This window comes from Rhinolophus sinicus, chromosome 12 (assembly GCF_057876585.1).
Source record: "Rhinolophus sinicus isolate RSI-liver-muscle chromosome 12, RSI-T2T, whole genome shotgun sequence".
In the NCBI taxonomy this organism is placed as follows: Eukaryota; Metazoa; Chordata; class Mammalia; order Chiroptera; family Rhinolophidae; genus Rhinolophus; species Rhinolophus sinicus.
In genome coordinates, this window is record NC_142512.1 from 13145467 (window position 1) to 13289645 (window position 144179).

Sequence of the window (144179 nt, forward strand, 5' to 3'; positions counted from 1 at the left end):
TACATCATCCATACATCGATACATCCATACATCCATACATCTATACATCATCTATACATCTATACATCTATACACCTATTCATCATCTATTCATCATCTATTCATCATCTATTCATCATCTATACATCATCTATACATCATCTATACATCATCTATACATCATCTATACATCATCTATACATCATCCATACGTCCATACATCATCCATACATCATCCCTACATCATCCCTACATCATCCATACATCATCTATACATCTATACATCATCTTTACATCATCTGTATGTCATCTATATATCATCTATACATCATCCATACATCTATACATCTATACATCATCTATATATCATGTATACGTCATCTATACGTCATCTATACGTCATCTATGCGTCGTCTATGCGTCGTCTATGCGTCATCTATACGTCATCTATACATCTGTACACATATCCATCATCTATCCATCATCTATCCATCATCTATCCATCATCTATCCGTCATCTATCCGTCATCTATCCATCATCTATCCATCATCTATCCATCATCTGTACACCTGTACCACTATACACCTATACATCTACACATCATCCACACATCATCCACACATCATCTACACATCATCTACACATTATCTACACATTATCTACACATCATCTACACATCGTCTACACATCTATGCATCTATGCATCATCTATGCATCTATACATCATCTATACATCTATACATCATCTGTACATCATCTATACATCTGTACACCTATGCATCATCTATGCATCATCTATGCATCATCTATACATGTGTACACCTATACATCTAGCCATCATCTAGCCATCATCTAGCCATCATCTAGCCATCATCTAGCCATCATCTAGCCATCATCTAGCCATCAATCCTTCTATCCTTCTATCCTTCTATCCTTCTATCCTTCTATCCTTCTATCCATATATCCATCTATCCATCTATCCATCCATCCATCATCCATCCTTCATCTATACATACATCAATCATCTATACATACATCAATCATCTATGCATACATCAATCATCTATACATACATCAATCATCTATACATCGTCTATACATCGTCTATACATCGTCTATACATCATCTATACATCATCTATACATCTATACACCTATACATCGTCTACACATCGTCTACACATCGTCTATACACCTATACACCTATACATCACCTATACATCACCTATACATCATCTATACATCATCTATACATCATCTATACATCATCTATACACCATCTATACACCATCTATACACCATCTATACGTCTATACATCGTCTATACATCGTCTATACATCGTCTATACATCGTCTATACATCGTCTATACATCGTCTATACATCGTCTATACATCGTCTATACATCTGTACATCATCTGTACATCATCTGTACATCATCTGTACATCATCTGTACATCATCTGTACATCATCTATACATCTATACATCATCTGTACACCGTCTATCCATCCGTCTGTCTATCCGTCTGTCTATCCGTCTATCCATCCGTCTATCCATCTGTCTACCCATCGTCTATCCATCGTCTATCCATCGTCTATCCATCGTCTATACATCATCTATACATCTATACATCATCAATATATCATCTCTACATCATCTGTACATCTGTGCATCTATACATCATCTGTACATCATCTGTACATCATCTATACACCATCTATACACCATCTATACACCATCTATACACCATCTATACATCATGTATACACCATGTATACACCATGTATACATCATGTATACATCATGTATACATCATGTATACATCATGTATACACCTATACACCTATACATCTACACATCGTCTACACATCGTCTACACATCGTCTACACATCGTCTATACACCTATACACCATCTATACACCATCTATACACCATCTATACACCATCTATACACCATCTGTACGTCTAGCCATCGTCTAGCCATCGTGTAGCCATCGTCTAGCCATCGTCTAGCCATTGTCTAGCCATCTATACATCTATATATCATCTATATATCATCTGTACATCTGTGCATCTATACATCATCTATACACCATCTATACGTCTATACATAGTCTATACATCGTCTATACATCATCTATACATCTGTACATTATCTGTACATCATCTGTACATCTATACATCTATACATCATCTATACACCATCTATACACCATCTATACACCGTCTATACACCATCTATACACCCGTCTATCCATCCTTCTATCCATCCTTCTATCCATCGTCTATCCATTGTCTATCCATCGTCTATCCATCATCTATCCATCGTCTATACATCATCTATACATCTATAAATCATCTATATATCATCTCTACATCATCTGTACATCTGTGAATCTGTACATCATCTGTACTCATCTGTACATCATCTGTACATCATCTGTACATCATCTATACATCATCTATACATCATCTATACACCTATACACCTATACACCTATACATCGTCTACACATCGTCTACACATCGTCTACACATCGTCTACACATCGTCTACACATCGTCTATACATCTGTACATCATCTGTACATCGTCTATACATCGTCTATACACCGTCTATACACTGTCTATACTCCGTCTATACTCCGTCTATCCATCGTCTATCCATCGTCTATCCATCGTCTATCCATCGTCTATCCATCGTCTATCCATCGTCTATCCATCGTCTATCCATCTATACATCATCTATATATCATCTCTACGTCATCTGTACATCTGTGCATCTATACATCATCTGTACATCATCTGTACATCATCTATACATCATCTGTACATCATCTGTACATCATCTGTACATCATCTGTACATCATCTATACATCATCTATATATCATCTATACATCTATATATCTACACATCATCTATCCATCATCTATCCATCTATCCATCATCTATCCATCTATCCATCTATCAATCATCTATCCATCTATCAATCATCTATCCATCTATCAATCATCTATCCATCTATCAATCATCTATCCATCTATCAATCATCTATCCATCTATCAATCATCTATCCATCTCTCAATCCATCTATCCATCGTCAGTCCATCTATCCATCGTCTGTCCATCTATCCATCGTCTGTCCATCTATCCATCGTCTGTCCATCTATCCATCGTCTGTCCATCATCCATCGTCTGTCCATCATCCATCGTCTGTCCATCGTCTGTCCATCGTCTGTCCATCGTCTATCCATCGTCTATCCATCGTCTATCCATCGTCTATCCATCATCTATATGTCTATACACCGTCTATACACCGTCTATACACCGTCTATACACCGTCTATACACCGTCTATACACCGTCTATACACCGTCTATACACCGTCTATTCGTCTATACATCGTCTGTACATCGTCTGTACATCGTCTGTACATCGTCTGTACATCGTCTGTACATCATTTATACATCCATACATCATCCATACATCATCCATACATCATCCATACATCATCCATACATCATCCATACATCATCCATACATCATCCATACATCAATCATCTATACATCATCTATACATCCATACAACATCCATACAACATCCATACAACATCCATACAACATCCATACAACATCCATACAACATCCATGCATCATCCATGCATCATCCATGCATCATCCATGCATCATCTGTGCATCATCTGTGCATCATCTGTGCATCATCCATATGTCTATACATCATCTATACATCATCCGTGCATCATCCGTGCATCATCCGTGCATCATCCGTGCATCATCCGTGCATCATCCGTGCATCATCCGTGCATCATCCATGCATCATCCATGCATCATCTATACATCTGTACACCTATCCATCATCTATCCATCATCTATCCATCATCTATCCATCATCTATCCATCATCTATCCATCATCTATCCATCATCTATCCATCATCTATCCATCATCTATCCATCATCTGTACACCTGTACACCTATACATCTATACATCTACACATCATCCACACATCATCCACACATCATCTACACATCATCTACACATCGTCTACACATCTATGCATCTATGCATCATCTATGCATCTATACATCATCTATACATCTATACATCATCTGTACATCATCTATACATCTGTACACCTATGCATCATCTATGCATCATCTATGCATCATCTATACATGTGTACACCTATACATCTAGCCATCATCTAGCCGCCATCTAGCCGCCATCTAGCCGCCATCTAGCCGCCATCTAGCCGCCATCTAGCCGCCATCTAGCCGCCATCTAGCCGCCATCTAGCCGCCATCTAGCCTTCTATCCATCCATCTATCCATCCATCTATCCATCCATCTATCCATCCATCTATCCATCCATCCATCCATCCATCCATCCATCCATCCATCCATCCATCCATCCATCCATCCATCATCCGTCCTTCATCTATACATACATCAATCATCTATACATACATCAATCATCTATGCATACATCAATCATCTATACATACATCAATCATCTATACATCATCTATACATCATCTATACATCGTCTATACATCATCTATACATCATCTATAAATCTATACATCTATACATATGTATATATGAACAGAGCCACTTTAAAATGGAGCTAGAGCTGCCATCCCAGAGGAACTGCCTTGCAGACGTATTCCTCAAATCTTTGGAATATTAAAACAGGGCAGAATAACTGTGGGACTGGGCCTAAAGCAACACTGTGTCCCAAACAAGTGTTTGCAAAGATAACAAGAAAACAGACATTATGACTACTAGAGTGACTGAAAATTAAAAACATTGTTTGGAATTAATGTCACTATGTTAGCTCATCTGCATCAATAGAATTGCCTTCCTTCTATTGATGTAATTGTTCCCTTTCCCTTTCTCAGACATACCCCTTGCCTTTATCTCCAGATTGGAACTCTATTTGGGCTTCTGCCTGAATCAGTGCTTCCAGAATAGCTGTTCTTTTTTATCTCAAATAAATGCTTGTTGAGTCTCATTTTGGTTTTATTTTCAGGTTAGCAATACAAATATTTAGTCTGTAACACCCCGCAATTCTGAGTGTGTAGTCCCTGGAAAGAGGTCTGTGGCCACATGCCCGTGTGTGTGTCATGCAGGGTGTCATGCCGGGTCTCTGGTCCCGCTCCCCACACAAGAACGCAGGATATGGTGAGGCCAAAAAGGAACATTCACAGAGCCATAGATAGGGGAGTCATACCACTATATTCTCACTGGTGGCTGGGTTGGAGACACAGGAAGCAGGAGCCACATGATCCGCAATCTGCCGTCCGCTTCTCTGCCAACCAACCTCACTTACTAACTGCAACCCACCATGCTACTGGAATCTGGGCTTGCTAGCTTAGCCAAGGTAGTTATATCAGTGACTAACAGCTAACCGGTAACAGCTGATGGCCAAGTAGTCACAGCTGACGGCCATCTGCTACCCAAATCAGCACTTTTCCACGTGAGGCCAAGAGTCTGGAAACTGCTCTCCTGGCTCTGTCCCCACAGTGTGTGTTGTGCGGGGTGGCCTGCGGGGTCTCTGCTCCCACTCCCCACATAAGAATGCAGGATGTGGCTAGGCCAAAAAGGAACACCCACAGAGCCAAAGGTAGGGGAGTCATACCACTGTAGTCTCACTGGAGGCTGGAGTCACACGACGTGCGAACTGCTGTCCGCTTTTCTGCCTGCCGCCCGACCAACTCCACTTGACTCACTCTCGACTCACCAACCAGCACAGCCGTGGCAGCTATATCAGGGACCAGTTGTCTAACTGGCTACAACTGATGGCCAACTAGCCACAACCAATGGCCATCTACTACCCGAGTCAGCACCCCCCCCCCCCCACGTGAGGCCAAGAGCCTGGAAACTGCTCTCTGGGTCTCTGTCCCCACACTGCACCCCTACAGGGTCTCGCCTCACAATCTACATGACAAGCGTCTTCCGCGAGGGTCCCTGTGCGAGGAGCCTGGAGGTGAATGCAATATCCTGGACACAGCCAGGGCTCTCAGGGCACCACCAGTCCTTCTGGGCACAGCCAAACTTCCTGGACTTCTTAAAGTACCACCAGTCTCCTCCTGCCCTCCTGGCAGGCAGTACTGTCACACTGTAACCACGTGCCAGGGCTGTGGCAACACTTGAGGAGGGTGGTGAGCATGCCCGCATGTCGCCGCTTTCACCACCCGGATCCGGAGATGGAACTCTCCTACCGACATCTATAAGCTGAGGCCATGTAGCACGTCCACCCCTAGAATATACTCCGGAATGGGGGAGACATAAACCTTGTAGGTACGAAGGGGAAGCCTTCCTATACTCAGTGGTAAGGAAATGGCTTTCACAGTCACAGTCTTTCACAGTAGCCATCAATGCAGATTGCTGGTCCGGGGAACAATTCTGGGTTCCCATAAACAAGACTGCAGTCTGCGCCAGTGTCAACTAGGGCCAAAACCCTCTGTACATTACAAGGGGACCAATGTATGGACAGGTCCATGTGGGGCCTCTGATCCCTGCTCATTCCCTCTGACTGGGTACCTTGGCCCCACCCCTAATCAAGCTGCAAGGGGTCAGCCTCAAGCGGCCGCATGAAGTCCTGGAGGGACACGGGTCGCGCTTTCCCAGACTTCTCCTTTAGGCTTCTCCAGAATTGCTGTTCCGGACGCAACTGTTTCCAAAGTTCCAGCACAAGTGATTGGGTTATTGGTCTATTTTCTCCCTATCGACCCCTGCTGCCACGAGATCACGCCACATCTGTGCGCGTGTTACTCTCTGAGGCCCGCGACCTCGCCCCTTTACTTTTGATTTGGGCTTCCAGGTCTCAACTGCGCGGACCTCCTGTCTTAACTTCCTTCACCTCTGGCTTTCAACATCCCCTAGGGTGGCCATGGCAGTTGTAACTTCATGGTTCCGTCGCCCCACATAGGGTGTAAGAATGGCAACCAAGGATCCAAAAGCACTCGCAGGTGTAGTATCCAAAACCAGATCTCTCATGCTGGCTGTAAAAAGCTCATCCTCTGGCCCCTGCATATTAAGGTTGAAAATAGCATGTCTCATACCCATTTCACGGATGATTTGAGTAAGTTCTGTATATGACTGCCATTGACTCACAGTGTCTGGCAGCTCGCCAGCCTGTCCCCATACTGTGCGTACTGCAGCAGTGAGCCACGCCATTAGAGAATGGTTGCCCTGGTTGTGGGCCAACCTATGGCAGTTCTGTAACCTTTGTTGCAGGGACGGATGCACTGTCACGAAGGCTAGCTTTTCCACCTCACCTGGGGAGCAGAGAATGTTGTCTGTTCCCTCATCCCATAAATGTAATAGCCAAGCCGAGACTGGCTCTCCAGGGCCTGTCTGTACCACCTCCCCAGCTCCTGCAACTCAGTGGGAGTATAAGGGTTGTAGATAGTGAACTCAGTCACAGCTGGGTTGCCGGCAGCAATGCCCCCGGGGCCCAAAGGTTGCTCACGGTTTACCCTTTGCTTCAAGATTGGCCGGGCTTGGGGGTTGGGATCTACATTGCCTCCACTTGCTTCCTCCGCCTCTGCCTCAGAGTCTCCACCTTGGGGCCCCTGTTCTAACAGGTGGACCCGAGCTTCCAGCGCTTCCAACCGGGACACCTGGTCCGGCACCTGGGCCATTTCATTGAGTGCATTTTCCGTGTTGAGACTCAAGGCCATGAGGAACATCCAGCCCACGCGGCCAGGTATAGCCTTCTCCTACTCCGGCAACTGCTCAGCCAGAGCCTGCAGGGCCCTCTCCACACTGGCCGGAGAGCCGTCCATGTCCTCCCACCCCTCCTTGGGGGTCCAACTCCTGAGAACAGTGGCCACTGCACACCAAACACTGTGTGGGGGCCACACGTCCTCCTGCCCAGAGTCAGACTCCATTCCTACCTGGTCGGAATCCTGCTCGCCGTGCCAGGTGTCTGAGTGGGTGGTAGCCTCAGTGTATAATGTCCACAATCCTCAGAGCCTACAGCAGAAGCAGATCAACAAAAGGAGGACAACGCCTTCCATGGCCAAGTGGGAGGTGTGCCATCTGGAGGCTCGAGTCTCCCAGACAGACCATGCCTCCCGCTCCCGGCATCGCTCCTTGTGGGCCTCCCGAAGCTGAACTTTTGTATGCATAAACTGCTCCACCGTCCTTCGGTGAGTTTCGGCCGGCACCATACCCTGCTCGCTGCGCCATTTGTCATGCAGGGCATCCGGCGGGGTCTCTGCTCCCACTCCCCACATAAGAACGCAGGACATGGTGAGGCCAACAAGGAACAGCCATGGAGCTGTAGGTAGGGGAGTCATACCACTGTAGTCTCACTGGAGGCTGGAGTCATATGACGTGCGACCTGCTGTCCGCTTTTCTGCCAACCGACCGACTCAACTCCCCTCAACTCCACTCCCCAACGCAGCCGCGGCAGTTATATTAGTGGCCAATGGCTCAACGGTTACAGCTGATGGCCAATTAGCCACAACTGATGGCCATCTACTACCCGAGTCAGCACCCCCCACCCCGCCTTGTGAGGCCGAGAGCCTGGAAACTGCTCTCTGGGGCTCTGTCCCCACAGTGTGCCTCTCTCTGCACAGGGTGAGTGGGAAGAGACAGTGCCCATTTGGGGAACCTCAGACATTTAGAGCTGGAAGGCTGAGCTTCATATGTCACTGCAGCATGACCAGGGAATCACCACTGAATGTCAAGCTATTTCAAACAGATATTAGCAAACATCATAGCACTTACTGCACACATGCTAAGTGCTGTCTCTGTGCTTGTGTGGACAGAGCCGGGAGTGCAGTTTCCAGGCTCTCAGCCTCACATGGAAAAGTGCTCACTCAGGTAGTAAATGGCCATCAACTGTGATTGGATGGCCATCAGCTGTGGCTAGTTAACCGTCAGCTGTAACCAGTGAGCCATTGGCCACTAATATAACTGCTGTGGTGGCTACACTAGCAGAAAATGGGGGCTAGCAAGAAGATGGTGGCTGAGCTAGCAAGTGGCAGAGTGAGGGTTGCGGATCGTGTGGCTCCTGTTTCCTGTGTCTCCAACCCAGCCGCCAGCAAGAATATAGTGGTGTGACTCCCCTATCTATGGCTCTGTGGGTGTTCCTTTTGGCCTCACCGTGTCCCGCGTTCTTATGTGGGGAGCGGGAGCAGAGACCCCGCAGGCCGCCCTGCATGACAAATGGCGCAGCGAGCAAGGTCTCCCACACAACAGTGCTTTACATGCTTCTGTCATATCACTTATGCCTCCCAACAGCCCCATGAGGCAGGTGCTATTATGCCCCCATTTTTACATAGGGAAATTGAGACAGAGAAGGTAAGGAGCTTGCCCAAGTTCACAGAGACAGCAAAAAGGGGAAGCCAGGATTCAAGCCCAGACAGCGGGGCCCCAGAGTCCTTAAGCTATGCTGCTCCCTCAACTCCCTCATGTGAGTGGTGGGGAAACTGAGGCCCAGAAAGGTAAAGTTCACACAGATATCAGAGAAGCATGGCTTCATTTTAATGGAATTCTGGAGGAGCTCTGACTAAGCTGGAAGTTACACTCTTCACCCCCCCCCTCAGGAATGGTGGGGGTGGTGGGATGGGGAGGTATTGAGAGGGGGAGGAGTTGGAGGAGGAGAGGGAAGCTGGGGCCAGCAATGGATTGGCAGTGTTCCAGGCAGGTCTGTGCTGTCCACTGCTGAGGGGGGCAGGCAGGAAGGAAGCCCCGGTGAATGTTGCTCCAGGCCCAAGAGCTGGCCCAAAGAGGTCTCCCAGGACCTCTGGAGATAAGGAAGTGGGAGGGGACCAGCCCTACCCCACCCCCAACCCCTACTCTGAATACCCAAGCAAAGAGGCCTTTTGTTACAAGTAGCAGAGACCTTCTCTGCGCAAACTGTACCTAATCCTGGTTCTGAGGTCAGACCGGGATTATCTGGGGATGGAGAAAGCTGGTGAGGGCTTTGCAGACACCCTCTCCAATCCCTCTGGTTACAGATGAGGAAACTGAGACCCAGAGAGGAGAAAGGAAGGGCCTGTGCAGCTAGAAGCTGCAAGGATGAGAACCCTGCCAGGTTACTTGTCCCCACTTTCGGAGTATGTTGTGTGTGTGTGTGTGTGTGTGTGTGCGCAAATGTGCACGGGGCAAGGGGTGCTAGGCAATTTACATAGATAATTAAGGGTTGGACGTCTTTGAATTTTTCACTAACCCCTAGCCTTCTTGACCTGCTGGCCAGTCCTTTTTCTTAGTGGGAATTCATTTACAAGAAGGAAGCAGTGACTGTGATGGATGTTTTATGCAGACAAGAGGCTCCAGCACCTGCTTCAAATTCTGGGAAGCTTGCAGACCTCCTCTCAAGCTCTCCTCCTCCAGCTCTGGGAGGAATCTAGGTTTTAGGGAAGTAAAGATGTGGGGCTGGGGCAAAGAAGGCGGGTCCACATGGCCTGCCTCATCAGGCTGACCTGAGAACAGGAGAAGTAAGCGACCAGACTCCGCCCTCCATGGCATCCCCAAGTTCTCTCTGCCAATCACCCTGTCCCAAAGTGGCCTGAGGGTATGAGGAGTTTGGGAGGGGTATAAGTGCACCTGCAGAGAGAAGCCTGGGTTGGGGGATGGATCACAAGGTTTTCTTCACCAACTTGAAGGGCGGCTTGAGGAAGAGGGAGTGGGCTGGTTTTCTCTGTATCTTTCCCATCTTGACCCATATAGATATAGTACTAGTCCAGAAAATACAGACACATACATTTAAAGAAAGAATGTGGTAGATTCTTACATACTGATACATAATGATGTCCAAAGAAACTGAGCCAGTTGAACAACAGTTTGTATAAATCACCCCCAGCTGTTGACTATGGTTACCACTGGGTGAGGAGGGAAAAGAAACTGTCAACCCCAAGAAAGAATATACCCTCAAGAAAGACTCCTTGTGGTTAACTGGGCTCAAATTCATAACCAGAGTCTAATAGCCATTATTTGCAGAGGTCCCTCATGTACACTGCATATCAGGGAGAAACTGCAGACTGAGCTGCCAGCCTCCTGCACTGTGTTCCTACCGGCTGAGTTGACCCTTATAAGAGAGCTCCTAGGATCGAAATTCAACCAATGGGCTGAAGACCGGCCCCATCCAATCAGAGCTGCATAACTATACCCTCATTTTTTTTATCCTTGCTGACCAATCAGAACATGTGGAGCTGACCAGTCAGGACAGTGCTATTTGGACCAATAGAACTGTGTGAATTTGGATTCTTCATCTGCATGAAAATGAACCAATGAGGGACAGGGACAAGGACTTTTATTAGCTAGCCTCCCCTTTTAGCACTTGGCTGCATTCTCCAGTTTGCAAACTGAGTTCTAACCCTGAGCCACCTCACCTGAACTGTTTCATGCCTGAGCTGTTTCACAATTGAGCTGTTCTCACTGAATTGTCTCCCTGTTCATCGCACCCTAAATTGGGGACTTCTGTTGGCTTAGAATTGGGGGTGACAGTCTTTGACAAAACGGGAAGATGAGACTCTTTTTTACTCTATATACTGCTATAATGTTTGAGTGTTTTTACGACGGAAGTGTACTTATGAATTACTTGCATAATTTGTTTAAACACTGAAGTTAAAAAGAACAATGTGGATGGTGTTTAAAATAAAAACTTCCTTTCCCCCCCAAAAGAGAAGAATGGCTAAAACGGTGAGTGGATAGATATAAATCAGAAATCTGCTTCCCATGACTGTCACCCCAGTTAGTCTTAATTCTGCTTGCTTGCACACCCCTCAGAACAACACTGCTGGAAGTACAGGATGGGAAATTCCCAGCATGTGCACGGTCCCTTCCTGTCCAAACCCACAGCAGATAATACTAGTTGCTAATGTTACCAAACTCAGATTCGGTACCACTTACTGCCCGAACGGTCCAAAAAACTAGAGTGACAAGGGTTGGTGAGGAGAAAATCGTCCTTTATTCTAGATGCCCGGCAGCTAGGGAAGATGGCAGACTCCTGTCTAAAAAAGCGTTTTCTCCAGGAGCCAAAAATGATTAAGAGGCTTTATAGGCAGTTAAGTGGGAAAGAACAAAGGAAAACAGGACTCAGGGCTAATAGTTAGAGAAGTCGTCTCTGGGGGGTCTTTTGAGGCCTCAAGTCTGCCTCAATGTTATCTTAAATCTCATTGTCCTGTAGCCGAAAAAGTGCAAGGGGGTTGTGAGTGATCTTGGGTCTCGTCCTTAAAGAAGCTGCTCTTTTCAGGTTAGGATGTTTGTTAATTAAAAGATATGGGTAGCCTTGAAAAAGGGAACAGAGTTCTTCTGCTCATCAGTGGGAGGAGAAGCAAAGAGGAAACAGCTGAATATCAGGATGGATCAAACTGCAAACTCGCTAAGTTTAATTACATTATTGATCTACCGAGTGAGGTTCACCCTTACACTAATAAGTTCCCCGGTATTGCTGATGCTGCTGGCCCAGGGAACCACACTTTATGAACCACTGGTTTAGAGCATGACATTGTCCTGCAGCCCCTTCTTCCCTGGGCCATGCATGTGAGAGCTGGAAGGAATTCACTGGAAGCAGAGGTGCCCATCAGGCAGCAATCATGTCACTGCCTGGGTCTTCCTGGAGTAGAGCTGAGAGCTGAGCAGTGTGGGCCATGCTTCAGGCTGGCTCAGCCTGTAGGTCCTCCCTGCGATGCTGTGGGAAGCCCCTGGACTGGGCGGTCCCTGGTTCAGGTTCTACCACCACTGGTTATGTGAGCCCAGGTTACCCATCTTCGTATTTGTCCTTAACTAATGAGGTGATGGCATAAATTAAGTAAAATGTGTTTTGATAACAGCCATTTTCTGGTTTATTACCTCACACAGTTTTCTAAGAATGGGTCCTCCAGCCAGAGAGCCATTTGTTTGGGGCTATTGCTAATGAGTTTGGGGTATTAAAACAGAGGTAAGGATTAGAATGGAGTTGAAGTGCTCTGCATGCACTTCAAAAGATGTTGATATGTCTGAAAAAATCTGGGCAAGAGGAGCCAGGAGTTGAGGTGGGGTCACTTGGGGAGAAAAGATAAAGAAAAAAACCCTTTACCCTATCCCAACCTACCAGTCCAATGGCATGGCGGGGGGCCGTCCGGACAATGAAAATAGCCACAAAGGATTTGTACACTCGTTTTCCATCCCCTTGATGGAATCTTCCATAAAATCGACATTGCTTATTATTATTTTCTGTGAGTGGGTTCCTTAGAAAACTCAGAGATGATGAATTCTGTATCTGTTGCTGAACGATCCCAGAGACAACTCCCTGAGAAGACGGGGCTGGAGCAAGGACACAGGTGACCCTGGGTTGCTTGTTTCCAAAGCAAATATTTCTTGCCCAACTCCAATAACTTGGTCCTTCAGATCCCAGCACTGGTCCCCCTGCTCTCATGGCGTTGTTCACAGTTGCAAGAGGATTTAGTTTTTGGTTAAAGGTCTCAGGTGCTTTGTAATAGATAAGAAAATAGATAAGAAGTATTTTTCTGAATAGAAGGGACTGGGGGCGGGAGGTTGTTCTCCTGAAAAGAGGGATGAGGATGGAACAGAACAGTCTATTGTCTTCAGAAAAGATCAGTAACTTCACAGCCCAAGGCAAGTTACTGAATAGACTTCCCAGGGCCCAGGCTGAGATAGAGGAACCTGAGAAGGAGCCTCAGCTCCTCTTTGCAGGGGGCAGCTCTAGAGCTGTCGTCAGGCACCGAGCTGTCCCCTTCGTGGTCACCACACCCAATGCCGTCTTGGACAGAGCAGCTGATGATAAGAGGAGCAGGGCAGCCACAAGAGGCAACATCAGCTTGTGATTTCCGATTCAGTTATGCCATAGTTGATAAGGAGAGGGGCTGCCCACGGTGGCCACACTGCCTGGCTGTTGCTGAATCTTGAACCTACGGAGGCTGAGTTCTTGGTCTTTGTTCATTTCCTTCCCTCCTCCATTCACCCATTCATCAATTTGCTTTATTTAATGAGCCATGCATCCTCTTAACATTCTCTTGTCTTAATGAAAAAACCCCACTCTCTGCTTTCCCAGAACTTATTGTGCAAGGGACAAGGCAGATATGTGACCTAAGAACTCTAATACAAAGATGCAAGATAGAACGTGATCCAGTCACATGAGGGGGACAGAAAAGTACACGTGGGAGGGAAGCAGAGTAAATGATTCAAATTTCTGGACCTTTTTTTTTTTTCCCCCAAATATCCTCTTCTGGGAAATGAGGGGATAGACCAGAATGTATTAAAGACCTTGCAGAAAAAGTGACTTATCCTTTGGTTGCAAATGACAGAAACCCAACTCAAAGCTTAATTTTTAAAAAGGGTAAATTTATTGGATCACATGGTTGAGCCATTTAAGGCATCTAGGCATCAGGGTTTCAGACATCGCTGAATCCAGATGTTCAAACAAAGCCGTCAGCCATCTGTCTCTCTCCATTTACCTATTAGGCCAAATCAATGACAGCATAGAGTCATGCGAGATTTACAAAGGTCTAGAAATGTGTTGGCGATTCCCCCAAACATTGCTTGGCTTTAAAACATGAGAAAAAGAAAGAATATGACAAACTAGCAAATATGTCACGTTGGAGTATCTCTCCTAATCGTCCAGGTCAGCCGATGCTTTCTCATCCTCCACCCCTTGTTCTCTTCGCAATCTTTGGCAGCCTTGACTGTCATCTCCTTGACACTCTCTCCTCCCCCAGCTGGTGCAGCATTTCACTTTTCCTCCTTCCTCTTTTTTCGCTCTTCTCTGCTGAATGAAGGATAAGTAGAGATGAGCCAGGAGAAGGGCTGGGAAGAGAATCCCACAGCAGAAGTGAAGGCCTGGATCTCTGGGAGCTGCAGTGGTTCGGGACTTCTGGGCGGGGTCAGAGTGAGGAGGGAAAGCCTGATGTTGGAGATTTAAGGAAGGACCAGATCATGAAGGTCCTTGCAAGTCATGCTAAGGACTTTGGCAGTTCTCTTAAAGGTAATAGGGAGCCATTGAAGGTCTAAAGTGATCAGATTGTGTTTCACTGTTAGAAAGAAAGAGACCTTTGGCTGCAAGGTGGAGGCAGCATTAGATGATGACATCAGGCTGTTGCTGTAACTTAGGAGAAGGACAATGGTGGCCTGATGAAGCAGTGATGAGTGAGAAAAAGGGGTCGATTTACAAGATAGTGACTGGACTTGGTGCTGTTTAGATGTAAGAGGTGAGGGAGACAGAGGTGTTAAGGATGATACTTCTGATTCTGAGAAGAGGAGCAGAAAAGTGGGTTTAGATGGGGAAATGATGAGGTTGGTTCATATACATTGAGTCGGAGGTGATTGAGGGCCATCTGGCAGACCATGTCCAGAAGTGGGGGTGGTTAGTGTGTCTGGAGCTCCGGAGAGAAGTCGGGGTTCCCCACATCACTGCCTATCAGCATCAGAGGGGAACACCATGGAAATGTTCCACTCCTGCCTGATAAGAATGGAGAACCTCCGGTGACCATGGGTGACCACAGATGCTTCTCTAAGAGCAACCTCACAGCAGGATGTGTTCAGGGAGGAGCTTTGAGGCCCTTGGGGAAGGGGAAGGAAGAGGAGGGGACAGAGCCAGGCCTGTGCGACACGGGACTTTTCTCTGCAGATCTGGTGTCTGTAGTTGAGACTGAAAACACTGGTGTGAGCTCCTCTAAGACAGCAGGTTCTCTGGGGCAGGCGGCCTCCCCGAGCAGGACTGTGGTGAGCTAATCGACTGATGGACTTGGGGAGCTGAGCTGCAGCAGCTGAACCGAGGTAGGTACTGGCTAGTGTGAGGTCTCCAGGGAGGGAGCCAGAAGAGGCAGATCTGAGCAGAACAGATGGGGGTGCCTGAAGAAGGGATGCTGGAAGGGGCTCCTGTGAAGGGTTGAGACACCCCCAGCTCTTATAAACACAGGACCCAGCCTTTCTGAGAAGGGTTACCCAGATCTGGTGGCTACAAGGACCACTGCCAAGTTAAAAGCGTTCAGCCCATTTTCACAAGAAGTAAGGACACAGGACGCTGTGAGAAGACCTTTCTTTTCTTCTCGGAATCCTGCAAATGCTAATAATAATAAGACTAATTATACATGCCTGGCGCTGTAGAGTGCACTCATTATCCCACTGGATTCTCACGAGCAATTGGACGTAGTCTGGATATGTATTTTAATGCCCATTTTATAGGTTGGGAAACTGAGGCTTAGAGAGATAAAGCAACTTGCAAAGATTGCAGAGTGGATATGCCGGGCACAGGACTCAGAATGAACCTTCTGGGTTCCCCTCTGAGTCCCTTCTGGGACATCATTTTTCTATTCCTCTCCTGAGGAATTTGGAGCCAGTCGTGCTGGATTGGCCTTTCTTTCCATATACATGGATCGAGCATTTTCTACATGAGCAGCCAGTGCCAGAGTCCAACCGAGGCTAGGTCTCCATCCTTGAGAAGCTGACCAGCTGGTGTGGGGGTTGAGACATGGCTACAAATGACTAACCCAGAAAGTAAAATGTACCAAGGCCCTGGGCCAGGCAGTGTGTGAAGGCTGAGAGAGACCTTTGGATGCAGGATCAGGGAGGGCTCTGCAACAGGTACACCTGAACCTTGAGGCAGGTGGATGGTTTGTGTGCCGACATGAGGCAACAGACCTCCAGGTGAGGGGAACACTGTGCAAACCCATGGAGTAGGAAAGAGGTTGTGAAAGTTGGGATTAAAGGAAAAACAGCTCTAGATTCAATTTGTCTGCCAAAGTGGAGAGTTTATGGAGGAGTTACAGGCATGGGACTGTTCCGTCTGTTTGGCTCTAAATGGTTTTCGAATATCGTTTCATCTAGTCTTCACAGTAATTCTATGAGGTAGGTGCTATTATTACGTCTCCTTCAAAGATATGGAAACTGAGGCATAAAGATTTTAAGCAACTAGCCCAATTGCCATAGCAACAGAGGGTTGAACCCAGGCAGTCCAGCACCAAATGCTACCTCCCAGGCCACTTTGCCACACAGCCTCTCTCCAGGGCCCGCTGCGCTCCTCTGTTCTCTGTGACAGTGCTCCTGGGCTGACATGGTACACATAAATGCCAGCCTTCGGTCATCACCATCTGGTCCCCCAGGCTTCCCGGTCTGCGTCCAGGCCCCATCAGATTCCTTCCAGGCTCCCTGCCCCCAGGAACAATGCTCTCCTTCCCACCCCACCCCAGTCTGGCTCTCCAACGTCCGAGTGTTTCCTTCCCAGCCAGTGGCAGACATAGAGGAGGAAACAGGCCTGCACCATCCACAGGGGAGCAGGGCCCTCACATCCCTGACCCCTCAGGATCTGGAAAGCCCAAGTGGGCCTCTTGGGATGAGGGTTAAGGGTTGAGGGAGCCTTCTCAGAACTCCGAGCTCTACGTTTCCACTCCCTTCCCCCCTCACTGGGAGACCACTAATCACATGCTCTAAACTGGAAAACCAGGTATGTTGTCGGGCAAGTGTGATTGTCTCAGTGGAGAGAAAAGATGAGAGCACTGGAAATAGCATCTGCTCCTGAAACACTGGGCAGCACACGTGGGAGGAGAGGAAAGCGGACTGACGTGGGGAGCAAGGAAGGGGCAGGCTCAGAAGTTTCCTTCTCTCTGTGCCAGAGTGGTGGGTAGAGGACAGGAGGGAATCAGAGGTGCCGTCCTCAGAAACTCTGTGTCTTTCTTCCCAGTTTTTAATCCGAGAGGGGTGGCCACAGGAAAGTCTGGGTGGTGGTTCTTCTGTTTGAACAGCCTGCCCTCGGAGCCAGCAATGGGCGATTGGGGTGCTGGGGTGGGTGGGGGATTGTCAGAACCTGAGATCTTCGTTGTGAAACATTGACTCTGAGCCAGGCCATTTCACATCCTCTAAATCCTGCTTTCCTCAGTTCTTCCTCTATCCGGAAGACTTCACCATGTTTTCTTGCACAAACTTATGGGCAGCAGCAGCTGTGAACGTACTCCCATCGGCTTCTTCCTGCTGCATCCCATAAAGCCACATCTATGGTTCTGTGGACAATCCTGAGACCTACTTTACCCCAAGGCAGTGACCAGCTGTGTATTTGCACCTTCCCTGAGAAATGTTTATTGTGAATGTTCTGTATTTTAGGAAGAATGCCCTCTGAATCCCAGTTCATCCATTCACTCATTATCTTTTTCTCCAGTCTTGTCCCTCTGTCAAGAACTGTAAAGGGCCCAAGATTTTACCCTACTTGTAACTAACAAGTTAGCCTGTCACAGTTTCAGAAATGCTGGCAGAAAACATGAGACTCTAAGATCAGAGACAAAGGACTTTATTACTCAAAGCACAACCAGCAACATGAGTGTTAGGCTTTTTGGTTCACTTTGACCCCAAGTCCCATGAAGACAGTGCAGAGGTGGAGCCAAGTGTATGCTATGTGTCGCAACCCAGGACCCCAGGACAATGGGCTGCCAGCAAACCAGCCCAACCTTTGCCCTGGAAGGAGACACTGTCTTTACAACATTGGGTGGCAAATAAATCTGCCCCCTGCCTTGAAGGGAGATACCCTCTCTCCTTTCTTTCTTGATGAATCTGGTTAAAGATTTATTGATTTTGTTTATCTTTCCAAAGAACCAGCTCTTGGTTTCGCTAATCTTTTGTATTGTTTTTTTAAGACTCTATTTTGTTTAGTTCCACTCTGATCTTTATTATTTCTTCCTTCTATTCACTTTGGGCTTTGTTTGCTGCTCTTTCACTAGTTCTTTTAAGTGTAAAGGTAGATTGTTCATTTGAACTTTTTCTTTTCTTGAGGTAGGTCTGTATTGCTATGAATTTCCCTCTTAGGACTGCTTTTGCTGTGTCTCATAGATTTGGGGTTGTTGTGTTTTCATTTTTGTTTGTCTCGACTTATCTTTGGTTTCTTCCTTGATCTTGTTGTTGACCCATTCATTATTTAGTAGCATGTTATTTAGCATCCATGTGCTTGTGTGTTTTCTTTTCTTCCCCCCCCCCCCTTCTTGTAATTGATTTCTCATTTCACACCATTGTGGTCAGGGAAGACGTTTGATATGATTTCAATCTTCTTAAATTTACTGAGACTTGTTTTCAGGCCTAACATATGGTCTATCTTGGAAAATGTTCCATGTGCACTTGAAAATAATGTATATTCTGCTGCTTTGAGGTAGAATGCTCTAAAAACATCAATTAAACCATCTGGTCTAGTGTGTCATTTAACGCCATTGTTTCCTTGTTGATTTTCTGTCTGGAAGATATGTTCAGTGGTGTCAATGTGGTGTTAAAGTCACCTACTATTGTTGTATTACTGTCAGTCTCTCCCTTTGTGACAGTCAGCATTTGCCTTATATGTTTAGGTGCTTCTATATTGGGTACATAGATGTTTACAAGGATTATACTCTCTTGTTGGATTGATCCCTTCATCACTATGTAATGTTCCTCTTTGTCTCTTATTATAGCCTTTGTTTTAAACTCTATTTTGTCTGGTATAAGTATTGCTACCCCAGCATTTTTCTTTTTTCCATTTGCATGAAACATCTTTTTCCATCCTTTTACTTTTAGTTTGTATGTGTCTTTCGATCTGAAGTGGGTCTCTTATAGACAGAATATGGATGGGTCTTGTTTTCTTATCCATTCAGCTACCCTATGTCTTTTGATTGGTGATTTTAATCAATTTACATTTAAAGTGATTATTGTTAGATGCATAGTTAATGCCATTTCGTTATCCATATTTATATTCTTCCCCACCCCACCCCCCTCTTCTTCTTAAAGAAGTTTCTTTAACGTTTCTTTTACTACTGGTTTGGTGATGATAAACTCCTTTAGATTTTTCTTGTCTGGGAAGCTCTTTATCTCTCCTTCAATTTTAAATGATAGACTTGCTGAGTAGAGTAGTCTTGGTTGTAGGTCCTTTGTTTCCACCACTTCGAATATTTTGTGCCAATCCCTTCTTGCTTGCAGTTTTTGTTGAGAAATCTGTTGACAATCTTATGGGAGCTTGCTTTTAAGTAGCTAGTTGCCTTTCTCTTGCTGCTTGTAAGATTCTTTCTTTGTCTTTAACCTTTGCCATTTTAATTATAATGTGTCTTGGTGTGGGCCTTTTTGGGTTCATCTTGTTTGAGACTCTCTGCACTTCCTGGGCTTGTATGTCTAGTTCCTTTACCAGATTAGGAAAGTTTTCAGTCATTATTTCTTCGAATAGGTTCTTGATATCTTGCTTTCTCTCTTCTCCTTCTGGTACTCTTATGATACGAATGTTGTCATGCTTGATGTGGACACTGAGGTCCTTTAAACTATTCTCATGTTTTTTATTCTTTTTTCCTTTGCTCTTCTGATTTGGTGTTTCCTGCTACCTTGTCTTCCAAATTGCTGATTCGATCCTCTAGTCTTCTGGTGATTCCTTCCAGTGCATTCTTCATTTCAATTATTGTATTCTTCACTTCTGACTTGTTCTTTTTTATGGTTTCTATGTCCTTTTTATGCTTCCTATCTCTTTGTTGAAGTTCTCACTGAGTTCATGTATTCTTCTAAATTAATTGAGCATCCTTATAAACTCTGTCTCTGACAGTTTGCTTGCCTCTATTTCATTTAGTTTTGTTTCTGGAGTTTTCTCCTGTTCCTTCATTTGGGACATATTTCTTTGTTTCCTCATTTTGGCTGCCTCTCTGTGTTTGTTTCTATGTATTAGGTAGGTCTGTCTTCCAGTCTGGGCTGGTGGCCTCATGTAGTAGATGCCTTGTGGGGCCCAGCGGTGCAGTCTCCATGGTCACCTGTACTGGGTGTTCCAGAAGTGTCCCTTGTGTGTGACCTTCTATTATAGTTGAGCTTTGATTGCTATTGGCATGTCAGTGGGTGAGATTGACCCTCAGGCTGACCAGCTGTTCTGTTTGGCCAAGTCCACAGCTTACAGACTGTTGTGCAGGGGGCTTACCCCAGGGAGCAGGATTTGTCCCAGTGGGTCTGCTGAGACCTCCTTTTAGGTGTGCTGCTTCTGGGGCTAATTGGGTGTTGATGTGCTGTTGTCTGAAGCCAAACTCTAGGTATGTTGGTTCTGGGGCTTCTTGGGAGGAGGTCCAGTGTAGGCCCAGGTCAGCCACTGCCTGTGACCAGCTGGGAGTGACTACCTGGTAGGAGCTACAAGGGATTCACAGTTTGTCACTCCCTCTGCGGGACCTGGAGGCACATGGAAGAGGCCACACTGTGAACCAGGGAAAACTGCCACCAGTACCGGGTCTGGTGTAGCTCTGCAAAAAGCCCAGGGCACCTCGAGGCTTGCTGCTGCCTGCCAGCTCCTGTAGGCTCAGCCGCTGATAGAGCCTTGTGTGGTATGTGAGTTGGGTGAGGTGGGATCTCAGGGAGTCACCAGGGTGGGGCGAGTGGTGCTCACCAAATTAATGTAGATTCTGGTTTGTTGCCAGTGCTGAGCCTGGAGCTGCTCAGCAAAAGTCTCAGAGCATACCGAAGCCAGCTGCCACCTGCCTGTGAAATCCCAAGAGTTGTCCAAGAAAGAGTACAACATGGGTGGGGCTGGCTGCTTGCCAAGAATGTGCCTCTGGCATTGCGTGAGTTGGGTGGTGGGGTCCCAAAGAGTCACCAGGGTGGAGTGAGCAGAGCTCATCAGGCCAATGCAGATTCAGATTTGGCCTTGTCAGGGAGGGCTCAACACAGCAAAGATGGCACCCACTTACCAGCTGCACAGGGGAAGAATTCTACACAGAGAGAATGGTGACTGTCCCTCCAGTCCTCACCCTGAGGCCACACGACTCAGTCTCTCCCCATATATCTCTGACTCCTCCCAAGTAACCATTCCTCCATGGGAGCCCAGGGTGAGTGCCTGTGAGCTAGTGACTTTGTGCATGGGCTCTTTAAGATGAGATCTGGGTTCCCTGCAGCCACCATCTCACCCAAATGGTTGGAATCCCCACTGTTTTTCACAGCCAGATGTTGTGGGGGCTCTGCTCCTCTTCTTGGCACCAGTAATCTGGGCTAGGGAACCCAGTGTGGGGTTGGGGTCCCTTACTTCTCTGGGGTGGGGGAACTCTGTGGCTGAGATATCCCTCCTGATTCTCAACTGCCACATGTAGGTGTGGGACCACTCTTTCTGTATCTCTGCCCTTTCTGCCACTCTTGACGTGGCTTCTTCTTGATATCACCAGCTATAGGACTTTTGTTCAGCTAGACTTAAGATGGTTCTCCAGGTCAATTGTTCTAAAATTTAGTTATAATTTTAATGTGGTCATGGGAGGCGGTAAACATAGCATTTATTTACTCCACCATTGGACCTGTCCCTCAGCTTTATTCTTATAGTACTGACCATCATCTAATATACAATTTAATTAGTGAGTTTGTGCCCTCCACCCTCACTACATGCCCACTAGAGTGCAACCTTTATGAGAGCAGGTGTCTTTGTCTACTTTAAGTTATTGCCATATCCCCAGGACCTAGAACAGTGTCTGACATATAGAAAGGGCTCAATAAATATTCATTGAAAGAATGAATAAACCCATCCATTCATTGATTTGGTCTTCAATTGCAGACCTAGTTTTCCTCCATTGTGTCTGTAGGACAGTGTCCAGCGTATAATAAGGCTCAATAACCATTGAACAAATGAAACAAATGAATGAATGCTGCTGGCGGTGTAGGGTAAGAGGCCACAGTGTGATGACCAGGAGTCTTCTCCCAGATTGATGCAATTTGCCCCTTGGCCACTTTCCCTGCTATCTAGGCCAGAATCGTCCTAACTGGTGGCAGAGGCTGGAATATTTCTTTCCTGTGATGTTATATTCTTGCTGTGATGTGACTGGAGGAACTGGGAGAGGGCAGGACATGTGAGCGGAGCTCTGATGTGCCATTTGCTTGGTCAATGGCACAAATGCAGCAGTCAGACATTGCAGCCAGGTTGTCCGAGATGGGGCATGAGAAAGACCCTGGTGCAGAGGTGGCAGAGGTGCCCGCCATGCGAGTGTGGAAGAGCACAATGTCCTTCTCACCACTGTGTCTGTGTCCCCCCTTCCCATGGGATGACTGTCTGCTTTGCCAATACTCTGAGCATCAACATAATCTATTTCCCGTGCCAGTTGTCCTACCAGCCATGTCCGACAGTCTTGTTTCTGCTCCCCAGCCTGAGTGTAGCTTGGGGACACTGATCCAATCTGGTCTTTATATGAGTGCCTGCCAGTCATGTAAATATTCAGTGATATTTATCAAGGGCCTTTGATATGGTAAAACTATGTTAGGTAATGGGGACACAGCAGTGAACATAACAGAATCCTGCCCTCCTGGAGTTTGCAGTCTAATGGAGTCAATAAGGCAATTAACAAACACAACACAGTATGTCAGGTGCTATGGAGAAGTAGCGAGGTGCCCTGTAAATGTTTGTCAAATGACTCACATTGGCACCGTGGGGCAACCCCAATGACCAACTCACATCAGGCATTCTGAAACTAACTCTTTGAGAACTAGGACTTGAGCCACAGTATAACTCATAGATTGCAGACTTGTCTGCATCCAAGAGCCCAGCAGGGAGCCTGAATGATGTACAGACAAGGTGATAGTAATGGGTGCAGTAGGGTGGGTGGGTACTGAGGCCTTGGGAGCATATAGCCCTTCCCCAGGGGAGCTGCATCTCAACGCCCATTGCTGTGTGAATTGGGGGCCCAGTGTCGCCAGGTCTTCCAGTTATTCCTTTAAATAAAAGCTGAGAATCTTGATTTTTATGTGAAATATGATTTGCAAATGTTGACTGCAGATTCAGATTTTCTAACTTTATGGCTTCTTTTGGGGAAGGGAACTGATGGGCCAGAGAATGGGTTTGCTTTTCACTGTGTAAGCCACTTGTATCTTTTAGATGTTTACCATAGGCATGGTTTTTATGTAAAAAGTGTATTTTAACAATATACTAGGCAGAGCGCGTCTCCAGTTCCTCTGTATGAATCTCTGTGTTGTGAGCATGTTTTGAACATCGAGTCTATAAGAGTGCCAATGTGGTCATGGGCTGGGAGCATGACAAGCAGGGCCACACTGCATTCATTAAGAAGTCACAGACTGGTAGAGCCCCTAGCTCCTAAGGGCAAGGACTATGTCTCATTCATTTATCTCTGAACTCTCGGGCCCCGCACACTTTCTGCCATGTGGACTGTGTTCCACAGATGCTCTTTGATTTACTCAGCAATCTCAGTCGATCAAAACACTGCCAGAAACTAGGAAAAGAGCCAGAGGGCTTCTGAACAGCCCAAATCGATGTTCCAGGTCCATGGATGGAAATTTCATGCTCTTTGCATAGATCGGTGTCTCAGGCTTTGTTTTATACGAGACAAGCCCATGTGCTCCTCTGGCTTCCCAGCCTTCCACAAATTGGCAGTTGGGTGGGAGAACAGAGACAGCTTGGACAGGGCTGCTGCCAGCACAGAGGGGCCTGTGTGCAAATTAGAAAGGAGCATCCCTCTGAGTGAATTACCACAAGCGTCTCTTTGGATGGATGAATTACAAAACCTTGTCCTCCCTGGCTGAGTAAATTACCAAAAGGCCAATGAAATGGTGGGCTGGATGGCAGCCCCCATTCACCCACTATGTGCAAAGTGCAGCCCCCATTGCTGAAACAGAAATCATACGTGAGAAGTCAGAAAGTAGGAGCCATGCAGTGTAGGATGGAGATTTCCTTTCCTGACCAACAGCTCCTGAGATTTTCACTGTGTTACGGCATGGTACCGGCAGTTAGCTCCCGTGAGATTAGTGAGAAAACCTTCAGAGGTGCGTATAGGTGCTCAACAGGCAACTTTTATTTCCTAAAAAACTTGTGTCATCATGAAGTGAAGACAAATGAGATGTTAATGCCTTTTGAGAATGACCTATGTTCTGTTTGTTTCCATTTCCTGTCTCGGTGCAAACTTGTCCCCTGACAACTCTCCCCCAACACTGGTGTGGTCAGCAGCCCCCAAAGACAGGAAATAGATTACAGAGGTCCCTGCGGGGGGGTTAGTGTTGACACAAAGCATCCCTAGCACCTGCACAACTGTATATGCGCACTGAATAAGTGTTTGATGAATGAATGAGCAGCTGAATAGACAAATGAATAAGGAGGCTTTCTAACAGTGACTGTTTATGCCTCTTAAAATTTTACTTTCAATGAAAAATCAGTCCGGAACATCCCAACTTTACACAGTAAAAGAGGACATACACTCCTCTTTCAATCTGTATTTTTGTTATTTCTTTTCCTTTGAGGCTGCTCGATGTTCATTATTAGCTGGTTCCACCTAGACAGAAGTTCACCTGTGTGTTCCTCTTATTTCACTAGGACAGAGTTTTGGAGGGGGGGAAGAGGGGTGCAGAGGGTAAGGGAGGTGGCCATGATTGTACACCTCATGTCGAAATCTAAGCTCTAGCTCTGGTTTTATCATTCATTGGCCATGTGACTTTTGGCAAGATACTTGACCTTCATTCATTCATCACATATTTCTCCAAAATACATATTTATTGTCTACTGGGTGCCAATACTGCAATAGGTGCAGGACACGCTGCAGTAAATAAGACACACCAGGACCCAGTGTTTGTGGAGATCACAGTCTAAGGAGTAGCCAAGAAAATTAATCATTACACACAAAATTTCCAATACTGATAAATGCTATGAATAAAATTAAAGCGTGTGCTAGAGCATGGTTGGGAGAGCTACTTTAGATAGATTAATCAGGAAAGTCCCCTCATAGGAGGTGACAACTTAAAATGAGTCCTGAACATTGAGAAGGAGCCAGCTGTGGGGAAGCTGGGAGAAAGGTGCTCCAGGCAGAGGCGTGCAAAGGCCCTGAGGTAGGATTGAGCTTGGCAAGTTGGAGCAGCACAAAGAGCCATGAGGTGAGAGCCTGATGAGCCAGAGGGAGAGGGGAGGCTGGAGAGGGACACTGGGGCCAGATCAGGCAAACTGAGAATTGTGGAGTTCACTGTAAGATCTAAGAGAAGCCATTGGTGGGCTTTAGTCTGGGACTGAATTGTGGGGGAACAGTGGAAGCTGGGAGACCCACTGGGGACACTGCCATAATCTGAGTAAGAGATGATGGTGGCTTGGACCCAGTGGGGGCAGTAGGGTTGGAGTAGAGGTCACTAAGATCATTCTTCACAACTACACAGCTACTATGGGGGACCTGGTAACCTGGCTTCCTGGGTCCCACTTGAAAAGATTCTCTTGGCCTCCCTCCACCACTGGATTTAGGGTCAGGACACAGATCTGCCCTCTCACCACTGCCTGTCCACCCTGTGTAGTGGCTCCTCTCCCTAGACTGGGGTTTTGATTTACAGTTGAATTTTATGTTTGAATTTTCATGGTTTATTCAGATATCAATGTCTACTCTTACCACAAAAACACGCCACAGAACATTTTTAGAGAGAACAAAGAGCATGAATGTTGATAGCCACATTCCTCTCTTTAACAGAGTGTTGGGTCCCTGAACTCCATACCCAGCCCTTGACCAAAACTATCCTGAAATCGTCTGACATTCTATCTGGCACTTCTGGGTGCCCACCTCAAAAAGAAATGTTTTCATTTCTCTGGAAGAAGTAGTTAAGAGTGGGATTGCAGGATCATATAGTAAGTGATGTTTGACTTTATGATAAATTGCCAGACTGTTTTCCAGAACGGCTGTGCCATTTTGCATTCCTACTAGTAATGGATAAGAGTTCCAGTTTCTCCACGTCCTCTCCAGTACTTGGTACTGTCCACTTTTCAATTTTAGTCACGCTAATTAGTATATAGTGGTATATCATGATTTTAATCTGCGTTTCCCTGACGGCTAATAACATACATTTTTTTCTCGGGCTTCTTTGCCGTCCACTTACATTATTCTTTTCCATCGATCTGTGTCTAGTTTTCACCGGTAACTTTATAGTAATTCTTAAAATAAGGAAATGAGCACTCAAATGTGTTTTGTTTTTTTCAAAATTGTTTGGCTGTTTCAGTTCCTTATAAATTTTAGAATTTGCTTATCTGTATCTACAAAAAAATACTGCTGGTATTTTTATTAGAATTGATTACATTAAATGTATAAATCAATTTGGGGAGAATTGACATCATCACTTTATTGGGTCTTCCAAATCATGAACACAGAGTGTGCCTCCCTTTATTTAGGTCTTTGATTTCTTTCACCAGCATTTTATAGTTTTTATGATAGAGATCCTACATGTTTTGTTAGATTTATACCTAAATATTTCTGTTTTTTTCTTTTGGAGCTATTTTCAATGGCACTGTGTTTTACATTTTGGTTTTCAATTGTTCATTTTTAACATATGTAAATACAACTGATGTATGTTGACATTATATTCTTTGACCCTGTCAAGGCTTCCAATATTATGTTGAATTGTTGAATAGGAATGGTGAGAGTGAGTGGTCTGGCCTTTTCCTAATCTCTGAGGGGAAACATTTAGTCTTTGACTATTATATATGTTAACTATGGTTTGTTGGTTTTCTGGTGTTTTTTTGGTAGATGCCCTTTATCAGATTAATGACATTCTCTTCTATTCCTAATTTGCTGTAAGTTTTTATCATGAATGATATTTTTGTCAAATGCTTTTACTGCATCAATTGATAGGATCACATGGTTTTTCTTTTCTTTTCTTTTAGATTGACTTTTTAAGATTGAACAAGTCTTGCATCCCTGGGATAAACCCCATCATGTTGTTATGCATTATACTTTTTCTATTTTGCTGGACTTGGTTTACTAATATTTTGGTGAACATTTTTTCATATATGTTCATAAGGGATATTGGCCTGTTTTCTTGTACTATCTTTGGTATAAGAATAATGCTGAACTCATAAAATGAGTTGGGAAGTGCTTTCTCCTCTTTTATTTTCTAGGTCCAGGGATTATTTAGAAATGTGCTGTTTAATATCCAAGTATTTGGATGTTGTCTAGTTTTCTTTATGTTATTGATTTCAAGTTTAATTTCATTATGATCAGCAAACTTACTTTGTATAACTTCAATTATTTTAAATTTGTTTAAGGTTTGTTTTATGACCCTATCTGGGTGAATGTTTCATGTGCACTTGAAAAGAATTTATATTCTGCTATTGTTGGGTGTAGTGTTTTATAAATGCTAGTAAAATTCAGTTGGTTCGAGGTATGATTCAGTTTTTCTCTAACCTTGCTGATTTTCCATGTGCTTGCTGTATCGATTACTGAGAGAGTACTGTTAAAATCTTCAACTATAAGTGAAGATTTGTCCACTTATCCTTTAGTTTTATTAGTTATTCCTTCATGTATTTTGAATCCCTGTTGTTAGGTGCATACCTGTTTAGGATTGTTATAGCCTCTTCATGAATTGGCCCTTTCATCATTATGTAATTTCTCCCTTTATTCCTGGTAATTTTCCTTCCTCTGAAATCTACTTTTCACATATTAACATAAGCACTCAGCTTTCTTTTGATTAGTGTTTGTATAGTATATTTTTTTCTGTTCTTTTACTTTTAACTTATCTATGGTATTTTAAAGTGAATTTATTGTAAATAGCTTTAAAAAGTTGGATAAGGTTTTGTTTTTTAATCTATGCTGACAATCTGTGTTTTAATGGGAGTTTAGACATTTAATGTAATTATTGATATTTAGATACATCATTTTATTATTCATTTTGTTTGTTATTTCTGGGTTTTGTTCCTCTGATAGAGGAAAAAAGCAATAAGGATTCTTCCCATGCCCTTGGGACCACAGTTGGCTCTAGTCAAAGGGAAGACTTCCCCTTCCTCATGTTGTAGGTACCTGCGTGGCCATCACAGCCATCACTGCTGCCTGGAAGCTAGAGCGGGAGAAAATGGAAAGGAAAAAGGGACTCCCCCCTTCTCTCCAATCCCGAGGGAACATGTTTCTGCTCCTCAGGCCAGAAAAAGAAGGCTTTTCTTCTAGCTCTTTCTGCCATCAGTGTGCATTTCTGAGTTTCAGGCTGCATTTGTGTCCAGGTCAGGGTACAATGGGAGAGGGGGCAAAACAATCATTGCCAGATTGTTCTTACCTCAGGTACTGGTTTCCTTTCCCATTCTGCCTGCTACCATTTCCTTTCCAGAATCCTTAGACAGCTGTTCACGCATGTTATCCGAAGAGCTTTGAGTTGCATTCAGTGGGAGAGTCACACAGTATAGTGTACTTACTCCATCTAAACCAGGTCGAGAACCTCCAATGCCACATTTTGATGTTTAGTTTTTCCTGACTTTTTAAATGTATATATGCAAATTTAGAAATCTACTTTTCAAAATTAATGTGTTAGAAATGAGTTCGCTGTTTTATTACTGTTTAAAATGAATACTTCTAAAAATCTTTTCAATTCAGTAACTATAGATATACATTATTTTTATGTATGTATAGTATTCCATTGCACAGATTACTCCAATTTGCTTAATTGATACTCTATAAGTTTCTTCTGGTTTTTCTTCATTATAAACAACATTTTAATAAACATTGTTATACACACTCCTTATTCACTAGTCCAATTATTTCCTTAGGATAAATTCTTAAAAGTGAGATTGTTTGGACAAAAAGTATGCACATTTTGAATTTTGATACTTATTGCTCAACCGCCCTCCATAAAAGCTATACCAATTTCCATTCTCACTAAGTATCCTCACCAACAGTTGATGTTATTATCTTTTCTAGTCTTTGCCAATGGTGTATCATATTTCAATATTCATTTCTATGATTAGCCATAAGCTAAAGTTCTTCAGAGTACATTATAATTTTAATACATTGAATTCAATTTGTTGATATTTAAAATTTTTACATCTATATTTATAGGTGAGCCTGATCTATTTATTTTATTGTAGCAAAATACCATAAAATTTACCATTTTAACCATTTTAAAATGTACAATTCAGTGGCATTAAGTATATTCACAGTGTTGTACAACCATCACCACTGTCCATTTCCAGAACGTCATCCTAAACCGAACTCCGTACTCATTCAACAATACCTCCCCATTCCTCCCTCCCCGTCACCCTTAGTAATCTGTTATACTTTCTGTCTCTGTGAATTTGCCTATTCTAGGTGTCTCATATAGAGGGGAATCATATATTTGTCCTTTTGTGTCTGACTTGTTTCACTTAGCGTGAAGTTTTCAAGGTTCATCTACATTATAGCATGTTATGAGAATTTCATTCTTTTTAAAGGCTGGATAATTTTCCTCTGTATGTATATACCACATTCTGTCTATTCATTCATCTGTTGGGTATTTGGAGTGTTTCCATCTTTTGGCTATTTTGAATAGTGCTGCTACGAACATTGGTGCGCAAGTATCTGTTGGAATCTCTGTTTTCAATTATTTTGGGGGTATTTATTCACCTAGGAGTGGAATTGCTGGGTCATACGGAAAATCTATGTTTAACTTTTTGAGGAATTACCATACTGTTTCCCACAGCAGCTGCTCCACTTTAAATAATAACCAACAACGCGCCAGTGCTCTAATGTCTCCACATCCTTGTCAACACTTGTTATTTTCTGTTGTTTTTCTTTTTAAAATAGATATTCTGATGGGTGTGAAATACTTCATCTATTATTTTTAACTATCTTTATTAGATTTTGGTATCAAGGATAAGCTGGCTTCTTCAGAGAATCTTTCCTTTTCTCCACGCTTTGGGACAGTTTAAATAACACAGAAAATTTCTTTACTTTGCAGGTTAGAGAAAACTTATGACAAGAGCCATCTGAGCCAGACACCACTTTTTAAGAGCTAGTTCTTTGACACCTTTCTCTATTTCCTCACAGGTTACTAATATATGCAGTTTTTCTAATTCTTCTGGAGCCTTTTGAGTCATTTTTATTTTCCTAGAAAACTATGTATGACATAGAAGGTTCAGATTATATATATATATATACACATATATATATGTGTGTGTATATACATATTTATATATTTATATATATGATACATATATCATATATATGATATTTTTCATTCCTAATATTGTCTCTTTGTTCTCATTCTCTCTTTTCTTTTGATTAGCTTTCGTGTGTGTGTGTGTGTTTATGTGATTTCTTTTTCTTTAGGGAACAAGGTCTTAGATTCATTTAGTCCTCTGCTTTTCAGTTGTGGAGCTTGTTGCTCTGGGAAGCAGACTTTGGGAGTCCCTCCCATTGGGGTCACAGTGGGGCAGCCTGGGTCATGATTGAGGTCATGGCCTCTAGAGCCAGGTGGTCTGAGTTCAAGTGCTCATTCCTTTCCTTGACCTTGAATCATCATTTAAGCTCTCTGTGCTTTCATTTCTCCATCTGTAGATGGGGAGGAAACAGTACCTACCTCACAAGGTTAATATTAATATTAAGGAGTTAACCATTTTTAAGTGCTTAGAAGAGAGCTTGGCATACAGCAAGCACCATAGAAACGTTTATTAAGTAAATCCAGACTCCCCTCCAGTGTGCTAAAAGCCTAGGTCCCCTGGGAGCCTCTCCATTCCCCAAATATATTTTCTGCGCCTTCCTATCTATCATTTACACTGACTGCCTCTTTTTTTTTTTTGCAGAACTACCTCTGTGCAGAAAAACAACCATTTTACTTTCCATTCTGCTGCCTGAGACAACCACATCCTCCTCACACGTACCCCAGGCTCCCATGGAGAGCTCAGGTCAGTCTGGTCAGGGGAGAGGAGTCCAATGCACCTGGCTGCATTGTGGGGAGGGCCCCTCTTGCAGGTGAGAATGACCCCAGGGCTGGCAGGACCACCGCCACCCAGCCAGGCTGTGAGATGCCAACTCAGCTGCCCAAATGTGAGAACATCTTGAGAGATAGACATCCACAAACTTGTATGCGCCTCAACTGTGCAGGTCACTGAGCTGGACATTGGGAGTAATGACAACAATGGCCAATGTGTTACTAAACACTTGCATTTGTTTAACAAAATATCTCTATAAAGTTCTATAGAGCTTAAAATATATCAAGTAGTAATAAAAGCACTTGACAAATATTAACTCAGTCTTTATAAAGACCCCACAAGATAAATATTATCATTACTCTCATTTTAGAGAAGGGGAAAGTGTAAGAAGACAGGCATTATTCCCAAGGTCACCTAGATACTGTGTGGTCAAATCAGGATTTGAACCCAACCATCTAGCTCCAGTATCCAAGCTCTTAGTGATTTCACTATGGATTGCCTCATGCAAACATCAGAAGGATTCTGTGGGGGAGGGATATCAGTATGATTAGCCTAATTTTACTGAAAGGGAAACGGAGACTCAGAGAGGTTAGGTAATGTACTCAAAGCTAGTAAGTGGCAGAATCAGATTTGGAACCCAGGTCTGGCTGATTCCAAAATCCAGACTCTTCTCCCTATATCAACCTGAGACAACAAGGGGAGATGACCCTTCCCCCAAGACGTGTATCAACTAATGGTCATCTAACAAGTCAGAGCCTACTCTCCTCAGGTAACAGGCATCAACGCTAGTGCCCTTGAAGGGTGCTGTCCTGGGGAAGGAGAGAAGACACCCCAAGGAGGCACAGCTCCCAGGATATCACTCCTAAGACACACACCCTTTCCACACCCCACTCACCATCAGAGAGCCTCGCCCAGTCCAAAGATCCAGCTGACACAGGCAAGCCAAGTGAATACTGGTGTTGCGATATCTCAGTTTGTCTCAAACCAGCAGGGGTTTGCACTGGGAGGATAGCAACGAGGCCAGAACTACAAAAATCTCCCAAGCATTTCAAAGCCAACTTACTTTGCACCACTTTAATTATAACAATAAACATACATCATGCCGTGTTTTAGGAAGAGAGGTGTACCCCTAAAGGTTGTTTAGATACAGGCAATAAAAACCCACATGGCTAATTTAATTTTTTAAAAAGTGGCCAAGCATTGAAGGAACAGCTGAAGCACTAGATAGCAGAAAGGGCAAGGAACAGGGCGGCTCTGCCAGCAGGACAGGAAGAGGGAGACAGCGACCTCAGAGAACTCTCTAGGTGTTCTTCCCTCTTGGCTGTTATCAGCATAGAGTTCGCCTAGAAGGAAAGAGAGTTGCTAGCTGGCCTGGTCCTGTGCCCACTCCAAGGTCAGTGCAAAGCAGGGCACCTGAGCCGCAGTCTCATCAGGACTATAGTGAGTAGGAAAGGCTGCTGGGCAGGTGATACCACTGACATCCACTCCCAAAGATGTAACAAATGACACCCCCTCCCCCAATTCCAATAGGTGAAAGAAATGTCCCCAAATTAGCATGTTTGCCTTGGGAGCTCTGAAGGGTAGTTTTCCTATTATGACCAGGCTGTCTTCCCAAATTGCCATTGTTTAAAACTTTTCCTACCTTCCTATAGCTTTTAGAGCCCCAGAGTTAAGAAGAGGGGCATCTGAAATGTAAGATATTTATTCTGAGGATGCAAAAGAGCAATGTCTCAAGTGCACCAAAGGTATTGTTATTTTGCCATACCTGCAAACATGGGCAAGATTGCAAACATTTTTACAATAATCTGAGCCTTTATTCCTCATTGAGGGTGAAGGGGCGGAGGGAGAATTAGGCATCGGATGAAGGAGGAGCATAAGCCATGTTGCTCTAGCCACTGGAGCACCTGGGTGCTGAGCTGGTGTCATTCAGGGTGGCATGCAGGGTCTCAGCTCCCGCTCCCCACACAAGAACACAGGATATAGTGAGGCCAAAAAGGAACACCAATGGAGCCATAGATAGGGGAGTCATACCACTATAGTCTCACTGGCGGCTGGGTTGGAGACACAGGAAGCAGGATTCACATGACCTGCAACCTGCCATCTGCTTCTCTGTCAACCAACCAACCCCACTTGCTAACTGCAATCCGCTCTTGCTAGCTCAGTCACCATCTTCTTGCTAGCCCCCATTTGCTGCTAGCGTAGCCGAGGCAGTTATATTAGTAGCCAATGGGTCACTGGTTACAGCTCATGGCCAACTAGCCACAGCTCATGGCCATCCAATCACAGTTGATGGCCATTTACTACCCAAGTGAGCACCTTTCCACGTGAGGGGAAGAGCCTGGAAACTGCTTTCTGGGGCTCTGTCCCCACACTGGGTTGCTGAGCTGGAGCTGTCTGCACACCAAGGGATTCTCAGACAAGCCCTTACTCCTGGTTGGAAAGGCAGTCAGTGAGGTCCAGGTGGTCAGCGGGTGGGGACCCATGGGCTCCAGGAGGATGGACCCCAGCTCCAGGGTCAAAGTCAGGAAGTCCCCTTTGAAATGAAAACTAATAAATATAACATGTACCAAATGACATTCACCTGTACAGAACTAACCTACCTTGGGAACTCCATTCTGAATTACATAAACAAACCATAATCTTCTCAATTGTATTAAGGCTCACCTGGCATGAGGTGATGGGACCCAGGGTTAGTGATTTTATAGTGATTTTTTTAAAGGAGTAGACCGGAAAGGGTTCATTGGGGCTTTTCCATTTCCACTTCAGGGAGGGGGTGTTAGTTCTGATGGTTGACATCCAGAGAGTGGAAAAGGACAATTCTCCTCAACACCCTAGTTTGAAGGAAATATTCCTTAAGAATTACAAATTCAATTCCTTCGGCAATCATTTTGGGTATACCAAATAACCTGAAGGTCCCTGGAATCCTTTCACCTGGATGTCCACCCTTCTCACTCTCTACTCCTCAGCTGGGGAAGGCTGAAGATAGATTAAGTTGATTGTTCCACCAGCTTTCCCCAGAGGACTGATGCCACAGTCCTCTATGGGTGTTTTAGTCAAGGTGTTTCCACAGAGAAAGAGAACCAGCAAGATGTATGTACAAATATAGAATGAAATTTATTATAAGGAACTAGCTCACATGATTATGGCAGCTGGCAAGTCCCAAGATCTGCAAGCTGGAGGCCAGCGAGGTAGCTCTACTTCAAAGGCCAGCGAGCTGAAGACTCAGGAAGAGCCAATGTTTCAGTTCAAGTCCAAAGGAAGGAAAAAAAAATAGGATGTCCCAGCTGGAAGGCAGTTAGGCAGAAGGAATTTCTTCTTATTTGGGGGAGGGTCAGCCTTTTGTTTGATTTAGGCCTTCAACTGATTGGCTGATGCCCACCAACTTTAGGGAGGGCAATCTGCTTTGCTCAGTCCATTGATTTAAACGCTAAACTCATCTAAAACACCCTCACAGACACACCCACAATGACGTCTGACCAAATTCATGGACACCCTGTGGCCCAATCAATCCGACACATAAAAATTAACCATCACAAGTGGGTATGAGATAACTTCAAAAAGACAAAAACTGGTCTGCTGGAAAAAAATAATAGATTTTATCAATGTCATGGCTGCACCCAAGGAGCATTAGAGCACTGGTATCTGCAAGGGTTACATTTCTGAACAAAGCTTTTACAAAGTAAGCTAATGAACAACAACATAAATAAATGAATAATAAATAAATAAACGAATAAATAAATAATAACTTTCCCCAATTCTATTTTTAAAAATCCCTCCCACAACCATGACAGCCAGGAGCATGGCCAGGAGGGGCTGTCCTGACACTGTGACCTTCATCCTTAATTCGGGGATGATTGTCTTCTGTGAACCCTGAGCATCTTGTCACTTGACTCCTTCCTTGACTAACCAGGTCAATATCCACAATTCCAAGCTTATCACCTAAGACAGTAATTCTCCTTCTGGCTGTACATTAGATTCTCCTGGGGAGTTCTTTTAAAAATTGATTATTAGGCCCCACCCTCAGAGATCTGATTTAATTGGTTTGGGGTGGGCTGTGCATTGGTATTTTTAAAGCTTTGCAGGTGATTCTAATGTGCAGCCAAGGTTGGAAACTAGGAGAAATGCAAACCATCCTAAGAGGGAGCCGGGGAGAGATCTGACTCTGTCTAGGATCACAAGGCAATGGACACCTTTGTCAAGTCCTAGGACAGCTCTCAGTGGCCTGAAACTGAGGAGTGGACAGTGAACTGTGGGGGAGCTCCCAGGTCTGCACCTTGTCAGCCTTTCTTCTCTTCCCTTCCCTGCTGTTTCTTTAGTTATAATGACCTCCACCTTGGTCTTAGAGCTGAGAACATTTTTTTTTCCAGGCAACTTAGAAGGGCATTTATTTCTGCATTCAAACCCCAAGCTCTGACAGTTAAGTTCGTGAACTTGTTGCAACGATGTTGCTCAACTTTTTTGATATCAGAGGGATTATTCATTATGAATTTGTACCAACCGGATAAACAGTTAACCAAGATTACTATTTGGAAGTGCTGAAAAGGCTGTATGAAAAAGTTAGAGGACCTGAACTTGTCACCAACAATTCATGGCTTTTGCATCACGACAAAGCACCAGCTCACATGGCACTGTCCGTGAGGAAGTTTTCAGCTAGTAAACAAATAACTGTATTGGAACACCCTCCCTACTCACCTGATCTGGCCCCCGATGACTTCTTCCTTTACCCGAAGATAAAGGAAATACTGAAAGGAAGACATTTTGATGACATTCAGTACATCAAGGGTAACACAACAACAGCTCTGATGGCCATTCCAGAAAAAGAGTTCCAAAATTGCTTTGAAGGATGGACTAGGTGTTGGCATGGGTGCATAGCTTCCCAAGGGGAGTACTTCGAAGGTGACTGTAGTGATATTCAGCAATGAGGTATGTAGCACTTTTTCTAGGATGAGTTCGCGAACCTAACTGTCAGATCTTGTAAGTTAAAAAACATTTTGCATAACCGTGAGTCAGTTAGAGAATGCTAGTTAGCTGCTATAACAAATGACCCCAACATCAGAGGATTAACACAACAAATGCTCATTTCTCATATCATCATCCAACCTCAGCTCCGAACAGCCTTTCAGTGACTATGGCTTCTTCCCTCTCACGGTGCCATCATCTTCAACATGTCTTCCAAAGTCACCACAGAATGGCTGGAGAGAATATGGAGGATAGTGCAGAGGATTTTATGACCAGGGCTGAAAGTGGCATATATCACTTCCACCACATTCCATAGGCCAGAATTCAATAATATGGCTCCTATCTGATTCCGGAGGAATCTGAGAAATGCAGTCTTCCCATCTACCTATGATAAAAATGAAATTGGTTTGATGAACACATAGTATCGTCTTGCCACACCTACAAGTATGTAAGACTCCCTGAGTGCATGCCTTTCAAGTGCTATTTAAATGTTAGGTATTAATGTTAGGCAATATGGATACCTGATAGTAGTATTTTATATGCCTGGATGGAGGAGAGGATAATAATAATTAATGCCATTTATTTATCGGCGGTTCTGAGTCAAGAATGTTGTTAGACATGCGTATCATATATGAGCAACCCGGAGACTCTTGAAGCACAAGACATATCCTGTTCATTTCTTTTACTTAAATCAAATCAAATCCAACTTCAAGCTCTCATTTTCCAAAATTAGTATGAATTCCAATGTCATTTATTTGAGGTGCCTCCCCCAACTTGGGAGCATGTGAAAAGCCCAGGGCTTGTAAGTTTGGATAGTGAGAAAAGTCTGTGGTCTTTAGTCACCTGTGGCTGCAGCCCCCAGAACAGCTTGGCCAGGCTTGCATGGTCCATAAGGAGAGAGGGGGCTCCTTTGAGGACATTCTTGTGCTCTGGCAAAGGTGGCCCTCGAGACCATAGCAGTGGCATTCAAGGGCACAGTTTGTTGCTTAGTTGCCCTCATGTGAGATCTTGCCACCACCAGTAAGCTATGTCCCAGCCAGGTCTTCTTCATTCCCAGGGTCCCCATAACTCTGTACCCCATAATCTTTGGGGAATCCAACCTTACACTCTTGGGTTGCCACTTTCCTCTTTAACAAAAGGCAGCAGTCTTCCTCTCCATCCCCTTAAGACAATCCGGTTTGATTATGTCAATCACATAGCTGGGAGTCTCAAACTCCTGGGCCTGGGGAGAGGATGCAGATGAGTGAAAGAAGGAGAATGGGAACTAAGAAGAACTAGAGAACCTGTGCCCCATCTCAAAGGGGCAGCTTCTCCCAGCCCCTGTCGATTGTCACATGGGAAAAGAATGCATGTCCTGTGTCAGCAGACTTTCAAGAGATGCCAAAACCCCAACTTTAATGCAAAGTCTCCTGATTTGTAAATGTTGGCAGCTAATTCAGTTTTTAAGACACTGTGCAAGCTCAAACGAAACATGTCTGCAAGCCAGATGTGGACGAAAGCCTGAGAGCTTGTTCCAGCTGCCCAGACTTTCGAAAACAAAGTTTATTTGGGACTGTCTCCCAGGGCTACTGGCAACTTCTCTATTTTTCTCTGAAACATAAAAACTCAACTCCCTTTGCAAAGCAGGGGTAACTAAAGCTCAGAGGACAAAACGTGTCTGCCCTTCTAGTGAGGGGGCAGGGAGGAGACCACGGTTATCAGAGTTGTAAATCTCTGTGTGCAGTCCACAGGAAAAGAAAGAAATAGAGATGGGGGAGAGAGAGAGAGAGAAGGAAGGGAGGGGTGAGGGAGGAGGAAAGATGGAAGGAAGGAAGGAAGGAAGGAAGGAAGGAAGGAAGGAAGGAAGGAAGGAAGGAAGGGAAGGAAGGAAAGGGAGGGAGGGAGGGAGGAAGGAAGGGAGGAAGGAAGGACGGAAGGAAGGGACACTTGACACCAATTAATAACTCACTCTGCATTATTAAAGTTTTGTGCAAGGTGGAGATGGGCAGATGGAAGGAGAGCTAGTGACCAGCCTCCATGCCAGGCTAAATGATTTCCTGTCCAGTTTTGGGAGATGCTGCACTGCCCAGCAGAGTTGCCAGGTGGGCAAACATGAGCTGTAACAGCCTGCCCACTCGCTGCCTGCTCTCAGTCTGGAGGGGACTTAGCATCAGGTCTTGACGTGATCCAGGGGGAGAAGTGAGAGGCAGGAGGAAAGTGTGGGTTTCAGAGATGCCAGGTGGCCCCAGCACACTTTGCACAAGCCCATGCCAGAGCCATGGAGGGGCCAGTCTGCTCCAGGGCACGGGGTGCCTTGGCCTAAACACATTTTGATTCCTGGACGGCAACCTGTTGATTTTTTCAATTGGTAATTTCTATCCTATCCACTTCAAAGGCACCCAAGGTATCTGAGGCAATTAAGACACATGTTAAGTTGAACATAAAGCAGGAACACCAAAGAGGAACAAAGAAGAAATGAGGTGATTTTTGAGGCTGGGCTGCAGTTTGGCTGTAAGTTTCGTGACAGCTAAGGCAAAAAGGGAACCCCTGAGGCATGTGGTTTGTATTGTCTGACAACCAGAGAATGCACACTTGTCTATAAAGTGAAACCCTTGGTTGGCTTTAATCGTAATGGGAAATTTATGGTACGAGTAGTGTCTACCGTTCTTCCTGTGCTAGTCGGATCCTCCAAGAGGCAGATACCAAGACAGGATTAGATATGCGAGGATTTACTGTGTTGCCCTGAAAAATAAGACCGGGTCTTATACCGTATTTCCCTGAAAATAAGACCTGGTCTTATATTAATTTTTGCTCCAAGAGACACATTAGGGTGTATTTTCAGGAGATGTCTTATTTTTTCATGTACAACAATTTACATTTATTCAAATACAGTCATGTCATCTTCTTCTGGAACATCATCATAACATACTAAATGTGTCTGTATGGCTGACGATCTTAACGGGCTTATTTTCGGGGTAGGTCTTATTTTCAGGGAAACATGGTATGTAGGGAAACATCTGTGGGAGAGAAAATGGAGAGGCTGGGAGAGCAAGCTGTCAAACTGTGATGCAAAACCGACTCTGAATGAAGGAGAAAGGGAGGAAAGGTTGGGTGGAAATGTCTTAGACTGACAGGTAATCGAGAAAGGCTCAGCAGGGCGGCTGGGGAATCCCTGAGCCAAAGTCAATTGTCAGAGAAGGCTTGCATCTCCCCCAGGATGAGCTTGCTTTAGAATCCCTGCTGCTCTCTGTGTTGGCTGGGAAGTGCGGCCGTGGCACAACACGTGGCACAACACGATGAGTTTCACAGCACAGCAACACAAAGCTCCCCCACCCTGGTCCATTAAACTTCTTGTAGTGGGAGATCAGGGGTGCATTCTCACAGCTACCACACTTTCCAAATGTGAGTTACTTAGTTTTGTACCACCTTCACAGTTTTGCCATGTCAACATCCCACTGTTAAAGAAAAAATTATTCTGACACTTGTTAAAGCCCTAAGGAAGACCTTATTCAAGACTATTTCAATAGAGGAGAGACATTGGCTCAACTCTGAATAAGGCGAACATCGCTGGGGATTTACAGCCAGCAAACAGAGTGCGGAGGCCAGTGGATGGACAATTGCTAAGAAGAGATGTCAACGGTGGGGGAATTCTTACTCAACTGACCTAACAGAATTCTTGCTAGAGGCATGTCAAGGACTTATACGTCAAAGGTGGGGGTGAAGAACTTGATCAATATCAAGTGGGGGATTCTCTATAAACTGACAGCGGGATTCTTGCTAAAACTGGGCTGGGCAAGCCAAAGACAGGACTGGGGCCAAGGTCAGGGCCCGATGGAGAAGAGGGCTCTAAAGAGCCTGAGTCAAGTTTGGTCAGGGAGAGTCCTTGTCACTTCCTGGTATTATCTGGTAAGTTTCTTTAAATTGACTTTAATTTTATCTTCATTCATAGGTTGAGGAACTCGTTATATATATTTTTTAATACAAATAAAATTGAGTGCATCATTAAACAAAATTTAAAAATGTTGCATCCAAATTTTAGGATCATTTGTGTACCATCTGAAATTCTCGTGTGCCACTGGTAGTATACATACTGCACTTTGGGACATGTTGATTTTACAAAGAACAGAGCGGCTGATTGCAAAGCTCTATTCCAGCCCTGGCCCGTATGCTGGCTGCCAGCTCTAAGGTGATTACTTCCGGGCACCTCTTGAGGCTCATAGAAGGAGCTAAAGACATTTTCCGGGAGAGTGGAGGCGGGGGTGAGGATAAGGCCAGGGCGGCCGAGTTCCAAAGCGCCTGGCCTAAAGCTCTCCCCACCCCTGCTGCCCAGATGTGGAGCTGGACCTCCAGCGGAGTGTGCATGCCGTTCTCCGGGAGCTCAGCGCCCAGGCCCCGGCCCTGCAGAAGAACCAAGGTAAGAGCCTGTAGGCATCACCTGTCTGCCCCCACTGCTCCCCCACCCTCACCAGCCAGCTCTTCCCACACATTCTTGGGAAAGGGCTGAGCTTGGAACTCACAGAGTGAGGAGCTTTCAGCCGAGCCCCCATCCTGCTGGAAAGCTTTGGAGCCCAAAGGACCCAGAAGACTTCTCTGCCCTTGGCTCACTCTGCCAGCAACTGTGACAGAGCACTTTGGGGATCTGCAGCCCTCTTTCCTAACCTCCTTCCCCATCTCCAAATAACACTCCCCTGGACACCCCAGGCCACATGACTTCCAGAACATAGCATGAGGCGCTGAACAGGAAGCATTGCTGATCCACAAACCACACGCACACACCCCTCCCCACGAAGGTCCCACCTCCCCTCCTTTCTCCCCTGGGAATCACAGTCCACCACGGGCAGCAGATGAGAGCTCCCCCACACATGAGAAGCCCACCCATGTGCACCTGGAGCCAAGCACCCAGCACACTCGTCAGCCCTGTGCCTGGTCAAAATCATGGTCTGGGGCTCCAGGACTGAGAGTCCCGCTCAGGGGCGTCTCCTCTGAGAGCTGCCAGCCCACTTGGTTGTGCGGGGCTCCCCTTTCTCCTGGCCCAGGTATGTGGAGATGGTCCCTGCACAAGAAGGTCGAGCGAGATCCTGGTAAGAGTCCGGCGCTGGTCCGAATTCTGCTCAGAGAACTGGAGAAGGTGGGTTCTCGGGCTTTGGGAGGCCATCAGGGATTAGAGAAGGAGAAGCCAATCCATTGGGGACAATGTCCCGTCAGCGCTGCATCCCTCAAACTGTGGTCTTTTGTGGACCATCTGCATGATTTTTACCACATGTGTCTCCCTCCTGTACTTTTCTACAAGCAATGTTTTCTTTACATAGACTTACACTGTTTAACCTAAGCTAACATATTTAAAAAAGAAACCATAATATGACCATCAATGGAAAACCCGTATCACTCGGTAGAAACAGAAAACACCTATAAACATAAATGCATAACTATTAAAAATGTTCAAAATGATCCTTGTACCCCCTAAGGTTATCCTCCATACTGCTCAATGCTCTGAATACAACTGTTGGGGAAACGCTGCACTGAAGGGAGCCTCCAAGCTGGGGCTTCCTTGTTGCTTTGCTTCCAGCTCCTGCCCTGGGTCAATGCTGCCCCTCCCCCACTGAGTTCCCTGCATCCTGCCCTTCCCCCCACACCCTCATACTCAGACTCCCACACCTGTGCACTCTCCACACCCCATTTCTCCTCTACCAGGGCAGACTGTAGGCGCTGGCATGGTGGGACACTGCCTTCCACCCTGTCTCTTGCTCACCCCTCTACCCCCCCAAACTACATCCTTCTAGGACGTGGTGAGTCTCCCTCAACCTCCAGCCCAATAAATGTCTGGTGATCCCTGTTTTCTAGGCAGAACGGGAGGACGTCCGGCATGTCATCATTCCCTTGCTGCACACGCTAATGTACGTGCTCACTAAGGTGAGCAGGGGTGAGGGTCCGGGTGGTCGTGCTGATCCACGACAAGTGGCTGGGCCGGATGCTGTCCTCTCCCCTCAGTGGACACCCACTCTTGGCCAGACAGGAGCCTAGAAAAACTCTGGGATTGCCTGCTCCAAATTGGCTTCTCTGCACTAGCTGTGCCCTCTCTCTTTTAGATGAAGATAAAACTGTGGAGGCAGTAGAGTCATGTGTGGCCCGAGCGAGCAAAAGGGTTGGGAGAGGAGATGCTTTGCTAGAGGAACAGGATGGGATGAACTTCCCTCTTAGAAAGTTTGAGTGGGGTGTCAAACAGGTGATGTCTTACAGACGCTGGGGGAAGAGGCTGAGGTATAGATTTGGGAAGTGTAGCCCAGGTCCAGCTGCCAGGCCCTACCTTCCTCCTCTCCCACCCCACCCCACCCCAGCCAGGACACTTCGTGACCTGTGGCTCTAGGCACCTCAACTCCTCCTTCTTGCCCAGGCCACGGGCATCACGGAGGAGCTCTACCGGAGGACCTACACCTTTTGCATGAGGTCACTGACCCTGCCCGCCCCCTACTGCACGGTTGCCCTGGACTGCGCCATAAGGCTGAAAACAGAGAAGGCCGTCCCAGGTAGGAGCTGTGCGGCTTCCTCTCCCAGGCTGCAACTCCAGCTGTGTCCAAGGTCTTTTGTTTGTCTTCAGGAGTCTGGGGAGCTCAAAAAATCCTGGCACCTCCTTTGGGAAGGTGTGGAGTAGGGGTCAGAGACTGGGGCTGGCTGGCTAAAGTGGTCTGCTTTGCAGGGACCCTGTACCAACGGCTAATCATGGCTGAGCAGAACTTGAGTAGTGAACTGTATCCCTACCAGGAGAGGTGAGTGGCCCCAGACCAGGTGCTGCCTTCCGCCCCCTGAGTGACTGCTCACTGACAGGAAGACAAAAGAGGAGGCTGGATTGAGAGGAGCCCCAGCAGAGCTTTTGTCCAGCAATGGGGATGGGGCATGTGCTTCTCTGGAGACCACTGAAAGCAGGATAGGTCTTTCTTCTGGGGTGGGATTCAGAGCTATCCTGCTCACATGCAGAGGTTGGGCAGGACCACTGGCCTCTGGAGTTCTGTTGTTTCACCTCCATCCTGCCCTTGGCCATGGTGCAGCATCAACCATCCAGGCAGCCAGAGGCAGCTCAGAACATCTATATAATGGAAGGGGTTCAGGCCACAGTCACACCATGAAATCTGCAGGCTTTGTGTGTGTGCCTCACCCTTTAGATAAGATTGAGGAAATGTCCACTGTTCATGTTGGGGACAGGGACTGAAGGCGTTGGGGCTACATAGCTTCCTCCCCTGCAGGTACATACCTCTGAGGCTCTGTGTTCAGGGAGGGTGCAGGGAGGTGAAGGGATCCTTAGGAATAAGCACTGGAGAGGTTGGAAGGACACAGTTGAGTGAAGAGGAGAAAGTGGGTGAGGTTGGTTTTCTGGTGTGATAAGGGTGATGAGAGAAGATGGGACTCACTCAGGGCTTAGAGCTCCAGTTTTGGAAGGAAAGGTTTAGGGCCCCTGGAGGATATGGTCGATGAGCCAGGACACTGAGGGAGGGAGCAGGATTTAGGTTAGACCTTACCTAGATGTGAAACTAGAGGGACGGAGACGGACTAGCTGTCCCTGTAGAAGGGTCATTCATTCTCCTATTTGCCACAGTCCCCACCACTCCCTATTGCCCCCCCATAGAATTTTTAAATTTGTGGCTCCTGGTTTTGGAGGGACTAAATAACTGGGGTGGGGGTGCTGCATGGTTCTGAGGGTACCCCTCCTGTCACTGCCCTCCTGTAGTCATTCTCATCAGCACCGCCTTCCCTCCACTTCTGCCCTCAGAGTGTTCCTCTTCGTGGATCCTGAGCTGATCTCTCCCTCGGTGTGCAGTGCCCTGCTGCTGGAGATCGAGGCAGCCCAGGTGCAGCAGACACCCGAGGCCTGCATGCGCCATGTGGTCTCCCACGCCCTGCAGGCAGCCCTGGGGGAGGCCTGCCACACAGGTGCTCTGCAAAGGAAGCTGCAGGTAATTGCCCTGCCCCTTCCCAGGTTGGTTCCAGCCCAGGGCCCTGCACGCCCACACCACTTGCTCACTCTACTCGTCTTCCTCCCTCTCCTGTTACCATATCACCCTCCCCCCCAAAAAAAAATCAGAAATTAAAACACCTTCAGTAAGCCACATCGGAAAAAATGCAGCTAAGTCACAGAAGAAAATAAAAATCACTCACATCCCTCTCCCCAGACATGTTAGCAATTAACATTTTGGTATATTTTCTTAATAATAATGACAGTGACAGTTGTAATAGCTACTGTGTACTGAATGCCTGTTATGTTCCAGGCACTGTGTTAAGATCTCAGATGTATCATATTTTAAAATTCTCACCACAACATTGTGAAATGGATAGCTTTATCAAAACTATCAAACTAATGGATAGCTTTATCAAAACTAACTAACTAATGGAGAGCTTTATCAAAACTATCAAACTAATGGATAGCTTTATCAAAGCTAACTAACTAAGGCCCAGAGAAACTGATAACCTACTTGTGGTCACATCTGCAGGGTCACTGAGTCAGGATTTGAACTCAGATCTATCTGACATCAAGCCTATGTTCAGTCGCCTCCTAGCCCCACTCTCCTGTCACTCTTTTTTGACAAATTGAGATGTCAAACTCTGCATACAGTTTTATATACTGTATATATATCTGCAGACATATAATCTTTATTTTCCCATGCCATTGGAAATATGCCATATGGAAATATTTTCCTTGGAAAATAGGTACTTCTAGTAGGCAAATATTCTCTCTCGTGAAGGTGCTATTATTTGTGTAACTACTCACCTTTTCCTGTTGCGGGTATTTAGTTTGTTTCCAACACTTACCCATTTATTCCCTAGCTTTCTTTCTGACTCAGCCATGACCCCATCCACAGCCAAGGCTCCAGAAGGTTGGAAATCCTCTGGCCAAGGGTTGTACCAGGAGCTGGATTTCTTGGGTGGGAGAAGATGCTGCCCGGGGCACTGTTGGGAACAACCTTTTTGCAGGGAAAGGCACCTGTCCTCTGGGAAGGCTGGACTGGATAATGGCTAAGTTTCTGAGCTGCTTGGACTCAGGGCTGTGGTGCTGCCACTGCAGGAGGGAGCAGGTGCCAGTAGGGAAGGTGCCCATGAGGGGTCAGCTATCCCCTGCTTGTCCTGCCCCAGAAAGTGGGTACTAGTCCTTTTGCCGATCTATGTCTCAGACCCTGCTTTGCCCATCAAAACGCATTGGAGGTGTTGCTCTTCCTTCTCTCGTTTTCCATCAGGAATCATCTCCAATCTGAGCATTGCATCTTGGGTCCTTTCTTTGATGGGTGTGTTTCATGTATGGCTGGGTCCCTCCTTAAACCATGTCGATTTCATTGATATCATTCCTTTCCTCTGAAAGTACCATTCATACCTTGAAAATACCATTCTTTTGTGGTTGCCCACCCGCTTGGGCCTGTAGAAGGTTCTTGACTCACTGCCCCCCACCCCACCAAACTTTGACGTCTCTCCTTCTATAACACCTCCTTTGGGGAGTTCAGAACACAGCGCATTGTGGAGGAATTTCCACATATACACACTAACTCGTACCTAAATCTCATTTTGGTTCTAGCACAGATTATCTATGGCCCCTATGTGGGCTACTGTCCCCTCTCCCTGCAATTGGCTATGGCTCTCGGAAAGGTAGGGAGGAGAGAAGCCTCCTGACCAGAGTTTGTCTGCTGACCCAGCAGCCCCACCACCCCTCCAGTGGTTCTGGAGGTTGATTTTGGCTGACCAAACAGGCCATAGTGATGGCGCCATTTTGACAGAACCAAGTCAAACAAGGAAGAACATTAATTTTTGTTTCTCAGTGATGTGGCGAATAGACGATGCCAAGCCTCATTCCATCACTCAGTTGGCTGCTGCGGGGGTTCCGGGGTAGACTTAGAAATGAGGCTAGGCTGGGTTTGAGGGTGTCAGGAATGGGATGGGATTGGGAGATGTCAGGTCAAGAATAAAGTGGAGCTCATGGCTGGAATTAGCAGGTCTGTTGCATAAACTATTTTGCAATAGAAAACAGAAATGCTGAAAGTAAAGGCTGTATTTAGGCACAGTCAAAATGTTAGGCACTCCACCCCCTACCTCATGTTATCCAGAGCCCAGTGCTCTGAGTCTTCATTGTTGTGTATAGAGAACTGGGGGGAAGGGAGGAAGAAGAGCAGGGAGAGACTTAGGGAATGCATCATTGATCTCATGTTAGAGACCCTCAGAAGCTTAGAGTTAAGGGGACCTCAACAGTCCCCTGATATCTATCCTCCCCTATTGGGTGCTGGGACTCCTAGATATCAGCCTGGCCTGCGGCTGTTGACCACTCCACATCCTATTGAGACCTCCGGCCCCCTTATCTGGAATTCTGCCTCTTGAGGCAGCTGTAGGGCCCTGCCCAGTCATACCTGCTGGCTAGAGGACAAGTGGGGCCTGGGAGAGATGGCTCAGCCAGCCCCAGTCTGGTACGTAAGACTTATCTGACCACCAGCCCACATCCTTTCTGCTGAGGGCCTGGTCTGAGGCCCAGGTGGGCAGTACATCTGTCTCCCCACATGTTTAGGGAACCAGCTGACAAGGCCTTGAGACTGGGAGGTCAGCTTGGGACAACCCATCTCTCTGACCTTCTGCACTGTGTTCTGGGTGCTACAGTTGGGTGTCTCCAGCTAGGGCTGCCACATGTGGGGTCAGGGTAGCACAAACCAGGGGAGACTTCTTTGCAAATCCTTGAAGCCAGGGATTTCTGGAGGGACGTGGGAATGAGGCCAAGGAAGGAGTCTGGGGACACAGCTTTGACAGTCACCTCTCGGTGGGTTGGCAGCAGGACTGCGAACCAGCCACAGCTTCTCAACATCTAATTTTCCTCATTTTTTTTGTTCTACTGAGCTTCAGAAAGAGCTCACCCACAGCTGATTCTATAGGAGGCTCTGGAGCTGAGCTGGCCTTTCAGAGTTGTCCTGAATCGGGGTGAGGGAACCAGGCCTTTATACTTCCACGTCTACTAGTTATTATATGTGGACTGTCCTCGGGACGGGGCATGACCTTGGAGAGGTGGCTTTCTTCAGCTGAGGGCAATTTTGGAGAGGGACTCACTTGAGAGCTATCAGCTGCCAACACTCCCAGCAGCGAGGCTAATGAATGCCTCAGTCCTGAAAGTGGGGATCAGGGGAGCCATCATGGTATTTGTCACACCATCTCACTCAGAGTCAAGGCCAAAGTCATTACAATGGCCTACAAGACCCTCCTGATCTTCCCCACTTCCTCCTTTCCATCACTGATCCATCTCCTACACTCTCCCTCTGTCTCTGCTTCAGCTACACAGGCCTCCTTATTGTTCCTCAAACATGCCAGACACACTTACACCCCAGGGCCCTTGCACTTGTTGTTCCCATGCTGGGAATGTTCTCTCAGATAGCCACGTGGCTCACTCACTTCCTTTAGGTCTTTACTCAAAAGTCACCTTTCGGTGAGGCTTCTCTGATCACACTGAAATTTAGCCCCGCCCCAAAATTTCACATCCTCCTTTCCTGCTTTGTTTTTTCTTCAGCACTTATTGTTATTTACAATACTATAAATTGTACTTACCTTGTTTATTATCTCCCCCAATCTCCCCCCGCCCCACTACCACCACCCACAGAGACACACTATAATATGAGCTCCATGAGGGAAGGAATTTTTATCTGTTTTGTTCACTGCTGTACCCCAGCACCTAGAACAGTGCCCGGCACATAATAGGTCCTTGATAAATATTTAATTCATTTATTTACAATGAATTTATAAAATGAAGCAACAAGATGAGATGCTCCTTGTGGCCCTTGCCAACTCTGATTCCATATCCCTCTAATTGCCTTTGTTCGTTCAGTTGCTCATTCTATAAATATTAGAGCCCTAGCTAGTCAGAAGGACCCACTCTCCCTTATCCCCGGAAGGTAAGACCCCGCTCAGCACACCCCTAGCACAGAACAGATTAGAGCAAGTCCTGTTGTACCTGCCCATGTCACTTGTTTGGACCCTGCAACTCCAGTTATGAGATGGGATTGGTTGGTGGTGGGTGGGGTGAGGAAAGACAGCCAGAAAATATGATCCAGGGCAGTTCTTCTTAGGGTGTCAGAGCTGTACCGCTGGAGGCAGGAGGCCACGTGCTAAAGAGCATCCTCAGGAATGGCACCCTGAGAAACTCTTTCAAAACCTGTCTCTATTAAGATGAAAGGCTCAGCTTGGTGCTTTACCTGTAACCTCTTTAACACTTACTAATCTCCCTTTTTAAAAAGAGAAAGCAAGCTTCAAGCTTGAAAGCCTTGGCAGGCCATGGTACCTGGCTAGAATTTAATGATGCTTTGTGATCGTCTTACTTATTTTCTATTTACTGCAGGTGACACTAGCCTTTTTATTTAGAGTAGCAATATAAAATTTCCTTTTAAAATAATTTTGAACCAAAACAGTGAGATGATTTAAATAAAAATAATGAGTAAATAATAGTATAGGTGCTATGTCAAGGCAGTATAGGAATGACAGAAGTTTAGGAAATACTCGACAAATATTTATTGAACACCTACTACGTGCCAGGAGCTGTTGTAGGTGCTCGGGATGCGGCTGTAAACAAAACAGACAAAACCCCTAATATTCCTGGAGTTCACATATCCGAGTGCTTGGTGATTCTCCAAGGCGGGTGGGCGCCAGAGGCCATTCCTGCCCCTCTGGGTTCCCGACATTGCTGGGCACCAGCTGTCTCCCCACACCAGGTAGAGGACCTGCAGTTGCAGGCAGCTTCTGGCAACAGCGGTGAAGAGTCAGGAGAGGTGCCCTGGCTGTGGGGCGCAGACGCCTTGGCAGGGAAGCTCCGCCCAGACCCCAGCACAGAGGGGAGGTGCCAGATAGAGCAATCCATGCACCTGTGGACCTGGCCTTGGAGCTGGGGTGGGTGGGTACTGGGGTGGATCGAGGCTCTGACGCTCCTCCCCGACAGGCCAGTCCCCGCCGCACCCTGGAGCGCTATTTCCACGCCGTGGTGACAGCCGTGGAGCAGATGGCTAGCGAGCCCAGCCCTAGCCGGGAGGGACACCTGAGGAGGCTGGAAGAGATTTACCGCTCGTTGCTGGGGCCGGCGGTGGCCTCCAGGGGGCGCTGCAGCGGTAAGCGGCCGACGGATGGGCGCGGGCAGCGAGGCCTCTCCCGGGCGCCGTGGGCGGCGGTCGGGGGACCCTGAAGGAAGAGCCACAAAGCAGCGCTGTCCCTGCTCAGAGACTGTGTAGCTGAGGCCGGGTGGGACACTTGGCCGCTCCTAGGAGCCTGGGGAACTGAGGGTGGCAGGAACTTGGAAGGTCCTGGGCTAAGAAGGTGGATAATTTGTCATGATAACAGCTGACACCGACAGGGCACCTACTATACCCCAGTTGCTGTTCTAAGCACTTTACGTATATTAAAATATATTACATATATTAAATCAATTAATCCTCATAGTAAATTTGTGAGGTAGGAAAGTATTATCCCCATCTTATGATGAGAAAACTGAGTTATAAAGAGGCGATTTATCCATCTTGCCCAAGATCACACAACTGTAAGATTCAAATCCAGGATGACTGGCTCTTAACCACTGTACTAATCAAAGGATCTCATGGCCCAGTAGCGGGATCAACATCACTGACATCTGGTATCATCGATTTTTATCCCACTCACTTCCTTTCTATTTGCATTTTTATAAGACAATATCATACACTGATGGGAAGCAAGCCCATGTGGATAGGGAACCCCTAAAGAGCCCTGAAAAGTGTCCTGGAACATGTATTTCCGGAGAATGGTTCTGATGTATTTCCTGTTTCATGGTCGCCCATGGAATTCATCAGCCTGCATGTCCCAGAACACAATGTGCCCCCATAGGTACATGACATTGGCCTAGGACTAGAAACCGCGTGCCGGGGTCAGTGTCAGCCCTGGCACTTGACCTTGGCAGCTCAGGGATGATAGAGGCTGCAGAAGTCACAATGAGGCAGGCAGGATGCCCCCGCCCCAAAGACTTCCTCCATCTTCTCAGTCTTCTGTGTTTTGTTTTGCTTTAATATTCTATATTGCTGATTACCTCTGTGCCTCTAACAACCACATAGAAAGGTCTGCTCAAGAAGCCTCCCTCCTCCTGAAGCTGGGGCATACTCTGGGGCAAATCTGGCTTTGCTCTCCTTGGGTACCACTTGCTAACTCAGCAGTAATTCTGTAAAGACAGGATGAGGTCTGAGCTGGGCCACCCCCACCATCCCAGCCACATTCAGCACCTGTCTCCTACCTTGACTTGTCCAGCACATCTTAATGACCAGCCAGCACCCCTGTGAGCCCCTGCTGCTACAGGGACAGCATGGGACAGTGATGATGAGCACAGTGTCTTGGGTGAGAGCATGCACTTTGAAGCTGGGCTGCCTGGGCTCAAATTCTGGCTCTGCCACTTACTGTGTGACCTTGGGCCAGTTACTTAACCTCTCTGTGCCCTCGGCTCCTCTGTAAAGTGAGGATAATGATATTACCTGTGGCCCAGGGTCACTGGCCAGGATCCGGTGAGATGATGGCAGTGTGTACAAGGTGAGGAGAACAATGCCTGGCAGTAGTAAGTGTTCTGTGAACACTGCTTGCTCTCCCCTGAAGAAGCTTGCAGCCTCATTAGGGAGGGAGGCATGCTATGTAGAAGTTAGGTGTGCCCAGTGTACAGCCAGTAAGGTCTGCTGTGGAGGGAATGACCGCTGGGGCTGGAGTGGTCAGGAAGGCTTCTAGAAGGAGGAGAGGAGGAGGGGCAGGCCCTGGTCTCTACCAGGCCCTGGTCGGCAGGCTTCCTGTGCCCTTAGTCCTTGGCTGATGAGATCTCTTCAGCATCACCCACAGGAGCAAACATTAATTGTCTATTGTATGCAAGCTATTGGATGAGACACTGAGAAATACAGCAGCGTTTTCCCACCTCCTCTGGATGTAGGCAGGGCATCTAAGAACAATGAGAAAGGCAGCATGGCTGCAGCACGGAGTTGGGGGAGGGACCAACAATAGGAGAAAAGGTTGGGGAAGACACTGTGAGCTGTTTTGTGAAGACTCCTAAAGATTCAATTAGGAAGTTTGCAGGAAACAGGGAGCTTCATAGCATTCCTGAGCAGGGAGGGGACTGCTGCAGTGTTAGGCCCCAAATGAGCTGATGGGGGCAGAGGGAGAGAAATGGAACAAAACCAGATACGGGAGGGCCAGGGTCTCTGCCACCCCCTCTAGGACCCATCCGGGAGCTGGGGGTGGGGTGGGGAGGGCTGAGGAAAATCCAACAATCCTCTCCTTCGTGGTCTCCACAGCTTGCTCCTTCCTTCAGGTGACCCCGTCCCAGATCGGCCACCAAGCACCCCTCTGCCCAGCCCTCACATCACCTTCCGTCTGTGGACGGATGAGGAGCAGCTGTGTAAGTGCCATGACTTTGACCTCCTCCGTGGGAGCTAGCTGGAAGCAGTGGCATGTGTTGTGTGTCTGTGTGCTTTTGTGTATGCGTGTGTGTATACATGTGTCTTTGTATGTCCATGTGTCTGGGTGTGTCTGTGTATGTCTCCATATGTCTGTGTGTGTACGTGTGTCTGAGTGTGTCTGTGTATGTATATGTGCCTGTGTATCTATTGTGTCAGTGCGTGTCTGTGTATTTGTGTATCTGCTGTGTGTGTCAATGTCTGTGTCGAGGTGTAGCTGTGTCTGTACGTCTGTGTGTACATCTGTTGTATGTCTGTGTGTGTGCTCCTTGTACCCTGAGTTGTTCTGCACGTCTGGAAGAAGGACGCATTTTCTGTATGTCAGAACAGCTCAGTGCATTAGCCACTGGCCTCACATGTCCGGAAAGGGCCACATGCCCATGATGATGGCAGCAGACAATGCGTGTCCCCAAGAAAGAGGCAGTGACCAAAGTAATGGTTCCTGGAGCTGGAGGGGGCCTTCCAGAGAGACCTGCCTACCTGACACTTCCCCAGCACACTAGTGTTCCCACCCACTGTCCCCTGGCTCTTGCCAAGGGAGAGGGGAAGACAAAGGTACAGGTTGTAGTGGCAGTGTGGGGTCAAGTCCTGGCACTTCCTTTCACATGCTGACCCTACACACTCAGTTTTCCCTCTGGGCCTCAGTTTCCTCGTGGGAAATAAAATGAAGGTAGGTTAGAAAAGCCTGTAAGTCTTTCCAGGAGCTGATGGTCTGTTATCTGTGTCGCGGGGGAGGCTACAGGGAGTCAGAGAATGGGAGGGTGCTAAAGAGTGAATGTGAAAAAGAGGGCTCTTAGAGTCAGGGGGTACTGGGATAAGCTGATTTCTGTCGCATCCAGCGCAACACGGGCAGTGAGAGAACGAGAAGGGGCGGCAAAGGGTTAGGAAAGAAACAGAAATCAAGAAAGTTATGAAACAGGGGGCCAAGGGTCTCCCAGCCTCAAAGGACTGAGAGCCCCGAATCGGGCCGCCTTCTGGCTTTTACTGATGAACACACAAGGAAGTAGCATTGTTTTCCCCACGGTCTGTGAGTCTCATACATCATACCAGAAAACTGATTCAAACCAATCACCCTTGCCTGCAAACAGCCGGAATAGAAAGTCCCATGATGTCTTAACAATTATGATATGTGCCTCCCCAGGGACAAATACTTTATGCTGAAACTTATTGATAAGAATGGAAGGAGAACTGATGTTATTACATCATTGAATCACTTCCTGGGCAGGTTGTGGGAAGGAATATAGCCACAGAGGCGGAGGCTTTCCTTAGCTAGGGGAAGTGGGGGCTGTGCCCACCTCTATCGGCCCCGTGAGTTCTCCTGGTGGTCCCCACGCGGTTCTGCCTGGCTTGGGTTGTTCCTCCCGTGAGGAATCTTACCCGTCGTTGGCTGACCAGCCATCTTTTGGGGGCCAAACAGAGAGACATGAGGTGCAAGCACAAAGGTGAAGCAAAGTCCCTGAAAGGAACAGTTTCACAGACTCTTCTTTCTTTAGGGACATGCACGAGGGGACAGACAGTTAGGCTGCTGCGTGACAACAGATTTCTTTACTGCAGGACTTCTCAGAGCCTTTAAGATGTTTACTAATGGAATTCAACAAGAGGTGGCAGACGTGTGTGGGGTTCTCAGTTCTGTGGCCACAGAACCTAAGTTTCTTTATGGAGCATGTTCAGCTAAACAGTGTGAGAAACATGGAACCTCAGACCTTGCCAGGATGAGGCCCTGCCAGCCTCATGTATCCTCCACTCTGACGCTCCCCCGTTGTTCTCCACATTCCAGGGAAGGAATTGGTGTTCTTCCTGAAGCCACAATCCCAGCTGCACCTCAGTGCTGACTTGGACGCCTTGGATTTGCAGGGCTTCCTGCCAGACCAGGAGCTGGCCCGGGTGTCCATGCTGTCCACCGACAGCGGCATCGAACGAGACCTTCCTCCAGGCGCTCACGAGCTGCCTGCACCCAGCAGCCCTGAAATGGAGCACAATGCGCTACAGCGAAAAGGGGGCATCAAGAAGCGGGTGTGGCTACCGGACATCTTGATGCCCAGCAGCTGGGATGGGCCCCCGGGGCTGCACCAGAGGACAGGCAGGCCAAGTGGGGATGGGGAACTGCTCCCCGGGGTCTCCCGGCTGCACACCGCCCGGGTGCTGGTGCTGGGGGATGACAGGATGCTGGGGCGCCTGGCCCGGGCCTACCACATTCTCAGGTAGGGCGCTGAGAGGGATGGCTGGGGGTGGGGGATAGTGGGGGCACAGGTGGACCTGGCATGGGCTGGTGGAGGGTCAAGGAATGGCTAGGGAGGGTCAGGAGGCAGAGGCCAAGATAGGATGGGGGAGGATGGTGCACAGTGCACCCATTCCATAGATGAGAAAACAGAGGCTCAGAGAGATTAGGTAAATTGCCCAAAGTCAAGAGATAATCAAGAGCAGAGCCAGGATGTGAACCAAGCCTGTTTGAAGCCTAAAGCCCTGCCCTCACCCCTGTGCTCTGCTGCCCTTTGCCAGGAAACGAGAGACGCAGACGTTCTGCCTCACTCCTAGACTCAGCCTGCAACTCTACTACATCCCTGTGTTGACACCTGAGGTAGCTGGACGGGAGGGGGACACGGGGGGAAGGGATAGAGGGGGTGTCAGGAGCAGGGCTCTGGGTTAGGGGCTGGGCAGTGACACTCTGCAGCCTTGCCTCCCCTGACTCTGGGAACTGGGATCACCCTTCCTTGGGATATGGAGCTGGGTGAGACTTCAGGTCTTATGTTCCAGAAGCCACAGACACAGGCCCTATGCACTAAATGTGGCCAGAGAGATGTTCTCTCATGTGGCAGCCTGCCCATTGCTGGTTCTTGTTTTGCTTTGCGAATGGAATTAATTGCAAGGTTCTCTTCAAACAGGGGGCTCACGCACACACGTGCTTCGTTGGAATTTCAGGCAGTGGAAGCCACTGACCTACTGGGGGAGATGAAGTCCCACTTGCAGTTTTTCATTTCTGTTGCCCATTCTGCTGCTTATTGGGAGCATTGAATTCAAAGCAACACTTGTCTCTCCCCTTTTAAGGCCGATGATCATTTTTCAACATCCCTGGCAAGTGCCTCAGAGAAGGACATTCCAGCTTCATCTGAGGCATAAAACAGGACAGCTTTTACGTGGGGCAGAAATGGCTCTAAGAGGTTAAATGATTTGACTACATTCCCAAAGCTAGTTTGCCTAGGACTGGTGCCTGGGGACCTTCCAGCCAGGAAAGGAGTGTCAGAGAGAGGGCCTGACAGGTGGGCTTCAACCCCTTGTCCCCAGAAGCCCACATCATCCAGGCATTTGGAGCTGGGAGAGCTGGCTGCGTTCCTGGGCCGTGCAGACCCGTGGTATGAGAACACCATCAACACCCTGTGCCCGGCTATCCACAAGCTGGCAGAGATGGTAGGAACAGCGAGGGTAGGAGGTGGGGAGGAAGGGGGGCGGGAATGGGGTGGGAGCTAGTTCAGATATTACTCTTGACCCTTGACCTCAAGGGTCAGCCCAGGTGGGAGGAGGCAGGAAAGGAATACAGGAGGGGAGCCCTAACCAGCTAGTGGTTGGAATTTACTTGGAATACTTACCAGGTACCTACAGTCAGCCCTCCATATCCACAGGTTCTACATCTGCGGATTCAACCATCCCAGGATGGAAAATATTCAGGAAAAAAAATTATATTGTTGCTGACATGTACTATGTAGTTAGGCCTATGATGGCTGTGTATGTACTGAACATGTACAGACCTTTTTTCTAGTCATTATTCCCTAAAATAATACAGTATAACAACTATTTACGTAGCATTTCCATTGTACTAGGTATTATAAGTAATCCGGAGATGATTTAAAGTCTAGGGAGACCATGCATAGATTATATGCAAACACTACACCATTTTACATAAGGGACTTGAGCATCTGAGGATTTGGGTATACACGGGCGTTGGGGGTGCTGGGATACCAAGGGACAACTGTACTTTGGACAGGACCATTGTGGAAAAGATAAAGTAAAACATTCTTTCATAAAGATGTAGGCCAATTAAATTCCTTCTTTTATGCGTTTCCTGTGGTGATTTCACTAATTCCAATAGTTTATGCTTCTAGAGCACTTCCATGTGGCAGGCTCTGTTCTAAGCATTTACACACAGCATTCCTACCAAGTATATACTCTTGTTGGCAGGTGCTATTGTCACCATGTCCCCATTTTACAGATCAAACAGCTGAGGCACAAAGAGATTAGGTAACTTGTCCAAAATAAGAAAATGAATGGCAGAGTTCCCCCTGGAATCAGGCACCGTGATTCCAGAGCAAAACCATAGTGCTGCTTCCTAACCCCTGCTGACCATGGGCAGGGAGCTAGTCTTTTACTGATTTGAAAAGGCCTTTACACATATATGTTAAGAGAATCTTATCCTTTTTGAGGTCATACGTGTTGCCGAATTTTATTCCACTTTGTTATTTGCCTGTCAATTATGTAAGCAGTGCTTTTTGATCTTCAGAAGTTTAATATTTTCATAGTCATACACACCGTTTTTATGCTTTGAAAAGTCTTCTCTACTGATGAAATTATATCCAAGATTAAATAAATAGTCACTGTAACTTTAACACTTTTAATATCTCAATTTTTACATTTAAATAACCTATCTGCAACTAATTTCAATGTTTAGGGTGTAATATGTAATTTCACTTTTTCCAAGTGTTTAGCCAGTTGTTCTAAGCTATTTATTGCATAAACTATCTTACCCCATCAATCAGAAATGCCACTTTTGTCATTTACTAAACTCTTACATATGCTTCAGTTTATTTCTGGATACCTATTCTTTCTCATTGATCTATTCATCTCTGTACAAATTAGCAGTTTTATATTTTAATAGCTGTCAGGGTAAGCCTACCCCATTGCTCATCTTTTTCAAAACTTTTCAGACTATGCTATTTATGTTTGTTTCCAAATAAGTTTTAGAATTTTATTGTCATTTTATTTTTAATTCCCTTGGGATTTTATTTAAATTTGGAGGAGAATTAGCATCTTTAGCATAATAAGTCACCCTCTCTGGGAGCATGGTAATAACTCTACATTTATTAAAGTCTTCTTGTATATCCCTCTGGATAGTTATACATTTTTCATCATACAGCCCTTACCAATTTCTTGCTAAATTTCCTCCTCATGTATTTTCTTGCAGTTGTGGATGGTATCTTTCTCCCATTATACTTGGGTAGTAGTTACTGCTACTATAAAAGGAACCTATTGATTTTTACATATTTATTTTAAAACTTGCCACTTTACTGAGCTCTCCATTTTGCTATATTGCCTGATTGATTGGAGTGCCTTCGTATATATTTTCTTCTAACGAAGATGTTGAGGAAAGGCATGTTTTCTGAATTATGGCTTGTCTAAAACTGTCTTTGCATATACATGGAAGACTGTTTAGCTGGGTATTAAAATACCTTTCCCTCAAAACTTGGAGGCTATTATAAGAGGAACATCTGATGCAGGTCTCATTTATGTGCCTTTGTTGGTAGCTTTTTTTCCCTTCCATGACACATGTAGGATTTTGTTTTTTCCCTGGTCTCCTCCCGCTTATAATGAACTGTTTGTATGGCCCTTACACTTGCTCCAAAAACAAATTTCCAGGTGAAGAGACAGGAAACAGTGTGAGCAATGGCAGCATCATTAGAATAAGTTCATAGTTTCTCAGCGTGACTTTTTAAGGGAACAGTATTTCAATAGACAAGATATGAGAAGCAGAAGAGATATAGGATTGGCTACAAGATAGATTAGATAAATTCTGAGTTCTTTCCAACTCTGATACTATCAGATTCTATGTAGACATTCTGTTCCGTTTACCAAAAAACCCCAGGATTATGCTTTATAACTATACAGGGTTGAGGAAGGCCTGTAGGACATGGCACTAGTTCTTTCCCAATAACAAATAAACATTAATTAGTTTATTAATATATTCAGATACCACAAGAGCTAAAAGAGACATCAGCTCCTCTGGTTCAACCTCTCATGTCCAAGGTTACCTGGCTAGTGAGTAGCTAATCTAAACCTAGAACCCAGTCCAGACTATTTTATCATTAGTTATATTCTCAAGCATCTTGTCTACCTCAAGCACCCAGCACAGTGCCTTACACATAGAAGTGCCCAATATACCTTGTACAATTGAAATGAGTCAGTCCCTGGGGAAATGGAGCTTTGGACATGTATATTTTGACTAGGAGTGGAAATTGGATAGTAGGAAAGGCTTGGACTGTGCTGAAAGACAAGCTGGGTTAGTGCGTCACAGAGGGCATGTGGGGGCTTTGGAGTTTCTCTGTTAAAAAAGTGGCACCTCCCACAGTAGCATAGAGGGAGATGGCTGAAGACATTCTCTGTCTCCCTCATAGCCTCCTTCCCTGGATACATCCCGGACTGTAGACCCTTTCATCCTAGATGTTATCACCTACTATGTTCGCATGGGCACCCAACCCATCTATTTCCAGATCTACACAGTCAAGGTAAGCTGTCCACCTGGGGCTCCAAGGATACCGTGGCACCCTCCTGGACCCCAGGACCCCACAATCTAAATACCCTGGCTCCGCAGAAACACAGGTTACCAGGATGCAAGTCATAAACTCACCCAGACACTCTTGGTTGTTAACTTTATCTTCTTAATCTCTGGATTTCTGTGAGTGCCCACAGACGAGTTTCTCATGGCTGCCTCTGCTTCTAGCTTCCTGTCTTACTGAATTCTTTTTTATCACTCTGCATCCTGTGGTAGATCTTTTCTTTATTGCCTTCCTGATTTTGAGCTCAATGAGGGGTTTAGGCCCTTTCCTTGATTTCCAAAATGCAAACCAAAACAACACAAAACACAAATGGAAAAAACCTCTCAAAGTTCCCTGGTAAAGGGAGTAAACATCTCAGCAATGCAAATGACTCAAAATTAAAGATTAGGTAGCTGTCACTGCCCTTCAGCCAATGGCCCCCAGGAGCACCTGTAGCTGAACAGAGTTGGGTTTCCTGCTGCAGTGAGGGGGAACACACACCATGGAGAACCACAAGGCATCTCAGGAAGAGGCAGTTAGAAAGAACTTATAGGATTTAGGCTCCTGTTGGGTGATTTTGGAGAGGGTTCCAAAAAGCAGGACTCTGCTCTGGATCAGATGCTGTCAGGAAGCGGGAGTGATTCTATGACCAGGCATCTCCGTAGTTCTTACCATCATTCTTTGACTCTAAGAGGCAGGAGCCACTTATATTTGCCGGGATGGGAGGGTAAGGGATGTGGCCTACACAGAGTTCCCAATTTTGCCTCTGTTCAGATGTGATTGCTTACAGTCAACAGGAGAACACTAAGGCTTGGCTGTGAGTGCTAGGCCAGCTCCTAGCTTCTGGCACCCACTTTTCTCTCTCCATCCCCATTCTGAAAAATTCTGTGGTCACTCTTCCCTGTTGTTCCCACGTCCTCCCTCACTCCCTCTTGCTCCATCCACACCTTGCCTCTCTCCTCTTCTCTGTCCCTATTCCCTCAGGAGCAACTTCTCCTGCCAAATTTCCTCCAGGTGTCACCAAGAACAAATCAGCTCTCAGTAGCTCTTCTCTCATGCAGCCCAGAGCTTCCCTGCACACGACGAGGAAGGTCAAAGTGCTCCTCTCTGGCCCTTTCCCTTTCATCCTCTCCTACTCATGTCTACAAGAGGTTTTATTACCTTCCCTCCTGTGAATTTTGTCCCCTGCTCCTGCTATCCCCATTAGTAGTGGTTACAGTAGTTTGGGTTTCAATACTACTTTCCTCCACTATTTATAAATATATGGCTGTAGATATATGAACAGATACACAGACAGGATCAGATCAAGTAATCATTGGGTGCAACTTAGAATATTAATTGTAATATTCTAAGGACTCCTTCCCTGCCTCTGAACACTCCCCACTGTCCATATCCTCGGGCTCTGGGGGCTTAGAGGTGCGAGCTGCCTCTGGTAGAGAGTCGGCCATCTCCAGCCCCCTCTCTCCCTCTCACACGTCCTCTCTCCAGATCTTCTTCAGTGACCTGAGCCAAGACCCTGCAGAGGACATTTTCCTCACTGAGCTGAAGGTGAAGATCCAAGACTCCAAATTCCCCAAAGGTGAGCATGTGCTCCCCCCTTTCCAAAGCTCGCCCTGACTCAGCTTCCCCAAGCCCCATTTTTAGAAGGTCCTCCCACCCCTCACATAATGATCCCCCCCATCCCACCTCCCCTGAACACTGGGGTGCCCTCAGCTCCCTCCAAGCTCATCCAGACTGAAGGGCAGCCTGACACTCCTGAGGTGCTGTCTTTCCATTTAGGAAGAGATGCTGAGAAAATTCTGCAGCTTAGCCTCAGTGAGGTGAGGAAGCTGGGGTGGGGGAGGGGCTCCCACCTTCAGCCTGTTCTCATCTTCCCTCAGACTGTTCCTCACCCAGGAAGAGAGGTGTGGCAGAGGGCCCAGGTGCCGAGCTCTCCCTTTGCTACCAGAAGGTCAGTGGTGTGGGCATGGTCAGGAGGTGGTCAGGACGTACAGCTGGATGGAAGCGGGTGTTAGGCACCTGTGGGGGAAAAGCAGACAGAGCCAGAGGAACTTTCTGCCCTTTTCTCAGCACTGCCCCATTTCCCAGCCTTCGGAGGGTTATGCCAGGATGGAAGGGTTACGACTGGCCTTACATTAGACAAGGAGGTCATGTAATTTAAGGAACAAGGGGGCTGTCCCCTTGCTCAAAAATACCTTTCTCACTAGCTGACCAGATGTATTGGAGACAGAGTCCTTTGGGTCTAGAAGGCTGTACATGCTCCCTGGGGCTAAGAGTGCTCTAAACCCTAATCCCCTAACCCCTATTGGACATTAGTGACACAGAAAAGGCTCTTGGGGCAGGGGCAGGAAGCAAGACAGTTGACGTGAGGATGCATGGGGACAAGGTTTTCCTGAGGACCCCCATCTATGCCTGCATCCCCCTCCCCAGGCCCTGCTCAGCCACCGTACCCGAGAGGTCACTGTTTCCCTGCGGGCCACTGGGGTGGTCCTGAAGGCCCTTCCAGCCAGTGACACTGAAGGTGAGGAGCTGGGAAAGCAGAGCAGAGAGAGAGAAAGGACGAGGGGAAATCTGGGGGTGGGGAGAGAAGGAGAAGGGTTGAGGGACAGGAGATGCAGTGAGCTGGGGAAGGAGGCCTCCCAGCCCGTCCCTGGGATCATGGAGTGTGGCTGAGCTCCTACCCAGGCTGGGCCCAGGACTGGGTGCCAGGCTGCCAGGGTGAAGCACGGTCCCTGCCCTCAGATGCTCACCATTAAGTAACTCATGCTCTAGCGCTGGATTGCACCTCTGCAGCCTGATGAGACACCAGCTGGAAGGTGGAGGGGCCATGTGGAGGGGGTTCAGGTGGCTTCCTGCCTCTGCATTGGGCCTGTAGAGCTGAGTTTTGTTTGGAATTTTTTTATTTTGAATGTTGTTCTATGGGGCAGGTACTCTCCAGTTCACAAAAAGGCATCACAAGTTCAAATTATCTAATTCTAGCCTATTATCTACCCTGTTTCCCCGAAAATAAGACCTAGATGAACCATCAGCTCTAATGTGTCTTTTGGAGCAAAAATTAATATAAGACCCGGCCTTATATATTATATTATGTAAAACTGGGTCTTATATAAGACTGGATCTATTATATTATATTATATTATATTATATTATATTATATTATATTATATTATATTATATTATATTTTATTATACTATATTATACCCAGTCTTATATTATAGTAAAATAAGACCGGGTTTTATATTAATTTTTGCTCCACAAGATGCATTAGAGCTGATGGTCCAGCTAGGTTTTCTTTTCAAGGAAACACAGTAAATACCTATATATATAAGAGTTACCTAATTATCTAAATTCAAATGAAGGTAATAAAAGATACCTATTTATGTGCAGATAGTTATATGCATAATTTATAAATATGAGTTCTTGTTAGCTCCCTGGTCTCCTGGAATAATGAAAAGGTTGGTAATGTGGATTGCTAACCATTGCACACATTGATCGTAGGCCAGGCAATGTTCTATGTTAAACATATTAACTCTTTTAAGCATATTATTCCTATGAGATAGGTACTATTAGTATTAGCCACTTTTTACTGGAGAGGAAATTGAAATAAAAAAACTAATAACTAATTAGCCACTTTTTACTGGAGGGGAAAGTATTAGCCACTTTTTACTGGAGAGGAAATTGAAATAAAAAATTAATAATTTGCGCAAGGTCATGTCTCAGAAGTCTCACACAAGTTCCTCACTACTGTGCCCTACCATCTCCTCTGTGATTGCCAAATCTCAACAGACCAGACTTAATCGATGTGACCCACAGATGCTTATAGAAGATCATTTCAGAGCAAACAAGAAACTTGACCCAGGTAGAGATGTATCTTGTTCAGCACTCTACCCCTAGTGCCTACCACATATTCTGGCACATAGTAGGTAATATATTTGCTGAATAAATAAAATGCTACTTTATACTCAAAAAATTTTTTAATGAGTCTGGAATATTCCAGAAGAAACACAGAATGAAAATACACATTAGCCAGGCTGGAATGCCTACAAGGAAGCCATCTCTGATCCTTCCTCTTCTCCCGTCCAACCACGAGTAATCGCGCTGTCTCTAAAATTCTCCGGTTTTGCTAGCATTCCAACTATGACACCTGTCTGTCATAAAGCATTTGTGTTCATATATGAGTATCATTGTTCCTAAATTTTCTTGGCATCTGGCACAAAGAAAAAACTCAAGAAAAAAATTACTGATTTGATCACTTCCTAATAAAATGGCTTCCAGGTGGGTTGAATGTGTAGATGACACATGAAACTCTATCACAGCGAGACATTCTTTACTTGTAGGGCTTGAACACCACAAAGGAGATGTGTGACTTTGGCAATAGCTCTTAAGGTGATCATAGAATGGGTCAAGAGTGCAGATTTTAGAAACTTAAGGGCAGGCTTCAAAGCCCAGCTTTCCCACTTACCACTGTGTGACCCTGGGCAAGTTACTTGTGACTTCTTTACCTGTTTTGTTCACTTTTAAAATGGAGGTAAGATACTAATTTATGTGCATATAGTAAACTACAATGTTAACTCTTATTATTAAAAATTGTATTTCTTCTTTTAATTCACAAGACTCCCACCCGCCCACCCCCACTCTAACTGATGCCTCCTCCAAGTTTTCCATCACAAAACCCTATTAGAACTGATGCCAGAACCCTCCTCAGAGGCACAAACATCTAAGAACCTTCCTTTATTGTACTCAACATCCTGGGATAGGTGTTCCTTCTGTTTTTAGCATGCCCAGTAGCTGCAGGGAAGTTCAACAGAGTTTCTTCTGTTGAAAAAGGGGGTGCAGAGGAGGTGAAGAAAGAGATCTGGGTTGGTGATGGCTGCTATGCCTGAGGATTCAGAAGCTTTGTGGATTCGCCAAGGAAAGGAGATGGATAATCAGGAAGAAACTGAAACTTGGCTAGGACCAAGGTGGTATCAGGAAGTGGGGACTAAATTGGGTGTGGGGCGGGATTACAATGGAGGGGGTTCAGAGGGCTCATTGAGGTCGTCTTAGGACCTAGAATCTCAAACTCTCCTACTTTCCTGAAGGCCCATTCATAGCTTCCTACCCCCTTTTCATTCTTCCCCGTTGCAAGGCCCACTCACCGCCCCCGCAACTGTTGCTTCCCTTACAGACCACATGTGCCTGCGTGTCAGCCTGACAGAGGTTGTCAAGTCATCCAACTTGGCAGGAAGGTCCTTCTCTGTAAGTACTGGGTAGAATGGGAACTGAGCATATTCAAACAGAGAGATGGCTGGGAGCCCCGGGGGAGGGAGTTCAGAGAAAGGGATTTGTGAGCCTTTGCTATTGAAGTGGGCCTTCCTATTGGAAAGAATCTGCTTTCCAATCAGTTGGTTTGAAATACTGAACATCAGCTGGCATAAATAAGGCATTATAAGAGTTGAGGCCTTGCCCTCCACCTGCTGGCTGCCTGAAGACTTAAGACATACCCAGATAACTACAAAATGCACCCACATTCTGGCTTTCCCCTGCACTACACAACAGCCACACTCCTTAAACAACCACTACCCAACCTTTGACCAAATCCAACCAGCTCTTTCAACATCATTGCTCTTTGCCCTCTGCTTTGCCCTTATTGATACTTATAGATATGGATTCCCGTACTGATACACACATAGGACTCACCAATGTTTTCCCTGTCTGGTGGCCTCTTTGGATTTCACTTCCCTACTCGGCTGGGCCTTGGATCCCATGATTATACCTGACCAGTGTTCTCAGATACCCTCAACTCCCCCACACCACTTACCAGGCAGACCCTCACTTTAGATCAAGCTGCCTCCCCAGTCTGTATGCTCAGGTGGGTGAATGCTCCCAGAATAAACCCAACACCCATGTAGACTAGGGCCTCAGCAAACTAATGACCTCCCACCTCAACCAGACCTTTGCATCACTCAACGCTTTTCTCTTCCATCTCCTCCAGGCTCTTCTCTACCTGTTTTCAGTTCTCTTGTCTCAGCTTTGACCTCGCCCTTGCTACTGCTCTTTCATCTTAGCCTACAAACATGCTCAAGTCTTTTTCATCCTAAAAAGAAAAATCGTTACCATGACCCAACTAACTCTAGCTACCACTTCCTTCCCTTCTCAGTCAAGCTTCTTGAAAGATACCTCTAAAGGAGTTTCCAGTGCCTTATCAATGACTGTCTTAACCACTGCCATCTGCTTACAGCCCACCCCATGGTGGCAAAGTCACCTCCATGTCACCAAGACCAAAGGTCACTTTTCAGTCCAGAGATTTCTTTAGCCTCCCTTTTAAAAATAATGTTTTAACCTATAAACAAAAGTTTAGTTATTTATATTGGGAAATACAAAAAAAGGCACAAAGAAGTAATTCTACTAGTAGTCCCATCACCTAGAGAGGTGACTATGAATATTTTTAAGTATAAATATCCCGCCTTTTTTTCTATGTATTTTTACATAATTGATAGCTACATATGTACTGGTGTGTAACTTGACATTTTTACTCAAAAATATACTAAAGCGTTATAAATATGGCTTGACAGTATCTGTCATTAAATATGTCATTAAATACTGGTATATTTTATGAAATATTTATTACATGATGGCTACATATGTCTGTGTAATTATTTAATTGACTTCTTATAACACATTTCAGTAAGTTCTCATTTTTCACTATTATAAGCAATACAGTGAGGAACATACTTGGAGATAAATATGTGCTGAAAATCATTGTTATGCCTTTTTTTAAAAATGCTTAGAAGTAATATTACTCTCAAACAGCATCCATATTTTAGGATTTTTGGTATCTTTTGCCAAATTGCCGTCCAGTAAGTCTATACCAAATCCCACCCTAGTGTTTGAATGCTAATTTCACTGCACAATTAACACATTAACTGATTTTTTCAGCTTTGGAAATTTGATTGTCAAAATTTTCATTTCTTTTTTCAATTTGTATTTCTTTCATTTGTGTATTTCCTGTTTATAGTCTCATCCTATATTAATACTGTGGTGTCCCTATTTTATAATATGAGAACACTAACCCCTTATTTGTCATATATTTTAGAAATGCTTTTCTCAGTTTGTCTTTTAATGTTGTTTATGATTTTTTTTTTAGAGGTAGCAAAATCTACAGATTGTTTTCCTTTGATGATTTCTGCCTCTGGTATGATTATACATTACATATGTCTGATTCTTTTTCAAGCACCATATTTCATCAAATTAAAGACATACCACAATTTTACATACCAGTAGGAAAGAAACAATATTTCCTACTGTGAACAATGCTTTCTTATCACATTGGTTGCAAAATACTTCCTAATTTCAGAGATGTTAAAATATTTCTCATAGTTTTTATTCCCTCTCATGTTTCTTTACTCATTTTAAACATTTTTATTTTATAGTCAGATTTCTGTAATTACATCATGTGTAATTATTGGGAGTATAATCCTCTGTTTATTGGGTCCACTGACCCCCATGGCAGCTTAATGTCTGTATGTTTCCTCAATAGTGAGCTCATACTTATTGGAGTTTTGTCTGTGGGAAACCTGGGTGGAAAACTTGTCATCCTGGAGAAATTCTGTATTTGTTCTTGCCAAGAGCCCAGGACCATATTTCAAATTAATTTCTTGGCTCATATATTCCCAGACCATGCAGACAATGTAAATGTGTACCCCAAATCCACACAAGGACAGGTTTGTGGCTATGAATTTTCCAGGGGAGACTTTTCACCCTCACTCACAGCACAAGCCACAACAGACAAGCTTCCCTGTGGTCTCCCATTGCTGCTCGTGCCTTTTTCCTAACCTAGTCTTTCACCGAGACTATACAACCTTCAAGAGTCCTTAATGGGGACCTCAGTTTCAAACTCCTGCTTCATGGGGGCCCATGGCCTTGTCTCCTGTTCCCCCATGGCTGTTGAAACCCAAGCTCTTTGATTCCTGATACTAGCAAACTCCCCTGGGACAGCCAAACACAACATTCGACCTTGGTATTTGTTGACATTTTCTTCAGTGCCTGGCACATGATCAATTTTTTAATATCCTGAGACAACTAAAAAGTACATGTGTGTGTTCTATCTACAGAATGCAAAGTGTCATGTTGAATGATCAAATCAAACACATCCTATTACTCTAATCTACAACTTTTAATGTTTTTTGTCCACCTCATCTGTCCAAAATTGAGAAAGGGTTTGTCAACATTCCTGCTACGGTTTTGATGTTGTCAATTCTGTCTGTTTGAACCCAAAGTTTCTTCTAGTTTCTGATCCTGCTGATGTGAAATATGACGCATGACGCCTTCTTAAGCCCAGTCTTTGTATGAGATTTCTCTCTCTCTCTCTCTCTCTCTCTCTCTCTCGCTCTCTCGCTCTCTCGCTCTCTCGCTCTGTCTCTCTAGAAGCTTTAGATACTTCATTTCATAAAGGATTCTGAAGGGTCACCAGCATGTGCCATGGTGGAATCATTTTCATTCATTATTTTGGATCTTTGAAGAACATTCTCAGTCTGGAGACTTACATCCTCTGGTTCTGAGATATTTTCTAATATAGTTTCAAAAATTATTTCCTTCCTTTATTTCACTGCTGTCTATTTCTGAACTGCAGATAGTCAGATGTCAGGCCTCCTAGAGCGATACTCTAATTTTCAAATCTTTTCTCTGCCATTGTTTTTCTCTTCAAGTTTGGGGAGCTTTCTTCAAATTCATTTTTTGAACGTTTAAATTTCAAGAATTCTTTCTTGTTTTCTGGTTATGCATTTTAGTAGCATTCTATTCTTGCTTCATTGGTACAATACCTTCTTTTATCTCTCAAAAAATCGTAATTATTTATTTTAAATTTTCTTCTGCTCCCTGCATTGTGTCTGTTTCCTCTGAATTCCTGTTCTCTGTTTGCTTGTTTGGGTATCTCTCCTTTTTCTTTTTTTTAATGTTAGAGGCTGTTTCTGAACATCTGGTGATCCTTGGATGCATGTTCAAGTTGAAAAGTGGAGCAGTAAAAACCGGAGTCAGTGGTGGGCTTCTCAGTGAGCAGTCAGTCAGAAGGCCATGTTCCTTTCTGTGGGGAAACCCATGTCACTATCTGCAAGCGTCTTTGCTACGACAGTCTCTTTTTCCTAAAAAAAGGGTCCTTCAGGCTCCTGCCTTGGGGAATGGGGGGGGGGGGGGAGGAGGGTATAGGACTGCTGGTGTCTGTACTCCGGAGCTGGACTGGATGAGGGAAGTAGGGCTCACACCATTCAGTGAGCAGCCTTTCATGTAATCTACCTAAATGGAGTAGAGCACTTTACTCCGTCCTCCTCCAATTGTGGTGTCCCCAAGTCCAGAGTCTCTCTCGTCCAGTTTCTCTGGTCTCTGTGGCAGAGCGGAGGGGTCACTGCTTGGCTGCTGAGGGTGGGAGTGGGAACCTGAAGCTGCCTAACTGTTCCTCATACGAATTCTCAATCAATTCCCTTTTTTCAGGCTCCATCCCATCCCCACCATCTGTGGAAGCTATGGCTTCCAATTCACAAGCCTTTTCCAGAGTTTTGATCCTTATGTTTGACCTCCTTCTCTGCACTCAAGTCTTATCGTTAGGGCTTTAAGTGTTTTCTAGTTTCATTAAAGATGCACCTCCTTGTTCTGAGGTGAGTTATAACAGGAAAAAGAGAAAATACACACTGACATTTTGAAATCAGAAATCTTCATCCCTTCATTTTTAAAACATTTAAATTTTATTTTAGCGATGCTTCTTGTAAATAGCATATAATTGGATTTATCTTGACTCAGTCTGAAAGTCTTTGTTTTTTAATAAATCCATCAGCACTATATGCTATTTGACTTTACTCTGCCATCTTATGTTGTGCTTTCAGGGTGTTGTTTTTTTTGTGTGTGTTTTTTTTAATACTTTTTGGTGTTTCTTATGTTTCTTTCTGCTCAGAGTTTGTTTACTTATTATTCCCCCTCTGATGATTTGGAAGTTATATGTACTTTTTTATTTTTTTAATCAGTGGTTGCCATTAACTTGAAAATATTTATATTTGAAATTCTAGTTGTATGTTAATACTCCAATAAAGCTGGCTTGCAACACTGTCATGGAAGTTTTCCCTAGTTTTCCACTCCTCTGATCCATACGAATGACTTCCACCCCTAGAACTGAAGCCCAGTTCTCTGAGTCTTTAAACTCCCTAAATCTGTGAGTTCTGAGATACCACTTTCTCGTAGTTCTTCTTCTGCTTGTCTGATTGTTGTTTTTTAGCCTCTTTCCCTGGACTCTTTTTCCTAAACCAGTTCCTTAAATAGCTTCTGTTCCCTACTTCTACCCATGGCCCACTTCTTTTCTCATTCCCTGGGCTGTCAAAACCCTTATACAGTTTTAGTCCAATTTGTTCAAGATGCCGAATCTATATCTCTGCTCTGACATTTACCCCTGAGTTTCTGACTCCTGCATTTAGCTAAGTTACCATGAACTCAATGTCCCACAACATTCCAAACCAAAGCCAGTGCTTTCTAATAGGTAAGAGCTCACTAGAGCCAGACTGCCTGGGTTTAGATCTTGGCTGTGCCATTTACCACCCTGTGACTTTAGGCAAGTTACTCAAGCTCTCTGTGCCTCAGTCTCATTATCTGTAAAACGGAGATAATAACAGTTCCTACCTTATCTAATGGTGGGGGTGAAATGGTTGTAATATGTAAAGCTCTTTAGAAGAGTGTTTGGCCAAGTCAGAGCTATGTGTTCATGGTTGTTTTCTTTTCCTCCCCTGTGTCCCATCTCTCAATTAATGGTACCATCAATTAACCAGTCACCTCTGCCAGAGACCTAGGAGTCATCTCACATGCCTCCTCTTCCTCCCTTTCCTGTGTCCTGCTGGTTTTCTGTTTCAAACCTCTCCCTTCCTCTCCATCGACCTTCTCCAGGTCCAGCAAGGTTAACCAACCATCCCAATTTGCCCAGAATTGAGGGGCTTCCTGGGATATGGGACATTCAGTGCTAAAACCAGGACAGTCCCAGGCAAACCAGGACAAGTTGTTCACCCTCAGTCTAGACCTTCATCCATCCCCTTTCCCTGGACAAATGCAGGAGCCTCCCAGCTGCTCTCCCTGATAATACTCCCATGCTCTTTAGGTCCACCTTCCACATCTCTGCCCAAGCGATCTTTCTAAAACAGAACTTAGACACATCACTCTGTGCTTAAACCCCCTCTGCCATTTCCCATTCTCCATGTCAGAAGGACAGAAAAACTCTTCAGTGTCGCACAGCTTGGCTCCTCCTCTCCATCCACAACTCCGGCCACCCCTGCAGGGCCTTTACACGGTGGTATTTGGAAGTGTTCCCGCAGTCACACCCCTGTACCTTTGCTCATGTGTTGTGCTCGGCCTGAAACCCCATTCCTCCCTTCCGCTTCCCCATCTTCCTTTCATAACACCTCTTTCTCCTTCAAGATGAAACTCAGGTGTCACCTCCCCCTGGAGGCCCGTCCTGATGCTCTTCACCTTTCCCTCCATGCTCTTCGCCCCACCCCACTCTCCACGCCCTGGTAAGCTAGGTGCCCCACCTCTGTGCTCCTACAGAGCTTTGGGGACAAAAATGCTTCCATGTGCAACACTGTGAATGATGTGATCTTTGGTGTCGATGGACTGTGAGTTCCTGTCACCCAGGCCTTTGTCTGAACCCTCCCTATTCTCCCCAGCACTCAGCCTGGTGTCTGGCCCGCACTTGATGTTTGCTGGGTCGGCTAGTCCATCCTCCATCCCCACAGGACCTCATCCCGAACAGAAACTCACTTTTTCTGAGGCAGCCTGTCCACCGTAGGAGAGCTCTGATTAGCTGAGAGGTCTACGGCATTGAGCTGAAATCTTCCTTCCCACAGGATAGCTCAGTATGTAACCTGTAAGCTCCAAGGTGGACCTATTTACCCTGATGTAGTTCCTCTTTCAAAGTCAGTTCCTTATAATGGTTTCAGTTTTTAATGATCTCTTTAAACAACCTGGTTGTGGGCTTTTTGAGAATCTAAACTTGGTGCCCCGGTGAGTTCCCTTTCACTCCTACACTGACTTGCTGGGGGAAATTGCAGTAGCTGTGCTTTCCTCTCTGAACACAGGTAGGTGCATTTGCATGTTCTGTCCAGATGGGTCAGATGATAAACACTGAGCCACGGGAAGTTCCCGGTGAGCTAGAGTGAAGGTATTCTGGGCTCTGAGAACAGCAGGGCGTGGGTATTATGGCTTGGCGAGTTTAAGGGGCAGCAACAGTATTATTTATGCTGGATTGTAATTTTGCTATAGAAAAGTAGTGAAGAACGGTAGAATTTGGGTGTGGACGGTAGGAAGCCACCAGCGGAGAACAAGCAGCCGCATTTTGCTTATCCCCTCAGAAGCTAAGTAAGACTGGGGCCCTTTGCAAATTCTACTTCTGATCCTTGCCACTGACTTCCATGGATGCATTTATAGACTGAAATTGCCTGTGGTCCTCACAGGGCAAAGCCAGGCAGGTCGGATGTGTCTAGCGGTGCAGACCACAAAAGGGATATGAAGGCATCTGCCTACATGACAGGCAAGTGGGAGGAAGCCCCAAGATTGCCTCTGATTATCTAAGGGCCGTGCCATGCAGGCCCAGGTCCTGCCAGGAGACACCAAGAGCAGCCTGATGCAGTAAAGAACACCGGCGAGGCAGGGAGCTGGGTCCCACACCTACCACTGTGACACCTGCCATGGGTGACAGTCAGTGCTTCAGATGTCTGTCTTCTCTGTGGGAACCTTGAGTTTCCCTCACCGGCTGGGTCATTTCAGGTGGAATACCACCCGTACCATAAACTCAATACCCTGGCTTGCCCCCAGCCCCCAGCTCACCAGGACGTCAGCCTCTCTGCCGTCTTTCCAGGTATTTCTGGAAGGTCATGGATGACATCTGAATGCTCACGATCACCCAGCTACCTGTCTGGCCCATTTCCACTCGGTTCCACTGCCCCCCTCCCTGCCATACCTGCCCACCATGACTGAGAGCTCCAAAGCTGCCGCAGGTTCTGTTGCACAGAAAGGAGAAGTCCCCTCTCCCTTTATGTTACCCTCTGTCTTAGAAAAGTTTTGGTAAATCTTTCTGTCTTTACTCACGACCCACCAGTCCAGACTCACATGAGTCTATAGAATGATGGTAGGAGGGGGTTTGGGCGAGGAAACAGGTTGAAAAGTGAAAGAATCCACAGTGGGTTCCCTTCTCCTCTGACAGCTGAGGCCACTATTCATGCGTAGCTTCTTCTTAGAAAATTATAATTAATAATAATAATAAACATCCAACACTGATACAGTGCTTACCATGTCCCAGGTACTTAACATACGAATATACTGTCTCTTTTAATCTTCACAATAGTCCTGCAAGGTACTTACTATTATTACCATAGATACTTTTCTCAATAGGAGAGAAATAAAAGCACAGAGTGATTAAGAAATATGTCCAAGGTCACACAGCTAATAAGTGGCAGAGCCCGGATTAGAACCTGGGCAGTCTGGCTGTAGAGTCTGTGCTTTGAGCCTCGTCCTGGGAGATTCTTGCACACTCTGCCCGTGGATTTCTGGCGGGCCTACCCTACCCCACAAAAGTGCAACAGAAATGCCAGGACATGCTTAACTCCCACTTTAGGCTGCTGCCAGTGCCTCTGCTCTGTGACAATGCAAAGGTAGATTAGCTCAGTGGTTCTCAGCCCTGCCTACAATAGGGAGCTTATTTTAAAAGGCCCGTATCTGGATGGACTCCCGACCACTTAAATCAGATCCTCTACTTTTGTTTTGAAAGATGATTCTTACGAGCAGCCAGGGTTGGGAACACTTGGATGAGATGGTGTGTACGGCTCCAGCACCTCGTGTTGTGTGGTGGTGCATCACCCAAAGCTACTGTCTGCGTGTGGACTGGGCCAGTGATCTGGAAAAGCCCCCTGAAAGCCCTACCTGGAACCCAGGCTGCTCCAATTCTCCACCAGTGGGACAGGGCCCCTCAGGACCAGGCTCCCCAGGTCGGGGGTTAGAGGGCTGCCTGGGAGCTGCTTTCCTTCAGCTCTAGGTACTTTCTAGAGAAGCCACACAGGGTTTTGGGGTGTGGAAGGCTAGAATGCCTTGCTTCAGGTTCCCTGTGCAGAGGATGGACTGCTTCCACCTGTATCTGGCCCCCAGAAAATTCCACGGTACAAACTAATACGACATGATCTGAGTAATGCAGACAGGTGGCTGCTTTCTAGCCTGTGATTCTGACACAGGTAAGTAATTTTGTATGTAATCCAACATAGAACTGGGGTCAAGACTTACAAAATTCCACCCATGATATGCCTATCATCTAGGAGGTGCTCAGGTAACTTGATAACCTGGCAAGCACTAGCCACAGGGTTGGGTTCAAAATTAAGGACAACAGCTTGGGGAAAGAACTGCAGACACAATGAGAGACCCAGGGGCAAGAGCAGGCTAGAAGCAGTTTCTGCAGGATTGTCACTGCTGCAAGTCACTTGCAGGAAGAGAGCCAGGGACCCCATGTGCTGGACTGAAGAAACACACCAGTCTAGGATGGGAGAAACTGGCAAAGCCATCTGTCACAAAGGTGACACATGAGCTATCTCTTTGTTGCAGATGGTGACAAACACCTTCCGGACGGCCAGCATTCGGATCCAGAGCCAGGACCAGAGGCTGCTGACACTGTTGCTAGACAAGGACCATCGGCGCACTTTCAGGGATGTGGTCAGGTGAGGCTGGGCCTGCCATCCCTAGCGTTCCATGCCTCATGGGGCAAACCTAAGCAGCAGCCAGCCCTGCCGTCTCCTGCTTCTAGCCCAGGACGTCTGGCCAGAGGCAGATCCTGTGCCGGGCAGGTGTCCCTAGTGGGCAGGGACTTAGGCCACTGCCCTATGACTAGAACACAGGAAGAAGGACAAATGAAGGGCTGACCCTGGACAGCAGCTGATATTTTAAAGTTTCCTGAGATTCCTCTATGCATACTAAGCCTGCAGCCCTCCTGCTCCAACCCCCGGTGCTGGCAGTGGCCCCTCCAACACAGGCTGACCTAATGTGGCAGCTGTGCCCAGTTAACATGACACTTATGGGTCTCCCCTGGGGAGGTGTATTTGGGTAAGGAAGGTATACACAGGGACCCAAGCAGGCATGTCCACCTCTCCCAGTGTTCGCTCTAGGCCCAGGGTGCGCTTTCCTGTCCTGACCCTTCCTCTTCCCTCTGTTGGGCCCCCTCTTCTATGCCCTACACTAAAGGGGCTGCCTTTAAAATCCCTGAGCAGATTTTCTGAGATCGGTCTCCTGAGCTGGCCTTTATCCACCCACAGATTCGAGGTCGCTCCCTGCCCAGAACCGTGTTCCGGGGCTCAAAAGTCCAAGGCACTATGGCTCAGTTCACAGCAGCAGAAGGAGATGGAAAGGACCAAAGCCGAGCTCAAACCCCTTCTAATGCCCATCAACACATTCTCCGGCATCGTCCAGTGAGCCTGAAGAGGCAGTGGAGGCGCTGAATCTGAGAGCCACTGGCCCTGGAGGAAGGATACACTAAGAGCCAGTGAGGGCCCAGAGTCCAGGAGGCTGGCTGTGGGGCGTGATGGAGCAGGGCCCACACAAAGGCCCAAGGATGGCCCGGGCAAAGTTGCGCACACACAAAGCCCAGCTCCTTGTACAAATGTCCATCCCTTCGTTGATTTTCAGTTCCCACCTCTCCCACTCAAGCTCCCCACCAACCCTTAAAACCAAGTGAGAGCTGCTGTTCTGTCCAGGGCCCTGTGGCCTGGGGGAATATGGGAAGTAGGCAGATGCAACTACACCACCTCCTCCCAAGTCTGCTCCCTTCCCTTACTCAGGCCTCTGCCCACCTCACCCAGTCCCAGGCAGGCGTCTCTCCCTGTTGAGAGGAAAGTGTCAGATTCAATAAATGCACACTAAAGTGTTCCTGCTTTTATCTAATACCCAGCAATATATGTATTTTAATAGAGATTAGGGGTGGTACTTAATCTAACCTAATGAATTTGCTTAGGCCAGGTAAGAGTTTTGTGAAGTATTTACTGGTGTGTTCTGTCTACCTATCAACCCTTCTCATTCCCATTGACTCAGGGATTCCTGACCAGCACTGTCCCAAAACAGAGGTGGGAATGCAGGCTATTTTCAGAGGAACCAGAGATTAAAGACATCAAAATTCTTGGCTTTTGAGCTCAAAATCTTACACCCCCATGTAAAACAGGGAAGATCAGTGACACAGAATCAGTTCCTTCACCCCCAGGACCAGGGGTGGCGTGGGGAAGAAAGTAACGAAAAGAACATAAAGGCTTAACATGAGCCCATCCCTATCACCTGGGCGGAGTCTCTAGGTATCGTGGGGCTGGGGCCGGGGGTGGAAGGATCCTTTTTGCATTTGGGGATCCCAGGGTAGGGAAGTGGGCACTTCACTTTTGGCCTCATTGGCCCAGGAATGGGGGCAAGTCCCAGGGCACATTCTCAATGCCTAGGGGAACAGTGTAAGAGGGGCTGCCTGGGGTGTCTGGGCGGATGGGCCCAAGGGCAGCCTTAGAGGGAGTCCCTGTGCCCCCATGGGCATGAAGAGCAGGTGAGGTTTTTCTCAGGTAAATGAAAGCAAACAAGCCCAAAGGGTCTGATGGTAAAAGGAAAGAGGTACAGCTGTGAGTGGCGGTGGGGACCACAGACCAGAATCCCAAATGATGGACACCAGCATGGCGGAGTGCCTCCCCCTCAGTGGAGATCAGCCCTGGACAGGTGAAGACGGAGGAGCAGATGGGTGTGAGCTCCTCCACTGATGCTGCAAAATCCAGGGAGGAGAGGGATTAGAGACAGCCCTCAATCTAACTGAGGTGGTTTTAAAGCAGAGTGACTGATATCACTGAATACAAGTGAGTTTACCTGGAAGTGGCTAGATTCTTTTTTCTGCCATTGGGTGATGTGAACTGATTCATTTCAATTTGGGCATTCATACTTCCTAGGTTCTTTAAGTAAACATTCACAGGGTTTACTGGTTGTTAGAGGTAGGTGAGGGCTCTGGGCCTCCTCCCCCAATAATCTCTCTACCAGCTTGCAATGAAAGCAAGTCCTAGACCAAATTCTGTTACACATACAACCCCCCCCCCCCAAGTCCTCACCCCCAGCCAAATTAGGTGCTCTGAACAAACCTGGCAGGGGAAGTTCACTGAACAGGTGGCTGGACACTGGACCATCTTGGAGTAAAGCTTATGGCACCATTCTGAAGGATTTGGACTGCAGGAATATTTAGACTCTGTTCACCTAGGGAAGAAACACTCCAAAAAATTATAACCAATCCATGTGATTTGGACACCACATATTTTGCCAGTGAAATTTTACCAATATCTACCGTGCTAATTAACAAAGTCACTTTTGTTCTAAGATTATTGAAATGCTAGTATTTGCTGCCTGAGCAGTGTGGCTTTTTTATTAAATGTTAGCTAACCACCTCTAGAGTGTGTATTCCCAAATTGGACGATTTAGGTGTAGGTTAAAACTACGCAATATATACATACTGTTTCAGGGTCTGGAATGGCGGCCTGGATGTAGTGCTGGAGTGACATTCCAAGGCAGCCGTCAGCTGTCAGCCCTCTCTGGGGATTGTCCCAGCTGAAGAAAATTGTGTCACCCAAAGTCATGCCCCTTCTAGGGGGAGCTCACATCCAATGAAACAGCTCTAGGCCCTGGGGACAAAAATAGCTGCCTTGCTGGAGCTTTGATTCTGATGGAGGCAGACAATAAATAAGATAAACAAGTAAAATAGAAATCGGTGGTGTGTTGGACAGTGAGTAATACGTGCTATGGAGAAAAATAAAGCAGGGAAGGGGAGTGCGCGAGTCTGGGGAGGGGCTGGGATTTGGTATTTCACTAAGGGTGTACAGGAACCCCCTGAGAGTAACAGGGGCGTCCTTGTTGAGAGGGCATTTAAGTAAAGACCGGAAGAAGATGAGGGAGGGAGCCCATATTGTGACTTCCATTCGCACTACCCTCCTCCCCTCGCCCCTGCCCCAAACAGTTTTACTCGCCTGAAGCAGTTTAGGGATTTAACTCAGGTCCGTGGGCGACGCGAAGCAGCATCGGGGTACTGGGGGCCCAGTTTGCAGCGCACCCTGCAGGCCACAGGCCGCGACCGTGGCGCACCTGCACACGTCGGGCAGAGGGCCCGCCTTGCCCCAGGCGGAGGCGGCCGCCGGACTTAGCAGGTGCGGCCCGCAGGTGCGCCGGCCCCGCCCCCAGGTGCACTGGCCCTCGGGGCGGGGCCACTTCCGGGCCGGAGGCCGGACGTGGGGGCGGGGGACGGCGGTTGACCCGGTGACTGCGGTGCGGCCCGAGGCTGAAGGCACGGCTGGCTCGCTCCTCCGCCTGAACCTCCCTCCGGGGGGACATGCCGCCGGGCCCTCCTCGGCCGCGCCCGCCCGCTGCCCAGTTCCGCCGTCCGCCGGACCGGGTCTGACGGAGCCGGGCAGCCATGAGCGCCAACCCACAGTGGGACATAAGCAGGGCGCTGGGAGTGGCCAGGCTCTTCCACTTGGTGTGTGGGGTCCGGGATGCCTGCGTGACCCCGTTTCTGACCCTCTACCTGAGGCAACTGGGCTTGGCCGCGCCCTGGGTGGGCATCCTAATGGGAACCAAGCACCTGATCGCAGCCTTCTGGGCTCCCTTCTGTGCCTTCCTGGCCAAAAGCTACCGGAAAAGGAGGGCGCTTCTGATTGGCTCGCTGCTTGGCTCGGTGGGAGCCAGCCTGTTGATGGTCCTGGTGCCGCCGCTGGACAAAGATCTGGGGTACCACTCCTGTAACGGCAGCCGCAGCGTGACCACCACAGTCCGACCCCCCGGGGTCGTACTAACTGTGAACTTCACCTTGGCCCCAGAGCCTGCCTCAAGCCACCCAGCGGGGGCACCCAGCCTCCCAGCCAGGAGGGGTACTGGGATCCGGAACGCCTCTGGCTTCAGAAAAGGACCTGGGGAGAGTGTCCAAGAACCTTTCAGTTATCTACCCGGCTACTTTGTGAGCTCCGCTGAAGGAGCCAGGACCACATCCGGAGTTCATCCTATCACTTCAGGGGTGAAAGATGCTCCCTGGGAAGGTGCTTTTAAGGTGGTCAGTACTGCCCTCCCTTTGCTTGCTGAGGGTACAGTGCTGGGAAGTCCAGCCAACTTGTCGGCAACCAAGGGGAACACAGGGGCCCTTGACCTCTCCTTGGAAGGCTTACGATGGACCCTCATTCTCTCGTTGGTGGCCATGGCGTTCTGGGAGCTGCAGACAGCCCCTCTGGAGCGGGTTGCGGATGACAGCCTTTATGAGTACCTGGATTTTGTGGATGCCACTGACCGTTACAGAAACCTATGGATCTGGAGGCTTCTGGGCATGTCGGCAGGCGTGTGTGGCATTGCAGCCTTAGTGGGACAGCTTGACTGCTTCCTGATGCCAAGTGGCCCCCGAGGTGTGCTACACTTCTATGGCTACTCGCTGGTCAGCACCCTGGCTTTACCGGTGAGCATTGCATTTCCCATCCCCGCCTGCAGGTGGCGGGAGCCCAGCTACAAAACGGTCAAAGCACTGTCTCTGGTCGGGGGCGACCCCCGCCTCATTCTCCTAGCCTTCACTGTTTTTCTGATAGGAGCCGCTACTAGCACAGTACAGAACTTTCTGTTCTGGCACATGGAAGACCATGGGAGCAGCGAGCTGGTCATGGGTTTCTCGGTCTCCCTGGGCTTACTGGGGGAAATTCTACTTCATCCGTTCAAAACAATGTTGCTTAGAAAACTGTCCAGGGCGGGCACGGTGGGGCTGGGGCTGGGCTGCCTCTCGGGGCAGCTGCTGTACTACTCTTTCCTCTGGAGCTGGTGGTCTGTCCTCCCTGCTCAGATCTTGAGCGCCATCAGCAATGGGGCTTTGTGGTGGGCAGTGGTGGCCTCAATAGAGGACCTGGCCACTCCCAGAACGGAGAGACCTCTGAGTGCCGTGTTCCGAAGCCACTTCTACGGGGGCGGGGCCAGCCTGGGCAGCTTTGTGGGGGGGTTTGTGGTGACGCACTTCAGCCTGTCTGTGCTCTACCAGGCCAGCTGTGTGGTCCTGTTGCTCTGGCTGGTCTTGTTCCTGTCCATCCAGCCGAAACTGCCCCAGGAACAGAAAATCAACTACTCCAAGTTGCTGGCCGTGGAGGCGAGTGACACAAGCGACTCTGAGCAGGGGACTGAACGGGACTGGCTTGTGAAGGCCATGAGGGAGGAACACTCAGACTGGAAGGGTTGAGAGAAAGTCAAGATGTGCAGCTCTGGGAAGGAGCCAAAGGATTGGGCAAAACTCAGCCTGCTGAGGACAAAAGCCACGAGTCCCTCCTGGGGCTACAAGGAGCCTTGGGAGAGAGAAAGCATGTCTATGCAGACGCCCCACAGGATCATCTCATTGTATGATTTTCTTTACTTTTATAGTAAAAGGGGAGTTTACTTTTTGCAGTTCAGTCTTTTTTAAATAATGGAGGAAAAATACATTTGCTAAAAAACAAGAAAAGTTCCCTTTGTGTTCTCCGTATTTTGGTGTATGAGTTTGCGAAAGCTTTACTAGGACTGACTTAGTGCCACTGATTTCAGCCAGGGCTGCAGTGCTCAGATCAAACTGGCAGTGCCAGGAAGGCAGTGGGGACCTGCAGGATTCAGGTTGCAGAGGGGGTGGTTGGCTTGGATTGAGTCATCTACATTCCTATGTGTCCTACAGCGCATAAGCCTGATGCTATTAAAGCCATTTTCTGCGCAGGTAAGAACTGTAATGAAAACCAAGACTCTTCTCTCTCCTCCCACTGATATACAGGTGCTCACACTCAGCCCCACGTACTTAAGTTTCCAATAAGAGAAAATGATGGGAAATGTAATATGTGTCCAGGGGAGAGAGGGTGGAGGTTAATAGGTTTTCATTCTTCTCTCAAATATGTGTGTCACTGTGGATAGGCTCCTTAGGGTCGCTACACTCTATGGCTAATGCATTGGAGAAAAAAAGGAGAAATTCAATGTTAAGATTTAAGACAGCCATCACTTGAAATTTACTGGATAGTAGATAGTATTTACTATGTAGACAGAACATACGATAATACCAAAACAAACACATGTGTGTCCCCAAAACATAAACAAGAGGATGAAGGAAGAGGACTTGGCTTAAGGAAAGAGTTAAAAGTAAGTGTGGTTTAGCCTGAAGAAGAGGAAAGGGTAGAGAAAGAGAAGCATGAGGTGGAAGAGGAGTGAGAGGTGGAGGGCGACATGAGTAATATAATAGTTTAAGGATCTAAAAGATTTTATGGGAAGGATGCTGAGAAATGTGTGATTTGGCTACTTAATATTTGATTAGCCTCTATTTGTAAAGAATTGTGTTATTTGTCATGGGAAATGCAAGAATGAATAAAATGGATATCCCCTACTCTCAAGAAGCTAATAGTCTAGCTGAGAGATTTACTTCTGTACATGCACACATTTACAAGGAAGCACAGGACACTGTGGAAAATGCCATGAAAAAAGCATTACAGGAACTTAGAAAAGGGGCAGATCATTTCTGACTCAAGAGCTCAAGGAAGATTTTTGTGGAATTACATTTAAACTAAGCTTGAAGGACAGAAAACCTCATAGGTAGAGAGGGTGGTAACTGGAGGAAGGGCATTTTAGGCAGAGGGAATAGCATGAGCAAATTTACAGAGGTGGGAAAGCGTGGGGTCTACTTGGAAAATAGCAAGAAATATAGCTTAGCTGGAGCAAAGGAGTCATCGAGGGAATGCTGAAAGGTAAGGCTGGAGAAATAGCTTAGGAACAGATCATGGAAAACCTTGATTCTGTAGGCTTTGGGCAAACCATGGAAGGTTCTGGACAGAGTCATGACAGGTGAGGACTGCACTGAGCTTTAAAAAAAATAATCAGCTTTACTGACATATTATTGACGTATAAGAAACTGCATATTTAAATTATAAAATTTGAAACGTTTTTAACATATACATATATATACTTGTATGTATGTATATACATATATATGTATTGGTATGTATATTATATATAGATATAGATATACAAATACACACATACTATGGTGTCTGTGGTTTTTATAGGGGCTTCATTACATAGGCATGATTCATTGAGTCATTGGCCCATGACTCAATCTTCAGTCCTTCTCTCTTCCTCAGAAATCAGGCTATCAGGATATCACATGGCTCAAAGCCCCAAATTTCTAACCACATGGTTGGTCTTTCTGGCATGGCCAGCCCCCTTTCTGAGTCACCTTGTTCACATAAACACAGGTGTGGTCTGAGAGGCCCACCATGGATAACAAAGATACTCTTATAACTCGGAAAAATTCCAAGGATGTAGAGGCTACCTCCCAGGCAAGAGGGGCAAAGACCAGCCAGAAGTTCTAACAGAAAACGTGCGCACAAACAGAACAAGACAGGACCAGCTAAATGTCAAGTGAGAAGTTCAAATAGTATTTCACGAAGTCTGGGGCAGGTATGATGGTTGAGGGCCGGGACATTCAGAAGACACCTCAATGGAGATAATGAAGTCGGCTTGCATATTGAAGGAAGGATTGGGTCATAAAGACTTAGTCTTTGAGTTGTGACTTTTACTCTATTAATAGACTAGCCAGTAGGTCAGTTAAGCTTCATAAAATCAAAAGTAAATAAATTTCTTAGCTCCCAACCTTATGGCTATCAGAGATATTGAGTTCTAACATATCCTGGTTCCAGCTAAAAGGAAAGTAAATATTGAATGAGCCATTAACTTTTATTCTAAGTCTTACTTAAGCCATTATTTCCCAAATAAGTTTTGTAGAATACTTAATCCCTGTGGGATGGAGGTAGGGGCATTAAAAAAGATTCTGTGGCTGGAAAATGATATAAATTATTGTCACCTCTTGAACTTACAATATATATTAGCAATTAAAGACTCAGAAACGCCCTGTAGTCAACACTCATTCAGCTCTGTTGGACCTGTAATTCCTCTTATACATCCGGTATCACAACCTTCTTCCAGGTTACACCGACCACTATCTCGCAGAACTAGTATTCCCTAGAATAGATCTTGGAAAACACCAACGTTGGTGGTTTTCTGTGTGACTTGTCAAGTCAGCAGAGTTGGTGATCATTGACAAATCTGGGCTACCACACCCCAACTGGCAAGAATCGTGGGTATCCCTGCCAAGAACTTGACAAAGCTTATCTCATTAAGTCAGAGCATCAATTCATTTCACAGGTGAAGTAACTAAAGTTCAGGAAGGTTAAAGTTCAAAACCAGTTTGTTTGAGCCCATCCTCTCAACCTCTATGTAAAAACTGATTCTGATAAATGAAGAGGCTACTCCTAGCAGGGGAGCGAGTGATGGCCAGTGGTAGGGGCACGGGGAGGACGAGTTACTAGAGTGGCCTGTGCATTTTTGTATGAGGAGTCGTGGAAAATAGGTGGGAGACATGGGCTGTAATCAGATTTGCACATCCTCAATGCCACCCGAGGGGAAAGGGAACTCACACAGGATGAACTGTGCCTGCCTTCTCTGTGCCGAACACCTGCATATGATAATGCTCATAATCCTCTCAACACTAATGCTCATTTTACAGCAGGGGAAACTGAGGCGCAGGAGGTTAACTGACTTAGCTGTTCAGGGTCATGACCATTAGATGGTAGAGCATGGCTTGAACCAGATCTAACCCCTGCAAATCCCATGTCCTTTCTCCAAATATCATGCTGCTTCTAGGAAGTGAAGATATTACCAGCCAGTGGAGAGGCACTGAAAGTTGTTTTACTCTCTCTTGCCAGTTGCATTGTGAATAATGTGTCTGAGTTGGGGGAGCTTCTGTTTTGGACAGACCATTGCAACTGTCCAGGCAGGAAGGGGCTGAATCTCAAAAGCATGTGAGGATCTAATGACAAGGTAATGTCCGAAGGATCAAGGACTGACAATTAAGTTCGCAAACTTGTTGCAACAATGTTGCTAACCTCTTTTTATATCAGAAGGATTATTCATGATGAATTTGTACCAGTTGCACAAACAGTTACCAAGTTTACTATTTGGAAGTGCTGAAAAGGCTACGTGAATGAGTTAGATGAAAACGACCTGAACTTTTCGCCAATTCATGGCTCTTGCATCACGACAATGCACCAGCTCACATGGCACTGTCCGTGAGGGAGTTTTTGGCCAGTAAACAAATAACTGCATTGGAACACCCTCCCTACTCACCTGATCTGGCCCCCAATGACTTCTTTCTTTACCTGAAAATAAAGGAAATATTGAAAAGAAGACATTTTGATGACATTCAGGACATCAAGGGTAATATGATGACAGTTTTGATGGCCATCCCAGAAAAAGAGTTCCAAAATTGCTTTGAAGGGTAGATTAGGTACTGGCGTCAGTGCACAGCTTCCCAAGGGGAGTGCTTCGAAGGTGACCATAGTGATATTCATCAATGAGGTATGTAGCACTTTTTCTAGGATGAGTTCGCAAACTTAATTGTCAGACCCCGTATGTGCTATGTACTGAATTGTGTCCCCTCCAAATTCATTGAAGCCCTAACCCCCAATATTTAGTGGGTCCTTTAGGAGGTAATTAGAGTGAAGAAGTCATAAGAGTGGGGGCCCTCTTCCGATAAGATTGGTGTCTTTATACGAGGAGGAGACATCAGAAAGTGCTCATGCACATTCTTCCTCTCCTCTCCACCTCTTTTCTCTCTCTCTCTCTCTCTCTCTCTCTCTCTCTCTCTCTCTCTCTCTCTCTCTCTCTCTCTCCCCCCCCCCCCGTCCCTCCATGAGTGCACAGAAGAAAGGCCATGTGAGGACCAATGAAAAGGAAGACGTCTATTAGCCAGGAAGAGAGGCCTCACCAGAAATTGAATTTACCAGCACCTCGATCATGGACTCCCAGCCTCCAGAACTGTGATAAAATAAATGTCTGTTGTTTAAACCACCCAGCCGGTGGTGTTTTCTTATGGTGGCCTGAGAAGACTAACACAGTGTGCAAAGGAGTTTCAGAGGTGGAATCAATTATACAGCCCTTGGCTTTTGATTGAATAATGAGGTGAAGGGTTAAGGAAGAAGGAGGTACAAGGATCAGGGATGATTTTGCAATTTTGAACCCATATGACAAAGGAGAAAGTCTGTAGAAATGGCAGAATTCAGAATGACAGAAAAGCAATGCATAGATCATAAAAATTAAAGACAATACAGCAAAGACATTACTCATAATCCTGCTAGCTTGCTTCTACAATCGCTGACTGACACTGAGACGAGGGACATCACTATTTGGTGACATAGGAAAGAGCAGAAGACATTCCCAACATCCAGAAGCTTTTCATAGCCACCTTTCTGAAACTTCACTTTCTTTTCAAGCCTGGTTGGAAATAGCTTGGAGAAATGAGGTTGGACTGAAGTTCTTTTCAAACCTGAGAGCCGGTGGTCTGTGAAAGGAACATGATTGGTGAGGTGTCTTCTGCTACAGAGTGAAGTTTAAGATATGACCCCTTGGGGCAAATCACTTACCCCACTGAGTCTCAGTTTCCATGTCTGAAAACAAGGGTCTTGGCCTCCATCCTGATCTACCAAATTTGTGCCACTTGATTGTGACATGATTCTTTCCTTTGAGCAGCCCCAAGTATTACCTCCTGAGGAGACAGGCTACCCTAATTCTGCCATTGTCACTCCACCCACCTCCGCCCTTCTCACCTGGCAGAATAGCACGGCATCCTGGAACACGAGGGATGACAGGACATCGAATGTTCATTTCCTTCCCTGAACCTGGCACTAAGTCCCTGGTCTGGTGTGCAGTGTGGCCATATTGAGCACCACGCCCCAGGGGAAGGGGAAAGAGAGAGCCCCTAGCCCCGCCGACCCTCAAAGCCAGGGCCCAGGGGGTGGTGGGATGAACCAGAGGGTCAATCTGTGGGGACTGTGATTGCCTGCCTGTGGGTGGAAACTCCAGCGTGGGGTCTGTGGGGGAAGAGGGAGGCTTGGGTAGGCACCTTTAGTGTGGGGAACTCATTCCTGGTGGCATCCAACTTGCGACTCCTACATCCCCTCTGCCCTTTGCAAGGGGTGAGGGCATCCTTCAGGCCTGAGAAGCCATTTTCTACCTCCACCTGGAGTGGAAGCGCCCTAAGCTGGAGCTGAAGAGGGCTTCTGAGAACAAAGACTAGGAGGGTGGGAGGAAGAGATTCCACCAGCAGTTCCGAAGTATTCCACCAGGGGGCAGCAAACACACTGGGAAAACTCCCCAGTGGCTTCCTTGGGCAAACCCAGTCCTGTGCCCTTCCCAAAAACTTCAGCTCAGGACGAGGTGTGCTCCCTGAAAACCCTTCAATTCTTGGAGCCTGGAACTACAGAAAAACCCAAGAATCAGGTGCCAATGCTGAGCTGGCTTTGCGTGCGAGATAAGAGGTATGTCCAGGAGAGGGGCCTGGGTAAAGGGGACAGCTGCGAGGGTTTGTACTGGATTTGGCCAGTAAGAAGCACTGGTACCAACAGCCGTGCCCAACAGCAGTGCCAGCCCAGAGCAGCCCTAGGCATTTCTTCCTGAGGAGACAGGCTACCCTAATGCCACTTAAGTCTTGGTCAGGGTGGGTGGGAGTCGGTGTGGGTGTAAAAGAAACAGGAGAAATGACTGCACGTTCCGCTTGAGTTTCCTAGAACTGATAAGAGGCCACATGGGGCAGAGCCACAAAAATATCAGTTTCACAGATCCTCACTTCCTGCTTCTCAGCCCGCATCCCCTTAAACCTTGATTGCCCAAGTCTCATCAATTTATATCTGGGTACCTGCAGAGAGGGACTCTGAGTGTTTACAGATAAATCTGATCTCACCAGGCATTCACTGGGCTCCCATTGCCAATGGAAAAAGATGAGAGGATTCGTCACAGGAGACCTTCAAGAAAATCCTGAGACCCTCTGATATCACCATGTTACAAAGTCTTCCTTTTCTCAAGAAGCAGATGGCATCAACAGTCTTTCTATTGTTCTTGGCAAGTTAAATCAAAATCTGCGTGCCCTTTTCCCAGAAAAGAAACTATAATTCCAGGAAGGAGAGAATCTAATATGTACTTTTGCTTAGAAGTTGTACTGGCTGGCCTTCTAGGTTTTTGTTGGAGAGAAGTGAGAAGCTTGCCCTCAGTAAGATGGATTAGGTGAGAGATCCACTGAACCTGCCTTAAATGAAGTCAGAGAGCTGTGAATGGGTGCCACCAGGTGTCCATCATTTCTAAGGAAAGTTGTGAGGAAGATCTGAATGTCTTCCCCTTCACAATAGCTGCTCACCTTCCCTCAGAGCCCAGCTGTGAGCAGCAAACACAGCTGGCTGTGTCTGTCCCTGGGACTAGTGAGCCAGACCAATTCAAGGAATCTGGATGTTTACACATTTGAAGAAATCCTGCCTTCCACAGAAGGCCAAAGGTAGTGTGGGTAATATCTAAATTTTGCTTAGCATTGTCTTAGGTAGAGACTAAAGCAGCATTTAGAAAACAAAATAACTTTAAAAAATAACTCTTCTTTGTTAATTGGTGCCTAAAAATCTTTGTCTCAGTGCAACCAAAGGAATCTAAGTAGGGACGACCTGGGGAGAAGCGCCACCAGGTGCCAATACTACATTCAAATTTGGGCCCACCACCCCCTTCATGGCCACCACCAAAGGAAATGAGCGATAGGGTTCACAGGTGGAGGACAAAGACTGCAAAGAGGCAGGTCTAGCATCAAAGGACACAATCAACAGAGTGAAAAGGCAACCTACAGAATGGGAGAAAATATTTGCAAATCATACATCTGACAAGGAGTTAGTATCCAGAATATATAACAAACTCCTACAACTTAACAACAAGAAAACCCCAACAATCCCCTGTTTTAAAATGCAAAGGACTTGAATAGACATTCCTCCAAGGAAGACATACAAGTGGCCCACAAACACATAAAAAGATGCTCCGCATCACTAATGATTAGAGAAATGCAAAACAAAACCACAATGAGATACCAATTCACATCCATTAGGATGGCTAATTAAAACAACAACAACAAAAAAAACAAAACAGAAAATAACAACTGTTGACAAAGATATGGAGAAATTGTAACCCTTGTGCACTGTTGGAGGGAATGCAAAATGATGTGTGGCCAAATGGAAAACAGTATGGAGGTAAATAAAAAAATGGAAAATAGAACTACTATATGACCCAGTAATACTACTTTTGGTGTATACCCAAAAGAATTAGAAGCAGGGTCCGGAAGAGCTATTTGGATAACCGTGTTCGTAGCAGCATCATTCACAATAGGCAAAAGGTAGAAGCAACCCAAGTGTCTACTGACAGATGAATGGATAAACAAATGTGGTATACACATAGAAAAGAATATTATTAATCCTTACAAAGGAAGGAAACCTATCACATGCTCCAACATGGATGAACCTTGAGAACACTACGCTAAATGAAATAAGCCAGTCACAAAAAGACAAACACTGTATGATTTCATTACATCACGTCCCGAGAGTAGTCAAATTCAGAGACAGAAAGTAGAATGGTGTTTACCAGAGGCTGGGGCGGAGGGGGAAATGGGAAGTTGTTTAATTAGGTAGAGAGTTTTAGTTTTACAAGATAAAAAGAATTGTGAAAATTTGGTTGCATATAATGATGTGAATGTATTTAACACTACTGAACTGTACACTTTAAAATGTGTTAAGATAAATTTTATGTGTGTTTTACCACAATTAAAATATTTTTACAATAAAAAAGGGCAGGTCTAACAGAAATAGAATCTGTCTCTGCCTGAGTTTGGCTCTTGGAGCTGAGGGTTCTGGAGTGGGAAGTAGGATTTCTATCCCTGACCTTTTAAGTGCTAAGAAAAGTTGCGATTCCACTGGAGGAGGGAAGGAACATGTTTCATTCAGCAAAGCAGCTACTCCTTCTCTCTTCAGCCACAAGACTTAGCAAGGCCTAAGCAAGTGGACGGCCAGGAGAATGGTCTTCTTCACCCCAAAGGCATTTAAACTATTTGGAAAACAAAGGAATTTCAGGGAACTCACAGCCCTGCTGGATGTCTCTCTAGATTTGTGAGCAAGGATAATGCCTTGCATTTTCAAAAGTATTTTTCTCCCAAGATTTTCTAGTTGTGATTTGTGACCTTTGTTTCCAAATACAATTTTAAATTAACCAAAGTTAAGTTAAAACATTTGAAGCTGAAAGCTCATATTTCCACAATAAACTTTGTTCAGTTTTCTGTCAGGTTTCCTGTTTTTTCATTTCTTTTTTTGTTGTTCTGCAGAAGTATCTTACATATTTCAGATATTAATCCTGTGTGATTTTCATGCTGGAAATATCTTTCTGCAGTCTGTCACCCCCGCCTGCTAACTTTGTCTCTGGTATCCTTTTTTGAACAGGAATCCTTGATTTTGATGTAATCAAACCTTTAAATTTTTCCCCTTACAATTTGTTTTGAGGATCTTATTTAAGAATCTTTCTTACTATGTCCCACTCCCAGGTTACAAAATATCTTCTACATTTTTCAATAATCTTGAACATAGCAAATTTTGACATTGTAATTCAGCACAAGTCATAGTTTTAATCTCTTACATTTAGGTCTTTAATTTATTTGGGGTTGCTTCCACATATGCTTAAGATAGAGGTCCACCTTTATCTCTCTCATTTAGCCTATTTTTAAAATACCATAAACTAAATAAGCCACCTCACTGATTTTATGGTACTATCTCTGTATACCTAGGTCTGCTTTGGAGTTCTCTATTTAGTTTCATTAATCTATTTGTTCCTGCACTGATGTGACACTGTTTTTAGCACTTGGTTTTTGCTGTCTCAGTGTTTGGTAAGGTGAGTTCTTTACTCTTATTTTTCAAGCTTTATTTTCTTTTGTAAATTTTAGAATAATTTTGTCACCATCCACCCCAAATAAAGTCTGGAATTTTTATTGGAATTGCATAGAATTTGTGCATTCATTTGGAGGAATTTAGCATCTTTACAATGTTAAGTCACTTTATTAATGAATATGGTATAACTCTCCATGTATTCAAGTCTTCTTTATGTCCTTTAATAGAGTTTTAAATTTTACTCCATAAAGATCTTATGTGGTTTTCATTATATAAGGTCTTAAATACTTGATAGTTTTTGATGCTACTGAGAAAGTCTGTGTTACTTTTTCTTAAATTTTCTAATTGGTCATTGACTATTCCTTGTAAAACAAAAACAAAACCCTATTGTTTTTTTGTGTGCTGGGCACAATCTCCATCTATCTTGCTAAACTCTTTTTTAATTCTGTTTCTGACTCAGTTGGGTTTACTATGTAAATGAGCATATCATCTGCAAATAACAACAGTTTTGTCTTTACCCTGTTGGCTACTTTTGTTGTTACTGGTGTTGGTGTTGGCCATCTTAATGTATTTAGTGAGCACTTCTAATATCTAATACCATATGGAATCATAGTGGTAAAGTAACCATTTTTGTTTTGTTCCAAACCTTAAAAAGATGCATCTAAGTTTTAAACATGATGTTTGCTGAAGGTTTTATTAAACAAAAGAAATTCTCTTTTCTTCCTAGTTTTCATAACATTTTCATCTTAAACTTTATTAAATGTCCCGCATCTATTGAGGTCATGTGATCTTTCTTCTCTATTCCATTTGTGTAGAGAATTTTACATTAATATACTTTTGATTTTTAACTAACATGAATTCTTATATAACCCCTATTGATCCTGATAAATTATATTTTTAAAAATATACTATTGGATTTGGCTGGCCAATAATTTTTTTTTTTTTATTTTTTCATCAGTGTTCATTTTGTTTTCTTTCCTTTTACTTTCTTAATCAGTTTTGTCATTTTAGTTATACTAGCCTCATAAAATAAGTAAAGCCACTTTCCCTACCTTTTAAATTATCTATTTTATGGCAAAACTTGTACAAGATAAGAGTTACCTGTTCAACAAATCGTAAAACTGGTTGTGCCCAGAGGTCAGTAGGAACAAGTTTTCTTTTGTACAAGAAAACTGTATATGAGTATTACACTGATCAAATGTTTGTGTTTAGTATTTTCAAAGGGCCTGTTTTTAGTTTTGTTAATTTTATGCATTGTTTTTATTTTCTCTTTTCATTTCTGCCATCATCTTTGTTACTCACTTCCTTCTTATTTTTGTGGATTTGCTCTGTTGCTCTTTTTCTTTTTTACTTCTTGAGTTACACACTTACCTCATCTGTTCTCATTATTTCTCATTTTTTCATATATGTAGTAAAAAAATTTAATTTCCCTTATGTATTACTTTAGTGAAAATCTTGACATTGTAATTCAGTACAAACTTTGGCATTGTAATTCAGTTCTAAGTATTTCATAATTTCCCTTGTCATTTCCTCTTTAGTCCAAAGGTAATTTTTTCCAGGAAAAGGGGATTTTTAAGTGTTCTTTTTAAATAAAATTCGAACTTTATGTCAATATGGTTGGAAATTGTAACCAATATTGTTCTTTGTAATTTGTGGAGATTTCCTTTGTTAGGTATTAAGAGGTATGGGTGTTTGTGTACACATATTTTAGTTCAAGATTGTATTAGTCAAATATTCTATCCTATTTATTTTGGGTCTGATTGATGTATCCTATTCTAAAAGAGTTGTGCTAAAATCTCCAAATATAATTTTTGATATATCCATTTCCCCCATTTTAGCTGTTTGTTGCTTTATATATTTTGAGGCTACATTGATGGGTGCATATACATTTATGATTTTTTCTTCTTGATTAGTATGTAATTCCTTATTAGTATATAACATTTGTATTTGTTCCTTATGTTATATTTTTTACCTTAAATTCATTTTTTCTTCGCTATGATTGCTACCCTGAAGTACTTTCTTTTTTCAATGTGCCAGAGCTTTTTAACCTTTTATTTTGCAATTTTGCTAAAATGATCTCTTGCTAACATATATTATTGCATCATGTCTTTATAGCCAAATCAGAGAGTCTCTGTATTTTGATTTGTGAGCTTAATTCATCCTCATTTATATTTATTAATGTTATTTTAGGACTTCTTTCTGCTACCTCATTTTGTGCTTTCTATTTATTATACTTTCTTTCTACTCTTTTATATCTTTGGACTAGTTCAGAATTTCCTTCCTTCAAATGAAATGGATTTTCTATTTTCTATTGACAAGATCAAATTATTCTGTAGAAAATAATACATTTCATTTATACTCTCCTCATGGTTAACCCTAGCTTATGACCTTTACTTCTGTTTATTCTTTCCCCTGTCAATTTCTTAAGCTTAACAAATCTATGTGTTTCCTTAAAAAGGACAAGTACCCTAGCATACTTCTATAACCCTCTGGTCTTTCCTCCTTCCACCAGTATCCTATCTTATTCTCCTTCCCCAGCCATGCTTCTAATCTATGACTTTATTTCTGGATTGTCATTCATATTATATATGACAAATATATGCACACACACACAGGGGTGCCAAAAAAATGTATATACATTTTAAGAAAGAAAAAAATTGTATTAAAATTATAATACTATATACCAATAACAAAGGATGAATACAAGTCATGAGTATACATTTTTTGCACCCCCAATTTTGTATATATATATATATATATATATATATATATATATATATATATATATATTCCCCCCAGGGGATAAGCATTGCTTATTAGATAGCATTACACTTTTCTAAGATATGGTTTCCCCTTTACTTTACATGCCTCATTTCTTCAACCTGGATTCATTTCCCATCTTACTGAGATTCTTCTCTTTTAAAAATACTTTCAAGGGAGATGAACTTCTGGAATGGTGAAGTGAGGACCTTGGTGAACCACTCTCCCATAAAAACAACAAAAATACTAGCAAAACAACTTAAGTCAACCATTTCAGAACTCTGGAAATGTACCAAAGCCACTGAATGAACTGAAAACCATCTATCCAAGAGAAACTACCGAACTTCAGACATAACTTAAGACAGTAATGTCTGTGGAATTTTCACTTGGGCCTATTCCCATCCTCTTTCCCTCCCCATTTTGGTGGCCTAGTAGCCATGAAAAGTCAGCAGTCTCAAAGCTAAATGAGAAGACTGACCTCTTTTGGAGCTCTGTTAAAAGCTCCATCCCTAGAGCACAGTCAATATTTTGTCCAAATTAGCATCTACCTGGAAAATACCCATTCCAAGGTGCTGTGGCTATGTGATTTGACTCACAGGTGGGTAGGGGCAGGCAGGGTAACAACCCGAGGGCATTACCAAAAACAATAGCAATCTGCTGGCAATAGCTCAGCTGCCTAAGTCTGTGATTTTGGTTGGAGCAAACAAGAACATGGCCAACTACAACAAAAGTTTAAAAGTAAGCCCTGGAGAACTGAAAAACCACAGGGAACTTTGAAAAGCTCCAACATATTCTTGGGGATCTAGAAGGCTGCACACATACGCATGCTTGGGAAAGACCTTGGCTAGAAGGCCCCAGTCACTCACCTCTGGCTGACCTTCAAGCCCTGTGCACTCAGGAAATGAAAGCTGAGGCTGTTCAGGCATTCAAACTGTCTGAAGTTTGAAGGTGTGCCTTCAGAGAGTTTCCCTTGTCAAAGGGTAGAAGAAATATAGACAAGACATTTAAGGAAATCTTCAGACCAATCACTAACTCACCACTAAATTATACTGAACTAGAAATGAACCCTTGGAAACCAGATTTAAATATACGAACTTAAAAAAAGACTCAAGGGTTGCACACTGCAGGGAATATAGAATCTATAGAATTAGTTCAGGAAAGTCACCAAATAAGCAGCAACAAGAAAATAATAACAGTAGGAATAGTAGTAGTAATAATAATAATAATAATACAGCAAAACTACAAACCTAGGGAGAGGGAATCTGATTTCAAGTTGTTGTAATATACCAATTAAATGTTTAATTTTTGCAAAAATTTACAAGATATGTAAAGAAACATAAAAGTATGCTACATACACAGTAAAATAAACAGCCAACAAAAAATATCTCTGAGGGGGCACAGATGTTTAATTTAGTAGACAAGGACTTTAAATCACCTATTATAAATATATTTTAAAAACTAAAGGGTACCATGTCTAAAAAATTAAAGTATGACAACAATGTCTTACCAAATAGAGAATAACAAAAAAATATATAGAGAGAAATTACAAAAAAAGGAATCAAATAGAAATTCTGGAGTTGAAGTGAAAAATTCATTAAGCAAATTAGGGCTATCAGACGAAAGAATCAGCAAACTGAGGATAGGTTAATAGAGATTATCCAGTCTAAGGAAAAGAATGAAAACAAACAAACAAACAAACAGAGCCTCAGAGACCTAGAGGATACCTTTAAGCATACCACATATACCTAATAGAAGTCCCAGAAGGAGAAGAAAACATAGGGAGAATAAAGATTATTTGGAAAAATTGTGACTAAAAACTTCCCAAATTTGTTGAAAACAATTAATTACACATCCAGGAAGTTTAACAAACTCCAAGTAGAATAATTCAAAGAAATCCACACCTACACACATCATAGCCCAACTGGTGAAAGTCAAAGACAGAAAGAAAATCTTGAAGGCAGCTAAAGGAAAACCATTTATCATGTACCAGGGAATTTCAATGAGATTAATAGCTGACTCCTTATCAGAAATGATAGAAGCAGATCAACAAACAAGTATTGGCGAGGATGAGGACAAAAGCGAACCCTTGTGCTCTGTTGGTGGAATTGCAAATTAGTGCAGCCACTATGGAAAACCGTGTGGAGGTTCCTCAAGAAATTAAAAATAGAACTACCTTATGATCTAGCAGTTCCACTTCTGGGTATTTTATCTGAGGAAATCCAAAACACTAATTCAAAAAGACATATGCACCCCTATGTTCACTGCAATGCTATTTACAATAGCCAAGATATATAAGCAACCTAAGTGCCCATCAGTAAACGATTGGATAAAGAAGATGTGGTACAAAAAGGTTTTCTCCCTACAAATCTGTAAGGAAAAGACCGACAAGCCCGATCAACTGATGGGCAAAGGTTAATACAGGCAATTCATAGAAAAGGAAATACAAATGGATTGACCCAAAAATCCCACTTCTTGAAACTTATCTTACAGATATACCTGCCTGTAACTGAAATGATATTTATACAAAGATATTTATTACAAAAAAATGGAAATAACCCAAATGTCTCTCAAAGAGACAAGTTAAATAAAGTATGATATATCCACATAATGGAACATTATGCAATTAAAAGCAGCCCTTCAGGTATTGATATGGAGAAATACCTAACATATATTAACAAATTCAAAGTAAGGGGCAGAACAATGTCTATATACCACCTTTTATAGAAAGGGAGAAAAATAAGAATATTCATGTCTGCTTGTATTTGCATAAAGAAACTCTGGAAAATACACAAAAAGTAATGAAAGTGGCAATATTTGGGGAAGGAGTGGGAACTGGGTGGATGAAAGATGGGATGGAAGTTAGACTTTTCACTGTACACCTCTTTTTTGAACCTTTTGAACCACAAGAATAATTTATCTGTTCAAAATGTAAAAATTAAATTAAAAATACTTTTCTACTTGTCTTTGATATTCTTAAATTTCACTGTACTATGTCTACATGTGATTTTTTTTCCTTAGAGAAGAGTTTTTTTTTTCAAATTGAGGTCTCTTCTGGAAAAATTTGGCCGTTATTTCTTCAAACATTCCATTCCTCTCCATTTTTTTCTTCTTATGAAATTCCCACTATTATTTAGATTTTCTATTCTTTATTTCAATCCTTTGTAGTTTAGCTTTTATTCTTTCTTTATCTCTTCCTGATGCCTCTGGAAGAGTTCCTAAAAATGGTCTTCCAATCACTAATTGTTCTTTTTCTGTACCCATCCTGTATCAATGGAGTTATTTCACTGTTTTCATATCTAGTATGTCCATCTAATTTGTTCATCATTTTTGTTCGCTTCTGGCTTCATGTTTCCAATATATTCATTTCTAGAATGATATTTGTTATACTTATTTTAAATTCTTATTCCTTTGATCTAGTACCATGTTTCCCCAAAAATAAGACCTAGCCAGACAATCAGCTCTAATGCATCTTTTGGAGCAAAACTTAATATAAGACCCAGTCTTATTTTACTATAAGACTGTGTATAGTATAATATATAATATAATATAAGTATAATATATATAATATAATACCCGGTCTCGCATTAATTTTTGCTCCAAAAGACGCATTAGAGCTGATTGTCCGGCTAGGTCTTATTTTCAGGGAAACAGGATGCTTCCTTTGGTACAGTTTCTTCAGTCTGTTAACTTTTATAATGGTTGAATTCCTCAGGCATCTCCTGTTATTTTTCATCATGTACTTACATGTCCTTGACCTCACCAACTATCTTGGCTGGCAATGTGTACTTGGGCAGTCAGAGACCCTCTGGTGTTGCTATCCGAGAGCAACCACTCTCCTTTTTCCTCTCCCAACCAGGCAATACTGTTTCTCAGTAAATCTTCTGGAACCTCCTCCCCAGACATTGCCCTTTTCCAGGGGCTGCCTCCCTCGCTTGCAACTCCCTGTTCTGTGGAAGAAGGAACACTAACCTGGGTGCCCCTGATCCGCTCCAATGCTGCCACCTTCTCATCCTACTTCTCTGGGCTAGCACTAAGTTGGTACTGGGTCAATGTAGTTTGCTTGCCACACGTGGCAATAGGATATGTGCAGCGATCTTCCCAGAGCAATGTGAAAGAGAAATGGCACAGTCTGACCCTCATTCTTGGTATCTGGCCCTCTTCTGCTCCAGACTGCCATTTCACAGAGACAGACATCTAATCACTTTCTGCCTTTCTAGGGTTTCCTCTTAGTTTCTGTGTTTAGTTCAAGGATCCATCAACCTCCCTCCCACCTCTGCACCATCTCCAGGGACAGGAGCAAAGAGCCTCTCCTGGTTTGGAATCTTGTGGGAAACCTGAAGTTAGTCTCATTTGGGATCCAGCTTTACCGTTGCTGAAGATGAAGTTAAATCCCTGAGTCTCTTATACATATAGATAGATAGATAGATAGATAGATAGATAGATAGATAGATAGACAGATGTATAGGTATATAGATGATATAGATATATAGATATAGATATAGATATAGATATATAGATATAGATATAGATATAGATAGATGGTAGATAGATTAGATAGATAGATAGATAGATAGATAGATAGATAGATAGATAGATAGATAGATAGATAGATAGATATGGAAGTTTGGAAGAAATGATCTCAAGTTGTTCTAGCTCTAAAATTCTGTGATTCCATGTGGTAAATGAAGAGGCAGCAGGTAATAGACATTGAGATATTTTAAGACTACAGTTTCCAAGGAGATAAAAAGACATAATGGGGAACACCCGACAAGAGAGAGTTATTAGCAAGAATGGATGCCAAGTTTAGAAGGAGGAATGTCAATCACATTTCGAGGAACGAGGAGAAGAGGGAGGACGTTGGCAGAGGTTCACAGGAGAAAAGAAGTACGAAGAATCAGCAAGTGAGAATGACAAATACCATGAGGAGATGCAATACTTTCTCCTCAATTTATTATTACATACTTCTAATATAGCAAACCATAACTTGGATCCGAGCATGAGAAGCTTCTTCCTGCTCATTTAGGCCTCCCCTAGGTGAGGTCGCTGGCAGGAGATCCCTCTCATAGGTGGACTGAGAGTGTCGGCCTCCTCATGATGCAGGGCGAGGGCCACCCTGCTAGAACATCAAGGTCAAAGTCAAAGGGATGATTTCAGCTACTGCCCAGCAGAGCTATTCATTTGGACCAGTGGGATTCTCTTCTTCCAAATATCAGCATTGGGAAATCGGGCATCAAAACACAGCATGGAGTCATTTACCATTTCAAGCACAAGCCATGGAGCAGGCTGAAGTTTGGGGCCAGGCTCCAAGATCAGAGTTGGCCCATGACTAACCAGTGAGATGAATACAACCAGGGTTCTGCCTCTTTCTTTCCCTGTAGAAGGCCCTTGAAACTGTTTACAAAGAGGCCGGTCATCTGCAGCTCCCGCAAACTGCCAAAATGGGTAACAGAATCATTCTGTGAAAAGTGGCACAATTCTGTCACTGAAAACAATTCTATCAGTGAAAACCCACCTGGGCCATCTTTAGAAACCTGACCATGTAAGAGAACATAACTGAGCTCTAGATCTGTATTAACAAACAAATTAAAATGCACTCTAAATATAATTTGGGGGGAAATAATAATAATAATAATTTAGTTGACACTAAATATAATTTGGGGAAAAGAAGATTTTTGTAATTTTTTTTTAAAGATTTTATTGGGGACGAGGAACAGGACTTTATTGGGGAACAGTGTGTACTTCCAGGACTTTTTTCCAAGTCAAGTTGTTGTCCTTTCAGTCTTAGCTGTGGAGGGCGCAGCTCAGCTCCAGGTCCAGTTGCTGTTGCTATTTGCAGGGGGCGCAGCCCACCACCCCTTTCCGGGGTCAAACCGGCAACCTTGTGGTTGAGAGAACACACTCCAACCAACTGAGCCATCTGGAAGCTCAGCGGCAGCTCAGCTGAAGGTGCCATGTTCAATCTTAGTTGCAGGGGGCGGAGCCCACCATCCCTTGCGGGACTCAAGGAGTTGAACTGGCAACCTTGTGGTTGAGAACCCACTGGCCCACGTGGGAATCAAACTGGCAGCCTTTGGAGTTAGGAGCATGGAGCTCTAACCACCTGAGCCACCGGGCCGGCCCCGATTTTTATAATTTTGCTTTTGAAATTATTTGTCTATAAGTAACTCATTTAATTTGCAATTTGCTTTGCTTTCCCCCCCCCCAAAAACCTGTGCATAATTGGGAATTCTTGAGAGGTGAGGAAATCAAATCCACAGATTACTTTCAAATGTGTGAAATGATATATGAATGTTAAAGTTAGCAAGTCATGAAGTTGGACTATTACCTTTGTATGCATTTAATTAAACATTTATTCTTTATTTTGTGGTTTCCTTTCTGTATTTTAAAGCCAATAATCATTTCCAGGCTTCAAATACTGTTGTAGTCTCTTGAAAAACTCATAGACCTTGACCTTGTGCCCACAAGGCCTAGAGGATAAACTATCCAGTTGGGGAGATTTTATGGGAGGTGCCTGTGTCTGTGGGCACTACTGGCTCCTTTGTTGCAACTCCCCACCCTTCCCCACTCATGGTCACTCATGTTGACAGTGAGGGCATAGCCCTGAAGAGAACATCCCCAGATATAGTCACCAGAGTTTGTTTATTCCGTTTCCTCCCTCAACTACTGTAATAGTGGAAATCTTGTTTTGTTCACTGCTGTATCCAGCCTAGAAGAGTGTCTGGCACATCACAGGTACTCAACGTAAATATTTGTTGAAAGCACAGTCACCTTTAGGAAACAGGATTAGGTGGTGGACAAACAGAGCTGCAGCTGTATCTTTATTTTTTGAATGATACATAATGAGAATGTGTTCACTTATTATCCTTCTAATTAAAAAATAACATCATTTGACAATGACATATCACCTCACACCTATCAGAATGGCTACTATCAAAAAATTAGAAATATTAATAACGGGTTGGTAAAGATGTGAAGAAATTGGAACCCTCGTGCATTGCTGGTGGGAATGTAAAATGGTGCAGCCACTCTGGAAAACAATATGGTGGTTCCTCAAAAAATTGAAAATAGGATTATCATACGATCCAGCAATTCCACTTCTGGATATACATCCAAAAGAATTGAAAGCAGGTTCTCCAAGAGATATTTTCACGACTGTGTTCACAGCAGCATTATTCACAATAGCCAAAAGGTAGATGCAACTCAAGTGTCTATGAGCAGATGAATGGATAAACAAAATGTATATACACACAATAGAATGTTATTCAGCCTTAAAAAGAAAGGAAATCCTGTCACATGCTCCAATATGGATGAAATTATGTTAAGTGAAATAAGCCAGTCACAAAAGAACAAATACTGTATGATTCCACATATATGAGGTACCTAGAGTGGTCACATTCATACAAACAGAAAGCAGAATAGTGGTTGCCAGCAGCTGGGGAAGAGAGAGGAAAGGGGAGTTGTGGATTAATAGGTATAGAGTTTCAGTTCTGCAAGATGAAAATGTTCTGGAAATTGGTTGTACAACAATATGAATATATTTAACAATACTGAACAGTACATTTAAAAATGGTTAAGGTGGTAAATGTTATGTTATGCATATTTTGCCACAACTAAAAAAACAAAACTTTTAAATAATATAATTCTAAAAGTAAATGAGTTGGAATACATTTATAATTTTGAGTATAGAACACTTTTTTAAATGAAACACAAAAGCCCCCCCAAAATTTAAAAAAAAAGATAAGTAGATTTGACTAGATAAATATTATAAATTTCTACAATAAAAGAAACCACAAAGTTAAAAGACAAATAATAGGCTGGGAGAAAATATTTGCATATATATGTTGGGCTGTATTGATCATAAAAGAAAACTATTGTATGAGAGCAGGGAAGTATAGAGGGTTTAGTTAATAGAAATTAAATGACTAAAGTCAATGAATTTAGAGGAGACACTGGGAGAAACAAACAAGATAAAGAGGAGGAGGCTGCAGTGTTGATGTTTTTGTAACCATAAGAGTGGCGAGACGAGAACCCAATTATTCAAGCAAATGGAACTGTGCAGGGACCACTCCAGATTGGCCCCATCCCAGGACCCCTCCTCAAGTCACTGATACCATAAACCACATGCAAATGAGGCAAGTAAGTTCTGAGAGGGGTTTGGGAAAAGGCTGTGCAATGTCAAAGAATGAACTCGCAAAGGGGTGGACTTACAGTTGTTAAAAGAGTCTGCACTGAGCCTGAGAGCACAAAACATCTTTGGGAACTACAGGTCGATGGTATTTCCTGTGATGTGGTCACAAGGTAAGAAGACCAAAGTTGCATCCCCCTCTTCTGCTTGGTGTCGTCTCTGCTTTTAAGCTCATTCTCCCAGTGATTTGGTGAGTTGGCTTGGGTTCCTATTAGTCAGTTTGCCCTTGCTTGCTTTCCCTCCCATTTGTTGCTTCTAATGTAGGTCTAACCCACTCAAAAATATTAGGATGGGTATAGGAGAGCATAAAAATTGTAGGATTACTACCCAGAATACATAAAGACCTCCTCTAAATCAATAAAAATACAAAACAACTCAATTTTTAATGTACATCAAATATGAACAAGAAACAGAGGAAGAAATGGCTATATATATGAAAAGATGCACAGCTTCACTAATAATTAGGGAAATTGATTTAAAACAACAGTGAAATATCGTTTTCACCTATTAGACTGGCAAAAGAAGAAAGAGGGAGGGAGGGAGGGAGGGAGGGAGGGAGGGAGGGAGGGAGGGAGAGAGAGAGAGAGAGAGAGAGAGAGAGAGAGAGAGAGAGAGAGAGAGAGAAAGAGAGAAAGAAAGAAAGAAAGAAAGAAAGAAAGAAAGAAAGAAAGAAAGAAAGAAAGAAAGAAAGAAAGAAAGAAAGAAAGAAAGAAAGAAAGAAAAAGAAAAAGATTAGTAACGTATGGTGGGATGTAGGGAAATGGAGACTCTGTATGCTTTGGGGCAGAATATAAACTTGCAAACTTTTCATTGAATCAAATATGACTTCTGTACTTCATTGCATCAGGCTATGTTCTGGAAGCTGTCTCACCAAGGGAAGAATAGTATCAATTCCACTGGAAAACAAAATAGTGTCATTTTCATTGGATATCCTCCTACACAATTTATTTTTACATTTAACTCTAATCCATTTGTAATTTAAATTCATATACTCTTGAACAACCACTACATTAAAAAGGAAAATCAAAAGGAAACTTAAAAAATATCTCAAGACAAACGAAAAGGAGAACACAACTTATGGGATACAACAAAAGCAGTACTAAGAGGGAATTTTATAGCAATAAATGCCTACATTAAAAAAGAAAAGAGATCTCAAATTAACAACCTAACTTTATACCTCAAGGGACTAAAAAAGAAAGACAAACTAAACCCAAAGTTAGCAGAATGTAGAAAATAATAAGGATCAGAACAGAAATAAATCAAATAGAAAATAGAAAAACAACAGAAAAAATCAATAAAACTAAGAATTGGGTTTTTAGAAAAATAAAAACAACAAACCCTCAGCTAGATTAAGAAAAACAAAAGAGAAGATTCAAATAAAATCAGAAAAGAAAGAGGAGACATTACAACAGATGCCTCAGAAATAAAATTTAAAAATTATAAGGGACTATTATGAACAATTATATGTGAACAAATTGGATAACCTAGAAGAAATGAGTAAATTCCTAGAAACATACAACCTACCAAGACTAAATGAAGAAGAAATAACACGCCTGAGCAGACCAATAACAAACAAGGAGATTAAAGTTGTAATCTAAAACCTCCCAACAAAGAAAAGCCCAGGACCAGATGGCTTCATGGCTAAATTCTACCAAGCGTTCAAAGAATTAATACCAATCCTTCTCAAACTTTTCCAAAAAATAAAATAAGAGGGAACACTTCCAAACTCATTTTATGAGGCAAGCATCACCGTGATACCAGCCAAAGACACCACAAGAAAACTACAGACCAATATCTCTGATCAACATAGTTGCAAAAATCCTCAGTAAAATACTAGCAAATGTACTACAACAGCTCTTCAAAAAGATTATACACCACAACCAAATGGGATTTATCCCTGGGATGCAAGGTTGGTTTAACATACAAAAATTAATCAATGAGATACACCATATGAACAGAATGAAAGATAAAAACCACATAATTATCTCAATAGATGCAGAAAAAAATTGAAAAAACTCAACATGCATTTGTGATAAACACTCTCAATAAAGCAGGTATAAAAGGACCTGCTTTTATTTCCTCAACACAATAAAAGCAATTTATGAAAAGTCCATAGCTAACATCATAATCCATGGGGAAAAACTGAAAGCTTTTCCTCTAAGATCCAGTACAAGGCAAGGATACCCACTCTAGCCATGTATAGACGTTGTAAAAAAAAATAATAATAATAAAATATACAATACAGGAATATAAAGAGGAAAAAGTAAAAGAACCACCCTCCCCCAATGCCATTTCCTTCCCCAGAAATATGGTGATATCCTTCTAAAGCTTTTTTTATACTTAATCATACACACATGCATGTATGATGTATGTGTGCGCGCACACACACACACACACACACACACACACACACACACACCTGACTAGGTCACACTATACCGACTCTTCTGCATCTTGCTTTTGTCACAAAGCAGTTTATCACAGATACCTCTCCCTGTCTATGCATATAAACCAAACTCTCTCTTCTTGTAAATATATACTATTACATTAAATTCTAACAGTTTTTCATTAATTAACCATTCTCTTGGATTTTCACAGTACACGATCACAGCATCTGCCATTATGTAAAAAAAGAAAACAATTTTATCATCTTTTTGCAATAGCTAGAGTATCCAAAACAGTGTTAAATGATTCTAGTGACAGAAGAAAGCTTATGTCGCTAACTTTAACAAGAATATCTTTAATGCAAATTTTAATGTTACCTGGAGGGTTTAGATATATTTTACCATGTTAATTAAGTACCTTTGTATATCAATAGTTTGTTTTTTAATCAAGATAAATGTTGAATTTTTTCAATGCCCTGTTGGCATCTATCACAATGATAACAAGTCTTTTCTCTTGAGACATACTGATAGCATTAATTTTATTAATAGATTTCTGAATATTAAACCATTTTTGTATTCATGGGTCTGCTGAATTCTTCTTTTAATATTGCACTAAATTAAATTTGATAATGTTACCATTAAGATTTTCATACATAAGATTGTGATTGACCTTTGTTTTCTTTCTTTCTTTCTTTGTCAATTAGTTTCTTTACGAAGCTCTGCTTTCAGCTTACTTCCAAACATTCTTTTAATTCTCAAAATTAAATTAATTTTTGATGCTTATCAAATTAGTTTCTGCTTTCTGGGAACACAGTTAAACCACATCACCAGCCCCTTGCAACATAACTAGCTATGTGACTGGTTCCCACCAAAGGTCAGTGAATAAAAGTGATGATTAGTTTGTTCAGAGCAGAAGGGCCTTTTTTCTTTCTCTCTTTCCCGTTCCACAGAAACCATAGAGGTCACAAAGCTGCACGATGGAAGGGGCTTAAACCCTCCACTGCTTGGAAGAAAATCTCCCAGGAGAACTACCCCACTAGGAAAATCCACATTGGACCTTGTTAAGCTATTGAGACTTGTTTGTTACAGCAACTAGTAGGATACAATACAATATAATACAATATAATAATTGGTCCCTTAAGATTATATAGTGAAGGGGTTAGCAGAAGCTTTTGCAGACTTCAACAAGCTCCCTAAAAAGTTTGAAAACATGGACCCCAACACTGAGAGGCTTTCGTTAATAGATAGGAATGAATGTTCATCGTGCATTATCCGCTTACAAGCAAATCTAGGATGGAAAAAAGAAACCAGTCAAGCAAACCACCATGGACATATTTCTGAAAAGAGTGACACCTCTTCAGGAAGAGCCTGAGACAGGTCCTTCAGGAGTTGTTCCAGAAGAAAGCTTTGTTATCACAGGAGATAACTACTCCACGTAAGTTTTTCACCTGAAGACTTTCCAATGGGACAAGCTGTGGAGATTCTGACCCTTTGTAGGCCTAAGCTAATGTGTGTGTTTATATCTTAATTTTTAACAAAAGCTTTTTTAAAAATTAAAAAAATTAAAATGAAAAATAATCTTATAGAATAAGGATACAAAGAAGGGAAATATTTTTGTACAGCTATACTATATGTTTGTACTTCAAGCTAAGTGTTATTACAAAACAGTAGAAAAGTAAAAAAAGAGTTAAAAGTTAAAAAATATTTAAAAGTTTATAAAGTAAAAAATGTTACAATTAGCTAAAGTTAATTTATTATAAAAGAAAGAAAAATGTTTTTATAAATTTAGTAGCCTAAGTGTACAATGTTTATAAAGTCTGCAGTAATGGACAGTCGTATATATCCTAGGCCTTCATATTCACTCTCCACTCACTCACTCGCTCACTAACTGAGAGCAACATGCATCCTGCAAGCCCCATGCATGGTAAGTGCCCGATACAGGTGCATAATTTTTCATCTTTTATACTGAATTTTTACTGTACCTTTTCTATTTAGATATGTTTAAATACACAAATACCACTGTGTTACAATTGCCTACAGTATTCAGTACAGTAACATGCTGTACACCTTTGTAGCCCAGGAGCAATAGGCTGTCCCATACAGCCCTGGTGTGTAGTGGGCTCTACCATCTGGGTTTGTAGTAAGTGCACCCTATGATGCTCACACAACTACAGAATCACCTAACATTGCATTTCTCGGAACAAATCTCTGTCGTTGTGATACATGACTGTATTTAATATAATACATCTTGCATGACTCCCCATATATAAAATATAAGACACATATAGAATGGAATATAACAGACAAAAGTGATTTCCTCATACCCAATACGCTGTTGTATTATACTATATAGTCTATAATAGCACTATAATAGTCTGTATGGTAGGAGAATATTTTTTGAGATATTAACCTAGTTTTTTTCCTGATGTTTTCCCCTCCCCTCTTTTAAGCAGATAATTGTCTCAGAGAGAGGGTGGGACAGGACAGAAAACAGAATATTATGGCTATTGGTTTCCAACAGCCTAAATTTATTAGGAGATTTTGCTAGATGCCTCAGAGGTAAATCTCAAGATAGAAAAGGAGGTGGGGAGAAAGCAGGGCTCACTTGGGGAGGGCAGAGGAGGGGACTTCTGTGAATTACAGCCAGTAGCCCCTGTGAAGACAGTGACACCCCAGAGAGGGATGGTGGTGGGTGATAGGGATGAAGATTCTCATGACTCTCATGCAAGGTACAGAGGAAGGGGCAGAAAACAAACAAAAACACAAAAAAACTCCCAGATGTGAGGGGTACACAGGCAGGAGAAGAGGATGTCTTAGCAGCTACCTGTATGCACCAACCTGGGCCTGGGTCACCTGATTCCATAGATGCAACCAAGGATGTGTCTATATGCCAGGGCAAACAGGTGATTTGGGAAATAGAGAGCCTTCTCCTCAAAGGTTGGCATTATACAGCCAACCTTTGGGGAAAAGGAGGGGAAAAGGAGGGAAACCCCCTATTGACTGTGCTAGGCTCTAAGGATAAACAAGAGAGAAACATACCCCGTGAGGAGCTCACCGTCATGGGGTTCTTGCTATCACCTTGCTGGGTCTGTTTCTTCTGGGTGTTCCGGTTGGAGAACCATCTTTAGTTAAGGGGCTTAGGGTGGGCTGGGCATGGTGGGGGTGGGGGTTATGTTCTGGGTAGGGTAAGGGGCAGTTCTGCGGCCTCTGCTGAGCCTGCGGGGCCGGGTAGAAGCGGTCGGCTCAGCAGGGGAGGCTGAGGGGTGAGAATGGAGGAGGGCGAGGGTGGACAGCTCCCTGCACCAGTCTCCTCCTCCTCCTGGGCCAGGATTTAGGGGTGTCTGGCAGACAGCAGGGGGCGCCAGAGGACCGACAATGTTGCGGGGTTGGGCTTGCTGAGCTCCGGACGCCATCCTAGCTCGAGACCCCTCCTCTCCACCGTGGGTCCCCCTGTAAGACCGAGAGGGAAGCAAGTTAGCGCGGTGGACCCGGGGAGGGGAGGCAGAGAATGCAGAGCAGAGCGGAGCCCGGGAGCCTGGGCAGGGCAGCAGCGAGCCCAAGGTCACGGAGGGCAGTTACCTCCAGGCCAGGACACCAAGGCGCCAGCCGGACACGCAGGGTCTCCAATTTAGACGCTAGACCTCAAGCCAAATGAGCCTATGTGTAATGCTCTGATGGAATCTAGGAAGGAAGCCATCATAAACATATAAAATATATGACATTTATGTTACCATGGTTTGGCATTTCTTCATATTTTAATATTCCGCCAACCGTAAAACATCGCACTGGCCCTGTGTCTGTTATCTTCCAAGGGCCTTGCCCTGGACCCTCCTCCATATTCCCAGTGGTGAGGGGCAGCTTCTTTGGTCCCCAGGCTTGTTGCCTGTCCCCCACCCTACCCCACCCCCACACACATCCCCACACGTCGTTCACCCATAGCTGGGTTCTCAATTTCAGGCCTCCTTCCATCCTCCCACAGGCCCCAGGCTTCTCTGTCCACCCCCACCCTGCCTCAGCTAAGCATATCCTTTCCTTATGTCCTTTTCTTCTCAGCCATCTGTCCCAGATGCAGTCCCCCTCCCTCACCCTCACTCATCTGTGAATGAGGGAGGGAAGACCCAGGGCAGGGCTCCCTCACAAGGACACCCCTCTACCAAAACCCCCTTTCTCAGCCATGACACCCAGACCCTGCCTCCCGGCCCTGGGTACCAGCATCTAATCAGACCTAATTTCTTCCCAAAGTTCCTGAGGGGTAAATGCAGGAGCAGAGAGTGGGAAGAGTGGGGTCAGTGGGGACAGGGATCAGAGGGCAAAGCCTGGGTTCCATGCATGGTCCACAGAACCAGGCGACCTGTTGCTAGGTAACCAGCCCTCACCTCCCCAACACATCATCTTGAAGTGCTGATGGTTTGCTTCTAGCCATTTTCCCCAAAGTCTCTCAGACACACCCTTGGTGTACCCTGAAAAGCAAGAGGAAGTGATAAGGGAGAGCCCAACCACCACCCCTGAACCACCTGTGGCTCTACCACCCACTGTTTCACTGTGAAGATTCAGCTGCCTGGGCCATTAGGTCACCGCCACCATGAGCCTGGGCATAATGGAAGAGGAAGACCTGGCTGAGTACTTCCGGATGCAGTATGGGGAGCGGCTGCTACAACTGCTGCAGTGGGTGTCTGAGGGTCTGGGCCACCCTCTCTGTGCTTGGGATCTCCGACGCCCACCCACGCCCCACCCCCCACCCCCCACCTTCCAACCTGTCTTGTCTGATTCCTATAGCCTAGTGCACCAAACCCACCCCCATCACCCAGATCCCCACCCCTTATCACCCTGCTCCAGCTTGCTTCCCAGTCAGTCACCAGTACAGCCCTCTCTCCCTCTCAACACACCATTCCTTTCACTCAGATTGGAGACAGGATCCTCGTGCTCCCCATGGGTATCTCCATGGGTTACTCCCAGTCCCAGCCTGCCCCAGGTGTCCACGGGCCCCTCTTGCCCATGTCTCGAGCAGGAAGTTCCCCAACATTGAGGAGCAGTCAGAGTCCCCATCCATCCGGCTACTGGAGAAGAAAAAGGAGGTCAAGGTCATGCACCATGCTATGCTGCAGAAGAAAGAGGTAGGGGATTAGGGCGTGGCATGCAGGAAGGGCCACAGGGCTCAGGGAGAGTCTGAGGACAGCCCTTCATTTTGTGGGTGGCAGTGGCTAGAGCCAGGAGTCCTGGGTGGTGGTTCTGTGCTCCCTCTGCAGAGACAGAAACAATCCAAGCTTGGGGGTACCAGTGTCTTGGGATGCTCTTCTCTGAACCAGGCATGGGCCGGAAAGTGGGAGGCCTGGTGACCGAGCCAGTGGAGCAGGGGATGCTAGGGCCTTCCTTGGTCCCCATGTCAGGGGCTCTCCTGACCTCTGCTCCCCCCACCCCAAGACATTTCAGCGCAGAATGGAAACCCTGAACCTACGCTGGGAGGAACTGGGCATCAAGGAGACCCAGCTGAAGGCCCACATTCAGAAGTTTGAGCAATTCATCCAGGTATGAAGGGGTGTGGCCTGCTGCAGCAGGCCAGGGGCACCCACACTCTGCGGTCCCTGCTCTCCCCTCTTCCCCCTTCTCCTTGCTTTTGCTGACTCTTCACCCTGGGTTAGATGTCTCTTCCGTGCTCAATAATGCCTGGGGCTTCTCCCTTTATGTCCCCACTTATTGCTGTTGGTAATTTCTTGTTCACCTGTCAGTCTCTGCCCCGTCTAGATTGCTGTGATTGCTTTTTACCATGTCCTTGCCCGTACCCAGCATATATAATTTATCTAATGAATGAATTAATGGATGGGTGATGATGAATGAATGAATGAATATGCTGCAGTCAGGGCTAGGCACTTGGATATACAAAGATGAATCAGACAGGATTTTAGTCCCCCAACTCACGCCACCCCTCCTCCTGGCACTGAGAGTCCAAGGGGAGGGGATGGTTGAAGGACCAAGCACCAGAGTCCATTCTGAGATAACTCCTCTCAATTGGTCCTTTGAAGAGTGAGTTAACCGTTTTCAAATGCAGATTTCTCCAGGGAGGAAAGGCCTGGCCCAGCTCCAGGGAGTAATTGCTGGCCTCTGCTACAGGAGACTCCTGCTCATGAGCATCTTCTGTCTTGCTCTGTGCCTAAACTACTTGGTGGGAAAAGAAGCTGATGGACCAGGCATATTCTTCAGAGGGCCAGTCCTTCTTTACTTGCCAGAGAAACGCTAATGGAGTGGTTGGGGCAGCAGGAGATTTGGGGGTGAAGCGTTCTCCAAATGGCTACCAGAGGACCAGCGGGGTCAGAATTTTGAAAGCTTGTTACAGAGTCCCCCGGGACTCTCCTCTCTCCTTGCTTTCAGCAGGCATGAGTCAGGCTCAAGCAACTGTATTTTTTAAAAGCTCCCCAGAGCATTGTGGTGCACAGTTGAAATTGAAAACCACTGGTTTAGGGTCCCTTAGTCTTCCTGGGCTTACCAGGCACAGTGCAAATCCTCCCTGCACCTTCTCCATGTGCTTCCAAGTATCCTCCAAATGCTGCCACCCTACATGCCCATCCAGTGGCATCACAGGAGTCCCTGAGTAGGTAAAGAAGCCACACAAGTTCATTGTGATGGGTGGGTTTTTCCCCTAATCTTGAGGAGAGGGATTTGCAGAAGGAAGGAGAAGGTGGGTCAGTCCGATTGCAGTAGCTGAGCCTCATGTCTTTTTCTGGGCATCAAATTGCCGGCATCAACTCCTCCTGCCTGAGCCTGATGCCAGTCTGAGCTACTAGCTACATGCTCTATGAATGGCCTTGCCCCGCCAGGCCTCAGGATCAGACCCATCTCCTATCTCACTTCCCTATAGCTCGAACGCCGCTGCCCCAGCTTCTGGAAGGAAGAGGGGGGCTACTGCCTCTCATTTCTATATTTGGAGAAATTGAGGCACCGAGTACCAAATTGGGAGAAAATTCGGGCCTCCTTGCCCACATGGGTGGCCCAGTGATCCCTGCCCATCTTCAGGGTGGCCCGAGATCAGGAAACAGGGGCACGACCAGCCCGGGCCCAGGGAGGGCAGGGTGAGTGCTTGAGAGGCACCCCCTTCCCTGACTCCAGGAGAATGACCAGAAACGAATCCGAGCCCTGAAGAAAGCCACCAAGGAGCGAGAAATCAAGAGGCAGCGCATGCATGAGCTGGCCAAGGCCAAGCACGAGATGGCGGTTCTGAAGCTGGAGCACCAGCGCTTGAGCGGCAAGCTGCAGGACTACTCCATCTTCAACAAGTACCTGGAGAAGGTGGTGGAGAACTCCGAGGTGAGTGGGTGCAGAAGTGCCTTCCTCAGCCCCATCTCCCCTTCCCCAGGTCCCAGCGTTATGAGGGGCTTGGGGACACTCTGCAGGGATGGTCACTACTCTGAGGATGTGCCTCCAGCCCTGGAGGGCAGCTGGAAGGGGCCCCCGGTAGGGGTTGGGGACCAGGTGGTGTATTTTGGTGTCTGTGAGTGAGCTGTATAAAACCTCTGTATGGTGGTGTGTTGTGTCTGTTGGGGGAATGAGGTTCCTTTTCGCAGCACCAAAGATAAGCTTTGCTGTGTCAGGACGTGCCCTATTTATATCCCCGCTTGCCCTCCTCCCTGGTGTTTTTGTTTACTTGAGAGTAAATGAGGAAAGGAAGGGAGAGAAGTTGGAAAACACTCAACCTAATGCAGAGCTTGAGAGCTTAGTATGTGCTGGGCCTTGGGCTGGGTATGTAACTTCACTCAGTCTGCTCACGAGCACGCAGAGGAAAGCCATCCATCATATCAGCCTGTTACGGAGGAGGGAGTGGAGCCTCAGAGAGGTTAGGTAACCTGCTCAGGGTCTCACAGCCTGTAAGTGGCAGAGCCTTTGCTTCAGACCCCCTTCTGTGGGCCTCACAATGCCACTGACAACTGCTCTTCCTAAAGTTCCCGAGTTGTCAGAGCTGAAAGAACTTCTCCGCCCTCTTCCTACCCTGCATCCTGCAGTACAGTTGACCCTTGAACAACGTAGGTTTGAACTGTGCAGGTCCACTTAGACACAGATTATTTTTCAATAGACAATTTGAGAAAACTCACAGATGAACCATGTGGTCTAAAACAGACATACACTTACAGGACTGATAACTACAGCATAGTACTGTGAATGCGTTTTCCTTATGATTTTCTTAATAGCATTTTCTTTTCTCTGGCTTATTTTATTGTAAGAACACAGTATATAACATACAAAGTATGTGTTCATTGACCTTATGTTATCACTAAGGCTTCCAGTCAGCAGTAGGCTATTAGTAGTTAAGTTTTGGGGGAGTCAAAAGTTATATGTAGACTTTAGCCAGTAATAAATTATTGTGACCCTGGAAAGTTCCCATGGGCTTTGCGTCTTAATAAAACTTAAAGGCTCTGGATTCACTGACTAATAAAACAAAACAAAACAAAAAAGTTGTACGTGGATTTTCCACTGCATGGGGGATCAGTGCTCCTAACCCCCAAGTTGTACAAAGGTCAACGGTATTTGACACTGTTGATGCTCCTCCTTTAAACATACCTTCGCCCTTTCCTCGGGGACTCCGCCCTCCCCCTCTTACTTTCTTCCTACCTCTGGCCTTTCCTCCTTAGACTCTTCTGGGGCCTCCTCTTCCTAGCTCATTCCTTAAACGTTCCTCAGGTCTTTGTCCTAGACCCTCCACTTTTCTCTCTGGTCGATTCCCTGGGCCTCCTGTGGATGCCACCTGTATCAGAGGCTATCCACCCTGTTTTCCCCACGCCCTCATATGACAGCAGCAGGTAAGGCTCCTCACCAGGGCTGAGTGATGTGGATCAATGTCCTGTGGGGGGCCCGGAGAGACAAAGGATGCAGAGCTGTTTAAAGTCCCAGCAATTTCCACATAGAACCACTAACCTAATTTATGGATGCCTGAGTCCCAGATCTGTGTTATTTCCTCCCAATCTAAGGTAATACTTACTGTATGATAAATTGTGTACAATTAATAATTGGGGTTTTGTGTTGTTGTTGTTTTGGTGGGGGAGTGAGGGAAGACTGCTGTATTAAAGTAGCCTTTAAATGATAAGATATGAGTCAAATTCAGAGCTGATAAAATGTATGTCTTAGAGCTGAGGAGATTGGCCTGTATCTTGCTGGCGCATATCTCCCTCCTGAGCTTCAGGCCCCTGCGTCTAATTTATTGCGTCTACAACTCATCTCATGCCAGCCTGCTGCTGGTGTGTCTGGTGCTGGTGAATGGAACAGCCACCCACCCACAGCCTCACCAGACAGCCTCATCCTTGACCCCTCCTCCTCCCTCATTCCCCACAGCCATCAATCAGCAGCTCTGGTCTATTCTGACTCCTAAGTATTTCTGGAATCCGTCCCCTGCCCCTTCCTCATCCAGACCACCAATGCACCTCATCTGGAATTGGGCTTTGCATTATTCCTGGCCACCAGCCTGTCCAGCATTTGATGTCCAGCGTTATAACCTCTCTCTCTCTTTCTTTCTCTCTCTCTCTCTTTCCTTCTTTATTTCTTTCAAAATATTTCAAACATACTGAAAAGTATAAAGAAATATATAACAGCACACAAGTACTCACCATGGCTTTGTCAAGTCTTAATATTTCCCCCTATGGGCCCTCAACATTTTTTTCTTTAATAAAACACTACAGGTAATTGAAACCCTTTCTGGGACCCCCTTCCAGACCTCATTTTTCTTCTGCTCTCCTCAGAGGTAACCAGATCTCTGATAATTCTAATTCCTAATTTCTAAATTCTAATTTCTTATTCGCATGCTTGTTTTTATTGCTTTGGCAATATAGTAAATATCCATAAGCTATGAATAACATTGTACATGCCCTGTTGTGACTTGCTTTTTCCGCTCAATATCTTTTAAAACCTTTTTATTATGGAAAATTTCAAACATACACAAAAGTAGAGCAAATAGTCTATTGAATGCCCGTGACTCATCACCTAATTCCAATAATTATCAACTCGTGGTCATATCCCCCATATCTCCTACCTCTGCCATTTTGAAGCAAATAATATTTTTTTATCCATAAGTATTTCACTATGTAACTCAAAAAGGGAAGAGCTCTTTTTAACATAGTGACAATACCATTATCACACCTGTATCATATTTTTGGAGAAAGGCCAGCAGGGCAGTTCCCAGAACACCTATCTATCACTGGAAATGTCATGAGATGAACAAAGTTCTCGGGGAGTATCCCCTGGGTGAGTGGAAGGCACACTTTGATAAACCCCTGGGGAGGTGAGTTGGCATCCTGGAACTGGTGCTCACACCGCCTTCTAAAGAGGGAGGGCTTCTCTTCTGCATGTTAGGGTCAGTGCGGCATGGCTCTGGACCATGTTGGAGGAGGCAGCTGAGCCTGGCAGGCCTCCTGCCCCACTGGTACCCTCTCCAGCCCCTGCTGGAGAGAGATCTCAACAAATGTTGAACAACTACCAGCGAGCACCATGTTGAAGATATGACCCCTGCCCTGCAGTCTCCATGCAGGCCCATGCCCCAGTCATAGATAGGGCTTATCACTCTGTGCTGTAACGGACTCTTTACTTGTCTGTTTTCCCTCCACCCCACCCCAAGCCATAGGCTTCACAAGAGCAGGGTCTGGCTTTCCTATCTCCTGCTCTGTCCCTAGCATTTAGCATAGTTCCTGACTTCAACGTGGTTCTGATACATTCTTGTTGACTGGGATCATTATTGCCTCGGGAGACATCTCAAAATGCACCCTCCCCATATGCCTTTCCCACCCCCACCAGCAATTCTCAACCTAGAATCAGCTGAGTGGCCTTTTGCAAAATTCAGATGCCAGGGACCACCTCAGACCTGTTTATTAATCCAAATCTCTGGGGATGGAGCCTGCCAGGTGTGCTTTTTAAAGCTCCCCGGGTGATTCCAACATGCAGTCAAGATTGAGAACCCCAGGTCCAGTGGCATGTGCCCCCAACACATGGCCCATGGCCCATACCAACCCAGAAGGAGCAAGCCGCTGGGCTGCAACGTCCTTACGGCCTCTTGCCCCTTAACCTTGGCCCAGGGCCTGTGTGTTAGGCCAAGGCATCTAAGCCAGGAGTTGGTGGGCGGCAGGGGCAGCTGCGCTGGTCCCCCAGGGCGGCAGTGCAGTGACCCGAGCCCCCCCATGCAGTTCGATGAGATCCACGAGGTGATGGCGCGCTACAAGACGCTGGTAAGCATGCACCACGACCTCATGCAGTCAGCACAGGAGGGCCAGGAGAAGATCGAGCGTGCCAAGGCGCGGCTGGCACACTACATGGAGGAGAAGGACGATGAGATCCTGCAGCACAACAACGAGCTGGCGCGCCTGCAGATGCGCTTCGACCGCGCCCGCAGTGATGTCATCATCTGGGTGAGCGGCCGGGGGGCAGGCAGGGGGCTTCTGGGAGAGTGACGGAAGGACTCGGGCGCTCTCTCTCTCTCTCTCTCTCTGTCTCTCTCTCTCTCTCTCTCACACACACACACACACACACACACACACTCATTCTATGTGTGCTCAAGCCCCACCCTCATCCCCTCCCTAGGAATCTCGCTGGGCACACATCCAGAACACCGCCGCCAAGAAGACCCTCTTGCTGGGTACAATTAAGATGGCAACACTGAATCTCTTCCAGATTGTGAGCAAGCAGCTGAAGGAGACGACCTATGTGTCCCTGGAGGACACGCACAAACAGCTGGACATGGTAAGAAGAGGCCCAGGTGCCGGGCAGGCTGCGTCTACTGAGCCAAGATGGTTCTCTATTGGTTGAGTCAAGGAATGAACTGGAGGGAGCCATGGTTCTCAAATGTTAACAAGATCAGAATCACCTGGGGACTGGGGAGGGTTCTGGCCCGCCCCTCCCGGGTCTCTGACTCAGTAGGTCTGAGATGAGAAGCCACGAATTTCCTTTTATTTTTTTATTAGTTTCAGGTGCACAAGACAAACTAATACTTAGACGTTTATCATTTTTATCCCTCACACTGTGTGAACCCCCCTCCCCCCATCCACTATCCCTCTGACATCACACAGAGCCATTACATTTCCACTGTCTCCCAAATGGGACACGTGTCCATCAGATAATGAATTTCCATTTTTAACAAGCTTCCAGGTGCTGGTGCTGGTCTGGGTTCCACACTTGGAGAAACACTGCATTAGCGCTAAGACCCTGTTGGCCCCAATCAACATGAACAGTAGCAGGGACCCACTATGGACTTCATTCGTTATGCACAACAGTCTTATTAAATTCTAGTGAGTTGCCGAACTCTTGTGCCTAAGGCTCACTCTTTGGGAAAAGAGAAAATTGGTGGGGTTAGAGCCATGTTAATACCGATCTGAGATTTTCTCTTTGAAGTCATTGAAAGGCAATTGAAAACGAAGTAACTTTTTCACTATGATCCAAAGCTGTTTGATGCCATGTCCATGTGCCACCTAAAATCATCTCACTTCTGACCAAAGACAAACACATCCCACAATTTGGGAAACTCCCCACCAGCAGATGCATTAGCCTTTATCTCTGCTGTGAAATAATAGAAAGGAAGCTCATGAAGACTGAGATTTTTTGTGCTGTTTCCTGCTGGATCCCCAGTGTCTAGCACAATAGCCGGCACATAGTAGAAACTCAATAAGTATTTGGTGAATTACGATGAAACACACACACAAAAAAACAATTGACTGAGAGGCACTTCCCCTATTTAACAACAACAACAACAAATGGTGAAACTCATAAAACGTAAAAAATTTCACCCGCTGACCAGCCAAAAAGGATTTCCCTAAACTAATGAATCCGCCTGCTTCTTAAGGCATATTAGAGCAGAATTATTGACAGTTTAAAAACCATAAATGGCATTTGTAAGAAACTGTTCTGAAGCCGCGATTCTCAAACTTTTGGATACCTTTACACTCTTAAAATTTACTGAAGACCCCCCCAAAGAGCTTCTCTTTATATGGGTAATAGCTATTGATATTTACCATATTAGAAACTCAAGCAGAAAAATTTAAAATACTTCATTGCAAAATGACAATAAGAAGCGTGTTAAAATAAATAGCATTTTTAATGAATACGCTTTCAAAAATATATATTTTTGCATTATTCGACACTTTTGCAAATGTCTTTAATGTCGGGCTTCATAGAGAACAGGTGGATTATCATATCTGCTTCTGCATTCATTCCCTTGGGATAGCTTATGTCGTGAAAACGTCCCACTCTGGTTAAAGCCACTGTACACTTGTGAGACAATAAGCGGAAAAGACAAATAATGTCTTAGTATTATTGTAAAAAGAGTTTTTGTCTTGCAGCCCCTCTACCCAGCAGTAGGGTCTCAGGGACTCGCAGAGGTCCTCAGGCCCCTTCCCTTTAGCTATCGTAAAGAAGGGTGGGGCAGGAGTGGTGGTCTCCAGCTCCTTGCCCCTGTCGGAGCATTCTGTGCTGAGATCATAGCTTCCAGTCCATCCACACCCGACCGTGAGCTTTCTGACTCCCTCTCAACCTTGATTTGCCTCTACAGGAATACTTCATATTGCCCAAATATTATTTTAAAATATCTCACTTTGTTCCCATAGGATATGAACCTACAGACAGAAATACACATAGTCAAGTAGCCTGAAGAATTAAAAATAAGAACCAGGAAAAATATAAGTTAAAATCTGAGGTCAAGGCAAGAGAGAAATGGAGACTGTAGATTCTTGTATTACAAAAGACTGTCGTTCAGAAGGGACATTGGTTGGCTCTGAGCTTCCTGGTAACTAGCAGGAAAAGCAACACACAGCTCTGGTACCAAAATAAGAAAACAGAAGGTTTCCCCAGAGAGAGTGAACCTTTTCCAGCACTTAACTCTGAAATTTCTCAAGGAGGCTTTAGAGACACTCAATGGATAATGTTCTCAGCAACATCCCTATAACAGATCCAAGCACGGGCTTCGGAAGGCAGCCACTTATCTAGAACTGGGCGCATGGTATCACACACAGTACAACTTAGGAAAAGTGATTCTGCAAAAGGCTAAGACAATTTGAATTCAATATACTGTGCCATGGAAAGCCCAGAATTAACCCTGACTAAAGCCCAAACTGTCTGGAGCAGCACTTTCCAAACTGTGCTTGGAAAATCCTAGAATCCCAAGCTATGGGGGAATCAAAGGACTCCATGGACTAATAAATTCAGAAACCTCTAAAGTTAAACAAATTTAGATGGTTTTTAAATACTTTGCAGCGTCTTTGCTGTGATTCTGCCCTGAGACTCTCGAAGCAGATAACGTTTCCAAAACTTGTTTGACCACAGAACCCTTCTGGGAGGTATGTGATTACTTATTATAAGCACATAGTTTGGAAAATGCTGGACTTGTCTCCTCTGTAATCTTGGGAAAGTTACTTTAATATATTGACTCTTTGTTTCCTTTTTTGCAAAATAGGAATTATGTCAGTAAAAATAACAGTATTAGTGACTGACAGAGTTGTTGAGAGTTTTGGACAGGTTGTGTAGTCCTATCTCCAGGAACCTTCTTAAAAAGGAGAAATTTTAGAACTGAGATCTTAGAGGCCATCTAGGTCACCCTTTTCTCCCTCTTCCATTTTTAAAGATGAAGAAACTGAGTGCCAGAAAGATGAAGGGATTTCCTCAGAGCTGCATCGGGACCCCAGGTCTTCTGACTTGTGAGGCCGCGTTCTTTCCACTGTCATACTGATTGCATGTTCTTTAAAACAGAAGCTAGTGAATAGAATTTAAGCTTCCCTAGATGAATCAAGAGTATCATAATGAGCATCAGTTCTGGGTTTCAGGTGAAGGTTATTGAATTGTGGCGAGCGGTTTGCCCCAGTGCTGTCTGGACCCTGCCTGCTAAATGTTTCCAGTCCCCAGTCCGCTCAGGGTCCTCTCTCCCTTCTCCCTTTAGTTAGACGGTCAGCCTGTACTTCTTCCTACTGTCCCTGTATCTGCCTCTATGAGTTCCCAACTCCATTCCTACTTATTGCTTTTAGTCTACTAAGCCTGATCCTCCATAGCAACTAGAATAGTTGTCCAATGAGGGAAAGTGGCCTTAAGAAGTCAGTCACAGGAAAATGGTGACTCCTTGCAGCTTATGCCTGGACATGATCCATTTTTGGATGGGGTGGTCTTTCGCTGGGTGGGGTTAACTCTGGTCCCCTTGCCTGATTAGATCCAGCAGTTTATCCAGGACCTGTCGGACCTCTGGGCAGAGGTGAAGAAAAAGGACCAACAGCAGATCCGGTTTTAAGGAGCAGCTATGGTTCCACAGTGTTCTGAGACAGAGACAGAGAGAATAAGTTCCTGGTGAGCTTGCAGTCCGGTTAGCCACGTCCAGCCCCCTGAGACCCCGCGCCTTTCTACCGCCAGACAGCCTGCCGTTTTTCCCCTTAACACTGAGTCTGTCCCATTCCTGAAAACATTAAATTCTGTAAGAAGTTTGTTCCTACGTTGTCTCTCTTTTTGGTTGTTTATTCACGGAGAAGAGGGTTCACTGAGGGGAGAACCCCCAAAACCACCCCCTCTTGAGGCTGGTCACTTAGACTGCCCGGGGTATAAAAACCAAATCTCAGGTCTGGTGTCTCCTAGGCTTTGGATTTGCACACATTATTCACATGGGCAGCAGATGAGCAGGGTGAGTACATGGGACCCTTTTCCCCTCTACCATTTAAAAAATAAATTAAGTTGGTGTTTCTAATTGGGGTGCAGAGGCTCACTAGAAACTATGAAGACAGCTTCCCAAGTCAGAATTCCAACTCTTCCCTGACCGGAGCAAGCCCTGCTCTCCCACCCTCTGTGAACCCTGCAGCTATAATATGGTGTCAGCTACGCTAACATTGGAATAATAGGCAGGCATTCAAATAACAGCATCTGAGCAGGCTGGGATGACAGCTTAAAACCAGCAAAACTAAACGGAGACGAGGTAAATGTAAAGTCTTACACTTACAGGGTCAGAAAGTCAATTGTACATTTTTAAACCACCAGTGGCAAAAGTCAGGTCGGAGGCTGGACAAAGGAAGCAGCATTTATTGAGCAAACACTTCACGTTCAACATCCCAGTGAAAACTCTGTGCGGCACCACTGTCCCTGTGTGACCCAACAGGCCACTTACCCAAGGCCACTGGCTACAGATGACAGGGTCAGGATTCACCCTGGATCTGCCTGACCTGAGCCTGGGCTCCCTCAGCCAGCCTGCCTCTCCGAAGGCACAGGCACTGCTGCTTTCCCCTCCAAAGCAGGCTGAGGAGCCGCCCCGAGCAAGGCTCTTTGTTTCCTCGCTGGCCCCATGATCTCAGAGGGCCTGCCGGGATCCCCATTACCTCCAGGGGACAGCGCTGCTGCACCCTCCACTGCTGGGATCCTGCAGTGGGCAGCAGTACCCCCTCCTGTCTGGTTCTCAGCATGCCCCCTGGACAAGCAGCAGTACCATCGCCTGGGAACTTACTAGAAATGCAAATTCTCAGGCCCCACCCCAGACCTGAGAATTAGACCCTCTGGGTGGGACCCAGTCATCTAGAGTTTAACAAGCCCTCCAAGTGTTTCTGATGCATGCTCACGTTTGAGAACCACTGCTTGCTAGTGAACCAAGCACTTTCAAGGACCTGGGCACCTTTCATCTCCTACCGTGTGAGGTCATATGTGTCAGTAATGACCTGTATCAGTCCGGGAAGCAGAACCACAGACGATAGATAGAGATGTACGAGTACATAAAGGGCTTCGTTACAGGAATTTGACCTTAGGCAGCTGTGGAGCACCGTTGTTAAGCAGTCTCTACAAAGCTGTTGTCTTCACCTCTGATGCTCGACCTTAAAGCCCACAGGGGAAGGGAGTTGGGAAAGAAATATGGATATAAAGTGGGCGAGATCAAGAGTGAGTCAGAATCCACATGCACAAGCTGGGCCCACAAGGAGGACAGAAACCTAAGGCAGTTCTTGTCGCTTCCTAGCTTGATGGTATGTCTGTCCTACAGGACCCTTCCTCTTGGAGCTGAGCACACACACCAGGCCCAGGAGCAGCTGAAGGAGGATGGGGGAGGGTGGAGTAGCACCGCCAAGCTGCTGCCTCGCAGAGCTGAAGGGTAGAGGTGAGCGGGCTGAGCAGCACAGCGCGTGTGAGCTACAAAGTGGCTGCGGCTTCACTGCCACCTCCATACCTCCCACAGGAGTCTCTGTGACATCCCCCCCCCCCCCCCGCCACCACCTTGGAAACACCTAGGAAAAAGAGTTCTGGGAAATTTAGTTCAGTTTAGCCACGGTGCCATGTCCCCAAGCCTCCACAGTGTCATTATCTCTGTTTCACAGGTGAGGAAAAGAATAGGGGTTTGGAGCTGGCCACAGCCAAAGGGACTTCTCTCTGGAAGGGGTTGGAGGGCAGAGAGCATTTCACAAACCCAGGAGGGATAAGTTCTGTGAGTGGTGCTCAGAGGGGAATGGGTACAGTCCCTCACTAGAAGGAGATGTCAGGGCCTTGCAGAAATAGGTTTGTGGGTGAAGGATATTTCTCTAAAATAGCTTCCCCTCACCTTTGAGCCTCCTGGACTGTGTTCTGGGAGGCAGGAGAGGGTGCAGACAGACAGTTCCCCCAAACCCCTACATATACACCCCACCACCATTTTCTGCTGTATCTGTAAGGGGATGTTTGAGAAGCCCAACCTGTAAGGACTGAACACACTTTCTTGGAGGGCCAGGCCCCCCTCAGCCCACCCCCTTTCCAGTCCTGAGCCAGAGACCTTCCCTCTCCCCTACCCTCCTTTCTCCTTCTTGGCTCCTCAGCTTGAGTGTCAAGTTTCCTGCTTGATGGAAATGAGTTGTGTAGAGTCGCACTTAGGATTCCTGTGATCACACACAAGCTTATCCTAACCCACAACATGTTTACAAACGTGCATAACTCACTCTGATACTACTGCATTTTTTAGGCTTCAAAATGGGCCCAGGAATAGGGCAGAATAAATTGTGTGGATCTAGGCAGATTTCTTGATTATAAGCAAAGCCACAAATCCACACTCATTCCCAAGCCCACAGAACAGGGCAGAGCAAATCCAAAGGTGCAGGGATTCACATAAGCCTGAGCAAGAGGGCTTCCCATGAGGAGTGGGGGTGGGTGGCGGTCACAGACAGACCCTCACTCCCTCTCCCCAGTCCCTCAGCGTGTCCACCCTGGGCCCTGGACCCACAGAAAGAAGCCAGAGGCTGCCAAATCAAGAGAGATTTGGGCTCCCAGATGCATGAGATCATGTTCCAAGAAAAGGAAGAAAGAGTTAAGGGCCGATTGGAGTTTTCCCAGCAAGATACCAGCTTATTAAAGCAGAAATAACTGATTGGTTCCAGAAATGAATGGTACTCATCAGCAAAGGCAGGAAGTGGGGCTCTGGGTGTTTTATGGGTAAAGAGAGGCAAGACTTTCAAGGACTCACTTTCAATGCTAGAGTATCTCATTCCTTCATCAAACCTGCTTGGTCTTCCTGAAAGAAAGGAGGAGAGGGCGGGAGGGAGGAAGAAAAGGGGAGGAACAGGGCCTCAAGGTGTGAAAGAGCTCAGCCTGCAAGCAGCCAAGTAGACTGACATCCCCATGTTTGTCACATATGCCACACCATACACACAGCCCCCCAAACAGCAACTGATGTCCAAAAGCTGCTGGTGAGGACGGGCTTAGAGGAGAGAATTGAAAGCTTTTTTGAAATGATCTGTCTCTCTAGAGTAGCTAAAGTGTTGAGGCTTCATTGGGATTAGCTATTGGCCTTTGGAATCAGACCCTGCCCTCACACGATTTTACCCTCACAACCCGTTTCACAGACTCCAGACCAGGGTCCCATGTCTTATATACAAGGTTTTCAGCCAAGGCTGTCAAGAAGTGCTGGGCGTTGAGACGAGATAAGGCGATGGAGATGGGGAACAAACCAAGTCTTTCTGAGAAAGCTATGTAACGTTTAGGAAGAGACTTATAGGATGAGTAGGTGGTGTTTTTTTGTTGTTTTGTATTTTTTAGCCAGACAACGATTAGAAGGAGAATGAGGAAGAGGAGGAGGGAGGGTAAGGCTGTCCTAACACAAAATGGGGAGACCTGGGGTCTGGAAGGGGTGGATCAGGAGGCCGGTGTCACTGGACAGAGCTAGGCAGGGCTAGATCAGGTGAGGCCTTTTGGGTAGACATTTCCAAGGATCTTGTGTTTTATTTATTCTAAGGGGACTGAAGAGCACTAGAGGATTTGATTTAAAAAGAAGGAGGTGGAAGATGGGGATAGGAAAGGGAGAGGGGGAGGGATGGGGAGAAGGAGAAGAAGGAGAAAAGAAGAGGAAGAAGGAGGAGGAGGGACTAAAGATTGAACTCTGAGTACAAGTTTATTTGGTTTTTGTTTTATACTGACAGGCTTAGAAACCCTATTTGGCACAGAATCTAGGTTCTGGGGAATGAGGTTTAGGGAAGGGAAAAGGGAGTAGATCTTTCCATCTGAAAAAATAAAACAAAGCAAAATTCACAAACCTTCTGTGTCCCGTGCTAAAAAGGCTAGTCTCTGCTGCTGGTGAAATCTGGGCTTAGTCAGGTGGGCTCAGGGCTTCTAGCCCCTACATGGAGAGCCTTCCTTGCAGGGCTGTCCCACTGTGTCCTGCAAGGTGAGGTACCGGACTCAGGATGATGCCACGCAGTTGTCCTAGAAGCAGCCAGACCTGCACTATTGTCAGCAGTTTACACAGCATGTCAGTGTCAAGCCGGGGAGGAGCATGGTCAGATTTACTCTTGGAAAAGATGGCTCTAGCTCCTGTGTGAATGGATTGCATGGGGTACAAAAAGAAGGGAGGCCAGAGTGGATTCAGGGAGGCCATTTTGCTAAAGGATCATTTTTTAAAAATAAAATTATGACTGCCATATACATATAGAATGGGCACATCTTAAAGATTTTATTGAACTCGTCAGTTGAGAGAACTGGTATGCCGTAAAACCCAGTTCAAAGGAGAACCCAAAGAACAGGTGCGTACAGAGACAGTCAGGAATGCTGAGGTTAATTTGTTAATAGATGCAAAAATGATCTCTGCCACAGGGCAGAAGTTCAATGGTATCTTCCCTCTGCAGCATTCATTTGCATTTCTATGAACAGAAATCATTTGCATCACCGCCATAAGTGAACTTCCATCTCTACAGAGCTGCAAAACTAAAGAAAAAGAAAAGAAAGGTGCAAACCCCTATAGAATCAGATAACACTAGAAGGGTCCTCTAGAGATACCACCACTGAAAGGAAACACAGTACTATTTTTGGCTATTTCAAAGCCTTTCACAAATTTTGCTGACAATCTGGAGCTGCTGCAGTGGTCCATGCAAACCTGGCCTTATTTACAGAAGAACAGTATGTGAAACAGATCCAAGACCGGTGCTGTGGTTAAATTGGGGTGGTGAGGGTCCACAGAGTTCCCTCACTCCTGACAAGCAGATCCTGGAACAACTCAGAAAGCCTGGGACTCTTCAGAATCCAGCTGGAAAACTTTGGGTTAGGTGTTTCCTAAGTTCCTGCGTGCTTAGCATTTTAGGATACTTGGGCTTTTGGTTCCCCCAATCTTACTCTCAATTATTTATATACTATGAAAGTATGACCTGCTGCTTCTATTTATATATCCTAAAATGTAAAAATAAATTGTGTCATTTTTAAGAGGCAATCTAGCACAGTAGTTTTAAGTGCAGACTCTTGGAATCAGACTCTGAACTCTGTGACCCTGGGCACATTTCCTAATCTCTCTGTGCCTCTGTTTCCTCATCTATAAAATGGAGATAATAGCAGCTCAATGGGTTACTTTCAGGATTAAATCAATAAATATATGTACATCACTGAGAACAAAACCTGGGACATGAGAAGAATTTTCTATCACTGTGATTCTAATGATTGAATGAATTCATAAACCGTCATTCTGTTCCTCTCTGCTCATGAGATGCATGGTGGCTGGGATCAGGATGCCAGTCTCTCATCAAAATCGTGATTCTTACTAATCAACAAGCATCAGAAGTGAATAGACACGTAGGAAGATTCAGTTATATAAATAAACAGCAAACATGTGAGTCTTAAACATCATTACCATCAAATATTTATCAAGTGTCTGCAGTACCCACAGGTGTGACATGCGAGGCACCAGAGAAGGGATACCAAAAACAGCGGAAGCCCACCTAACCATGCTGCACAAGCCATTCTTCAGGGAGGAATCACAGAAAATTTGACGGGAACTCCTGGTGTCCTCTTCCTTCCTGAGGCACAGCAAATGTGATGAAGGGAGAGGTTAACGGTTGTTCGAACGCAGTTTTTTTGCCCAGCTTTCTCTCCTTCCCCACAAATGTTTTCCTGCATATGCCCTCAGGCCCCTAATCACAGAGAGAGAGTTGAGGACTGGTTAGAAGAAAGTCTATGCAGTGCCCCTCTTCCATCGGAGGTACCAGCAGAGTTAAATATATTGATAATAATAATTATTACAATAACAAATCTTGTGTAGCATTTACAAAGAGTATTCTTTGATACTTTGCTCTTCAAAAAGGTGGAACTAATTCCCATCTGTCTGAGTGTGGACTGGACTTAGTGCCCACTTCTGACGAATAGAATATGGCAGAAGTGAAGGTATATGACATCTAAGACTAGGTCATAAAAAGCATGGTGGCTTCCTCCTTTCTCTCTCTCTCTGGGTTCATTCAACCTGGAGGATGCCAACTGCATTGCCATAAGGACACTCAAGCAGCCCCTATGGAGAAATCCATATGATAAAAAATTGAGGCCACCTGCCAGAGCCATGTGAATGCATCTTGGGAGAAGATCCTCCTCCCTTAGATAGGCCATCAGTAGCCTTGGTCAACACCTTGACTGCACTTCACCATAGATCTGGAGCCAGAATCACCCAGTTAAGCTGCCTACAGATTCTGATCCTCGGAAATCGTGTGAGATAATATTGATTTCTTTTTCTTTTTTGTCACCTCACTTTCTCAGAGAGCCCTTTCTTGGCTGATAACCTCATCTAAAGTAGCCACCTGAACACTCTCTAGTATGTAAGCCCACTGTATTTTTTATACTGTGTTTTCCCAAAAATAAGACGTAGCTGGACAATCAGCTCTAATGCATCTTTTGGAGCAAAAATTAACATAAGACCGGGTCTTACATTAATTTTTGCTCCAAAAAGAAGCATTAGAGCTGGTTGTCCAGCTAGGTCTTATTTTGGGGGAAACAGGGTAGCACCTATCACTAATTTTATTATTTGTTCATTGTTAACTAGCTCAATTATAATTTAAGCTCCATGAGAGCCAAAATAGTTTCTGTCTTATTCAGGGATATGTCCTTGTTTTCCAGAGCAATGACTGCTACATTATAAGTGTTCATTAAATGTTTGTTGGGTGAATAAAATCAATGAAGTATACTTTCTTCAATGGAAATACATATGTTAATCTTTAAGTCTCTACAATTCTGAACATTATAGCTTAAACATGCTTGAAGCTCAATTAACATTACAGATTGAAATAATATACTTTATAAGAAAATAAAGAAGTGAAAAATGAACAGTGATAATCTCAGAATCCCTCATTTAATGTGTGTGAATTACCTAAGTTTGAGGTCATTTACTTTGCAGTGATAGATAACTATTAAGAATAGCTAGGTTTTTCTCCTTTGCTCCCCAATCATTTGAAAGTAAGTTGTAGCCATGATGACGCTTCAGCTTAAATACTTCAGCATGTTTCTTCTAAGAACGATGACACCTATGAATTTGTTTCAACTTATTAGGAATTATCACAGCCATAAATTTGAATACTGATTAAATAATATCTAATATATTGTTCATAATTTTCTCCAATATCCCTTAAATATTCCAATTGCTTTCCACTTCATTTACTGTAAAAGCCGAAGTCCTTACTGAAGCCATGAGGTCCTCCATCATCAGCTACCACGCCTGCTGCCATCACCTCTCTCACCTCATCTCCTACTCTCTCCCTTGCTCATTCCTCTCCAGCCTCACCAGCCTCCTCCAATACTCAAGGCACACTCCCACCTCAGGGCCTTTGCACTTGCTGTTCCCTGTGTACAGAATTCGCTCTCACCTCCTTAAGGTCTTGGCTCAAATGGCTCAGATGTCTTCTCCTCAGTGTGGTCTACCATGCCTACCCATTCTAAAATTGCAGTTCTGGGGATTCTGGTCAACATGGCAGAGTAGATAAGTGCTGTACTTACCTTCTCTCACAGCCACATCAAAATTACAACTAAACTACAGAACATCCATCACTGAGAATCACCTGAAGTCTAGCTGAACCGAAGCCCCACAACAAAGGACATACAGAAGAAGCCACCTCGAGATTGGTAGGAGGGTTGGAAATGCAGAACAGGCTGGTCCCACACCCACCCATGACCATTAAAAATCAGGAGGGATTTGTTGGCTGTGTAGCCCCCTCCAGAGGAGTGAGGGGTCCCAGGCCCACATTAGGCTCCCCAGCTCATGGTTCCAGTGCCGGGGAGAGAAATCTCTATAACTTCTAGCTGTGAAAACCAGCATAGACTGCAGTTGAGTGAGAGAGGGCAGCTAGAGTCCCAGGCACTCCTCTTACAGGGCTCATGCATGGACTTACTCACTAATGGACTCACTTGCTCTGAGCTCCAGGGCTGGGGCAGCAGCTCGAAAGGCACCAGGGATATATGGGGAGGAACTGAATTGTCTGGCTGCAGGGTCGGGGCTGAAGGGGCAGCTTTCTCCCTGACGGAGGAGCTGAGGGAAGCCATTGTTTCTTTGTTGAACCCTCCCCCCTCCTAGCGTGTATATGCAGGCAGCTGCCTTATCTGAGTCTCCATCATCATAGCTAACTTGGTTCATTTGCACTGCTCTGGTGATTCCTTGAGACTCTGCCCATCTTTTGGAGACATCCAAGCCACTTCTGGTGGCTTTCCTGTACAAATGCCCTGCCTTGGCTCATGCTGCAGAATTTCCTAAAATTGCTCAAAGGTTCACAAAACCCAAAGAAGCAGCATCTTGCTTCAACATATCCTGTACCTCTGGCTGAGCAGTCCTAAGCCCAGCACTAGTAACAGCCGGCCTCAGTTCATGGCTTGGCCTCTCAAGCCACCTCCAAGCTCAGCACAGGTGGCAGCCATCTGTGCATTGCTTTGTGGCTCATGCCAGGTGGCCCCAGGCAGGGCACAAGCTGCAGCTGAACTTGGTCTATGGTGGGGCTTCTCCTAGGAGTCCCCAGGGCTGGCATACTAGCTTCAGACCAAGCTGAAGCCTCACCCTGCTGCCTCCAAGAACAACACATCCAAAGGGCAGACTGGGCAGGCACCAGAGCCCTGCTAAAGCAAGTCCTACTCTATAGGGTCAGCCCCTGCATCATAGCTCCCCCACGGTAGTCACAGCCAGTCCTCACAATGAATTAACCCTAAAGTCAACCCCTCCTATTGATTTGCAAACAGCAACCAAGGCGCAACTACAACTGGAGGGCACACACAACCCACACAAGGGACCCAGCTTTGGTACCAGGGAGACTGCCCTACTGGCCCATAGGACACCTACATATAAGACCACTCTATAAGACTGGGAAGCATAGCAGCCCTACTTAACACATAGAAACAAATACAGGGAGGCAGCCAAATGGGGAGACAAAGAAACACTTCCCAAATAAAAGAACAGAATAAAGCTCCAGAAAAAGAACTAAACAAAATGGAGACAAGTAATCTACCAGAAGTAGAGTTCAAAACACTAGTTATACTATGCTCAATGATCTCAGGGAGAACTTCAACAAAGAGATAGGAAACATAGAAATGGAGATAGAAAACAAACAAACAAAAAGAACCAGTCAGAAATAAAGGATACAATAACTGAAATAAGAATACATTAGAGGGAATCTATAGTAGATTAACTGAAGCAGAGAATCAAATCAGCAATTTTGAAGATAAGATAGCAGAAAACACCTAAACAGAACAGCAAAAAGAAAAAAATTTTTTTAAAGTGAGACTAGCTTACGGGGGCCTCTGGGAAAACATCAAGCATACCAACATTCGCATCATACGGGTACCAGAAGGAGAAAAGAGAAAGCAAGGAATTGAAAACCTATTTGAAGAAATAATAACGGAAAACTTCCCTAACCTGGTGAAGGAAATAGATGTATAAGCCTAGGAAGAACAGAGAATACCAAACAAGATGAACCCAAAGAGGCCCACACCAAGACACATCATAATTAAAATGCCAAAGCTTAAAGACAAAGAAAAAAATCTTAAAAGCAGCAGGAGAAAGGCAACTAGTAACTTATAAGGGAGCTCCATTAAGATTGTCAGTTGATTTCTCAACAGCAATATTGCAGGCCAGAAGGGACTGACACGTAACATTCAAAGTGATGAAAAGCAAGGACCTACAACTAAGATTAATCTACCCAGCAAAGTGATCATTTAAAATCAAAGGACAGATAAAGAGTTTCCCAGGCAAGAAAAAACTAAAGGAGTCCATCATCACTGAACCTGTATTACAGGAATCTTAGAGGGACTTCTTTAAGAAGGAAAAAAAGAAAGAAAAGGAAAAAATACGAATAATAAAATGGCAATAACTACACATATATCAATAATAACTAAATGTAAATGGATTAAATTCTCCAATCAAAAGACACAGGGTGGGGGCCGGCCGGGGCCGGCCCGGTGGCTCAGGGGGCCGGCCCGGTGGCTCAGGGGGCTGGCCCGGTGGCTCTGGCGGTTAGAGCTCCATGCTCCTAACTCCGAAGGCTGCCAGTTCGATTCCCACATGGGCCAGTGGGCTCTCAACCACAAGGTTGCCGGTTCAACATCTCGAGTTCCACAAGGGATGGTGGGCAGCAACCCCTGCAACTAAGATTGAACACAGCACATTGCGCTGAGCTGCCGCTGAGCTCCCAGATGGCTCAGTTGGTTGGAGTGCGTCCTCTCAACCACAAGGTTGCGGGTTTGACTCCCGCAAGGGATGGTGGGCTGTGCCCCCTGCAACTAGAAACGGCAACTGGACCTGGAGCTGAGCTGCGCCCTCCACAACTAAGACTGAAAGGACAACAGCTTGACTTGGAAAAAGTCCTGGAAGTACACACTGTTCCCCAATAAAATCTTAAAAAAAAAAAAAGACACAGGGTGGTTGAATGAATAAGAAAAAAAGACCCTGACAAATATTCGTATGCTGCCTACAAGAGACTCACTTCAGAGCAAAAGACACACAGAGACTGACAGTAAAGAGATGGAAAAAGATATTTCATGAAAATGGAAACAAACAAATAAATAAAGAATAGTTGTGGTAGCAATACTTATACCAGACAAAATAGTCTTTAAAACAAATAAACTGTATAACAAGAGACAAAGAAGGACCCAATAATCCCACTTCTGGGTATTTATCTAAACGAAGAAACCCAAAACGCTACTTCAAGGGGACGCATGGATCCATATGTTCATTGCAGCTTTGTTTACAATGGCTAAGGTGTGGAGGCAGCCCGGTGTCCATTGATGGAAGAATTGATAAAGAGGAGGTGGTACGTATATACAATGGAATATTACTCGGCCATGGATGGGAATGAGTGGCTGCCATCTGTGGCAGCATGGATGGACCTGGAGGGTGTTGTGCTGAGTGGAGTATATCAGACAGAGAAAGACAGATGCAATGCTTATATGTGGAATCTAAAGAACTAAATAAACAAACAAATAAAACAGAAACAAACTCATAGATACAGAGAACATTTTGATGGTTGCCAAATGGGAGGGGGCTTGGAGGGCAAGGTGAAAAAGGTGAGTTTAAGTACAAATTGGTAGTTACAAAATAGTCCTGGGGATATGAAGTAAAGCATAGAGAATACAGTCAATGATATGCTACTATGTATAGTGCCAGGTGGGCACTAGAGTAGTCACGGGGATCACTTTTTAAATTATATAAATGTCTAACCATTATACTATATACCTGAAATTAATATAAAGTAATATTGAATGCCACCTACAACTGAAAAATGTAAAAAGGGAGGAAAAAGGTAAAAAGGTAAAAAGGGAAATAAGAGGTTCAAATTTCCAGGTATAAAACAAATAAACCAAGAAGATTAATGTACAGCATAGTCAATAATATTGTGATAGCATGATACAGAATCAGATGGTTGCTGAACTTATGGTGATCACTTCCTTAGGTATATAAATGTTAAACAACTAAATGGTGTACACCTAAAACTAATATAATATTGTATGTTAGCTATATTTTAGTAAATATCTTTCTAAAAATATTAAATCCATTAAAAAGTAATAAAAATAAATTAAATTGCAGTCCCCAATGCTGGCACTCCCATCCCCTTGCCCTGTAGCTTTTTCTCCATAAACAAATCATCTTCTAACATACTGCATAATTTACTTGTTGATTTTGTGTAATGTTTGTCTCCCGTGTTAGAATATAAGCTCCACGAGGGCAGGATTGGCATCTGTGTTCACTACAGTACGTCACTGCCTAGAACAGTGTCTGGTAAAAACATCAATGGATGTTTGTAGGCTGGATAAATGAGTGAAATAATGAGTGAACTGAGAGAAATGCCTCCCCTGGGCATTGGCAAAGTGGACATTGAGTGGTGTAATGATAATAAACTGAACACCACTCCTGCTGGAGAAGTCTGCCATGTTTTGGGGAGACCGAGACAATATGAGGGTGAGACTAACTAGTCAGTGAGGGACTGAGGGGCAAAGTTGTGGCGTGGGTATCTTACCTTGTCACCTGGATTGCCTGTGTTCTATGTCACATCCTGCGTCTCAGAACATCCCTGCTATCTCAGAAGAGTTTTATACTCTCTTCTAAGAAACAGTTGATAATATTAAGAATTGCTGGCATGTCATATTGAATGCTTACAATGTAACAGTTATGGTGCCATTATTTTTATGTTGCAGCTGTTAAAAAACATTTTTTTCAATTACAGTTGACATTCAATATTACATTAGTGGTTAGACATTTATATAACTTATTAAGTGATACCCCTGATAAGTCTAGTATCCACCTGGCACCATACATAGTTATTACAATACTATTGACCATATTCCCTATGCTGTACTTTACATCCCCATGACTATTTTGTAACTGCCAACATGGTGACAAACACTTTAAACCCAGTGTCTCATTTAATCCTCTCAACAATCCTACAAGGCACGTATTACTATAAATCTCATTTTCTAGACAAGGTTGATTCAGAGGTTTAACTGACTTTTTAAATTAATATTTAATTTATTGAAATTACTATTCAAAAAATCTAGTTCTTCCTTAAGTTTCAGCTTACAAATCTTATTCTGTTTGTGTCCAACATATTTTAACAATCACTATTTAAAGGATTTTGAATGTTTGATTCCAGTTACAAAGCTAAACTCCCTTAAACATCTTAAATTGCATTTAAACATTTATGGTGTTCAGTTTCCTTATGTATTTTAATGGTCTAACTTTAACAAGCAAAATACTTCCAAGTATTTAAATTTAAATTATTCATCCAATAAATTAAACTTATAAATATGGTGAACTTTGAGTTCTCTTAAAGGTTTCAATACTGCATATAAGTTTAGAAGTTCACAGTTTAAAATTTTGAACCTGAATCAATTACATACTTACTAATTTTCCATTGGAATTTCAAGATTTTTACTCCAAATAGGCCAAATCCTATTGAGCTATAAATACATAAGCACCAAATGTACCCAGATTCTTTTACATATTAATACCATGATTTGGATTCTCTTAAACTTTCTATATTTAATTTTAAATCTTAAAGATGCTCACTCACCAAGGAAACCATAATACTATTCATTTCACACTGTTTTGGGAGTTGCCTTCTAGACTCCTCTGAGATTACAGAACATCTCCTCTGCCCTGTTTACCGTTGCTATGTCAAGGACTTCACAATTCAAAGGTAGTGCCACATGGCCTAGGACACCTAGATCTAAGTTACATGTTATTCCCCTACCTGGGAAATTCTACTGCCTGATTTGATTTTGCATGTCTTTGGCTTTTAAGATTAGTCGTTTCTACCTAAAGTTTCAGATCTTTGTATCAGAGGGAATCCTGCATTCTATCACCTCCTACTGTCTCTTTGGACCATGCAAGTCTTAGAGATATTAAACCCATATCTGATGGAATCACGGCTTAGGAATCAGCTCTTTTTTGTCTAGTGATGGAACTTCAGGCATCTGTCAACAATGGGACCGGACTTGGGGGGTCATAAGTTCCTTCCCTGGTCTGCGACATCACACCCTGTACTTCCACAGCCTGTGTGGTGGGTCAGCTCTTAGGGCAGGAAATAGGGAGACTTCCTCCAGGAGTCCTATGTTGGATTCTCTCCTACCATAAAGGATAAAGTTCATACAGATGGGACCAGAAGACACAGAAGCAGCAGAATTACAGCTAGATACGTTCCTCCAGACGAAACAGAGTTGCCTGAATAATTGTTTCATCTCCTTTTCAATTACAGTAGTCCCCCCTTATCCACGGGTGATATGTTTCAAGACCTCCAGTAGATGCCTGAAACCACAGATTGTACCAAACCATATATACATATATAAAATGTTTTCCTTATACATACATACCTAAGATAGTATAAGTTATAAATTAGGTGCCGTAAGAGTTTATACAATAATAATAAAATAGAATAATTATGACAATATATTATAATAAAAGGCTTCATACAGAAGGGGACATTTGACATTCAACTCTGTTTACTGGGTATCTATTATATGCCAGGCACTATTGAGGGGAGGGGTTTGGGGATGAATAAGAAAAACTTAAACAAGGTAATTTCAGATTATGAGGAGCAAACATTTATTGAGTGCTTACAACGTGCTGACACTGTTCTAAGCGCTTTACGTAAATTGACTTGTTTAATACTCCCAGGCCTTCTGTGAGGCAGGAAACCATTGATATTCCATTTTGCAGGTAAGGTGACTATTTCATTTATCTATTGCTGCATAGCAATCCACCGCAAAATTTAGTGGCTTAAAACAGCAATCATTTTATTTTGGTCTGGAATTCAGGCAGGGCTCAGCAGGGACAGCTCAGGTCTGCTCCACAGCGTTAGCTGGGCTTTGGGCTGGGGCTGGAGGGTTGAGATGGCCTTACACATGACTAGGGCCTTGGGGTTGGCTGTCACCTGGGGCACTTCAGTTGTCCTTTATGGGACCTCTCTCTCTCTAGCTAGATAGGTGGGACTTCTTTATATAGCGGCTGGCTTCCCAGGGTGCAAACACAGAAGCTGCAAGTGACAGCATCAAGTCCATTACATTCAATTGGTCAGTGAATGTCACAGAGCCAGCCCAGGTTCAAGTGGAAGGGAAATTGACATGGGAGTTGTGGCAAAGTCACATTGCAAAGGACATGTAGGATGAAAGGAACCGCTGTGGCTGTCTTTGGAAACAATCTTACACAGACATGGGGTTTAAATAACTTGCTCAAGGTCATACAGATAATAATTAGGCTGTGGGGGGATCAGAAGTGTAAAGGTCAGACATGCAGAAATGAGGAGAAGGATAATTTCGGATAAAACGATGCATGTGAGTGAGGACCCAGAGACATGAGATCTGGGGTAGAATTGTGCAGTTTGCTGGAAGATGTAGGTAGACAAGAATGAAGCAAAAAAGGTAGACTGGGGCCAGACCATGGATGGCCGGGAACACCAGGCTAGACTGCTGGGACTTGATTCTATAGGCAGTGGGAAGCTATGGAAAGTTTGGGAGCAAGAGAGTGACTTGATCAGGACTGTGCTTTAGGGAGATGAAGGCAGCCCTCTCTGTGCTGGATGAATGGAGGCTGCCCAGTAAATGAGGAGACCCATGCAGGACTGCTGAAGACTTGACCTAGATAGCGTATGTGGGAGCAGAGGAGTGAGTATGGATGCAGGAAATGTCTCAGGGGTGGATGTGACACAACTTGACAAGTTGGTATTTTACAGATAAGGAAATTATAGCTCTGAGAGGTAAACACTGCAGGATCTTTTAGCAAAGCAATGGCAAAGGTAGAGGGTAAGAGGTCAGTGGGCAAAAGAATAAGGGGAGAGTGGGGCCCAGGAGCCCAGGTCCTGGGATTCCTAGTGCAGTTAAGCACAATGAGAGCATTCATGGTGGGAACCAGAAAAGTTGGCTCTGGCAACTGTTCTGTGGGGCATGTTCACATCAGCATGACATGAGTGCCCATGAATTGTCCAGTGAGAGATGACTTGGCTTGAGCCAACAGAAAGAGCCCACCTTGATGGGTGACCTGAACTCTTCCCGCTGTGAGGAGCTCACTCACAAGGCAGTGAGTCCTGGTCCATTCAGGGTTAGATGGCAGTTGAGTTTGGACAAGGAAATGGAGCCTTGAATTTTCCCACCTCCACACACGCACACTGGAGTTGCTCTAAGGGTCTTTCTAAGTAATAATTTTTTTTTAAAGCAGCAGGGAAAGAGAAGAAAGGATGTGATATGCAGTGCTTTCAAAACTCTTAGTTTGAAAGGACACTGAGGTTTTTTTCTTTCTTTTAAGCCTGGTTGATCTCATTCTTCGCATCTCTGGCTGAAAGGGGTTCCCCACCCCCTCTGTACTAGTTGCTCTTTGGGATTTGTATCTTCTATTCTTCTGACACACTTCATGCAGGGAGAGCTCGTTTTGGCTCCCTTAAAAATTGGACTCTAAATTTAGAACTGGCCTCAAAACTTCTGATCTTTGAGCTCAACTTGTCTGGCTTGGCCCAGTCTGTAACAGCCACCTCTTATCATCATTAATGTTGTTCCTATTTGGTTCTCCAGTTGTCTTAGAAACATAAATTGGTATGATCAGTCATGGCCAAGAAATGTAAGCCAGAGCCCACCAGTCTACCGGCTCTTCTCTTATAAATAATGTTCTCTCAGAGCAGAACATGTTTTCCCCTCATTTTCTAAGAGCCGGGCCCCTTGGGCCCATTCCAAATTCCTCTGGTCTCCCTTCCATCTGTTGCAAGTTCCTTCCCTGCCTTCTCACCCCTGGAATCACCAGAAAGGGAAGGAAGCAGTGCTTGGTTTGTGCCTCCGCCCAGCTGCTTACCATCTGGATTCAGGCCTGTTAACCCCTGACCTTCGGCCATAATCCTTCCCCTCACCCCCTTCCACATAACCCATGTTGGGAGAAGGAGTGAGGAGCCAAGGGGCCTCCCAGTCCCCACCGGGTGGTCCTTCACATGCCCAGTTCTAACCAAGGAGACGTCATCTCCCTCGGAGTCCGGCTTCTACCTTCCAGTATGCATCAGGCAGCTGGCTCTGAGTTCTGAGCTCTGCCCCTCACTTCTAGATGTCTCTGAGCAAGTCACGTGACTTTATAGCTGAGTCTGTTTTCCCACCTATAAAATGAATAGTAAAACAAATGGGCCTCTAACCTTAAGGTGCACCCCACTTAAAGCAATCCATGCCTCTATGACCACTCCAGTCTTTGCCAGAGAAAGTGTCCTATTGGCATTAAAGAGAGGAGCATCACACAATGTCATCCACAACACCCCTGCAGAGCAATAGTCACGGAACACATTCAAGAGTTCCAGCATCCCTCAATGAAATCCAGAAACATCACGCCCCAAACTCAATTCAAAACAATTCCGTAGGAGGCCAAGGCCACCTGAATCTCATCTGTGATTGTTTTAGAGGTCCACCGAGTTCTAAAAATAAAAGCTAAATTCTTTAGAGCAGTGTTTTCAGAAGTGTTTTCCGTAGAACCCGAGGATCCCATGCACACTTGGGTTTTGCTAACCTGCTGCCCAACAAGTTTGAGGAAAGCTTCTTTACTGTAGGATTTCCCGGAGCCTTTGATAGGCTAACGTGCCTTGACATTAGAGCCACGACTACAGATATGCTGCTTAACCTTTGCCATTTTGCTATTTCTATTTTACAGATAAGAAAATGAGGCTCAGAAAATGAGGTATAAAGTAACTTGCCCAGAGCCCTGCAGCTTGGAAGTGAAGGGGTTGGGGTTTGACTCTAGAGCCCATGTTCCTAACATAAGGTTATACTTTCATCTCGTGTTAGTAGGTTAGTGGCCCTGAGGGGCTGCCTTTGTCCCAGCTAAAACACCTCAGGAAAAATGGAAGAAAGAGCAGACTCCTGCGGAAGGAGAGGGGAGAGTAAGGGGACATGCTGTGTGTATATAAAAGCCTCAGGTAAAAGGGCCTGTAGCTGTTTCCTGGGGACAACTCATTCGAGGGGTTGGGGACTCACAGACATCTATGCTGCTCCTCACAACTGGAACCAGTCTCTGGAATAAGTCAGGTGAAGGAAGATACACAAAGATTTACAGAGGTTCAGAGATGCTGTGGGGACAGAGCCCCATAGAGCAGTTTCTAGGCTCTCGGCCTCACGTGGAGGGGTGCTGGCTCGGGTAGTAAATGGCCAACTGTGATTGCATGGCCATCAGCTGTGGCTAGTTGGCCGTCAGCTGTAACCATTGAGCCATTGGCCACTAATATAACTGCCTTAAAGGTTTTCTTACATTAACTCTGTCACGCGGGGTGTCATGCGGGGTCTCAGCTCCCGCTCCCCACACAAGAACACAGGATATGGTGAAGCCAAAAAGGAACACCCACAGAGCCATAGGTAGGGGAGTCATACCACTATAGTCTCACTGGAGGCTGGATCCACACGATGTGAGACCTGCTATCTGCTTTTCTGCCAACCGACCGACTCTCTGACTTCCCTCAAATCTCCTCGACTCCCCAACGTAGCCACAGCAGTTATATTAGTGGCCAATGGCTCACTGGTTACAGCTGACAGCCAACTAGCCATAGCTGATGGCCATCCAATCACAGTTGATGGCCATTTACTACCTGAGCCAGCACCTTTCCACGTGAGGCCGAGAGCCTGGAAACTACACTCCTGGCTCTGTCCCCACACTCCACCCCTAGAGTCTCGCCTCACAATCTACGTGACAAGTGTCTTCCACGAGGGGCCCTGTGCGAGGAGCCTGGAGGTGAATGCAACATCCCGGACACAGCCATGTTCTCTGGGCACAGCCAGGGTTTCCCAGGGCACCACCAGTCCTTCTGGGCACAGCCAGACTTCCTGGGCTTCTTAGAGTACTACCAGTCTCCCCAGACACAGCCAGGGCCTCTCAGGGCACCGCCACTCTCTCTGGGCACAGCCAGACTTCCCGGACTCAGCCAGGGCTCTCAGGGCACCACCCGTCCTTCTGAACACAGCCAGTCTTCCTGGGCATAGTCAGTCTTTCTCACATATTCTCCATGGCGGCCGGTCAAGACACAAAAGCAAACATCTGCCAGTTCCACTACATGGTGGTGTGTTCCCAAGCAAACAGTCAAGCAGTCCATTAAGTTAGGGATAGAAGGCCATTCCCCATAGTCCACAGTCATTCACCAGGGCTGCGCATTAGCCTCACAAAGTGTGGCCTCTCCACAGGGCGAGGGCTCCAAGTCCTCCCCAACCTGGGGGTGAGGGCCTCAGCAAGCACTTCCCAGCCCACATGGCCGCAACGACCTTCGCTTTCTCCAGCCTATGCTGGTTGGGGAATCATCCACGTCTTTCCACCCCTCCACAGGGGTCCAGCTCTCCAGCAGCTGCTTCTCCTGGTCTTCCTAAGACTGAGTGTTCATATGCACAAACTGCTTCACTGCCCTTTGGACAGCTTTGGCTGGCACCGTATCCTGCTCGCTGTGCCATTTGTCATGCAGGGCGGCCTGCGGAGTCTGTGGTTCCGCTCCCCACATAAGAACGTAGGACATGGTGAGGCCAAAAAGGAACACCCACGGAGCCATAGAGAGGGGAGTCATAACACTATATTCTCGCTGGCAGCACTATAGTCTCACTGGAGGCTGGATCCACACTGTCCGCAACCCACCATCCTAACTGCAATCTGCGCTTGCCAGCTCAGCCACCATCTTCTTGCTAGCCCCCATTTACTGCTAGCGTAGCCACAGCAGTTATATTAGTGGGCAATGGCTCACTGGTTACAGCTGACGGCCAACTAACCACAGCTGATGGCCATGCAATCATAGTTGATGGCCATCTACTACCTGAGCCAGCACCTTTCCACGTGAGGCCGAGAGCCTGGAAACTGCACTCCTGGCTCTGTCCCCACAGATGCCCTTTCTAGAAATATCCACCGTTGTAGCCAAATTTGTACCACACAACTCCCCTCCCCAACATAGCTGATTGGATGGGCATCAGCCCCCCAGGTGGCCAGTCTGCTACTAGGGGACTCTAAGAGACTGAATTAGTTATTAGTCTCTTGTTCCTTCTTTTGTTTCTCTAACAAGCATTTATTGAACACTGCTGTGCATGGGAGACGCAATGGTGAGCAAGTCCATTGTCCCTGTTCTCAAGCAGAAACAGACCTTAAACAAAAATAATGCTCATGAGTGGTGTAGTTACAACCAAAGTAAGTTCTCTAAAGGGAAGGGACATTGTTCTGTGACAATATGTATCAAAGGCACATGATCTAGTTTAAGGAGGTGTTGTGTGGCTACAGAAGGGCACGACTCACAATTCGCTTCAAAAGACCGTCTTTCGAGGAATGTAGTTGGCTGACAGCTCCCAACTGCCACACCTTCAGATCAGCCTCAGTCTTCACACCAAGGCTATTCCCTCCAGGTAGCTCCCAGCCAATGACTGACCTCAGCAGGAAAACTAAAGCTGGGCCATTTCTGCTGACATAGGACTCTCTAATGGGCAGGGTTTGCTCCGGGCTCTCTATCAGCTTGACTGACACTTTCTCAGAGCTGCATTGCAGTCTGAAGCTCTTCCCTCTCTCCTTTCACAGGTGTCTGACCTGAAAGACTCTCCCCACCTACTCCTGTTTCTTCACTCCCCTTCATCCTTCACGTCATTTTGTCATCTGCTTCTTTAAAAACATAATTCAACTGAGTAAACTTTAAAGATCTGATTGGCTTTATTCAGTGATTCATAAGTCAGGCAGCATCCAGTTTAGCAGCTAGAAAGGAGCTCTGAGGAGCTGTACAAAATGAAAAATTTTTATAGGCAGAAGGGAACAGGAAAAACAAACTTATACCAGGCAAAAAAGTGAGTTGGTTATTGCAAAGTCACTTTCCTTTAGGGGATGGCAGGGTTCTATCAGGCAGATTACCTAACTAATATTTCTGAGGCAATTATTCATTGGCTGGCTTAAGGTTCCATGTTTGGGAGAACCAAAATTAAGTGATTAAGTCTTGGTTTGGTAACATGGGCCTTAGCATTGACTCCATTTTAGTCTTATTGTCTTGTTTTTAACACAAGGAAAATTAGAATTTAAATACTTTGAGCTAAATGATAAATGAAAATATAATCTATCAAAAGTTGTAGTATACAGCTAAAGGAGTTCTTAAAGGAAACTATTTAGTTTTATTAGAAAAGAAGAAAAATATATAATCAATGACCTAAGATTCTACTTCAAAAACCTAGAAAAAGAAGAGCAAAGTAAACCCAAAGTAAGTAAGAGGACAGGAATAATAATGATAAGAGCAAACATTTGTGAAATGGAAAACAGACAAACAGAAAATTAACAAAGCCGAAAGTTGGCTCATTGAAAATATCAACGGGGCATCCGGATGGCTCAGTTGGTTAGAGCACGAGCTCTCAACAACAAGGTTGCCGATTCAATTCCCTCATGGGATGGTGGGCTGCGCCCCTGCAACTAAAGATTGAAAATGGCAACTGGACTTGGAGCTGAGCTGCACCCTCCACAAGTAGATTGAAGGGCAACGATTTGGAGCTGTGGGCACACTGTTGCCCAATATTCCCCAATAAAAAAAAAAAAATATATATATATATATATCAATATATCAACAAAATTGGTAAATCCCTAGCTAATTTATCAAGGAAAGAGAGAGGGAGAATAAATTATGAACATAACGAACAAAAGAAAAGATATCATAACAAAGTATGCAGACATTAAAAAGAATAATAAAAATAATAAGACAATTAAAAAATAAGAAAATATTATGAACAACATTATACCAGTACATTTGACAACACAGATGAAATGGACAAATTGCTTGACAAATTACAACGTACGGAAACTGACACAAAATTAAATTAAAAATCCAAATCATTTTATCTTTTAAAGAAATTAAATTTATTACCAAAAACCTTCCCATAAAAGAAACATTTAAGGAAGAAATAACACCAAACTTACACAAACTTTCAGAAAATATTGGAGGGAACACTTCCCCATTCATTTTATGAGGCCAGAAATACCCTGACACCGAAATTCAACAAAGACATTATAAGTAGATAGATAGATGACAGATAGGTAGATAGGTAGGTAGATAGATAGATAGATAGATAGATAGATAGATAGATAGATAGATAGATAGATAGATAGATAGATTCCAGATCTCAGGATCTTTATTCAACAAGATTTATTTCTTATTATGCTGCATATCTAAAATGGGTCATCAGGAAGGCTTTGCTAGTCATGGACACTCAGGGACCAGGTTGATGAAACTTCCTTCCACCTCAACACATGCTCCCATTATGATTAAGGCAGAGAAAGGAGACATCGTGAATTGCTTACTGATTCTCAAAGCTTCTGCCCTGGAGTGACATAAGTCACTTATGCGCATGTTCATGACCAGGTCCCGAGGAGATGGGGAAGTCCTAACATGTTCTTGGAATGAGAGGAAAATGGATAGTGATGATCTCAGGAGTCGTGGATGTGTATACAGTAACAGAAGAGCCTACGTAAGTAACATGAGTGGCCTGCCCAATGAGAGAGTACAAAATGGGCAACAAGGGGACTCTGGGGCCTGGTCTTAATAAATTCCACCAGCCTGAGAGAGGAGGGGTGAGCTTGTGAAGGAGGCTGAGATGGAGCAACTAGGGGAAGTGGGGGGAACCCAATGAATTCATGAAAGGATTGGCCAACTGTGTTTAATGTGATTGAGGGGTCATGCAAGATGAGGATGTGACCAACTAGGTGTCACTGGTACCAGAGCAAGACTTAAGACAGTGGAGTGATGGAGATAGAAGCCAGAATGGAATGAGTCAGAACTGAGTGTGAGGTGGGAAACGTAAAATGGAATATGGACACCCTTTTAAGAAGCTGGTTGTGAAGGGATGGAAAGCAGTAACTGGAAGAGAACATGTGTTAAGAAAGGATTTGTTTGTTATTTCAATGGGAGAGCCTACAGAGTCTTTAAATGTCAATGGGAAGGATCTAGTTTGGAGGACGTGGTTAGGTATATGAGAAGGGAGTCAGGGATAGCATAAGCTTCCTACAAGGCAGGACCTGGACGTTAGAAGTGAAGCATACCACGAAGAAGCCTAGGGACTGTGGAAAGCTGAGCTGGTGTGAGTGGAGACAAGTCAGCAGAGAAAGCCAGAGGGCAAGGAAGTGGAACGGAGCAAATGCTTAGTGAGGCAGAGACACTGGGCGGGAGGAAATCTATAGCAGTCTTGCAGGTCCCTGAGGCTGCTTCCCTTCTGACTTCTACTTCTGGTCTGGACCTTCCGGAGCCTTACAACAACTCCCGTTTTCTTGAAAATATGTCATTCATTCAACGAATATTTATAGATCATCTGCTATGTGCCAAGCCTGGTCCTAAGACTGTGTATCAAGCATGACAGATGCCATTCTTGCCCGCAGCACGTATTCCTGCATCCAAAGAAATTGAGTGGCCCAACCTTTTCGGCAGAGCAGGTGCCTGCAGTTTGGACTGATTTACTGAAAAGCAGCAAATATATGCAACAGACATGGGGGTTAGAGCAAAGTGGACTTCCCATAATGGGAAGGGGACTGCTGGATAAGGTTTGTCATCTGGAAGGTCTTGAGGACTTTGGGGGAGAGGTGTCCGGATATGTCCCTGGAGCAAATCAATGCAGAGAATCACTCTGTGCCCTGAGGTTGTCGTGATGTGCCCATGACTGTGGTTAACACTATACATGCGATGACAGACAGACCATAAAAATGAAGAGAATAGTACAGTGAACCTACATGAGCCGTTACTGTCCCTTCTACTGACCTCTTCCTCCTCCGAACATCTCTAACTTGTCCCTGTCTCCCATTTGGCAAAATTAGTCATGTACTTTCCCATGAAATCTTAATTTCAGCTACTCTTGAAACCAGCTCTACTTCTAGGCTCTTCTGTTATATGAGTCAATAAATATCTATACTTCAGTTTGAAGTGAATTTTTATCTCTCACAATGGAAAAAAAAATCCTGTCTAATACAGAGCCATAAAGAATTCCGTCTAATAAAGAGAATATAGAGTTAAGTCCACCCAACCTTATCTGCCTGTCACCCTGAGCCCAAATACCAAGGGCATCCATCCTGTGTTAGTTTTCTAGAGCTGCATAATAAATAACCCAAAATCTAGTAACTATGGTAACCAGCCTCCAAGATGGCCCTTAAAGATCTTAACCTCCTGGTATTTGTGCCTGAGTGTCGTCTCCTGCTTGTCTTACTCTATGAGACAAACAGAATATAGTGTAAGTGATGATGTGTGACTTACAGGCTAGGTCAGAAGAGACCTTGCTCCTTCTTCCCCCTGGACATATCCCACTGCACTGTGATGTCCAGGTGAGTACATAGAAGGGTACCTGGGGAACCAGGTCTTGTGGAAGCAATGACTAAGCTGGGTCCTAAAATCTATCCTTCCCTCTGAATGTTCAGTGAACACAAGTCTCTGAAGGCATGTTGACACATGATGACATTAACTCTCCTTCAGGATAGGCTCTCATGCTTCCAGGATGTCAGGGGACGTAGCTGGTCAATATATGCACCCTGGAGGGGAGAAAGCCAAATAAGGCCCCCAGGCCCTACTTCCCTGCTGGATCACACTGGAGCATTTTCTCAGGGACCTCCTGCAGCCAGTGCCCCAGCCTCTGTGGTCAGCTCAGAGAAGTGGAATTAGAGGGGCCACAGTTCCCACAGGTGCGGACGTGAGAGAAAGGTGATGGAGAGGGGGTGTTGACCTCTGCAAAGACTCATACACACATTTCCTGAGCTGAGCTCTTGGTTGGGGGAGGCTGAACTAGAAACCCTATGCTTGGTCCCCACCCCACCTCTGCTGACCAGCTGTCTCCATTATTGTCTGTTCCTTCCCCAAAAGGGGCGCTCAGAGCATGCTAGAAAGTCCCTCCCCTTCAACAACAGCTCCTGGCTCTCCCTCCCACACACTTCCCACTCCCACCACCCACCCCTTCCTGGCAGGGTGCCTTCACCGGGCCTGCCTTGTCTCCCTCATTCTCGTTCCTATTCCATTGTTCTTCTTTTCTTCCCCTTTGCCAAATTTCCTTGCTTATGTGGTGTGCAATGGGTGTGCATGAGCACGTATAGCTGCACATTTCTAAGAGTGTGTGTGTGTGTGTGTGTGTGTGTGTGTGTGAGTGAGTGCTGTGTGTCTGTGTACACCACAGGATATTGGCATGCGTGCTGGACCTGGCATATGCTCCGGGATTGCAGGCTCAGATGTGATTGGAGGCTGGGGAGGGATGCAGAGGTCCAGACCCTTCAGCACTTCCTGGAAAAGGCCTCCTGCTCTGGCTCCTGCCTACCTCCCAGTTTCATGTCTCACCACACCAACCTGGAACTCACCCACCCACTCTCACCCTCTCTCCTCAGCCTGGGGTTTCTGTTCCTAATCCCCATCCATTACTAGGCAAACTACTGCTTGTGCTTTAAACTTGGCTCCAGTGTCCCCTCCTTCACTTCCTGTGTCTGGGCTGGATACCCCCTGTAGCAATGGCCAGTGCCTCATATCTCTCCCCCAGGGCCAGCTGATTGAGGGCTGCCTTCGCCCAGCTTCCAGCACAGCACCAGGCCCAGAGTGGAAATTAGCTGCTGAGGGTTCATGTAGCCATGCGGTTTGGCTGCTGGGGGCAAGGCAGAGAGGAAGAGAAAGGAAACTGTAGAGGGGATGTAATAATCTATCATCCCCACTATCCACCCCCAGCTAAGTAATCTAGACAGCATCTTTCTCCTGGGGGGTTAAGGTTCAAGGGGACTGTAGATATGTTGGGGAACACGGGTTAACTTTATCCTTGGAGTTTAGGGTGGGCTGTACCCCCACTACCCACATACACACTGGCACCATACCAGACTGCTTTCTGGAAAGAATATGAGTTATCATCCTTAACTTCTAATCTTCCTGATTTAAGGCCACGCTCAAACACACTCGCAGCTCCGACGCTCGCTAATCGTGCTCCCCACCCCAAACAAACGTTGAAGTCAGTCTGGACCTGAGCTTGTGGGGAAGGCATTGAAGGGGAGGAGAGTCCCCGCCCCTCAAATCCCCCAGCCAATCGCTGAGCACCTTTGGTTTCCCGAGCTTGGGTTGGGGGCGGGAGGCAGAGACTGGGGCTGCAAGGGTTTCAAGCCAAGCTGGCTGCATGCTCCGGGGGCTGACGCAACTGGAGAATTTGGCTTCTTTTTATCACATATATCATTTTGCCATATATGGTCACCGAGAGCTACTGGCAGCGAGGCCCGGGTCCAGATGGTGGGCTCCCAGAGTGCAATGAGCTACATACCAGCCCAGAACAAACAGACCATCGCTCACTTGGCTGGACAGGTGGGTGGGCCAAGAGAGGGGTTATATATAGTTCTGGTCACATTCCTTCACTAATGCATGTTGGCCCCCAAATGCACAAACAATCTCCATTTCTGGCTCTTTTTTACTGAATTTGCTAATTGTTATTCTTCTATAACCAAGGGAATGAAAAAAATCCCAGGAGGAATGTGGGGGAAGAGATCTGCTGGCCGTCATTTCCCTTCGTTGATCCTCCCCTCTTCCCACCCGCCTCCAACTTCTTTCCTGTACGTACAGCCCCTGAAGTCTTACCCAACATGGCCACCCCAGCAGGCTTCCTCTGCTCACTGTCCTGCTTTCTTCCCTTGCCCACATTCCCTTCTTCCCTGCACACCTCCAGCCCAGGTGAAGCTGGCCAGGTGCAGATGACCCCCGAAGCTGGACAGGATTCGGAGGTGTGGTGGCACAGCAGAAAAGATACCCAGCTCCCAGAGCCTGTCTTCGCAAAGTGTTGGAGGCTCGCCCTCCCCTCCTGGCCTGACCAAGCAAGAGACGCTGCCCCAGCCTGTCTAGGGAACTGAAGGCAGCAAAAATGGCAGCACAGGGAGCCAATCCTGGAGATACCAACAGACCTGAATATTGGTGATCCCCAAAAGCCATTATCTGGACCTCAGTTTCTACCTCCAACCTGAGACAATCAAGATTTCTGAGGCTTATCACCTATGGAGTCAAGTAGACCTGAAAATGGATGGTGCTGGAGCATCAGGCTTATATCTGGCTGTCTCTGGGAGTCAACAGATGATATGATATGATATGATATGATATGATATGATATGATATGATATGATATGAGATATATATATATATATATATATATATATATATATATATATATATATATTTCAGCCACGAGAAAGGAGGATATCCTGCCCTTTGTGACAACATGGATGGAACTTAAGCACACTGTGTTAAATGAAATAAGTCAGACAGAAAGATATCACTTATATGTGGAATCTAAAAAAGTCAAACTTGTAAAAAACAGAGTAAAATGTGGTTACCAGATGGGGGTGGAGATAAGATAGATGTTGTTTAAGGGTACAAACTTGCCACATGTAGTAAAAAAAAAAAAAAAGCCATAGAGATCTAATGCACAGTAGAATTATGCAATGTGATAGAGGTACTAAGTATTGCTCCAACAGTAATCATATTACAATGTATGAATGTGTC

At 45.1% G+C, this 144179-nt stretch overlaps 3 protein-coding genes and 1 long non-coding RNA gene across 5 annotated transcripts; 3 read left to right on the top strand and 1 right to left on the bottom strand.

Moving 5' to 3' along the window:
• Positions 1-15567: 15567 nt before the first annotated feature.
• On the top strand, positions 15568-74927 carry PIK3R6 (phosphoinositide-3-kinase regulatory subunit 6). The gene is made up of 20 exons (XM_074319523.2): positions 15568-15736; positions 31407-31508; positions 40804-40887; positions 41510-41601; positions 42315-42383; positions 42865-42997; positions 43168-43237; positions 44236-44419; positions 49408-49573; positions 51772-51858; positions 53694-54117; positions 54416-54494; positions 55199-55321; positions 58297-58407; positions 59926-60016; positions 60318-60388; positions 60868-60958; positions 63606-63676; positions 73031-73143; positions 73735-74927. The coding sequence occupies exons 2-20, from the start codon at positions 31496-31498 to the stop codon at positions 73889-73891; spliced, it is 2229 nt and encodes a 742-aa protein (XP_074175624.2). The 5' UTR covers positions 15568-15736; positions 31407-31495; the 3' UTR covers positions 73892-74927.
• LOC141568813 (uncharacterized) lies at positions 52821-73021 on the bottom strand. The gene is made up of 2 exons (XR_012492028.2): positions 70205-73021; positions 52821-53879 (listed from the first exon to the last, which is right to left on the bottom strand). It is a non-coding gene; the product is annotated as an uncharacterized LOC141568813 (long non-coding RNA).
• A 1012-nt stretch (positions 74928-75939) lies between the features above and the next one.
• Positions 75940-79845, top strand: MFSD6L (major facilitator superfamily domain containing 6 like). Of its 2 annotated transcripts, XM_088801923.1 has the most exons (2): positions 75940-78644; positions 78688-79845. In XM_088801923.1, exons 1-2 carry the CDS (start codon positions 76893-76895, stop codon positions 78742-78744), a joined length of 1809 nt encoding a protein of 602 aa, XP_088658049.1. In that variant the 5' UTR covers positions 75940-76892; the 3' UTR covers positions 78745-79845. The 2 variants fall into 2 exon arrangements, with proteins under 2 accessions (XP_088658049.1, XP_019600724.3); XM_019745165.3 differs by having other exon boundaries at positions 75940-79845.
• A 23724-nt stretch (positions 79846-103569) lies between these two features.
• CCDC42 (coiled-coil domain containing 42) lies at positions 103570-116953 on the top strand. Its single transcript, XM_019745166.3, has 7 exons — positions 103570-106227; positions 106571-106676; positions 106984-107088; positions 108664-108861; positions 112716-112937; positions 113110-113268; positions 116714-116953. The coding sequence occupies exons 1-7, from the start codon at positions 106145-106147 to the stop codon at positions 116789-116791; spliced, it is 951 nt and encodes a 316-aa protein (XP_019600725.1). The 5' UTR covers positions 103570-106144; the 3' UTR covers positions 116792-116953.
• Positions 116954-144179: the final 27226 nt, after the last annotated feature.

Bases quoted from the DNA above. Each gene is read 5' to 3' on its own strand.
- PIK3R6 (XM_074319523.2), top strand. The intron at 51,859-53,693 runs GTAAGTGCCATG...TCCACATTCCAG, and splicing joins GACGGATGAGGAGCAGCTGT to GGAAGGAATTGGTGTTCTTC. The intron at 54,495-55,198 runs GTAGCTGGACGG...CCTTGTCCCCAG, and splicing joins TCCCTGTGTTGACACCTGAG to AAGCCCACATCATCCAGGCA.
- MFSD6L (XM_088801923.1), top strand. From the start codon at position 76,893: ATGAGCGCCAACCCACAGTGGGACATAAGCAGGGCGCTGGGAGTGGCC. The intron at 78,645-78,687 runs GCCATGAGGGAG...GTTGAGAGAAAG, and splicing joins AACGGGACTGGCTTGTGAAG to TCAAGATGTGCAGCTCTGGG.
- CCDC42 (XM_019745166.3), top strand. From the start codon at position 106,145: ATGAGCCTGGGCATAATGGAAGAGGAAGACCTGGCTGAGTACTTCCGG. The intron at 106,228-106,570 runs GTGGGTGTCTGA...TGTCTCGAGCAG, and splicing joins CGGCTGCTACAACTGCTGCA to GAAGTTCCCCAACATTGAGG. The intron at 108,862-112,715 runs GTGAGTGGGTGC...CCCCCCATGCAG, and splicing joins AGGTGGTGGAGAACTCCGAG to TTCGATGAGATCCACGAGGT.